We start from the raw sequence: 144179 nt of genomic DNA on the forward strand, positions 1-144179 counted from the left end.
GAAGAGTCAAGGTGCCTTTCTTAATGTACTGGAGAACACACCTGAAAACAAAAGTCTGGAGCCAGCAAAATTATTTTCCCTGATCTTTATATTTTCAGACAAAAAGAGTTCATTTTTCAGAACATTGTTGAAGCAAAGGATGGAAAAACAATTACTCCACATCATGCAAGAAAAATGGTGGTCAATGAAAATTCTAAATTCTTAATGTTTAAATAAAAAGTAGTACAAACAATAGTTTTAGAAGACTAGGTTCTTCAAGATAGTAAAATAGAAGTACCATATGATCTGGATATTCTACACATGTATACCCAAAAGAAGTGAAAGCAAGGATTCAAACACATCCTTATATGCCAGTGTTTTATAGCGTTATTCACAATAGCCAAAAGGTGGAAGTAGCCACATAATAGGCCATTCAGTAGAATACTGAATGTCTCAAAGTTTAAAGAAGAGTATGGGGCATAAGCAACCCAAGTGTTCACTGATGAGAGATAATATTTGTAGTGTATACACACAATGGAATATTATTCATCTTTAGAAAGGGAGGAAGTTCTGACATGCTACAATATAGATCATTCTTAAACAAGTATGACCAGATACAAAAAGACAAATACTGCATGATTTCATTTAATGAGGCTCCCTAGAATAGCCAGCTACATAGAGACAGAACAGAGTTCTGTGTATGGTTAGCAGTGACTGGGAGGAAGAGGGAATCGCAGGTACTATTTTTAGTGATGAAAAGATTCTGGAGATGGGTAGTCATGATTACAGAACATTGTGAATGTATTTAGTACCACAGAATTGTTCATTCAAATGGTCAAAATGGCAAATGTTACGTATATTTTACCACAATAAAAAAATAAGTAGAAAAAGTCTGGAGATGAACGAGAAAAGTGACATTAAAAATGATTTTTATAGGCAGACAAGGAAGAAAACAGATGGGACAATTGTTCTAAATATTCCAGTTACCCAATACAGATCACCTCATTGGACCAGGTAAAAGACTTGAATATATGCCATTTATAAGAAATATAGTTTGACATAGGTTAAAAAGTTCTACCATTAGACTAACTATATGAAAGCAAACTGGCTGTATTAAAATAGATGTTAAGATAATTACCAGTGAGTAGGAGTTTTCAAATCATAAAAAGATCAATTCAGCAGGAAGACATAATCCTAAAAATACCCAATACCTTCAAAGTAATAGGAAGCCAAATTTGAAAAAGGAGAAAAAACAGTTGTAGATGAAGACTGGAACCTTTTCATAATTGATATAATAAACATAAAGCCAAAACAAATATTTGAGTACTCAAATTGATATTTATTAGAATACTAAAGCCAGTGGCCAGAACATACATTCCTTCAGATGTACATGGGTTATTCACCCAGGAAGTTCATACACTGAACCAAAATGCAACTGTGAATGAATTTCAAAAGACTGTACTTGAAAGTTCTAAGATGACTAAGGAATTTAACTAAAAATCAATACAAAGAACTATACAAATCCCCAAATGTTGGGAAATTAAGGAACTTGAACTACACCCATCAAAGTCTGAATGGAAGTTAGGTATTTGGAACTGAATAATAAAAATACAACACATCAAAAATGGTGGGATTCACTTACAACAGTGCTTAGGAAATTACAGCTTTAAATGTATACATAAGGAAAGAAAGATTAAATTTGTAACTACCAAACCCAACAACAGCAGAAGGAAAAGTAACAGTACTAGGTAATGATACATAAACAATAACATTGAAGAAGCCAAAAATTAGTTCTTTGAAAAGATTGAAATTGCTAAATCTCTAAGGCCAGTGAAAAAAGTGACCATCTCAGATTCTGTGGACATTCGAAGGATAATAAGGAGATGTGAACAATCTTTTGCCAAATAAATCTGATAACTTGTAAAAAGTCCTTCAAAAGCAACTTTCTGAAAATAGAATAAGAGAATATGCATTGTCCAGGGTCTATTAAAGAAATTGAATCTAGAGTTCAAAATCTTCCTCACTCACCCAATGTTTCTACTAAACATTTAAATAAATAGTGCAGGTATTTTACATTTTTTCCAGAGATTAGATGGAGAGGGAACATTTCACAACTTTTTTGGAGGTTATCATAATCTTGAAATGTCCTTGTAATGTCCATTTATGGTATCAAGGAAATTACCTATCAGTAGCCTTCATTAATAATAATGCAAAAACCCTTCAGAAAGTACAATTTTACATGCACACATATACACACACCCATTAAAAAGGTAGAGAATATGACCACGTGGGATTTATTCTAGGAATAACATGATTTCACATTTGAAAATCAAATCCAGGTATTTCACTGCATTAATAAAATGAAGGAGAAAAACTTACCTGAACAGATGTAGCAAGAGCCTTTGATAAACAGCATTTCATGACAAATCCTTGGTAAACTAGATAAGGTAAAATGCATTTATGAAAAAACTATTCAAAATAACTGTGTTAAAACAGCATTTCTAAATGCTAGCAGTTTTTAGAAAATATCACAATAGCAAAAAACTCAAATTTCTGGGAACACATTTACAGATAGATGCACGCCTTCTACACTGAAAACAAAAGATATGACTGAGAGATGACACACCACTTTCCTGGGTTGGAACATTCAGTATCGTTTTTAGAGATCAGTTCTCCCCAACTTGGGTCTATAGATTGTTAAAAGCCAAGTCCTCTTGCTTCATGTTGCAACTGAGGCACTGTTTTCACTTTGGATTATTTTCTCAAAGATGCTTGATGGTAAGCAGCCTTGGAAGAGGTGGGGCCTCCCTCCAGAGCAAAACTCTCACTTAGGAAGATTTGGATTCCCTAAAGCTTGGGATCCCTTTCCTGAATACAGCTCTGTGTTGGAGGTACCTTTTGGTCCAATTCACATCACTCTGTAGGAGTTGGAACTTGGGGAAATGGAACAAAATTGCAGATAGAGCCTACACAGTTAAATAACAAACTCTTGCTCTCTGACTCAGGAATCTCAAAAGACTGTCAGAATCCATGAGTGTGGCAGGCTAACTTCTTACCTTGTAAGCAGGGTGCAATGCTTGGAAGGTTAAGCTTAACAATTACAGGAACATATATTGCCTTAAAAGCATTTGATAAAAAAAAAAAAATCAAAGCCAGAGGGGAGAAACAAACAAAACTTTTAAAGCAGTAAGATAAGAAAAAAAAGTGATCCCACAGTACACACAAAGATTGCTAAAATAAAAGCAGAAATTAACAGAAATGATTAATCTAAATGGGTACTTTTATATTAAGAAAAGAGATTTAGCTCACAGTTTTAGAGGTTGAAAGTCCAAGATTGGGTAGCCCCATTGGCTTGGCCTCTGGTGAAGGCTTCATGGCCGATGGCATCACAATGTGTGACAGAAGGTGAAGTCAGATAGTGAGACAGGAAGCCAAAGATTCACTGGTCCAGGCTTGATTGCTTTTATAACAACTCACTCTCCAGAAAACACACTCCCTCTGCAAGATCAGCATTAAATTCTTCCAAGGGCAAATGCCTGCACCATCTAATCACCTTGCAGTAGACCTCATGTTTTCAAGGTTCTATTCCCTTGAGCTACCACCCTACAGGAGACCAAGCTTCTAACACATGAACCTCTGAAGGACAAACCATAGCAGTGACTTTGGAAAAAATTAATAAAATAGGGCTGGCAGAGTGGGTTAAGTGCCTGCCTAGCAATTGTGAGGCCCTGCAGAATTCAAACTCCATTGCTACCAAAGCAAACAAAAATAAGGTAAGAAAGAATGGCGACTCAAAGCCAGCCCTGGGCAAATACTTCCCCAGACCCTACCTCGAAAAACACCCAACACAAGACAGGACTGGCAGGGTGGCTTAAGTGGTAGAGCACCTGCCTAGCAAGTGTGAGGCTGTGAGTTCAAACTCCAGTACCAACACACACACAAATTGTAAAATAGACAAATTTCTGGCAAGACTTGTGGAGAAAAAGAAAAGGCATAAATGAACAATGAAAGAATGAAAATGTAAGTACAAATGTAGAGACTTAAAATCATGAGAGAAATCTAGTAATATTAATATTAATAATTTTAAAAAATGGACAATTATAGAAAATAATTACCATAATTGACTTGAACAACCTGGAAAAATATTATGAAAGGAATTGCTAATCAAAAATCTATACTATCTAGAATCCCTAAAAGGTATCAGGCACAGACAGGATTTCTTGTTTTTACTTTTGCAGTTGGGGTTTGAACCCAGGGTCTCACATATTTGGTAGGCAAGCTACACCTGTGGCCCAAAGGCAGTTTTACAAGTGGTTTGGTACAATACTAAGAAAACAATCTTACTTTATGCAAAGCAAAGATGACAGAAAAGGGGAAACAACCCAACGTGTTTTATAATGCTAGTCTACTTGATACCAAAATCTCACAAGTGCAAAAAGAAAAAAAAAAACTATACACTCCTATTAATATAAACATACTTGCAAAAATTCTGGAACACACATTGGCACGTTCAAATGCAACAGTGCATAAAAATGTTATGACAAACGTAAACTGAGGAGTACAAGATGAGACGAGATCGGGCGCGTTCAGGGTGCTATGGCCATAGGAGTACAAGATTAATATCAGAACAGTTGCATGTTAATTCCTCATATTATAGAAGTAAAAACAATTGCTATCCTAAATGTACAAGAAAAAGCATTTAGTGAAATGTAACAGAATTATAAATATTTTATTGTAATATAAAGTTTGCTGTTTTAAAAACCCACTTCAGTGTAAAATTAAGTTGGCAGTACATTGTTTTATGCAAATATCACCAGTATCTACTTCCAAAATTTTCATCACCCCAAACAGAAAGTATTTGCCCATTAAGCAGTCACTCCTTTTCCCTCTCTTCTCAGTACCTCGTAGTCTCTGATAATATTCTTTCCTTTTTTCTTTCTTTTCTTTTTTTGTATGGTTTTAAGTTACTATCTAGTGTCATTTCATTTCTGCCTTAAGGACTAACAGTGTTTATTATAGGGCAGATATAGTAGAGAACAGCTTTAGTTTTTCAGTGAATGCTGGATATAGAATTCATTTTTTTTCTTCCTTTTAGCACCTTAAGTATGTTATCCTGCTGCCTTCTGGCCCCCATGGTCTCTGACCAGAAATTCTGTGTCAATCTTATTGAAAGATCTGTGTACGAGTCACTACTCTTTTGCTTCTTTCATCGAACCACTTAACAATGGTTTGACTATCATGCATAGTGTTAAGAATTTGTGCTTCTTGGATGAGCTTTCTCAGGTTTGGGAGGGGTTTATGCATTTTTTTCTTCAAATACTGTCCCTTTCTGTCTTCTTCTGGGACTGCCATAAGATGTTGGTAAGCTTGATGGATTCCCACATTTTTGAGCTTTGTTGACTTCCTCATTCCTTATCCTTTCTGCTGCTTACACTATTTTTTTCAGTTGCTTTGTTTTCAAGTTTACTAATTTTTTCTTCTGCCTCTTCTCTGCTGTTGAACCCCTCTCATGAATTTGATTAAAATTATTGCAAATTTCAGTTCTAGAATTTTTATGTAGCTCCATTTTATAATTTGTCTCTTTGATAGTCTACAATGTTATCCTGGTTTCTTTTAGTTTGTTGTCCATGGTTTCTTTGATCTGCTCAGCTTTTCTTCCAGGTTCTAAGCAGTCTATGTTTTAACTGTAATCTTTCAACTTTAGGCAAGTACACATTTTTTTAATTGCCTTACAACAAAAACACCTGGTTTTCAGGTTTCTTGGGGGAGGGTGGTATTTGGACTGCCTGCTCCACCATTTGACTCTTTCTTTTTTTTAAGGGTCATGGCAGGTAGATTTATTCTGTTTAGTCTGCCTGGCTAGATTGTCTTTCACATTAGTTCCTGAGGACTGGAGCTCCTTAGGTTCAACTGAGAACTACTTGAGAAGGAAGGTCCTAGAGCTTTCTGCATTCTACCCAGGATTTGGACACACTGTACCCAGAAAGACTGAAGGCCTTCCACGGTTACCATGTGCAGGGGTGAGGAAGAAGATTCGACTGAGACAACAGGCATAAAAAAAGTAAAGAGCATACTAAAGTGATCATGGATTGGAAGAAGCAAGTCTTGCAGAAAGAAAGGGAAAGCATTTGGATTCATGAAGGCAAGAACTAGTGGGCGCCTAGAAAGAGACTAGAGCAAATGCTTAGATTCTGGTAGTCCTCCAGCTGTGTCCAGAAGAATCAGGTCAAGACACCATTTGACTCTATAAGTATATATACTTAGATTTACTTTACAAGTAAAGGTACTCTGTGGAAGAGAATTCTCTTTAGCCTAAAAACAAAACAAAAGGTGTTTATTTCCCTGTGATGTGCAATGGCTTAGACCTGCATTTCTAAAATGGTTCAGTGGGTGGAGGTAAAAAAGAACACTCTTGGTCAAATAATTTGGAAAAAAGCACATGAAAGACTAAAATAGTTGTGAAGAAACCCAAGTTTATTTCATTGGGCTTTTTTATGCAGTTCTGGGGTTTGAACTCAGGGCCTTGTGCTTGCTGGGCAGGTGCTCTTCCACCACTTGGCCATGCCCAGTCCTCAGAATGGCATTTAAAGAGCATGCATCACTAGATTGAAGTGAGACGTGTGGTCCAGTTCTGTAAAGTTGGATCATTTTCATAGTTCCCATAACTACAGTTATGGAGTTAGGAGCTGGAGAGAAATAGAGAGGATGTGACTAGTTCTACTTGGGAATGAAGATGAGTACCCTTCTCTCCAAGTTCCAAGAGGAACATCTGGAAGTATACAGGGATACCTAAGGCACCAACTGTACAACTGGTAAATGCTCAGGAAGCCATCTTTGACAGAATGGATGAGGGGAGATGAGGTCCAGTTACAGCCTGCCTAGAGTGAACAGCAGTCACCACTTCAATCTGAAAGTCATTTGTAAAGAATAAACTGTGCTTAGAAACAAAAAGAAATGAATGGGTTGGTGGTGGTGGAAAGGTAATTATTTTAAATGCCCTTGGAATTGAATAGGTTTTTTTAGGGCAGAGTAGATCCTTGGGGAATAGGGTGGTGCGAGCCACTGTTGCTGTTGCTGGGCCCAATTCAAGCATGAGAACAGAGAAACTCTCACTGCAGGTCCGTACAATTGTTATCTGCCTTTCAGATTGTGGACCCTTCTAGAGTTAAGATATCTGACTCACTTGTCTCTGAGATCCCCAGAGTATATTAGGGAAAAGAAATACATGGAGAGAGAATGAGCCAAAAATGCACTTTTTTAAGCTTGAAAGCAGGAATGGAAAAAACAGCCTGTTCAAAAATTAAACCAACTCTGTTAAATCATTTTATTTGAATGGCTGGAAAAGAGGTTGCCATAATCTACCTAGCTGGATACCATTTGATTATGCACATTAGAACAAAAGTGCTCTGAGATCTGGGGATCCTATAATTCCAGTATGATTCTGTAAAGAATCGTTTTTTTTTTTGCAGTGCTGTGGACTGAATCCATGCTAGGCAAGCACTCTACAACTGAGCTATATCCCCAGCCCTTGTTTTTTTCAGACATAGTCTCACTATGTATCTCAGGCTGGCCTTGAACTCTTGATCCTCCTGCCGCCCTCTCCCAAGTAGTAGGACTACAGGCATGTACCAACATGCCTGGCTTCATATTGGTGAAAAAATGAACAAATCAATGAAATGTTACGGGGAGTCTTAAATGCACCCACACAAAAGTCAACTGACCTTTGACAAAAGAGCAAATGCAGTATGTGTCAGTCTTACTGCTGTGACCCAAATGCCTGAGAGCACCAACTCAAAGGAAGAAACATTTATCTTAGCTCATGGTTTTAGTCCATCATGGCAGGGAGGGAAGAGGAGTTGACCTTGCAGCAGCCAGGAGGCAGAGGGAGAATATGCCTCCTCTAGCTGGTCTCCTCCTCTCACTCCCTTCTCCATTCAGGTCTCCAGCCTACAGACGGCGCCATCTACATTCAGAGCTTTTCCATCTCCTTAGTGAGTCCTATTTGGAAATGCTCGCGCGGACACACAAGGGCTGGACTTTACTAATCTCCTAAGTGCTTTTCAATCAAGTTGACAAGTCATCTCACAATACAGTGGGAAAAAAGCCTTTCCAACGAATGGTCCTCAACAACTAGACGTGAACAAAAAATGAACCAACACACAGATTTTAATACCCTTTCAGAAAATTTAACTCAAAATGGATTACAGACCTAAATGTAAAAAACAAAACTAACTCATAGAAGATAACACAGGAGAAAATATGGAAAATCTCAGGTTCAATGGTGACTTAAATACACCACCAAAGGCAGAATTCCTGAATGAAATAGTTGATAAGCAGGATTTCATTAAAAGTGGATTTCATTAAAAGTAAAAACTTTTGCTCTGAATGACTAGAGTCCAGAGACTAAGATAAATATTTGCAAAAGACAGCTAATAAATGTTGCTCAAAGTCCACAAAGGACACTCAAAATTTAATAATCAGAAAACAATCCAGTTAAAAAAAATGAACAAAATACTGAACCAGACACCAAGGAAGATATACAGATGGCAAGCTGGGTGGGATGACATGCCTGTAATCCTAGCTCTCAGGAGATGGAGGCACGAGGAACATGAGTTCAAGGCCAGCCAGGCTACAAAGAGAACCTGTCTCAAAAACATAGGAAGATGCAGATGGCAAGTATATGAATAGATGTTCAACATCATATTAGAGAACTGCAAATTAAAACAATGAGGTACCAATACACACCTATTACAATGGCAAAAATCTGTAATACCAACGAATACTGACAAGGATGTAGAGCAATTTGGCAGACAATCTGGCAGTCTCATATGAAACTAGATGTATGCGTATCATAAGACCCAGCAGTTGAGCTCCTTGGTTTCTATCCAAATCAGTTAAAGGCTTATGTTCACACAACCTGCACACATGCTTATAGCAGTTTTGCTTATAATTTCTAAAACTTGGATACAACTCAGCTGTCCTTAAAGAGGTTAATGGATAAATGAAGGTATATCCAGATGATGCAATACTAATGCCAAAAAGAAATGAGCTATCAAGTCAGGTGTGGTGGTGCACACATGCAATTCAGTACTCTGCAGGCTGAGGAAGCAGGGTCATGAGGTCATGGTCAGCCTGGGCTACGCAGCAATAGCTTTTTTCAAAAAACAAGAAAAAGCCAGGCATGGTGACACACGCCTGTAACCTCAGCATTCAGGAGGGTAAGGCAGGAGGATCACAAGTTTGAGGATAGTTTGTGAGACATGGTGAAACTAAGTGAAAGAAGGCACTCTGAAAGTGCTAACTACTGTATGATTACAACTGTATGACATTCTACAAAAGGAAAAAACATGGAGACAAAAAAGGCCGGTGGTTGCCAGGGGGAGGAAGGGATGAAAAAGTGATCTATGTCACTATCCATCATTTGTCCACACCACAGAATGTACACCAAGAGTGAGTCCTAATGTATACCATGGACTGTGGGAGGCCATGATGTGTGGCTATAGATTCATCAGTTGTAACCATCTTTTGCTCTGGTGTGAGGTGCCGACAGTGGGATTTATGCACGTGCAGGACAAGGGGTTAAGTGGGAAATCTGTACTTTCTGCTCATTTCTCCAGTGAGCCTAAAACTGCTAAAAAAAATTAGCTTATTTAAAAACAAAAACAAGTATACCCTGAAGATGAAATCAAGAGTGATCAGAACATGCTGTGGACTCAGGACTGACTGATGTTTTGGATGATGAGACAAGAAGCACACCACTTCAGAACACACGACATCAGCATTTCTCCACCCAATCTACAAAAGCCAACCCGATAGACAGTGGCTGGGCTTTTCTCCTGCCCAGCTAGTTCAGGGCACACAGGACTTGGACCAGAGGGATCTGTCACTTCCTGACTATGATTTCAGGTATGTCCCTTCAGCAAGCTGGGCAGTTTTCGTCATCTGTGAAGACTAACATGAAATCGCCTATGTGAGGGAGTGTTGTAAACCTTCAGACGCATACAAATATGAAGTGCTATTGCAGAACTATTCCTAAATCCACAGTAGCACTTTGTATTTCTATGTGTATCTAAAGAACGTCCCAGGGGTGCGAGAACTGGTTACGATGCATGACCACACCTTGCCTCTCAAAATCAGTCCTGGTTTTGAGAAGGTGCTCATGGTTAGGCCCATGTTCCAATGCCCAAGACAACCAGCTCAAAGCAGAGACAGGCAGGGACAGGATGTCTATTCTGCATTCAATGTGCAATAGGAAGGAAGGGATGAAGGCTGCAAAGACTATGGCCATCCGGCCAACAGGATAAGGGGCACAATTCCCAGGCATTCTTTTGGTTAAGAAGATGACAATGCAGATGAGTGGCTACCACACATCTGTGAAGGCTGGAAACAGCATCCAGGAGCAGAGGCCACTTCTGCTGAGCTTCCACGTTCCCTGGGCTCAGCTACAGCACCTCCTCTCTTTCCAAGGCTAACATGTGACACAATCTGGGAGAGCAATGCTTGAGAGTTCACTGTACATGACAATCTACAATGGGACCAAGACTTAAGCAGAAATTTATTAAAGTTCACTTTTATAGTGTTTTACACGCAAAAAAAGTAGAGTCCTTAAATTCAGGCAATCAACTTTAAGAACAGCTTTATGAGAAATGGATTTCTTTGACCCCCACCCCAGTAAGATACTTCTGCTGTTTATATTCCTGGAAATGATGCATTTAATAACACCACTTTTAAAGAACAATCCCCTGGAGATCCCAAAACCTCTGCAGAGAATGAAGAGATACTAGCACAGAACCCTCTCCAAATGCAGTGCCTCACGACAGAGGTGTAGTGCAAGAAAAATATGAAATGGCGGCTCTTCAGAGGTGTGTGTACACCGGCCAAAGGACCATGGGAAGAGCCTGCAGGCCAAGCTATGCAGCCCTAGCTGCGGAGTGTGGCCAACCGGGACTGCATGGCCTCCAGGGCCTCCTCTTCCTCTTCATCTTCTGAAGCAGCCATTGCTCCTACAGGTTCAGTCTCAGGAAGGGCGTCTGTCACTTTACTGGGTGCTTTGCCCAAGGCCCCTGAAAAGAAAGTGAGTAGATTAACAATCTACTGATTTAAGGAAGTAGCCTTTCAATCTTCCCTACCTCTCATTCCCGGACCAATATGACAAGACACAGAGAAAGGCACTGAACAAGCTGTTTTGGGTAGGGTTTTGCTTACTATGATAAATATGTGCACAGGAACTTGTCATGATGACAGTCACAATAACTTTTTCTGAGTCGGGACCTTGCTATGTTGCCCAGGCTGGTCTAGAACTCCTGGGCACAAGTGATCATATCAGTTCCCCAAATAACTGGGACTATAGATGTGCCACCACATCTGTCTCAAAGTCGTAATAATTGTTAGGCCTTTGATTTTAAGAATCTTGGTTCTGCTGGACCTGGTGGCATGTGTATGTAGTCCCAGCTTCTCAAGACGCAGGGGCAGCAGGGCCAAAAGGATTGCGTGAATACCAGAAGGCTTGCTTGAGCCTTTTTAAGTTCAGAGCCAACCTGGGCAATATGGTGAGATCCCATCTCAAACAAAAAGAAACAGCTCTTGATTCTGAGGTTCTTAAATTCTCAAATGTTACCAAAAAATTAAAATATTTAATTTAAAATTTCTCTGAATAAAACTAAATTGTCATCTCAGCTCTCAGGAGGCTGAGGCAGGAAAATTGCTGAGTTCGAGGCCAGCCTGGGTTACATAGCAAGACCCAGTCTCAAACAACAGCAGAAACCAAGACAAAACAAAAGACACAAAAAAAAAAACCCCAAAACTAAATTGTTTCAATATCTTTACAAAATGTTTTTTTAGAATAACTATTCTTTGTTCCATTAACTTAAAACAAATGAACAAATAAAAATTAAATGTAAACATAAGACTGCACCTCCTCCCAAATAAAAGTTTAAAAATTCATTAACTATTAGAGATAACTACTATTTTTATTTATTCATCTTCTGGACTTTTTCTATATGTACTTTTTACACAAAAGTTTATCTCTCAATAAGGCTTTTTTTCACATTGTGAACATCTATGTCAATGAATGTATTTGTAGATCAGCTATACAGTATTCCACTAAAAAAGGCATAACACAATGGACTCAACCAATGTTTCAGTATTAGGCATTTAGCTGTTTTGAACTATTCAACATTATAAATGATGCTACTCCAGACCTCCTAGAGTTAAGTCTTTCTGCATGCTCTTAATTATTTCACAAAAATGAACTGCTAATAGCCAACAAGCTAGGGCAAGAGCTTTGACAGCTACTACCAAACTGCTTTCAAGAAAGCCTGTACCAACTTAAATTCCCAAGAGCAGTGTATGAGTAATATCTCCTCTTATCATTATGAAAACTCTAGAAATTAAAAAAACCTGCTTCATTAAAGATGGTTATAGTGTGTTTATTCCCCAAGAAAAAACTTGCATCCACTAAAAAAAAAAAGAAAAGTAGATGGCCATTCCAAAAGTAGCTACATTAGCTAGTAGAGAATAAAGCTACCAGCTAATTGAGTGACTGCAAGAAGAGGGCTATAAAAGGAGGAGAGAAAGAGGATGAATGTCAGGGTCATACCTGCTGTAATTTCAAACAAGATTTTGTCAATTTCCATTTCTGCTTCTTCTTCCATTTCTTCTTGATCATCCATGCTTTCGAAAGTGTCCTCTAACATCTCTTCTATGATCCCAGCCTAAACACAGAAGAAACATGTCACTTCCCTTGACTGTTAAATCTCTTTCACCAGACAAGTCTATAAACCATCCAGAAAAAGCTCTAGTAAGTGTAGTCTACCTTTCAGAGGAGACACTAAAGACAGTTGGCAAAGGAAACACTCACTGTCCTGTGGGGAGCAGATTAAAGCCTTTGAGAACTGGACACAAGCAAGGCGAGACGAAGTTAATTGCTTTTACCTGTAGGCACAGCCCCAGCATGAAACAGGGAAAGGCAGAACAGCTGCATCTCCTAGTGTTCAGAGAACCAGGAACACAGGTTTCTCCTGTTACAATGTCACGCCCCTCCCCATTGCTCCACCCTGTTTGCTGCTATAAAAGACCCCTGAAGGAGGAAGAGGGGCTTTTGTTTTTTGGGGCTTTATTTTGGGCCTTTTGGTGTGGGAAGCTTTTGGAAGGGAAAATAATTATTGAAGGGAAAAATTGCTGAAAGGAAAAGAATTGTTAAAGGGAAAATGCTAAAGAGGGGTTGATAGAAAGTCTGCACCGAAAATTTTAACACAGGCTTCAGAAAGAAAGCTGAGAAAGAACTTCAGACGCAGGCCTCAGGAAAGCTAAAACTAAAGAAAGGCCAAAGAGAACATGGGACAGTGCACAGTGCAAGTCTAAGGACAGAGACCTTAAGAGTTATGTATGTGCAGTTTTTATCAGTGGCTGCTGGTATGCAAGTTTGAACACCAAGGCTTTGAGAGAGCTAAAGAGAGATGAGACAGTGCAAGCCTGGGGGGAAAAAGACTTTAAGAGGGATTAAGCTAAAGATAAGCTAGGAGCAAACAGTGGGAGCCTAAGGAAAGAGGTTTTAAGCAAGGTTTTAAAGAACTGTGGGGAATAAGGCCTTAAAGAATCAAGATAGAGAAAAGAAGCAATGAGGGTTTTGTGTCTCCAGCTGAGCATATAACACAAAAGCCGAGCGTACAACACACCTGACCCCAACTTTCTGTCTGTCTATCCTGTGTCTTTTCTAAAATCTCTAGTTGCCCCCAATTAAGCCCAGTTAGATCCAGTAATAACCAAGGAGAGAAAAACCTCACTCCAGCAAGGAAGGGAGCATGAGAAACAGCACCCCCTTCACTGTCCTGTCAGCAGAAAGACAATTACCTAAAGGGAAATGGCCTCCAAACTTAGTGCCATAGTTGAGGAGGATCACTACTGGCTATCAGCAGCATTCCAGAGTAACACCAACTGTAATGGTAGCACTTAGGAACCAACCTGCTGACAGGTAAGCATATACCCTGAGCTGTTTTGGGAAGCATCTGTGCTAACACTGCAAATACAATCTGTGAATGCAGGGGTAAAACATGGTATGAAAATTAGTTGGAGCCATAGGAGACACTGTGACAAGGCCAGAAAAGTCCTGAAGAACACTGCAGCTGTTGGTCCAGAGTTAAAATCTGGTGGGTCTGTAAGGATCAATCAAATTTCCGAAGCCTGATCTCCATGCTTAGGAGAATGTAACAGTGTTCTGGACCTAACAAGGCAAAGCCAGACACTTTACTGGCTGCCTGTGCCTGGTAGCCTTCATTGGTCAGTCGATCAGCCTCCTTTGTGCAGGAGGTAGGAAAGGTACCACTGCAGGGCACAGGCAAATGACTGTCCACCACTGGCCCAACACAGCCAGGTTCTGCCATCTTCCCAATATCCAGATGAGGCTACTAAGTGTTCTTTGTGATTGAAAGCAATGGTCAGAACAACACCCTCCAATGTCAAAAAGGGGGCCAAGAGTATTACACTTATCCCAAAACCAGGCAAAGACACCTCCAAAAAGGAGAACTATAGGCCAATCTCCTTAATGAACACTGACGCAAAAATCCTCAACAAAATAACGGCAAACCGAATTCAACACATCAAAAAGATCATTCACCACGACCAAGTAGGCTTCATCCCAGGGATGCAGGGGTGGTTCAACATACGAAAATCAGTAAACGTAATAAACCACATTAACAGAAGCAAAGACAAAAACCACTTGATCATCTCAATAGATGCAGAAAAAGCCTTTGATAGATCATAAAAGCCATATATGACAAACCTACAGCCAACATTATACTTAACGGAGAAAAACTGAAACCATTCCCTCTAAAATCAGGAACTAGACAAGGATGCCCACTATCTCCACTCCTATTCAACATAGTACTGGAATTCCTAGCCAGAGCAATTAGGCAAGAAGAAGGAATAAAAGGAAAACAAATAGGTAAAGAAACTGTCAAAATATCCCTGTTTGCAGACGACATGATCCTATACCTTAAAGACCCAAAAAACTCTACTCAGAAGCTTCTAGACATCATCAATAGCTACAGCAAGGTAGCAGGATATAAAATCAACATAGAAAAATCGTTAGCATTTCTATACACATAATGAACAAACTGAAAAAGAATGTATGAAAACAATTCCATTTACAATAGCCTCAAACAAAATCAAATACCTAGGTGTAAACCTAACAAAAGATGTGAAAGACCTCTACAAGGAAAACTATACACTTCTGAAGAAAGAGATTGAGGAAGACTATAGAAAGTGGAGAGATCTCCCATGCTCATGGATTGGTAGAATCAACATAGTAAAAATGTCGATACTCTCAAAAGTAATCTACATGTTTTAATGCAATTCCCATCAAAATTCCAATGACATTCATTAAAGAGATCAAAAAATCTACCGTTAAATTTATATGGAAACACAAGAGGCCACGAATAGCCAAGGCAATACTCAGTCAAAAGAACAATGCAGGAGGTATCACAATACCTGACTTCAAACTATATTACAAAGCAATAACAATAAAAACAGCATGGTACTGGCACAAAAACAGACATGAAGACCAGTGGAACAGAATAGAGGACCCAGATATGAAGCCACACAACTATAACCAACTTGTCTTTGACAAAGGCACTAAAAATATACGATGGAGAAAAAGCAGCCTCTTCAACAAAAACTGCTGGGAAAACTGGTTAGCAGTCTGCAAAAAACTGAAACTAGATCCATGTATATCACCCTATACCAATATTAACTCAAAATGGATCAAGGATCTTAATATCAGACCCCAAACTCTAAAGTTGATACAGGAAAGAGTAGGAAATACTCTGGAGTTAGTAGGTATAGGTAAGAACTTTCTCAACGGAACCCCAGCAGCACAGCAACTAAGAGATAGCATAGATAAATGGGACCTCATAAAGCTAAAAAGCTTCTGTTCATCAAAAGAAATAGTCTCTAAACTGAAGAGACCAACCACAGAGTGGGAGAAAATATTTGCCAGCTACACATCAGACAAAGGACTGATAACCAGAATATATAGGGAACTTAAAAAACTAAATTCTCCTAAAACTAATGAACCAATAAAGAAATGGGCAAGTGAACTAAACAGAACTTTCTCAAAAGAAGAAATTCAAATGGGCCAAAAAACACAAAAAATGCTCACCATCTCTAGCAATAAAGGAAATGCAAATTAAAACCACACTAAGATTCCATCTCACCCCTGTTAGAATAGCCATCATTAGTAACACCACGAACAACAGGTGTTGGCGAGGATGCGGGGAAAAAGGAACCCTCTTACACTGCTGGTGGGAATGTAAACTAGTACAACCACTCTGGAAAAAAATTTGGAGGCTACTTAAAAAGCTAAACATTGATCTACCATTTGATCCAGCAATACCACTCTTGGGGATCTACCCAAAAGAATGTGACACAGGTTACTCCAGAGGCACCTGCACACGCATGTTTATTGCAGCACTATTCACAATAGCCAAGTTATGGAAACAGCCAAGATGCCCCACCACTGACGAATGGATTAAGAAAATGTGATATCTATACACAATGGAATTTTATGCAGCCATGAAGAAGAATGAAATGTTATCATTCGCTGGTAAATGGATGGAATCGGAGAACATCATTCTGAGTGAGGTTAGCCTGCCCAAAAGACCAAAAATCGTATGTTCTCCCTCATATGCGGACATTAGATCAAGGGCAATCACAACAAGGGGATTGGACTTTAAGCACATGATAAAAGCAAGAGCACACAAGGGAGGGGTGAGGATAGGTAAGACACCTAAAAAATTAGCTAGCATTTGTTGCCCTTAATGCAGAGAAACTAAAGCAGATACCTTAAAAGCAACTGAGGCCAATAGGAGAAGGGGACCAGGAACTAGAGAAAAGTTTAGATCAAAAAGAATTAACCTAGAAGGTAACACACATGCACAGGAAATTAATGTGAGTCAACTCCCTGTATAGCTATCCTTATCTCAACTAGCAAAACCCTTGTTCCTTCCTATTATTGCTTATACTCTGTCTTCAACAAAATTAGAGATAAAGGCAAAATAGTGTCTGCCGGGCATTGAGGGGGTGGGGAGGAGAGGGAGGGGTTGGAGTGGGTGGTAAGGGAGGGGGTGGGGGCAGGGGGGAGACATGACCCAAGCATTGTATGCACATATGAATAATAAAACAATTAAAAAAAAGGATGAAGTTGTTAGGATGGGCTCTAACTTAATATGACTCGGGTCCTTACAAAACAGACACATTTGGACACAGAGACACAACACCCACACAGAGAACACCACATGAAAATGATGGCAGAAATTAAGGTGGTGCGTGTATAAGCCAAGGCACACCGAAGATCGCCAGTAAACCACCAGAAGCTAGAGGACAGGCATGGAACAGATTATCCTCACAGCTTTCAGAAGGAACCAACCCTGCCCAGGCCTTGATTTTGGATTCTAGCCTCCACAACTATTGGACAATAAAGTTTTGTTTCTTAAAAAAAAAAAAGCGGGGGAGGGGCAAAGACATCACTGAGTAGAAGAGGTAGGAATGGGCTGAGGGGCTGTGTGGCTATGGTGGAGGGCAGAGGGGAAGGCATGGATTCATTATTCTGAGAAGCTGCCAGAAATGGAAAATCTTGATGGCTTTGCAACTTGAAAGAGCTGAGCTCCCTGCTTTTTATCTTGATGTTGTGGTCATTCAAGGAGCAAAACGTCACATGTAAAAGCTCTGGCCCTGGTTCCCACAGGAGTGCAATTCTAACTATGCTAATGGTATCAGGTTTATCCTTCCTGAAGTCTGAAGTCTGTTAAGTTACATGAATCTAACTGGTATCGTAGTCTGCTCAATCTCAGTCCCTTTCCCAACCAAAATGAGCAAACAAATTCATGGTCAACAAGGTGGAGTCCTAGGGTAATGGAAGTCATCTTAGTGCAAGGGCTACCATTCCATAAACAGCAGTTGGCTTTTTTTTTTTTTTTAAATATTGGGGTTTGAACTCAGAGCCTCACCTTTGCTAGGCAGGTGCTCTACCAATTGAACCACTCAACCAGAGGGCTGCAAGTGTGAGGCCAGCTTGGGTTATCTCATAATTAAGAAATTAAAAAGGAAGCTCAAAAAGCCTAAGAGAATCCACACTGTAAATAGCTCTTCACAGTCTGGAAGAAGAAGTTCACTTATTTATTCATTCAATCAGCAACCATTCATCAGACTCCTGGCCACATAGGCCAGGCCCTGAGGATAAATGCAATGACCCAAGGTCATGTCCTTTGATGGAAGGGGTGAATTTAACTATGATATATTGTGAGAACCTTTGTAAATGTCACAATGTACCCCCAGTACAATAATGATATGATTAAAAAAATATAATGTCCCTACCATTAGGAGCTGGGCCCCCACATGAGGCTTCAGTATGTACCTGGGGTGTATCATTAGATGCATGCAGTAAATGTAACTAGATGCAACCGTTCCTTCAAACCTTTATTATTTTAGTATTCAGAAACTGTTGTGAAAAAGATTCCAGATTAAAAAAAACCCAACTCCCTCAGATCTTGGTGAATATAATGAGTTAAAATGAGCAGGACTGAAGTCACCCCAAGAATTACCCTGTTACCTCATTCTACATGGATAGTCAGCAAAATAGGTACACACCACTTTAAAGGACACACTCTCCTGACCCATTCCCTCCTGACTGCTACTGCCCAAGTATTTCTCATTTCCTGGGCTTTGTACACTTTTCTTCTCCAGCCTCTTTCCCATACCCCATACTCCAATCTGGTTCAAGTTCACAAATGGAACTCCCTGGGAGGAGGAGAAAGATTTCTATGCATAAGAATTTGAGGTGTTGGTTATTAGGCTGCAGAACAAAAGCGTAAAAAGGCACCTGCTCAAGGTGGCAGTTCAGGTGCTAAGGTCAGACAAGCCTATGCTCCAGTTCTTCCCTTATGGTCCAGGTGACCTCGGGTAAGTTATCTGAGAGCTAAGAGTTCCAGGTTCCTTCTTTGTAAAAAGGAGGTAAAAATACCTCCTGTTATAGAGTGGCTGGGAGAACTGGACGGGACAAAATGTAGAATGAGCCACTGGCTGCAGCAGCCCAGTAGCAAGGGCTTCCTTACTCCTGTCCCCATCTGGAGGCTACTAGTTATAGCTGCTTGCACACCTTGTCCTGAGGATGGCAGGTATGTTTTCTAGTTGGTTCTCATTTTTTCCGTTTTTTTCAGAAAATTTAAAAACAGGTCAGCAACTACACCCTGAAGGCCAAATTTGACCTACTGCCTGTTTTTGTAAATAAAGTTTTATTGGCTCGTGGTCACGTTCACTTGTTTAAATATTATCTGTGGATACTTTTGAGTAGCTACAACAGGCACATGGCTCCAAAAGCATAAAATGTATTTACTATTACCTGTCATTTTAGAGATCACATTGCCAATCCCTGGTCTGTGGCAACCACTTGCCAGCTTTACCACCTCCCCCTGGAGCAGATGTGCAACCAAGGTTTCTTCATCTCTTTGCTCATGTTGGGGCTTGCAAACCCTATCTCCTTGAACTCTAAATGGTTGCTCTTTGGGTATCCTATCTTTTCTAGATCTCTGGGTATACTTTTACTTCTGAGGGACACCTGGCAACCTGATCCAGCCTCTGCTGTAATTGGCTCAGATGGTTTCAACCAGGGTTAACAGCTGCTCCTCTGTCCTCAAAACCATCTTGTGTAGCAGCCACAGTCTCTCCATTCCTACCCATCCCATCTCTAGCCCCTGCTACTTGCTGAGAGCAATTATCATGTTAGGGCTGGGGGATCAGAAGACAAAATAAGCCAGTGCCCCTATCCCCCATTAGAGCACTGTGAGCCCTACATCCTGCAAAGGGACATGTGGTTTCACAAGTCATGGCCCCCTGGGGATGCCTCAAAATGCTGCAAGGCCAATAAACAAGAGGCTTTCACAGGACTGTGTATATGTTCCTGCAGAGACATGTTAAAAGACCACTCCACTCAACTCCTGACTCTACTCTCCAACAGAAAGAACAACAATAACAAAAACCCTATGGAAACAATAGGGAGCTAGTGATTTTCCGGGCTCCCTGTCCATCTCTAGGGGCCGCTTTTCCTTTCTAATAAATACTACTTTGTATGCAGACCTTGTTGTCTCATGAGTCAATCTGCTGCCTCACGAGCCAATTCTTTGGCCTGTGGGAGGCAAGAACTCTAGACACCAGACCTCAACATTTCTGGTGACCACGAATGGAAACCTCTCCTGGATCAAGGTTGGTACAACCAAGTGCCAAACTAACAGGAGTTTGCCTAAGGTGCAATCATGAGCCTCCAGCACCCTGCTGGATACTCCTCCTGAGGGAAACCCCCTGCTGAGGACTAGCCAAAAGCAGACATCCCTGTGCCACTCCTCCTATCTCTCTCTCTCTTCATGTCTTCCGGAAGGACTTTCCCATCACAGTATTGGATCAACAGCTCCTAGCCATCTTTGGCCCCATGGCAAGTCCGGCTCTGGGGGTGCTCTTTGCTCCCTCCCTGTGAGTCAAGACCGAGCCTGGGGTTGATTTGCATATGCCTTATGCTCCACTGGAGGAGGCCTGTTTGGTTTCGGCACCTGTCAGTACCCCCTTCTGCTGAAGGCAACAACCGGAGAGTGGAGATTTTATGTGGTTTACGGTGTTTCAGTACCACTTAGTGGGAGCACCCTGAAAACACACCTAATTGTTAATCCCTCAAGCATGTATCGTGTGTCTCAGCTCTGTTCCCCCTTCTTCACCTAGGATACCAGGTCGCCCCTTCTGTCCTCACCAGAGGTGGCGAACATTCTTCCTAGACCTTTGGGAACAGACACTCCCTCAGTCCTCTCACACCTTCCTAAGTGATCTCTGTCCCCCACTCCCTCCCCAAGCCTGTCCTTACTGTGACCCTACCTTCCCATGGGGACTATGCTGTCTTTTTATGACCTCTTTGACTGCCTCTGGCATTTACTGTACCACCTTTCCTGGCTCAAGGGTCATGATTGTGTGATGATTAGGGAAGAGCCTAGGGAATTTGGCATCACCATGGTGGCCCGGCCTTTGCTGTGGGCTTATCTGGGAAAATTCTCTTGGGAGGAAGAGGGGCACTCCCCCCTTTCACCCTTTTTAAGTATAACATTCCCTTTTGGGGCCCTCCAGGACTATATGTCCCCAGAGAAAAGACACGTTATCAGCTCTCTCCCCTCATGTACAGAGCCTTAATGGTGGTTATCAGTCCATTTATTCATAGGGTCCTATTTGAACTGGCTTGCTTCTTTTGGTGGAAGTGTCTCAAATGCTTGGGATATTGGAGACAAGGCACCTCATCAGTTAGTGGCTTCAGTAGGGTGGCTATAATCTGAGTCACAGTTTTATTTCCTTTGGTCCTAGCCATGGGCGGCAGAAGGGAGTCACAATGTTGTGGGGATGCTCACTGTCGTTCAGTCAGGCCCCATTGGGACGCCAATAAAGGGGAGACTCTGACTGTGAGTTCTTTGGCCTTATAGATGGGACCTGCTCCTTCCAGTCTTCTGGCCTCAGTGCCTGAAAAATCCCCAGTGGCTTGCCTGTTGAAACACTGGAAGGACCTAGACTCTGACAACCTTTAGACAACGACCCTCACCTTTCTCTGTAGTGAGGCATGGCCCAATAAGCCTTTGGGGGATCAAGAGAGGTGGGCCTCCTGAGAGCTCTATACATTATAATACCATCCTACAATTAGCTCTTTTCTGTAGAAGGGAGGAAAAATGGACTGAAATTCTCTATGCCCAGCTTTTCTTTTTCTCCGAGACCATCCAGAATGGTTCAACAAGTGCCATTTGGACAACTGGATCATGGCTATGGTCTGTGGCCCCCAGACCTCTAAGGAAACTCATGGCCAAAACCCTTGTAAACACCCCAGAACCAAAATGCAGGATCAAAAGATCCTCCCAAATTAACAACCACAGCCCCTCCCCTGCCACCTAGCTATCCTAGGCCTCCACATGGGTGCTATCCCTTGTAACGGAGTGGCGGGGAGAGGTAAGATCTATGTTTCCTTCTAACTGTCAGACCTAAAACAGATGAAAAAGGACCTAGGCAACTATACAGACAATCCTGATCAATACATCTAGCCTTTATCACCATAATCCAAACCTATGATGTGGCCTGGAAGGATGACATGCTTTTACTGGACCAAACCCTTACCTCCCTTGAAAAGCAGCGAGTTTTGGCCCAGGCCACCCAAAAGGGTGATGATTTCTACTTCCAATGGGCCCCTATGTGCCCAGCCCCAGGGAATGAGAGAACAGAGATCCCCAGCTACCAACAGGGGTACAAGCAGTTCCCCAAGCAGACCCTCGCTGGGACCCAAACAACCTGAGGGACAAATGGAAGAGGCATCACTTTGTCTACCTAGTAGTGGAGGGACTAAAAAGGGCCAAGGTCAAGCCAGTAAACTATTCCCAAGTGACTACTGCACAACAGGGCCCTGATGAATCTCCCTCTGCCTTTTTACAGCATCTTAAGGACGCAATTCAAAAACATACCACTGTGGACCCAGAGTCACAGGTGGGGGAGGTTCTCAAGGATGAATTTTTGACTCAGTCAACACCTGACATCCATAGCAAACTTCAAAAGTTGGTAGCCAAAGGAGAAAAATCTTTGGGCCAACTGGTGCACCTTGCCACCCCAGCGTATTACAACCTGGACCTAACTAAAAAGAGAGATAAGGATAAAAAACACCAGGATCTTATCACTGCAGCACTCAGGGAGTTGCCCACCTGATGGAGTCCCCTCCCAGGACATGCTACCAATGCAGACAGGAAGGACACTTCCATAGAGTGTCAAAGAGGGAGGTAGTCCAGGAGATAGCCCGGGACCCTCCAGGACCATTCCCCGTATGTAAGGGCAACCATTGGAGGTCTAAGTAACCCCACTTAAGAAGGTGGGGTGCCAGGGTCCCGGGACCTCCTGTCCAGGCTCCACTCCTTGATACCAAAACTGAGGAGCCTCGGCTTACCATCGTGATAGAGAAGCAAAAGGTCATTTTCCTCCTGGATAGTGGAGCCTGCTTCTCTGTCCTCCCTTTCTCTCCAGGTCCCAGGCCCAAGGATAAAATAGTCACTTGGGGCATATCTGGCCAGCCTCCTGAGTGTTATTTCACCCGGCCACTGGCCTGCTCCTGGGGGAACCTACACTTCTGTCACTCTTTCTTCATGGTCCCTGAAACTCCAATAATCTGGCTGAGGTGAAACTTATTGTCCCAACTTAAAGTCCAAATTCTACCTCCCCCTGGGGAATACTTCTGTTTCCCCTTCATTGAAGAACAGGTAGATCCCACAGTTTGGACTGATGGTACACCTTTTTGGGTCAAGCAAAAATTGCTCTTCCTGTACAAATAAAACTAAAAGACCCCCTACAGTTCCCCCATCAAAAGCAATATCCCCTAAAGCCTGAAGGGTGACAGAGCATATTGCCCATTATTAACTCCCTAAAACAGCAGGGACTTTTAGTGGAATGCTCAAGCCTCTATAACACTCCTATTCTCGCTATCTATAAGGGGCCAAATAAATGGAGGTTGGTTCAGGACCTCCGACTCATTAATGAGGCTGTCGTTCCCCTTCATCTGATTGTCTCCAACCCCTACACTTGATTGGCCCAGATACTCCCAGAAGGTCAATACTACTCTGTGCTAGATCTAAAGGATGCCTTCTTCAGCATTCCTTTACATCCTTATAGCCAGCCCTTGTTTGCCTTTGAGGACCCCACCAATCCCTCACAACAGCTGACAGGGATAGTGTTGCTTCAGAGACAGCCCCCACCTTTTTGGGAAAGCCCTAACCAAAGACTTACTGGATTGACAACACTGGATTGGTCACCCTACTCTTGCGTGGATCACTGAGCCTCTTGTTTCCAGAGCAACTGAATCCCTTCTAAACTTTTTGGCCTCTTGAGGCTACAAGGTCTCGAGAGAAAAAGTCCAACTATGCCTTCTTCGGGTTACCTACCTTGGCATGATCCTGGAGAGGCAAAACTGTTCCTTAAGTCCTGAATGGATTAAGCCAATTTTGGGGTATCCCTTGCCCCAGACCTTGCACCAGCTGCAAGCCTTTGTGGGGTCACCGGGTTCTGTTGTATTTGGATTCTGGGATATGCAGACTTAGCCAGGCCCTTATAGTGGCATCTGAACAGGCTCAGTCCTGTCTTGAGTGGGACCTGGAGAGCAAAAAGGCTTTCCAAACTCTCAAACAGGCACTCCAATCAGCTCTGACCTTGAGCTTGCCTACTCAGGACCGTTTCCAGCTATATGTATATGAAAAGGGAGGCCTATGCCTTGGGGTACTCACTCAGCTTCAAGGGCTCACCCTCAGAGCCAGTGGGATATCTGAGCAAGGAAAGAGACAATGTAGCTAAGGGATGGCCTGGATGCTTAAGAGTGCTGGCAGCAGTCTGTCTTTTAATCCCAGAAGCCCGAAAACTAATTCTTGGCTGGCCCCTGATCATATACACTCCTCATGATCTGGAAAGACTCCTAACCTCAAAAGGGGGTCTATGGCTATCAGATAACACACTGCTCAAATACCAGGCTCAGCTCTTATAGTGCCCAGATATAAGCCTCTGAGTGTGTTCAGCTTTAAATCTGGCATCCCTTCTCGCCACAGAGAAGGGCCCAATTACACACTAGTGAGGATGTACTAGCTGAATGCTATTCGGCTAGGCCTGACCTCCTTGATCAGTCACTTCCAGATCCAGACCTCACCCTCTTCATGGATGGGAACTCATCAGTCCAAGAGGGAATTAGATGGGCAGGGGCAGCTGTGGCATCTCTTACTCAGATCCTATGGACTGAGGCCCTGTGTCCTTCCACTAGTGCCCAAATGGCTGAGTTGATAGCTCTCACCAAGGCATTACAACTATCTCAGGGAAAAAGTGCCAGTATCTATACAGACTCTAAGTATGCCTTCCTGGTCCTTCATGCCAATTCGGCTCTTTGGAAAAAATGAGGATTACTAACTACAACAGGATCTCCTGTTAAACACTTTTGAGCAATCCTAGACCTCCCAGAGGCAGCCCTATTCCCAAAGCAGGTGGCAGTAATCCATTGCCCTGGGCATCAACGATCTGGGGATGAAATAACAGAAGGAAACAATAGAGCTTACATGGCAGCAAAAGAGGCTGCCCAAAAACCTTATGTTCAAACCTCCCTTCTATAGGAACATCTTCCTTCTCCCTCCTCCCCCTCCCCCTGATCGTACTCAATACTCACCCACTGAACTCCAACAGGCCTCTGAGCAGGGGTATTGCCTTGACCATAGGGGATGGTGGATAACTCCTGAGGACAAGCTGTATTTCTTCCACAAAGTAGCTAGCTAGTCAATTATTTGAGGGGGATAAAACTCAAAGATACCCTCCAAAATATTATCAGGGGATATAAAATTTACTGGATGGGTAGAAGCATTCCCTGTTTTTCTGGGAGATAATTAAGGTTCTAATTAATGAGATCATCCCTAGATCTGGACTTCCCCGGGCTCTCCAGAGTGACAATGGGCCAGCCTTCTGAGCCAAAGTCACCCAGGGGATCTCTAAGGCTTTGAGACTCAAATACCACCTCCACTGTGCCTGGAGACCCCAATCCTCTGGTAAGGTGGAACAGGCTAATGGACTGCTTATGAGACATTTGTCTAAGTTGACTCAAGAAACTCACCTCCCCTGGACAAGGCTGCTACCACTGGCCCTGACCCGACTCAGAAATACCCCAAACTCAATGGGTCTGACACCATTTGAGGCACTATATGGAAGACCATTTCTTTGAAATGATCTCCTCCTAGACACCAAGACTGTCAATTGGTGTTCCACACCACCTAGTTAGCCAAATTCCAACAGATTCTTTCTGAGCTGAGACGAGATGAGCTAAGGGGAGACTCTTCCCCACCATTTTGCCCAGGCAATATGGTCTTAGTTAAACTTCCTCATGCCCCTTGTGGCCTCTCTGAAGCTCCTTGGGAGGGGCCATACCTGGTCTTATTATCTACCCCCCACAGGAATTAAGGTTGCTGGACTGGATTCCTGGGTTCACATCTCCTGAGCCAAACGTTGGATACCGAGGCCTGATGGGCCCAACCCAAAACCACACTCATCTCCACTAGCCTACTCCTGTAAGCCAGTGAAAGACCTCAAATACCTCTTCAAAAGAACCACACCAGACACATAGCTTATATTCTCTCTTTTGTGGGTTGTTTACATCTTGAGTTGTGGTTTGTGAGCAACCTCTCCCGGAATGGACACAGCTCCAGCGATTGGCCTTAAGTGGCAGACACCTTATACTGTGTGCCCTGTTCCTCATGCTCTATTTACTCTCATAATCTGCCTTACTCTGCCCTGTAACAATAGATTCCTACCCCCCTTGTAGATGCAAAGTATACTGGCCTCCTCTTGGGGAAATCAATTTGATTTATGTGTCAAACGAGGACCCACTTTCTGCCTCCACAGAGGACAAACCTACGTAATGGGGCCACGCTGGGGCTGTTGTACCTGTTATCCAGCCATGCCTCCTGGACATTTGGTTCTGGCCCCTGTTCCTCTTCCTCCATGTACTCTCAATAACCCAACCCCAACCCCTGTAGACCCAGCACTGCCACAGTGTCCCCTGCATCTCTGTCTATCCCCATATGCCACAAAGATGTTACAGAACAGAGTCCTTTCCTGTTATACAAATGGGAAAAAATATTCAATTAAAAATTTAACAACTAAAAGCTATTAGGGTTATGCAGATCCAGTTTGCCCTATGGTGACAGGCCCTATCTGCTGGGTGTCTAACCCAAACAACTGGCTTGAAAGCCTTCCTCAGCCCAATAGGATTTATGACTTAGTCCCCTGGATATGCAGAGTACTTAATTCTACCCATCATCTCCTAAACTATACAAATCCCTCTTTAGCCAAGAACTGCTGGCTGTGCCTCTCCCCAAGTCTCTCACAGGTATTGGCTACCACCATGGACTTACTTGGAACTTTGCCAGGTAAAATACTGGGCCTTTCCCTAACAAGATCCATTACTGCCAAGGTAAAACTGACCCATCCAGCCCCCCCCAATGCCTCCAAAGCCTACATGGGTTGAGGCCACTGGGGAAAATTCCTAAAGAGCTTTGTGTTAAAATAACACTGCCAACTGACCTAACATTTCATCCTCAGTGTTTGCCCTTTCCTGGAACTTATTTTGTTTGTGGAACCACAGCCTATGCTTGCCTGCCTCCTGACTGAAGGGGAATCTGCACTCCAGCCCTTCTAACCCCACAAATCAATGTTATCCCTAACAACCAATCTCTCCCTATTCCTCTATTAGCCTATACTCGATCAAAGAGGGCCATTCAAATCATTCCCCTACTAGTAGCCACGGGGAACACCGCTGGAATAGGTGCTGGCATCAGGGGCATTACCTTGACAATCCATACTAATCAAAACTTATTAAAAGAATTTTCTGATAACATAGAGAGGGTTATACTATCTTTAATAGCTTTATAAGACCAAGTAGATTCACTTGCATTAGTAGTGCTCCAAAACAGGCATGCACTTGACCTTTTAACTGCTGAAAAGGGCGGAACATGCCTCTTCCTAGATGAAGAGTGTTGCTTTTATACTAACAAATCTGGGGTGGTCAGAGGCCTGACTCAACAATTAAGAGAACACATTACAAAAAGGAGACAGGAATTAGCCAAGTCATGGTCCTCTGGAACAACATGTGGAGCTGGTCCCCTCTTTATGCTTCTTCTGGTACTCCTGTTTGGGCCTTGTATAATAAATGCTCTTTCCAAGTTTATATCTCGACAGGTAAAAAAGATAAAATTCCAGCTCTTAGTTAAGGAATACTCACCTCTGCTGATGCATGACCCCTCTGTCCAGTTCTATTGGAGTTCCCTGGAGACCACATGGGTCAACCCCTGAGATGAGTGCCCCTCCACCTCCCCTCCCACTCCACCTCACTGTCAGCAGGAAGCAGCCAGATGAGACACTGCCCCTTTTCCCCAACAGCAGTTGGGTGCTCATCTCAGACGGGAAACTTGTTGGGTCTGAGGCATAAGAAGACAAAATGAGCCAGTGCCCCATCCCCCATGACAGCACTGTGAACCCTATATTCTGTAAAGGGACATGCGGTTTCATAAGTCATGGCCCCTGGGGAAGCAAAATGCCACAAGATTGATAACCAGAGGCTTTTGCAGGACTGTGTATGGGTTCCTGCCGATATGTTAAAAGACCTCTCAACCCCTGACTTCTGACTCTACTCCCCAAGAAAAAGAACCAAATAACTCCCCCCCACATAAATAACAGGGAGCTACTGATTTTCTGGGCTCCCTGTCTGTCTCTAGGGGCAGCTTTTCCTTTCTCTTTAATAAATCCTACTTTGTGTGCCGACCTTGTTGTCTCACGAAGTCAATCTGCTGCCTCACAAGCCAATTCTTTGGCCTGTGGAGGCAAGAACTCTCGACACCAGCCCGCAATAATCAGTGCATTAGAAGGGCCAGCAGCACCAGCCAGGTCACCTTCATCATCTCTTTGGACAGCTCCCGCATGGTGGCCTGGATTTCTGGGATCTTCACGAGACTCTGCATGGCTTTCATCACCTCTGTGCTTTTCTGTAAGGAGCCAGCCACTCGCAAGACCGCTGGAAGGGAAAGACTACAGTTAGGACTGTCCAACAGGATGGAACACAGACAGCCCAATTATGAGCCACTCCAATCAAAGGGTACAGCAACAAGTGAACTCCTAAACTTACTGATGTGCCTTCAGGGTACTGCGGTAGATGAACAAGGACTTGTTTTTTCTAAACTGAGTGCCTTGGGCTACTACTATAGCCCTGAGCATTCAGATCTGGAAAGTGGCCTGAAGACCTGCAGCTGACCTTCAGGGAAGGAAGTCAACTCATCATGTATAACACCTCAGGGCAAGCCACAAACAGGAGGGGCAGCGATGAGAAACAGGAGGGGCCACAATGAGAAACAAAGGGCTCAGGCTGAGCTCCCCAAACCCCAGCCTATAGACATTGTCTGCTCTGTAAGAGGCTTGTTGTTAGTCCTCACGAAAATGAGAGGAACTGGAGTAAGATATAGTGAATGTGTGTCAGCATGGGGTGGCTAGAGTTCCTTGCTAGAAGAAAGACCTCAGCAGTCTGAAAATGAATACATAACTGTCTTCTCTTGAAGACACTGTCATAGTAAATGATCACTTCCCTGTCAATATCTTTAACATGTCAAATTAAAGAGTTGGGAATCCTCAAGATATACTTTGGAATTTCATAAGGCTTACATTCTGAGACCCACTAACCATCAAGTGGTTCACTAACAATGGCACACAGACTTGGCCAGCAGTGCAGTGCCTGGCTAAGCCTGGAGTCACTGCAAGTTTACCTCTGGTAGAAGCAAGATCCTACGGAGCTTTCATAAGAAAGGGAAACAAGAGTGACCAGGGAAATGCCTATCTGACATAGAGTTTTGTGATTTTTCTAAATGAGTAAGGAAGTATGGTAGTGATAGAGAACAGTTCTTCACTCTTAATACTGGAATGGGAAAATAAAATATTTACTTATTAAAATAATTACAGAGGAAGTGCCAGAAGTCTGTGTAGCTGTAAAAAGCAATATGTTACATGTGTCATTATAAGGACATAAAAAGATAAAGATGGCAGGGCACAGTGGTTCACACCTGTAATCCCAAGTACTTGGGAGGTGGAGATGGAGGGATTGTGTTTTGAGGCCAGCCTGGGCAAGACCCAATCTCAACCAACAAGCCAGGCATGTAGGTGCCAGGCAGTGCTTCCAACTATGCATGAGCCATGCGGGCCCTGGACAAAACACGAGACCCCAGCTGAAAAAAAAATAAAGCCAATAAAATAAAGAAAGAAAAGGGCTGGGAACATGGCTCAAGTGATAGAGCACTTGCCTAACAAGCATTAGGCCTTGAGTTCAAATCCCAGTACCTCTAAAAAATAGAGTCTAAAATCTGAAAAGTTACTATTGATTGCTGTTCAAATGTTGGCAATGGGAAGGAGAGAAGAATAAACATCAAGAAAATTCCACAGAGTTCTGTCTGAATCATAAAAATCTGACATCTACTGGGCCTGTGTCTTATCCTTGATCCTTGTCTGTGACAGACAAGGATATGACTTATGTTCAATAAATTGAGTTGAATTAGTAAAATAAGTCAAAGATGGTAGACATGGGACTATGGTTTGTGGTAATGCTGAGACATGGAACCTTTAGGAAACTGTTCCTAGCAGACAGTATTAGGTCATGGGCATCACTGTTGGGAGGGATTAATGTTGGTCTTACAACATGAGTTAGTTCTCTCAAGAGCAAGATTATTATATAAAAAGCAATTCTGGCCCCCAAATCTAACTTCCTGTCTCACCATGTGATCTCTTCCAAATGTGCTCCTGCCACTGTGATGCCTTCTGCCAGGAGGTCCACCCAGAGGCTGAAAGGATGAAGACCTACCCCCATCTTGGGATTCTAGCCACCAAAACTGTGAGCTAAAGAGCCTCTTTTCATTATGAAGTACCCACCTCAGACATTTTGTTACAGCAATAGAAAACAGACTAAGACACATGGAAAAATATTAAGACTAGAAGTGTGAAACAATCATTTTTTTGAGAAAGGTATAGGTTTCTGATTATAAAGAGGAACACAAAAATGAATAGTCAATGTAGAGAAGAAAAAAGGAATAATAAATGTACTTAGAAATAAAACTTATAAAAAGATTTAAGTTGATAACCAGCCAAAGTAAATTGAGAAGGTAGATTTTTTTTTCAGCACTGGGGTTTGAACTCAGTGCTGCCTACCTGCTAGGCAGGCACTCTATCACTTCAGCCATACATCCTGTCCTGTTTATTATTTATTTATTTTGCTTTATTATTTTTTTCAGATAGGGTCTTATATATCACTTTTGCCTGGAGCTAGCCTGGACCACAATGCTCTTACCTATGGTCTTTTACATGGCTGTGATCACAGTCAAGTGCTACCACACTTGGCTTGCTGGTTGAGATATGGTCTCCCTAACTTTTTGTCTGGGCTGGCCTTGAACCAAGATTCTCCTGATCTGTCTCCCAAGTAGCGAAGATGACAGGCCTGTGCTACATGCCTAGCAGGGAAGTAAGGTTTTTAAAAGAGCAAACTAAATGTATGTTGTACAATTGAAACTCAAAAGAGTAATACCTATTGTTTGACATGCCCCTTCCAAACCTTAATGTGTTGCCAATGTGGTTTACTAGATAACCAGCCATGAGGGATACTCCCTTGTGGATGGGATTAGATGCTCTCATAAAAGAGCTTCACAGATCACAGAGAAACCCCTTTGTACAATTAATACACACTACTTTTTAAATGCAAAAAAGGAGGTGCATCACAGAGGGAGCTCATCCTCTCTTGTCCTTCTACCTTCTGCCATTTTTCCTTTCCTTTTCTTCCTTTCCTTTCCTTTCCTTTCCTTTCCTTTCCTTTCCTTTCCTTTCCTTTCCTTTCCTTTCCTTTCCTTTCCTTTCCTTTCCTTTCCTTTCCTTTCCTTTCCTTTCCTTTCCTTTCCTTTCCTTTCCTTTCCTTTCCTTTCCTTTCCTTTCCTTTCCTTTCCTTTCCTTTCCTTTCCTTTCCTTTCCTTTCCTTTCCTTTCCTTTCCTTTCCTTTCCTTTCCTTTCCTTTCCTTTCCTTTCCTTTCCTTTCTTTCCTTTCCTTTCCTTCCTTTCCTTTCCTTTCCTTTCCCTTCTTTCCTTTCCTTTCCCTTCTTTCCTTTCCTTTCCTTTCCTTCCCTTTCCTTCCCTTCCCTTCCCTTCCCTTCCTTCCCTTCCCTTCCCTTCCCTTCCCTTCCCTTCCCTTCCCTTCCCTTCCCTTCCCTTCCCTTCCCTTCCCTTCCCTTCCCTTCCCTTCCCTTCCCTTCCCTTCCCTTCCCTTCCCTTCCCTTCCCTTCCCTTCCCTTCCCTTCCCTTCCCTTCCCTTCCCTTCCCTTCCCTTCCCTTCCCTTCCCTTCCCTTCCCTTCCCTTCCCTTCCCTTCCCTTCCCTTCCCTTCCCTTCCCTTCCCTTCCCTTCCCTTCCCTTCCCTTCCCTTCCCTTCCCTTCCCTTCCCTTCCCTTCCCTTCCCTTCCCTTCCCTTCCCTTCCCTTCCCTTCCCTTCCCTTCCCTTCCCTTCCCTTCCCTTCCCTTCCCTTCCCTTCCCTTCCCTTCCCTTCCCTTCCCTTCCCTTCCCTTCCCTTCCCTTCCCTTCCCTTCCCTTCCCTTCCCTTCCCTTCCCTTCCCTTCCCTTCCCTTCCCTTCCCTTCCCTTCCCTTCCCTTCCCTTCCCTTCCCTTCCCTTCCTTCCCTTCCCTTCCCTTCCCTTCCCTTCCCTTCCCTTCCCTTCCCTTCCCTTCCCTTCCCTTCCCTTCCCTTCCCTTCCCTTCCCTTCCCTTCCCTTCCCTTCCCTTCCCTTCCCTTCCCTTCCCTTCCCTTCCCTTCCCTTCCCTTCCCTTCCCTTCCCTTCCCTTCCCTTCCCTTCCCTTCCCTTCCCTTCCCTTCCCTTCCCTTCCCTTCCCTTCCCTTCCCTTCCCTTCCCTTCCCTTCCCTTCCCTTCCCTTCCCTTCCCTTCCCTTCCCTTCCCTTCCCTTCCCTTCCCTTCCCTTCCCTTCCCTTCCCTTCCCTTCCCTTCCCTTCCCTTCCCTTCCCTTCCCTTCCCTTCCCTTCCCTTCCCTTCCCTTCCCTTCCCTTCCCTTCCCTTCCCTTCCCTTCCCTTCCCTTCCCTTCCCTTCCCTTCCCTTCCCTTCCCTTCCCTTCCCTTCCCTTCCCTTCCCTTCCCTTCCCTTCCCTTCCCTTCCCTTCCCTTCCCTTCCCTTCCCTTCCCTTCCCTTCCCTTCCCTTCCCTTCCCTTCCCTTCCTTCCTTCCTTCCTTCTTTCTTTCTTTTTGTGGTACTGGCACCTTGAACTCAGGGCCTACACCTTGAGCCACTCCATCAGCCCTTTTTTGTGAAGGTGTTTTTTCGAGATAGGGTATCTTGAACTATTTGCTTCGGCTGGCTTTGAAATGCAATCCTGAACTTTGCCTCCTGAGTAGCTAGGATTACAAACGTGAGCCACTGGCACCTGGTTGCCTTCTGCCATTTGAGGGCACAACATTCTGTACCTTCCAGAGGATGTAATCTTCATCAGACAAAAAACCTACTGGTACCTTAATCTTGGTCTTCCCAGTCTCCAGAACTGACAAATTTCTACTCTTTATAAATTACCTAGCCTTAGATATTCTGTTATAGTAACACAAATGAACTAAGACAGACATATTCATACAAAGAAACAAAAAAGACTGGATGAACATGTTATTTTCTACAGTCCAAAAGGAAAAAAGGTAAAGCAGATAAAAGCTATTTCATTAACAAAAACAGTTACAACTTCAAGAATGAGAAAACATGGCATAGCTCTATGAGAATATCTGTAAATGACTTACCTGATAAAAACACTGTTATCTAAAACATACAAAGAGCTCTTCAAACTTAATAAGAAAACAGACAACAAAACTAAACAATGGACAAAATACTAAACAGACTACAAAGAAGACATATAAATGGTAAACAATGAAAAGATATTCAATATCATATGTCACCAAGGGATTGCTAATTAAAACAATAATGAGATGATACTATAAACCTATTAGAATGGTCAAAATCCAAACAACTTACAACAGCAAATGCTGGTGAGGATGTGCAACAACAGGAACTCTTATTCATTACCTCTGGGAATTTAAAATGGTTTAGCCCCTTTGCAAGAGAGACTGATAGTTCCTTAAAAAAACAAGACGTGTACTATACGCTTAAGTGATTACACCCATTGGTATTTATCCAAATGAATTAAAAAATTAGGTTCAAACAAAAGCCTGCACATAGATACTTATAGTAGCTTTGTTAATAATTTCCAAAATTTAGAAGTAACCCAGATATCCTTTTGTAAGTGAATGGATAAACGATGGTACATGCAGACAATTAAATTATTCAGTATGAAAAGAAATGAGCACTCAAGTCATGAAAAGACATAGAGGACAGTTAGATACATATTACTAAGTGAAAGAAGGCACTCTGAAAGTGCTAACTACTGTATGATTACAACTGTATGACATTCTACAAAAGGAAAAAACATGGAGACAAAAAAGGCCGGTGGTTGCCAGGGGGAGGAAGGGATGAAAAAGTGATCTATGTCACTATCCATCATTTGTCCACACCACAGAATGTACACCAAGAGTGAGTCCTAATGTATACCATGGACTGTGGGAGGCCATGATGTGTGGCTATAGATTCATCAGTTGTAACCATCTTTTGCTCTGGTGTGAGGTGCCGACAGTGGGATTTATGCACGTGCAGGACAAGGGGTTAAGTGGGAAATCTGTACTTTCTGCTCATTTCTCCAGTGAGCCTAAAACTGCTAAAAAAAATTAGCTTATTTAAAAACAAAAACAAGTATACCCTGAAGATGAAATCAAGAGTGATCAGAACATGCTGTGGACTCAGGACTGACTGATGTTTTGGATGATGAGACAAGAAGCACACCACTTCAGAACACACGACATCAGCATTTCTCCACCCAATCTACAAAAGCCAACCCGATAGACAGTGGCTGGGCTTTTCTCCTGCCCAGCTAGTTCAGGGCAGGACCAGAGGGATCTGTCACTTCCTGACTATGATTTCAGGTATGTCCCTTCAGCAAGCTGGGCAGTTTTCATCATCTGTGAAGACTAACATGAAATCGCCTATGTGAGGGAGTGTTGTAAACCTTCAGACGCATACAAATATGAAGTGCTATTGCAGAACTATTCCTAAATCCACAGTAGCACTTTGTATTTCTATGTGTATCTAAAGAATGTCCCAGGGAAGTGAGAACTGGTTACGATGCATGACCACACCTTGCCTCTCAAAATCAGTCCTGGTTTTGAGAAGGTGCTCATGGTTAGGCCCATGTTCCAATGCCCAAAACAACCAGCTCAAAGCAGAGACAGGATAAAAGAGTCCTAATCCCATAAGAAAAGCCACTGTGGTCAAGTTTTATGTTGTTTGCTACTTAGCATATTCTTCAATTAATACAGCAAAGGAAAGTAAAAATATCACCCATTCTATTTTATGAAGTATATAGAATACTAACTCTAAAGTCTGAAGGAAAACCCTAATCATAGAGTTGCTATATAACATTCTAATGAACTCAGGGGCTATTTAAAATACTAAAAATGTCCTAAATAGATTGTACAAACCCATTAAGACCAATGTAGATTCCTACTCAATAGGCATGGGTGGCTTACTATTAAAATGCTGCATTCAAAAACCAAGACCATACATTTCTATACTGGAACATAAATGAAGTCAGAGTTGTAACTGTCCCATGTTCCTATATGCTCGGAAGACAGAAAGTAACCAGTAAGTAGTTGTTAAATGAACAAATTAATACTCAGTCTACGAACAAAGAATTATTTAATGACAGAAAGTCCCAGAAAGCATTTATTAGACTGAAACAGAAATTCCTACCTAAAAATCTTCAAAAACCAAAAGATGAAAATATTGTCTTATATTTAAATCAAAATACTGTGAAACTGTACACTTAAAAATGGATAAAATGGTGCCACTGTGGTGGCACCTATAATCCTAGCACTCAAGAGGCAAAGGCAGGAGGATCTTAAGTTGAGGACCAGTTTGGCTACATAGTGAGACCCTGTCTTACGAAAACAAACAAACAAACAAAAGGTTAAAGTGGCAAATTTGATGTTTTATATATATTTTTTTACCAATGTTAGTTATTAGGCTTCTGTCACTGTGAGAAAATACCTGAGATAAACAACTTATAAGGAGGAGAGGTTAATATTTTGGCTCACGGTTTCAGAGCTTCCCAATCAATCTGGGCCTGTGGCAGCACAATACGCCATGGCAGAGTGCATAGTAGAGAAAGACTACTCATGTCATGGGGGCGGGAAGCAAAGAGAGAGGGAAAGAGGCTGGGGTCCCAATATCCCCTTCAGGGCATGTCCAGCGACCCAACTTCGTTCCATTAAGCCCCACTTCCTAAAGGTTCCACTACTTCCCAACAATACCAAGCAAAGGACCAAGCCTTTAACAAAAGGGCCTTTGAGGAAATTTTAAGATCTAAATCATAGCAACCATATATGTATATATATATAAATTTTTTTAAAAAAAATAAAGAAGTTAAAATTCAACAGAACTAGCCAGCATTATAAAAGTAGCTGAATAATCTAAACTTAGAAGTATCTAAGTTATACAGGAAGGACCGTGACATAAATGAGCAGGAGTGTACTGACCAGTTTTTCTTTTTTTTTTTTTTTTTTTTGCTGGAGGTCCTTCCATATACCCAGGTCTTTCTATAGGCTTCCTGCATTCCAGGCTCCTCCAACTTCACGATCTCTCCACATTCCTCCCTCAGTGTGGAGTGCTGCGCCCTACTGACAGCTCAGCTCTACACAGTAGAGACTTGATGGAGTTCTCTAAAAACTGTGGAATTCTTAATGAGTTTGCATCCATCCTCAGGCAAGGGCCATGCTAATCTTCTCAGCATTGCTCTCATGCTAGTATATATACTACCCAAGTGAACACTACACTCCTTTTTGAGTTGAAAGGGGTCACTATTTATTCTCTATAGCTACCATTGTACTTGACACAGTTGATATTCAAATATTTGTTGAATAAACCAATGAATGAATTTAGAAGGGAACCAGGAAAACTATCATATTTAAATTAAGGGAAAATGTTAACTAGATTTTTTTTCCCAGTGGTACTGAGGATTGGACTCAGTGCCTTGTACTTGCTAGGCAAACGGTCTACTACTTGAGCCACACTCCCAGTCCTAGAGAAATGTCTAGGTAGCAAACAACCCTGAGGCAAGTGTTCTAAAGACTCAAGTGCTCCTACAGAGAATGACATTATTTAGTACTGAATCAGAAATATTTTTTTCTTCTTTTTGTATGTAAACATAAAAATTCCAGAATACTTCTTTATAGAAATAAATAGGAACCAATTTTGAATGGCAAAAGGAAAGGGAGATTACAACAAAGAGAAACTCATTTTCCCAATGTTTTAAATTACATACACAGAACCGCATATTAGTGACGAAACAGGGTAACTGGGCTGGTAGAGTGACTCAAGTGGTAGAGCACTTGCCTAACAAGCTGACACCCCTGAGTTCAACTCCCCAGTAATGCCAAACAAAACAAAACAACAACAATAACAAAAAAACAAGCAAGCAAGTAAACACAAAACCCAGAGTAACTGATGTAGGAAAAGAAATTAAAACCCAAAAGTAAAGATGAGAGGATTAAGAAGACTGCCTTTTAAAGAATGTAGAGGATTGTGAATATACAAAAGTAGAGAAGTATCATTTCACCAAAGAAGAAATTTAGGGTCACAACCAGCATCACAACCTATCAAAACAAAAATTAGTGACAATCCCAAATGTTGGGGAGGTGACAGAAAACTGGATCAACCACAGATTCACTGGTGGGAATTTAAAATGGTACAGCCTTTCTGGACAACAGTCTGATAATTTCTTTCATGTAATTATAAAACCCAGTAGCTGCTCTATTCTGCATTTATCCTAGAGAAATGAAGACTTACATTCATGCAAAACATGTATGATTTTATAGTAGCCTTATTCATAATATCCCCAAACTGGAAATAACTCAGAAGTCCTTCAACAGGAGAATAGCTAAACAAACCATGGTATGTCCATACCATGAAATACTACCTAAAAATAAAATGAACTATCAATACATGTAAAAACATGTGGTAATTTCCAGAAAATTATGCTGAGTGAACAAAAAGCCAATCCTAAACTTACATACTCTATGATTCCATTGCTATAACATTCTTGGAATGATACAGTTACAGAAGTGGAGAATAAATTAGTGGCTGCCAGAAACTGCTGGAGGGAAGTAGGTATGGCTGCAAATGGGCAGCGGGAGGGATGCTTGACTGATCCTGGAAGCATTCTGTCCCTTGACTGCCTCAATGCCTACATTCTGTTATGCCATGGTACTCCAGTTTTGAAAGATGTTACCACTGGGGGAAACCGAGCGAACACAGAATCTCTCTGACAACTGCATGTTTGTGAGTCTACAAATTTTCTTAAATAAAAACCTTAATTTAAAAAATTCCTTAGAAAAAAAAAAAACGTGAAAAAACAAAGCACTTCATTCTTATGCCTGATAAGAATGGGGGAAATCAAGGGTATTATGCACATAAAAACAATAATTACACTGCATTATAGTAACAATAACAAAGTGTGGAAGCAAAGTAAATACTTAGTTTCATAATTAGTAGATGCACAAACCAATGGAAACAGGGTGAAAACAATCTGGACACCATTACTGACAGAAACAAAAACACAGAACTATCTCTACCTATCACAGCTCTTCTGGGAATTACAGTTAAATTAAAATAAATCAGAAAAGGAAATTAAAATAACATTAAAAATGGTTCGGTAGTAACAAAGGCCCAGAAAAGCAACACATTAACTAGACTGATAGTGTGGCTTTTAAAAGCCAACTTAAAATGGTGATTACAAACAGAATGAAAAAAACCCTAAGAAAATATGGAATCCTATATGACATATCATAATTATGATAAACAAAAGCTCAGAGAAGTGATACTAAAAACATCCAAACTGGGCTGGGCATGGTGGCACGCCTGTAATCCCAGCTACTTTTGGGTGTGGAGGTAGGAAGATTGAGGCCATCTCAGGCAAAAGCATGACCAAAAGGAAAACAAAATTATATATGTATGTGTGTATATATATATCTCACATGCATCATAAAACTTATGATCTTAACCATTTTAAGTGTATAGACATACTCACATTGTTGTGTAGCCAACACACCATCTCCAGAATTTTCCTCATCTTCCCAAACCAAAACTCTATTCCCATAAAATTCTTAATTTCCCCCATCCCTTATCCCTCGTAACCACCACTCTACTTTGTCTCTAAATTTGTTCACATAAATGAAATTACAAGTATTACTCATTTTCTGACGTTTTTATTTTCACTTAGCACATCTTCAAGGTTCATCAGCTATGTCAGAATTTCCTTCCTTTTTAAGGCAGGTAATATTCTACTATATGTACCTACCACACTTTGTTTATCCATCCATCCACCAATGGACAGTTGGATAGATTCCACCTTGACTACTGAGAATAACCACTAGGAACATGGCTGTATAAGTATCTCTTTGAGACTCTCTTTCCATCCTTTTGGGTATACCCAAAAGCAGAAGTATTGGATTATGTGGTAATTCTGTTCTTGTTGCACCTTTGAACTTCTTCCTTGATGCTTGCCCTCAATCAAAACATACTCATCACCTGTCTTTTTCTGCAAGGAGCTGCTGTTAGAAAGCTGTCACTTGCAAAGCAGCTAATCATGACAATATATTAATAGCTGACAAGGTCTAACATATCATTCCTCCCAGGGTATCTGCATTTTAATAGCACTTCTTAAGCAAAAAGAATGACTTCTTCAAGGCAGCAATAGGCTGGGGGATAGAATGGGAAATACTGGGGGGCCAAGAAGGACAAAGCCCTCTTAGGAAGTCTGGTTACACTATTTTTCATTCTCTCTTTTCCACTCCCAGAATATAGGCTCTTCTCTCCTGCTCCCTCCTCCGGTTCTATCCTGTTACCCTCTCTGTTATTGAATCTCCCAACAAAGCAACACTCCAACCATAAACCCTCCCAAAAAGGCCCTCCTGGGGATCCTTCCTACTAGCCCTGTGATTAGGTCCCGGAGAAGAAGCAGGGTGAAGCAAACAGCCACTGATTTCATGAAATAGCCTGCTTGACCCCAAATGGCATCTCTTTTCTGTCTCAGGCTGGTTCCTCTCCCTGTGTTTTCAAGCATCTTTTATTAGTGGCTCTGCAGACCCTGGTTGTTCTTCACTAAGTCCTGTTTACTCTGTATCCAGAACAGTTCTTCATAGGTCCTCTCTCCCACTCCATTCCCACTCCACTCCTCTACCTCTTAGGTCCTGCGGCCCCAATCTTGTTGTGTCAGTCCCTCCCTGCACCTCAGTCTGTGCTCACCATACCCACAAACTGAAATAAAAACTCATCAACCTAACTCTCAGAACTGACCACAACTCTCCTTTCCAGCTGTACTTCCTTCTCTCACCTTAGTGCAATGCTGTCAAATTGTTTCCTAAACACAGCCTGAAAATACTTCACCTGTGCCTTTGCACACTTGATCCTCTGCTCAGATGCCTCCTTCCTTCTCCCCAAAATACCTTTCCTCTGACTTCCCATTGCACTTTATCTGCACATCGCTACAGCAAGTCTCGCTTTGAACTTATCTTTGAGAAACTGTCTCCCAACAGCTATAAAAATTGTCTTCTTGACCTCTTGCTCATCCTCTCCAGCCACTCCTCCCCATCAGTACCCGGTCTCCCAGACTTTCTGTCAGTGTTGGGAACACTGCTCTTTCTTACCCCAGAGCCTTCCCATATATTGGCATTGAGGATGGAATCCCCGCCATGCCCCCACAAACTCAATTGCACATCTTCCTTAGACCTCATCAGGCCCTGAAAGGCACTTCCTTGATCCTGCATTTCTCTTTTACAGTCTTCTAATTTGTGTCAGCTTGAAGTTATAAATGTTCACTTATTTGATTAAGTTTACTATTTCATTTGTTTATTATAAGTCATCACCCTCCACCTAGAGGGTAGTAACTGTGCCTGTAATTTTAGTCCTAGTGTCCAGCAGTATGTTTGGTTCATAATAAGGATTAAAAGATTATTTTCTGGCAGGGGGTGGGGTGAGGCAATAATGGGGTTTGAATGCAGGGCCTAGCAGCAGGCATTCTACCACTTGAGTGATGTCCTCAGACCTTTTTTTTTGAATAGGCTCTGGTGCTTTTTGCCCAGGCTAGCCTTGGACATCAATACTCTTACCTATGCCTCACAGGTAACTGGGATTACAGAATGCACCACTGTGCCCAGCTTGTTTGTTGAGATGCCATCACACTAACTTTTTTTTCTGGGTTGGCCTTAAACTGTGATTCTCCTGATCTCCACCAGCTGTCACTAGTGTGAGCTATCATGTCTGGCCCTTAAAATATTTATTTATTGAAAGAATGAATTATTATTTTGCTCTTTGGAGCTCAGTCCATCTGCCTAAAAAGACTGAAGAAGGTAATCATGAAGCCTGTACTTAATCCATCCTGCCTCTTCTCTGTCTGCTTCTGTCGCCTTCACCCCTTTCCGTAAAAGGAGAAGGAAAGGGACAAAGAGGAAGACTGAGAGAAGAAACTCTGAGAAATGATGCAAGGACACAGGAAGCAGTGAAAAGAAGAATATCAGGAGTACGGCCCAACACTGAATTAATGATAAGAACAGAATGATAGGAATGTCAAAGAAATTTTTCCTGGAAGTTAAGGTAGCCAAAATAAAGAATTCAAGAGAAGAAATGGAAAATAAAGTTGAGGGACTTTCTTAGAAGGGAGAACACAAAGGCAAAATTAATGATGGCAATATTTGGAACCCACATATTAGCAATTACCATGTGCCAGGCAATGAAGTAAGCCCGCGACCACCCTTGAAGAAAGGTACCTACTATTACCCTCAAAATGGAAAATAGGAAGATTAAGAAAATTAAAGGATCAGTTTGGGAAACCCAACAACTGACTACAGCCATTTGCCTTCAGGGCAGAAAACACAGTGGAAAGCAAATGCACATGCATGCATCCAAGACCAGAGACCCAAGTTCCCACGTGCAGGGCCACTGAGAGCAGAAGGACAGAAGTCCACGCAGAAATATTTACAGATGAACCTTTATGCAGTCTTAGATTCCCCCAGGGAACTAGGAGCTAGGTGGGGATATAATAAAGCAAGAACTGACCACTACTAAGCCGAGAGAGACACCCTGGGATTGATCAGACTACTCACTCTACTTTTGCATATGCTTAAATGTTACCACAAGAAATTGAAAAGAAAACAACTCAGGAGAAGTCAAACAGTACAGAAGTACAGATTAGAATCAGAGTAAATTCTTCTTTTCAGACCTATGTTTATCCACTTATCATTTATTTATACCCTTGCACAAACACATACTCTATTTATTTTCAGTGACATCATTCCATATATAAAGTTCCATGACTTGCTTTCTTATAAAATACTGCATCAGGAGGTCTTCCCACTGCTGAGTACCATGCCAACACTTGAACATGCCATGATTTGCTGACTTCCTCCTCAGGAGGGAACAGCTCCTATTATCAAACGGTAAAAATTTCTGATGCTTATAAAGCTGTGCAACTATAAAATGAAAACGAGCAAAATTAAACATAAAAAACTTCAAAATCAAAAAAAGTTACATGAATAACATAAATTTCCTGTGATACACTGCTGAAGCTAAAACACTCTTAAAATATCATGATGTTGTGGGTAAAATCCTGGAGAATCCCTCATCTTTGAGTGTGTCTGAGACTCCTTTCCTACTTTTCTATTAACACTGCTGAAAATTATTAAATCCCATGGGACTCACTTGGCAATGCCATTTATACGGTAAGTTGGACTCTGATCTTGCGCATTACGCTGCCATGATTAAATCTGGCACCAAAACTTCATAAACAAAAATGCATAAGGGGGTTGAAATCTCATGAAATCAATTATAACATGATCCAGAGTACACAGGAATGTGTGCGCGCACACACACACACCACACTTGAAAAAAAAAACATGGTAAGTTGTTATGGGAGCATTAATGTTTATCACTAAAAGTGCATGGCATGAGAAAAGACATTTTCCCAGTTAAATTAATTTGTAATGATTACAACAGCTTGAAAAGGTATTTTGAAATCAGTACACAACAAAGGATGAATAGAAGAGAGTGCTCAAGAGAAGTATCATTACAATGTAACATTTCTCAAAACCTAAAAAATCTGACACAATCAAGAGCTGTTGAAAAGCTGTGGAAAAAAGAACTTTTATCAACTGTTGGTGGGATACAAGTTAGTGAAACCTCTTTGGAGAGCAAGTTTGTGATTCCAGCAAAATCTAAGCCCACTTGGACATTTTTACCTAGTAATTCTGCTTCTGAGTATACAATGGTCTTAAATCTTTACACATAGCAAAAAATAAAAAGACTAAGTGACTATCAAAGGAGAAAAGAAAAACATGATACATCCAAATGATGGAATACTACCTAGTAGTTAAAATGAACTGATTAATGCTCACTTTGGCATCACATATACTAACACTGGAATGATACAGAGAAGATTAGCATGGTCCCTGCACAAGGATGACATGTAAATTCATTGAGCATGCTGTATTTTTTAAACAAAAAAAGAAGAAAAGTGAATTTATAAACTTTGTATGAGCTTTGAAGCTGGGCATGGTGGTACGCATATGTAATCCCAACTACTTGGGAAGCAAAGACAGAGGGATCACTACTCCAGGCAAAGTAAGCAAGACCCTCAAAAAAAAAAAATTACTGGGAGCACAGGGTGGTAAAGTGTTTGCCTATCAAGCATGAGTACCTGTATTAACTCCCCAGTACTGGGGTAAAAAAAAAAAAAAGTAAACAAGAGCTTTGAAGACAGTGGATTAGAAGTTTCCTCCTGTGACTCCATGAATGAGAAGAGTCAGGGTATCAAAGGACAGACTATACTCCAGGAGAGAAAGAGGAAGATCATCAGGAATCAGGAAAGCTAAAAAGCATGGATAAACAGAAAAATGACACAGAAAAAAGGAGGAAGCAGACCACAGCTTTAACAAGCTGGGGGTGGCATGCGGAGATCATTGGCAGGGAGCTAAGGCCACAGTCATAAGGTAAGCCATGCAGCCCTAGTGACAAAAGACTGGCAGTCCTAGCCACTGGAGAAACATATAGTTCTTAAAAGCTTTAGTTCTTTCCCACAGTGTGGGGATTTGGTCTGACAGTGATTCCTCCTGAATGGCAGGCCAGCAATGGAGAAGAAATCAGTATCACTCCCCAGACCTCAGGGTGCTATAGCCAGGCACCATCTTGAGAGGGAGTCTATTGTTTGAGACTCAGCTATCCTGGGGACCTGAAAACAAGGACTGATTACAAGTCAGGGAGCGAGTGACACCCTGGGTAGGTGGGAGATGGCCAGGATAGGCAGTCATGGAGAGGGAGAAGTTTAGGCAGGAGGGAAATCGAGGAGCTCAGGCCAGTGGCCCCCAGCTGTGAAGCAAGAAGCTAGCCCCATCACCCATGGATTAATGCAGAGACTGAGAGCTCTAAGCCTGTGGCAAGAGGATTACTTAGCCTTGAGAGCTGCCTCCCTGCCTCAGCCTCTTCCCTCCAGAAAGGTGGTTTACAGCTGGGTGGGGTCTGAAAGGGCTGAGACCATCAGGCAGAGTGCCTGATTCCCTTGGTTCTCCCCCTCTAGAGCAAAACTCAGTGCTCTGTTTGCTTCCCTAACTCTCCAACTGGGGGACACTCCCTCAACTCAGATGTTTGTCAGCCCTGGTGCACAAACTGAGGAGCCTCCTTGACCAGTCCCCGGACTGCAAAGATTGGGCCAACAGAGGCTCCTTGAATGCAAAGAAGAGAAACTTCTAAAGTGAATGCAACCCTAACGCTGACAACATGCTCTTGACTGGCCCAGCCTTCACCATGTTGAGAACCAACCAAACTATAGGAATAGAGAGGAAGTATCATAGACTCCAGTTATAACCCTCTGTCCCCCAGACCTGGAAGACTACAGTATTAGAGGACCTGGAAAGAAGCTTCTCCAATTCTTTGTGTCATATATATGTGTATGTCTGTATGTGTTTGTATACACATATATATTTATACCTTTCTACACACATATATATGTATCTTTCGACTACATATTTTAATATTATTCTCACTTTATTTTTAAAAATCTTTTATTTTTTATTCCTCTTATTATCTAATTTTATTTATATATTTATTTATTTTGAAATCAGATTTCTAATCTCTTAGTTTTTTCTCTTCCTCATATTCACTTCCTTTTTCCTTCTGCCATTTATTTAACCTACCTTCTCTTTTCTCTTTCCCTACTCCCTCCTTTATTTGTTTCTTTTGCTATTACTTTTACACATAGTTTAGTCTACATTATTTTTGTCATTTTCTTTCCTATGGTTAGCTTGTGCAATACTTATTTTTAATTGATTTTTATTGTATTTCTCTATCTGGTTTGCTTTGTGTTGTTGCTGTTACAGGATTTGTCTTTTCAGTGGTACTGGGGATTGAGCTCTTAAGAGAAGGCTGCTCACTAAGACCTCCACATGAAATAGGAAGAAATACTCTTGTCAACATAAGCACAAATCAGAACATAGAAACAAGAAATATGAAAAAGCAAGGCAAAATGATTCCACTAGAAACTCCTTACTCTTTGGTAACTAAATGAAAAGACAATGAAATGGATGAAAAGACAAAGGATTCAAATGGTTAGTTTGAAAAATAATTAATGACCTTGAAGAGGATTCAAATAAGCAGATGAATGAAATAAAATAGTCAATTCAAGACCTGGACAGTAAATTCAACAATCTGAATAAGAAATTCAACAACTTTGATGAGAAATTCAGCAGAGACAGTGATTCTGAAAAAAGACTATAAGGAAATCTCAGAAATGAACAGCTCAATAAACTGAATTTAAAACTCAGTGGAAAACATCACCAATAGACTAGACCAGGCTGAAGAAAGAATTATTAGGGATTGAAGACAAAGTTGAGGAATTATTACATTCAGGTAGCAGTAAAGAATAATAATAATAATAGTAAAAAGCAATTGTGACCAAAATATTCTAGATCTCTGGGACATAATTAAGAGACCAAACCTATAAAAGAGGAAACAGGTACAAAAAGCACAGAAAACTTAATAAAATTACAACAAAAAATTTCCCAAATCTAAGAAAACAAATGGACACCCAAGTACAGGGGGCATTATAACCCCAAATAGACATGACCAAAAAAGAACCTTCCATGTCATATTGTAGTAAAAATGCTAGGAGTTCAGAACACAGAATAGTGAAAGCTGCAGGGGAGAAACAGCAAGTTGCTTACAAAGTAAAACCTATCAGAATAGCAAGAGACCTCTCAGCAGAAGCCCTAAGACTTAGGAGAATATGGACTCATGTGTTTCAAACACTGAAGCAAAAGATTACTATATCCAGCAAAGTTATTCTTTAAAATCAAAGAAGGAATAAAGACCTCCCATGATAAATTAAATCAATCTGTGACCACTGTGCCTGCATTGCAGAGGATACTTAAAGGGATATTATACACAGAAGAGGAAGAAAGATATACAAAATCATGAGTTAGGGAAAGAATCAATCATTATTAGCTCTGCAAACCAGCAAACCTCTAAGATGAAGAGGAAGAAACTGGTATAAACATTTCAATAATAGACCTAAATGTAAATAGTGTTAATGCTCCAATTAAAAGACACAGATGGCTGAATGGATGAGAGAGAGAAAGACAGAAAGAGAGAGAGAGAGAGAGAGAGAGAGAGAGATTGATTCAACTGTTGCCAGAAACACCCTGCACAGGCCAAGAGACACAGAGACTGAAAGTGAAAGGATGGAAAATGATAGTCCAAGTACGGAATACAAATGCAAGCAGAGGGGTAGCTATACTCATATTGACAAAGCAGACTTCAAGCTAAAATTAGTCAGAAGGATTATGAAGGTCACTATACATTAAACAGGAAATAATCCATCAAGAAGATATAATGATTGTAAATATATATGCACCAAATGTTGGTGCCCCTAATTTTATAAAACATTGCTAGACATACAGGGACAAAAAGGCCAGATACAATAATAATGGGTGACTTCAATATCCTACTCTTGTCAACAGATCATCCAAACCCCAGATACCACCCCCCCCAAAAAAAATCAACAGAAACTTTGCACCATAGATCAAATTGATTTAACAGACAACTACAGAATATTACATAGAACAGCTGTGGAATATAGGGACTCCTCAAAAGCCCATGGGACATTCTACAAAACAGATCACATTTTAAAAGGCCACAGAACAAGTCTTAAATACAAAAAAGAAATAGGAAGAAAAAAAGGAAATACTTTCTTGGATCCTACTGGATCATAATGAATTAAAACTAGAAAGAAAAACAATAATAAACTATACAAATGAACGAAGACTGAACACATTTTTGGAAGATTAGTAGATTATTGAAGAAATCAGGGGTAAAATTTAAAAATTCTTAGAATCAAATGAAAGTGAAAAGACAACTTACCAGACCCTTTGGGAGAAAGCAAAGGCAGTTCTATGAGGAAAGTCTGTAGCTATGAATCATTATATATATTTTTTAAATCTAGCTAGCTAGCTAGGTAGCTATCATCAGGGAGAGTCAGGCAAGGTGGTATACACCCGTAATCCCAGATACTCAGAAGGTAAAAGCAGGAGGACTGCAAGTTTGAGGCCAGCTTGGGTAAAACACAGTGAGACACTATCTCAAAAACAAAATAGACAACAAAAGAGCTGAGGGCATGGCTGAAGTGGTAGAGAGTTTACCTAGCATGGGTTCAATTCCCAGTATTTGAAAAAAAAAATCAGAAAGACCTCAAGTAAATAACAAGCCAAGCCCAAAATTAGTAGATGGAAAAAAATAATAAAGATCAGGAGAGAATCTAATGAATTGCAGTCTAAAAGAAAAATACAAAGAGAATCAATGAAACAAAAAGTTGGTTCATTGAAAAGATAAACAAGATTAACTAAACTCTTAACCAAATTAACAAAGAGACAGAAGACCCAAATCAATAAAATTAGATGTGAAAAAGGAAATATTACAACAGATGCCATTGAAATCCAGAGGTTTGGATTAGGTGATATTTTGAAAATTTATATTCCAATAAATTGGAAAATCTAGAAGACAAAAATTTCTAGATACATATGACCCACCATAATCAAACCATGAGGATATAAACAATCTAAACAGATAAATAACAAGTAAAAAATGCTTCCAAACTCATTCTATGAAGCCAATATTAAACTGATCCCAAAACTAGGTAAGGATAAAATAAAAAAAGAAAAACTAGCCAGGCACTAGTGGCTCATGCCTGTAATCCTAACTACTCAAGAGGCAGAGATCAGGAGGATAGAGGTTCAAAGCCAGCCTGAACAAACAGTTCATGAGACCCTATCTTGAAAAAAACCCATCACCATAAAAAGGGCTGGTGGAGTGGCTCAAGGTGTAGGCCCTGACTTCAAACCCCAGTACCACAAAAACAAAACAAAACCATGTGGGGGTGGGGGGAGGGACACAGACAGACAATGTATGCACATATGAATAAATGAATAAATAAATAAATAAACCAAAAAAACATGCACTAGTTTCCCTGATGAACACAGATGCAAAAACCAATAAAATACTTGCACATCCAATTCAATGACACATTAACAAGATCATACACCATGATTGAGTTCATTTTATTCTAGGAATGCAAAGATGGTTCAATATACACAAATCAGTAAACATAATTCAGTGCATAAATAGGACAAAAATCAGAGTATCAACACATGCAGATATCCCTTCATGACCAACACTCTAAAAATATAGGATCAGAAATGTCATACCTCAGCATAATAGAGGCCATGTACAACAAACCTGTAGCCAACATTATACTCAATGCGGGGGGGTGGGACGGTATCTGAAAGCATTTCCTTTACAATAAGGAATGATCAAGGGTGTCTATACTCTATTCTTAATATAGTGCTTGAATTCTTAGCCACAGCAATAAGGCAAGAATAAGCAATAAGGTAAAGGGGGTACAGATAGGATAGGAAGAAGTCAAATTTTTCCATATTTGCAGATGATATGATCCTATACTTAAGAGATACTAAAGACTCCACCAGAAAACTCTTAGATCTGGTAAACAATTTCAGGAACACACAAGGATATAAAATCAATATATAAAAATCAGTAGTTTAATATATGCCCTGAAAAAACAGCTGAGAAAGAAATAAGGACATAAATCTCATTCAAAATAGCCTCAAATAAATAAAAAACAAAAAACCTAGGAATCAACCAAATCCAAGGAGGTGAAACACATCCACAATGAAAACTATAAAACTCTGAAAAAAGAAATCAAAGTAGACACTGAAGATAGAAAGACCTCCCATGTTCCTGGATTAGCAGAACAAATATTGTGAAAATGCCCATATTACCAAAGTAATCTACAGATTCAAAGCTATCTTCATCAAAATTCCAATGATATTCTTCACAGAACCAGGAAAAACAATTATACAATTCATATGGAAGAAATCCTAAGCACAAAGAGTAATAGTGGAGGTATTACTGCCTGCAAATTATACTACAGCGCAGAAGTGCCAGGGCAAATGGTTCAAAAACTGACCTGTAGACCAATGGAAGAGAACAGAGGACCAACCCAGAAATAAACCTATGCAGCTACAGCCATCTGATTCCCAACCAAGATACTAAAAAACATACACTGGAGATAAGACAGACTCCTCTACAAATGATGCTGGGAAAACTGGATAGCCACATGAAACTACATTTCTCATCCTGCATAAAAATCAATTCAAGCAGATCAAAAACTTTAATGTAAGACATGAAACTGAAATTACTAGAGAATAACGGAAAACCCTTCAAACTACAGGCATAGGTAGTAACTTTGTGAACAGGACACCAATAGCCTAAGAAATGGCAGCAAGAATTGACAAAATGGGCTGGGTGCCAGTGGCTCATGCCTGTAGTCTAGCAACTTGGAGGCTGAGATCAGGAGGATCAAGGTTTGAGGCCAGGCCAGGCCAGGCAAATAGTTCTCCACAGGAACCAGAGAAAAATGGGCTGGAGGTGTGGCTGAGGCCAGTCTGTGCTACATAATGAGACCCTGCTGGAAAGGAAATCCCAGAAAGAGGGAAGAGGGGAAAGAAAAGACAAAGGAAAGGGGAGGAGAGGGGAATTGGGGGGAGAGGAGGGAAAGGAATGGAAGGGAAGAGAAGGGAGACGGAGGAAGGCAGGCAAGCAGGCAGATATGAAAGTGGAAGGGGGACTATCTGGATAGAGGAAGGAACCAGCAGAAAGGAGAAAAGTGGGTAAGGGGTGAAAATGATCAAAGTACGTTATATGTAAATGAAATTATGTATATGCCTGATGTCATAATGAAACTCATTATTTTGTATACTTAATGTATGCTAATAAGAAGAGGGGAAGAGCTTCAACCTTAGTGGTTATGTTTTACTTTTTATAATGTAAATTAGACAGCCAGGCACAGTGGCTCATGCCTATATTCTCAACTACTTGAGAAACAGAGATCAGAAAAATCGCAGTTCAAGGCCAGCTGGGCAAAAAGTTAGTGAGACTCCCCATCTCAACAAGTAAGCCAGGTGTGGTCATGCACATCTGTAATCCCAGCTACACTGGAGGCATAGGTAGGAAGATTTCAGTACGGAGTCAACCCCAGACAAACACATGAAAAATAACTAAAGTGAAAAAGGTCTGGGGACACAGCTCAAGTGGTAAAATGCTGAGTTCAAACCTCAGTACTGCCAAAAAAAAAAAAGAGGCAAAATATTAAAAAATCAATGTTAAATTGCATAATCCAGATAGTATATATGAAGGCACTTATTATATCATCCTCTATACTTTTATCTCTACTATTAGGGAAGAAAGAAGCTGTGCACCACGGCTTTTATTTATGGAGCAATATAAGCAGTATACATTCAGATGTTTATTTGGTAAAGAAAATAGTGAAAAATTTTAAAATAAGCTTATCATCATCTTTTCAGCATGTTTCAGGAAAATGGGAATAAATATGAAACTTTAAAAGTGGGCTATGTCAGGAGCACTTACTTTGATTTCAAAATAACAGGTAACATTAAACTTTTTCTTCATGGCCCTGAATACTCAGCTTGACCTACAGGCATTTCTAGGAAACATATGAAGTATGTGAGGCTCTTTAGCCTAATTTTGTCACTTTAGTGCTGAAATAACAAATTTTTAAAAGTTAAAATAATTCTGATGGAATTTTTAAGATGTGATACAAAGAGTTTGTCATTTTTTGGGAGGGACGGTTTGAGACAGAGTCTCACTATCTAGCCAAGGTGGCCTTGAATTCTCCTGTGTTGTGCTCCCAAGTGTTGGGATTACAAACGTATGCCACCAGACACAGCTTGTAATTTTTTTTTACTCTTTTCTAACTCACGATTATTTATTTAATATTCTAAGATACTGATGACACCTTCACTATTAGGCATACTTAAAATCCACATCCAAATGTTAAAATGTTGTTGTACGTTATAAAAAATGTTGACATGAGGAAATACCTTCATATGAAAAAATATAATAAAATAATGAACTAGGAACTCATTTGATATCACCCTCTAAATCGAAACACTGAGTCTTCTAATAATTTTGAGGGAAATGTATTTATAACAAAGTATCTGGAGGAGAGCTGAAAATATTCTTTGGTGAAAAATCTCTCCTTTGTTCAACTTAAACATCTGATAGTCACTTGGTACCATACAAAAAAACAGCAATTTTGAGTTAAGATTCCTAACTTAATAAAAACTAAGAAAAGAAACCAATGTAAAATTTAGCCTACAACTTAAGCTGTCACTGAGCTGAAGATAAGATACTGGAAAAAGCTACGAAAATTATACTGGATAGTGAAAGAAAATGAGATAATGTTGATTTTGTTTTACATACTTTGTGTTTCTAAGAGTCATCTAAAATTGATAGCTCACGTGTATTATCTGGCCTGCTGATTCCTAAGATGTGAGGAAGAATTAAGGAAAGGTAAGGCAAAAAAAAAAAAGAGGAGGGTGAAAGCCAAAGCTTCTTGTAAAACTTTGCCTGGGCTGCTCAGGACTCTGGACACAGCAAGGAAACTCTTTTCCTCACCCTCCACACACAGGCAGCCTTTTACTCCCACAGCTCAGTCCTCCTTCCCCAACAACATTGTGCAATACATTTTAACTTCTAAACAAAGCAGACTTATGTGTAGATTTTATCATTTCAAAAACATGTGGCAAAAGAAAATGATTAAAATAATAGTAATAATTATACAAGGTAAATTATACAAGGTAAAAAATAAAAACCAGATTTGAACCTGTTCTTTTTATTTAAGAAAATCTGTGTTGACACTATGAGTGGCAGCACCGGCATATGGTTGACTATTAAGGTAACTGCAGCTTTACCCAGCTGGTTCTTCATCCCCATGAGCACGGAATTCATGTGTGCTTTGGATGCATACAACTTGCTCACAGCCTTCCTTGACCTGATCATCTCCTTGGCCAGGACCACACAGACATCCTTCTGGCCCTTCTTGGCAGCATCCTTCACAGATCGTTTCACTTTCTCTTCTTCTCTTTGGATATCTAAATTTAGAACGGAACACCAAAACTCAAGAGTGAATCAAGCTTGCTAGCACACAAACCTGTGCGCTAAATGTATGTATTCGATACAAAAACATATTGGAGGATATAAATGAAATAAAAATAATGTGGGGGTACTTATTTTTTCCAGAAACAACAGTAAGGTATTTTAACAGTATGAAAGAAGTATGTTATTACACCTGACAAAACTAAAAGCTTTGGTGAGCCCATTCTAACACTTATTGGTACCTGCAAACATACTATGAATGTATTCCGGAGCTTGCTCTAATCAATAGGTGCATTCTCATGATTATGTGAGTATAATCTCTATACAGTCATTAATGGTTTATGAAAGCCTGCAGCTTATGGGAAACCAGAGCATACTGAAAGTATTATACCAGCGGCAGCTAGAGGTAAAGCATGGCTGTATTTTTATATACTTTATAATCAGAATTTTTTCAATTTAAGAAACTGTGATATGGGTTCAATCCCCAGAACCACACAAAATACATGTAACAAAAATTTCCATCTTAACCACTGTTACATGTACAATTCAGTAGTCTTAAGTTCACTCACACTGCTGTACAACCATCACTACCACCCATCTTTAGAACTGACCATTCTCCATTCTTCCCAGCACCTTTCAACAATTCTACTTTGTGTCTATGACTCTGACTACTCTAGTACCTCATGTAAGAGAAATAGTACCGTATTTGTCTTTTTCTGTTTGGCTCATTTCATTTAGCATAATGTCCTCAAGTTTCACCCATGCTGGAGTATGTGGCAGAATTTTCTTCCCTTTTAAGGCTCAGTAATATCGCATTGTATGTACCTAACACGATTTGCTGATTTACTTATTTATCTGTTAACGGACACTTAGGTTGTTCCCAACCTTCAGCTGTCATGAATAATGATATTATGAATATGTATACATGATTATCTCTTTAAGATCCTGTCCTCTTTTTTTTTTTTTTTTTTTTTTTTTTGCAGCACTGGGGTTTGTACTCAGGGCTTTCTTGCTGGGCACCTGCCTGGCTCTTACAGCTTGAGTCACTCCATCAGTCCTTTTTTGTGATGGGTTTTTTCAAGATAGGGTCTCGTGAACTATTTGCCCAGGGCTGACTTCAAACCATGATCATCCTGATCTCTGCCCCTCTCAGTAGCTAGAATTGTAGGTGTGAGCCACCAGTGCATGGCTCCTGCCCTTGATTTTGTGTCTATATCCAAAAGTGGCATTGTTGGATCATATAGTAACTATATTTAATTTCCTGAGGAACAGCTACACTCTTTTCCACAGTAGCTACATCATTTTCTATTCTTCCTAACAGTGTACAAGGTTTCCAATTCACCACATCCTCCCCAACACTTTTGTTTTGCTACTCAGAGTCCCTTAAGATTTCAGGTGAATTTTAGAGTAAGTGTTTCTATTTCTGAAAAAAGACAAAAAAGTCAACAGGATTTTCAAAATAATTGCACTGACTCTGTAAACCATCTGGGGAGTATCGACATCGTAACAATATCAAGTATTTCAGTTCATGAACATGAGCTATCTATCTATGTCTGCAATACATTTCAAGAATGTTTTCTAATTTTCACTGTACAAGTCTTTCACACCTCCTTGGTTAATTCCTAAGTATTTTATTCTTTTTAATGCAACTGTAAATGGAATTCACAATGTTCACTGTTAGTGAATAAAATGCAATAGATATTTGTGTTGGTTTTATATCCTGATACTTCTTTACCAAATTTATTACTTCTAAGAGTTTTTGTGGCGTTTTTAGGGCTTTACACGTATATGATCATATCATCTATAAACAGATAATTTCACTTTTCCTTTCCAATTTAGGTGACTTTTATTTCTTTTTCTTGCTTAATTGCTCTAGCTAGGACTTCCAGTATCTATTAAAAAGAAGTGGTAAAAGCAGGCATCCTTAACTGTGTTTCTGAACTTAGAGGAAAAGCTTTCAGTCTTTCCCCATTGAGTATGGTACGTCCTACAGATTTTTCAAATTTGGCTCAGTATGTTGAAGTAATTTCCTTCTATTCCTACTTTGTTGAGGTTTTTTTTTTTTATCATAAAGTGTTAAATTCTGTGAAACACTTTTTCTCCATTAACTGAAATGATCATGTAATTCCTTCCCCTATTCTGTTTAATGAGATATATTACACTGACCAATTTATGTATGTTGAATCATCCTTGCATTCTAAGATAAATCTCACATTGCCATGGTGTAGAAGGGTCCCTTGGGCATGTTGCTGAATTTGATTTCTTGTATTTTGTTGAGGATTTTTGCATCAATGTTCACAATGGGTATCAGTCAGTGGTTTTCTTGTAGTGTTACTACCTTTTAGTCAAGGCAATGCTGACTCCTAGAATGAGTTAGTAAGTCTAAAGTTCAAAAAGGACTGGTATTAACTCCTTTTAAAATAATTAGTAGAATTCATCAGTGAAGCCATCGGGTCAAGGGTTTTGCTTTGTTTTGTTTTAAGAGACTTTTAATTCAATCTCCCCACTAGTCACAAGTCTATACAGATTTTCTATTTTTTCATATTTCAATTTTGGTAGGTTTTATGTTTCTAGGAGTTTGTCCATTTTGCCCAATTTGTTGGTGTACAACTGTGTATAATACTTTTTATTTCAATAGAAATCAGTAGTAATGAATCCATTTTCCCTTTTGATTTTGTAATCTGAGTCTTTTTCACTCTTTTATGGTAGTCAATCCAGCTAATAGTCTAATTTTGTTGATCTTTTCAATGAATTAACATTGGTTTGCTGATTTTCTCTTCAGTTTTTTTATTCTCCATTTTGTTTCCCTCTGACCTAATCTTTATTATTTTCTTTATTTTTCTAGCTCTGGGTTGAGTTTGTTGTTCTTTTTCCAGTTCCTTAAGTTGTGAAGTTAGATTGATGATTTGTGACCTCCCCCCTTATTTTGGTGGTAATGGAGTTTGATCTCAGGGTCTTGTACTTGCTATGCATGTGCTCTACCACTTGAGCTATGCCCCCAGCCCTCTTTCTTCATTTTAAACAAATATTAACAGTTATGAATTTTCCTCTGAGCAATGACTTTACTGCACTGCATATTTTGGCATGTCATATTCTTTTTCTTGTCTCTAAATAGAAAAATTTTCCTTGTGATAACTTCTTTCACCCAGTGATTAAAAGTGTGTTGTTTAATTTCCACACATTTGTGAATTGTCCAGTATTCCTTCTGTTACTTTTAACTTCATCTGGCTGTGGTCAAAGAAGTTATAAGATTTAAGCATTCTGCTATGCTCAGTGGCTCATGCCTACAATTCTAGCTACTCTGGAGGAGATTGGGAGGATTGTGGTTCAAGGCCAACCCAAGCAAAAAATGCTCAAGACCCCATCTCAACCAATAAAAACTGGATATGGTGGTATATACCTGTCATTCCAGCTATATGGGAAATATATAGAAGGATCCAGTCAGGCTAATCTGGGCATAAATGTGAAACCATATTCAAAAAACAACTACAGCAAAAAGGACTGAGGCATGGCTAACGTAGTAGAGCATCTGCCTAGCAAGTACAGGATTCTGAGTTTAAACCCTAGTACCATCAAGAAAAAAAGTGTGTGTGTGTGTGTGTGTGTGTGTGTGTGTGTAAGCATCACACATCTTTTAAAATCAATTGAGGAACCAGGGGTAGTGAAATGCCTATAATCCCAGCACTCAGGAAGCTGAAATAGGACTGAAGTAGGAGAATCTTGAGCTCCAATCCAGCTCACACTATAAAGCAAGAGCCTGCCATAAAAATAACAACAAAAAAATCAAATGACAGTTAATTTGTTGCCTAACATACAGTCTATTCTGGAGATGTACTATGTACACTTAAGAAGAATATGTATTCTGGTGGTGTTGGGTACAATGTTCTGTACATGTCTATTACATTTAGTTAATTTCTTTCATTGTTCAAGTACTGTATTTCCTTCTCCATTAGTTAAGTGGGGTACTGAAGTATCCAACTATTATTATATCATTATTTCTCCCTTCAATTCTATTTTGAGTGAACCTGAACCCAGGGCTTTGTCCTTGTTAGCCAAGTGATCTACCACTTGAGCTATGTCTCTAGTCCTTTTTACTTTTTGAGACACAGGTCTCACCACTACCTTTTTCTGGGCTTATCTTGAACTAATAACTCTCCTGCTCCCAAGCAGCTGGGATTACAGGTGTAAACCACCAGGCCCAGCTTGTTGCTTCATATATTTTAACACTGTATCATTAAGTGGATAAATGTGTGTAGTTGTTCTATCTTCTTGCTGTATTGAACTGCTTATCAATTCATAATGCTCTTTTTGCATATAATTTTTCTATCTAAATTTTATTTTGTCTGATACTTGTGTAGCTACCTTTATTTTCTTGGTTACTACTTTCATGGAATATCTTTTTCCATTCTTTTACTCTCAGACCATTTGTGTCTTTGGATCTAAGAAGAGTCTCTTGTGGGTAGGATATGGTTAGATTATATTCTTTAATTCATTCTGGTATTTCCTTTTGATTGAAGAGTTTAACTCATTTGCATTTAAGGTAATTACTAATAAGAAGGGAACTGCCAAGCACCAGTGGCTCACACTTATAATCCTAACAACTTTGGAGGTTGAGATCAGGAGAATTATAGTTCGAGGGCAGCCCGGGCAAATAGGTATGAGACCCCATTTCCAAAATAACAAGAGCAAAATGGACTGGAGGTGTGGCTCAAACAGTAAAGTGCCCATTTTGGAATTGTGAAGCTGTGAGTTCAAATCCAATTCCACCAATAAAAAGGGGAATTATTTCCTGTTTCCTATTGCCTGATAGCTTTTTTTGTCCATCATTTCGTACATTAATGTCTTCTCTTGTGTTTAACTGTTTGTATCAAAATGTTTTAATTCCTTTCTGATATCCTGTTGTGTCTATTTTATAGGTTTTAAAGGTGACATTAATCAACTGTACTAAAATCATCATACATTTTACTTCTGCATGTTATAAGCCACAATACAACATTATTTTTACTTTAAAAAGACAATTTTAAAAAGAAATAATAAAAGGAGAAAAATTATTTACATTTATTTACACATTTCCATTTCTAGAATGCTGCATTTCTATGCACATCCAACTTGTATTTGGTGTGATTTTCCTTCAGACTACAATTTCCTTTTAACATTTCTTGTATTGGCAACAAATCTGGCTTTTGTTTCGACATATTTTTACCTTTAAATGCTATTTTCACTGGACACAGAACTCTAGAATAACATTTTTCTTCCATAAGATGTTCTACTACACATTGTTTCTGATAGGGATTTTTTTTTGTCATTCTTATTGTTTTTGTATTTATTTTGTGGTGCTGGGGAATCAAACTCAGGGCCTTAGGAATGCTAGGCAAGCACTCTACTATGGCACTAAACAACCAGTTCCTGTTTCCTGTATTTAATGTGCCTTTCTTCAGAGGTTTTCTCTCTGCTTTAGTAATTTGATCATGTTGTTCCTTGGTAAAGCTTTTTCTGCATTTATCTAATTTGGGGATGAGTTTCTTGGCTCTATGGGCTTAGAGTTATCATCTTACTATATTTGGAAACTTTTAGCTACCATTTCATCTGATCCCTTCCTGACTCATATCTTTCTGAGACTCAAATTATACACACTAGAACATTTGATATTGGGCTGGGGGCATGGCTCAAGGTGTAGAATGTTTGTCTAGCAACTGCAAGGCCCTGAGTTCAAACCCCAGTACAGCCAAAAAAAATATACATACACACACACGTAAACAAAAATTATAAAAATAAGAATAACACTTGATATTGTTGCATAGGTCACAGAAGTGGTTTTGTCTTTCCTTCTTTCTTGGTACAATTTGGATCATTTGTGTTACAATCTTCAATTTCACTGATCTCATTTTTGGTAGTATCTAATCTGTTGTTAACTCCATTCAGTGAAGTTTTCATTTCACATCTTTCTTTCTAGAAGTTCCGTTTTGTTCTTTTTCACATCTTCTACTTACCTCATAATGTTTTTGGTTTCCTTCAAATTCCTCAACATATTTCCAATCCTTGTTTGCCCATTCAATCATCTGTTTGCTTCAGGGTCTATTTCTATTGTCGAATTTTTCTACTGATTAGGGGTCAAATTTGCCTGCTTTTTCCAGTCACTTTTTTCATTAGATTCTGGCCACTCAGAACATCTCATTTTGGGTATCTGAATGTTGTAGTCTTCCTTTAAATACCATTGAGCTTTATTTTGGATGCAGTTAAATTATCTGCAGACCAGTTTCGAGACTTGTTTCTAAGCTCTCTTCATATGTGCTTATTGTGCCTTTGTTCTTTGCCTTATATTAAGGAATAACCCTCTGCAATCTCTATTTACATCCCAGATGCTCAAGAACATCTCCCCACTATGTTTGATCAGAACTCAACCAAATCTCAACCCTTTGTTAGCTCTGGAAATAGTTCATCTTAAAACTTCCTCGTAGTTGTTCTGTTTCCAGTAATTGTTCTTTGTCCAGACTCTTGAAATCTCACTCTAAGTAAGCACAGATTAGTATTCAGACAAAGACTCAAAGGATTTGGAGTTCGTTCTCTATGTATTTCCCTCTTCTTCAATACTGTGTATCACACATTTCAGCCTCCCTGAACCCTGATCTGAGTCTTTGACACAGTCAGAGCACCATTCTGTTCTTGGAATCCTCTCCTATATGCTACATTCCAGAAAGTATCTCCAGACAGAAAGCAGGGCCATATTGGGGCTATTTCTCTTTTTTCAGTAATTACAATTCTGTACTGCTAGTTGTCCAGTATCAAGAACAGCTGTTTCATAGATTCCTGTCCAGTTATTCTTTCTTGCTTTGTTCAAACTTTTATTTATGATTGGAGTACAAGTGCAAGTCCCAAACTAGTTATTTTATCATTGCTGGAAATGGAATTCTCACTTCCAATGGTTTAGTAGTAATACTCGGACACCTTTTGCAATCATGAAAGTGCTTTTAAAAAAGTCTTAGTTTCAAACTTTCCCATCCCTTTGTAAATCATAATTTTACGTGGTACACAAAAAATTTTGTTTAGAAATATATTATTCTCAATTTAGTTATACCAAATAAAATATGCAAATAGATTAGTGATAACAGAATTGCATTCCTTACTTATGCACAGTTTATTCAATATGAACTCCATAAAAAATGTTTCTTTACAGCTAACAAGAGGGGTTTTTTTGCTCTTATAAAAATACAAAGTTTTTTTTTAATTCATTATTATTTATGCTGACTATAGAATTAGAACACAAAATAATTAGGACATCTAGACATTTTAGTATACATGCCTTATGATGTGTGGAGTTTATTTTTATGAACTGAAGTGAAATAAACCAAGAAAGTATAACATAGAAAAACAAAATGACAACTTACCTCTTATCTGCCTGTCAACAACTCTCATTTCCTTTCTTATCTTCAATGACCATTCATTGACCTGAAAAAATTTTTAGATAAGGAATTATAGAAAAGTCAATGCTCAAACAATTTGAAACAATTTTGTTATTAATTCTACATTTATTTTACACCCAAAATAAAGCCAAAAGAGACTTTCAGAGCCAAATTCATTTTCCCCTCCTTCTATAGTTTTTATTCATGGTGCATAGATGTCCCAAGCTATTCAAAGATTCTTGGATGAAAGAAGACAGTAAGAAGCACTTTATATAAGACCTCAGAGGGAGTATGATACTCTACAGACACACATTTTCAAGAGATGCATGGGCTAAGACAGTTTTAAGGGAATCAGATTTTCATTTTTCACACAAAATCATTTCAAAAACTACTCTACCTGTGTCACAAGAATTCACCTTTGCCTTCTCCCTATTAATGATAATATTTTTCCATTTTACAAAAGATATTCCCCTAATCCACATCTCTTATTATCATGTTATAGTTTCCTGTCAAGCTAAAATCCTCTGAAGCAGTAAACACAGCACCAAGTGGAAATAATGGTGTAGGTGTTAAAGTAGTAAATAACTCTAATGATTATCAAATTCTTATGCAAATGAACTATTTTCTTCCAATTCTTCACTTTCAAAACTACTGAAGGAAAACCTGAGTTCTCAGCTGATTCATTGTTAAAAGTAAACTTTACACTAAATACTTCATTGTGTTTTCATTCCCCTCTCCCTCTTTTCAAACAGTGTTTGGTGGGTTTCATTGTGCTGCTACACATATACATGTGTATATGTAAAATACTTCCAACCTCTTCACCCATCAGCAAAATTAAAAAAAGGAACACTTGATGAGCAGGGGCCATGCTAATCTTCTCTGTATGGTTTCAGTTTTTGTGTATGTGCTGCCAAAGTGAGCACTCACAATTTTTTCAAACCTGAGACCACCCTACACCCCTTATAAATGATGTTGTTGGTCTGGAAACCTCAAGGACAGATGAATGAGTCAATATCCCATCCCCCATGGAAAGCACTATGAGCCCTGCATCCTGAGGAGGAGATACATGGCCTCATAAATCTGCCACGGGGCTGATAAACAGAATACTCTCGAGGTTGTTTCCCCCATAAGGGGCAAACAGACCATCTCATCAAAGAGAGCCCACGCACACAAATCCACAGCCAATGGAAAGAAACCACCTAACCCTTACCCTAACTCAGAGTTAAAGCATCCATAAAAAGCCCCAGCCTTCACCTGAGCAAGGAGCCACAGGTTTTCAGGCTCTGCTGCACTGCTCTAGCTGCAGCCTTTTCCTTTCTCTAATAAATCCTACTTTGTGTGCCAAACTTGTTGTCCCACAAGTCAGTCTGCTGCCTCATAAGCCAATTCTTTGGCCTGTGGCAAGAACCCTTGACATCAACACACAACATTTCTGGCAACCACAAAGGGACACCTCTGCTGGACCAAGGTTGGCACAACTGAGCACCAAACCAGCAAGAGTTGCCTAAGGTGTGACTGTGAGCCTCCAGCACCCTGCTGGATACTCCTGCTGGAGGAAACCCCCTGCTGAGAACTAGCCAAAAAGCAGACTTCCCTGTGCTGCTCCAGTCTCTCTCTGTTCCCACCTTCCTGGGGGACTTTCCCATTACAGTATCAGACCAACAGCTCCTAGCCAACTTTGGCCTCATGGCGATTCCAGCTCTGGCACTGCTCTCTGCTCCCTCCTTATGAGTCAAGACCAAACCCAGGGTTGATTGAGTATGCCTTATGCTAGGCTGGAGGAGGCCTGTTTGGTTTCAGCACCTGGCATTCTTCTTCTTCTTCCCCCACCTGTCAGTACCCCCTTCTGCCAGAGGCAACCACCGGAGAGTGGAGATTTTGTGTGGCTGACAGTGTTCCAGTACCACTTTGGGAGCAACCTGAAATCACACCTAATCCTTAATTCCTCAAGAGAGTGTCATGTCTCTCAGCTCTGTTCCTCCTCCCTCACCTAGAATGTCAGGTCTCCCCTTCTGTCCCTGCCAGAAACAGCAGACATACTTTTACTCACAGGCTCCCTCCCTGGTCCTGCCACCTTGTTTGTCTCTGTCCACCTTCCCCTCCCTGTGCTTACTGGGACCCTGGTCTCCCATGGAAAACTTGTACCATAGTTTCTTATGACTTTCTTGAATTATTCCCACACCTACTTTGTCATGCCCCTTGGTCCACACCAAGTTTTGAGTCGGCTGCCAGGCACCACAAGGAACCACAGTGGGGGAGGGGGTCGTGGCAAACCCAGCAGGGTGAGGACCAATGCGGGCCTCATGCGCCAAAGGCATGCTCAAACCCTCCCCCCAAGACCCAGCCCCTGCCACAGCTAACGCAATCCATGGAAAGGTTCCAGCTGCTGTCCAGAGCCGCCACCACTGCCACTCCCCCAAAAAGAGATGAGAAGGGAAACAAACGTGTATGCATGCGCATGCGCACACAGGAGGAGAAGTGACAGGCCACAGGGATGGACCCAGCAGGAGGACTGACACAAGCCTCCTGCCTTGCCACATGCGCCCTAACCCCACCCACACAAGGGGAGGAGGGAAAAACGCATGCACACAGGGACACCAGCACATCCCACCGGACTCCCCAGGCGCAACAGTGATGTCCGCCACAGCTAAGCCAATCCATGGGAAGGGCCCAGCTTGCATACAAAGTCAGGACTGCTGGCCATGCACGGCAATGAACTGCGACTCATCACCACTCCCCCTGAAAAGGATGAGGGATAAAACAAACGTGCACACATGTGGAAGGAAGAGTGGCAGGCCACAGCAGCGGGCCTGGGCGGAGGAGGTCGCTCATCCCAGGTATGGGGGGGGGGGTGGGGAGGGAAGGAGGTCAGGGAATGGCAGCACCTTGCTCAGCCCCATGCCCAAGCCCAAGCAACCCAGCCCTTAGAGTCAATTCCTGTCCCAAAGTTATGGTCCCCAAGAAGTGCTAATGTAACCTTCCAGGAACAGCCAAAAAAGTAGGTGTTGCTATGGTCTCTGGACCTCTCATTTAAAACTTCCTATACTTCAGCCTCAGCCTAAAAAAGTTTCCTCCAGGGCTGGAAGTGTGGCTCAAGTGGTAGAGTACCTGCCTAGCAAGTATGAGGCTCTGAGTTCAAATCCCAGTACTGCCAAAAAAAAAAAACCTTCACAAAAAAAGTGGTTCAAAGCGTAGGCCCTGAGTTCAAACCCCAGCACTGCCATCAATTAATCAATCAATAAAGCAACTTTTCACAAGAAACTCTGAGTTCAAGCCACAGTCCCCCCAATACAAAAAAAAGTTTCCTCCAAATAGTGACACCAGTTGTCCCTTTATGGCACTCTGATTGCCCTAGGACTCCCTCTGAGCACCCTTCTCTAACTCTACAGGCACTTCTTGGGTGATTTATCTCTTTGTTAAAGGGGTAGACTTCCACTGGCTGCCTGCTTTTGGTGATACAAGGTTTTCACGGAGTTGAAAGTGTGGACGCAGTCTGACCAGTCACTGCATTTCCTTCAATACTGGCCACAGATGGCAGAAGGAAATCATGAGATGCCTGCTCTCATCAGGTCAATCCCCAGTGGGGATGCCAACAAAGGGAGCCTGACAAAGTTTTTCTAGATGGGACCTGCCAACTCCAGTCTTCCAGCCTCAGTACCCAAGCAGTCTCTGCTGGCCTGTCTACTGAAATGTTGGAAGGACCTTGACCCTAATTAAAAAAAAAAAAAAAAAAACCTCATTTTTCTTTGTACTGAGGCCTGGCCCCAATATCCCTTGTGTGACCAAGAGAAGTGGCCTTCAGAGGGCTCCTTAAATTATAACACCGTATTCCACTCCAATTAGACCTTTTTTGTAAAAGGGAGGAAAAGTGTACTGAAATCCCCTATATACAGCTTTTATCTCCAGGACCATGCAAAATGGCTCCATAATCACTATCTAGATACTCAAACACTGGCTGTTCTTTGTAAGTCACAGGATAAATATGGGGAAGGAGGACCAAAAAAAGCTCCTTACCAGTGAGAAGGCCCCTGTCCCCACTGCTCCACCCTCTGCCCCACCTCTGAGCCACCCCCATATTCAGAACCTCCTAATGGATGTTTCCCCCTTCAACAGGCAGTGGTAGGAAGAGGGAAGTCCATGTCCCCTTCCAGTTATCAGATCTAAGGGAGATTAAAAAGGATCTGGGTGGCAATACTGACACAGCAGATCAGTATATCCAGGCCTTTATTTCTGTGATGCAAACTTTTGAATTGGCATGGAAGGATATCATAGTTCTTCTGCACCAGACTCTTTCCTCACTAGAAAAGCAATAGGTCCTAGCCCAGGCCACTCAGGTTGGAGATGATTTCATCTACAACAAGCCCCAATACCCATGGCACCTGGAAATGAGAAAATAAATATGCCAATGCCCATGAGGGCACAGGTAGTCCACTTGGCAGATCCACATTGGGATCAAAATGATGAGGGGGATGAATGGCATTGAGCCACTTCATCCGTCTTATAGTAAAAGGGCTAAAAAGGGCCAAAGTTAAACCTCCAAACTATTCCCAGGTGACTGTAGTACAAGGCCCTAATGAAAACCCCCTTACTTTTCTACAGTGTCTTAAGGACGCTATCTAAAAGCATACCACAGTGGACCCAGAGTCACAGGTGGGAGAGGTTCTTCTGAAAGATAAATTTCTAATTCAGTCAGCCCTGGATATTCAACTTCAAAAGTCTGTGGCTAAAGGGGAAAAGTCACTGGACCAACTAATACAACTAGCCATATCTATATACTATAACCCAGACCTCAATAAAAAGAGAAAAAAGGATAAAAAACATCATGACCTAATCGCAGCTCTCAGGGAGTGCCCCACCCAACATGGGCCTACATCCCCGACCTTGCTACCATTGTGGAGAGGGGGGCACTTCTGTAGGGAATGCCCAAAAGAGAGACCGCCCAGGAGACAGTCCTGGCCCCCACTGGGGCTTTGCCCCCTCGGCAAAGGTAACCACTGGAGGTCTAAGGGCCCCCATCTCCAAGTGGAAGTCAGGGTGCTACCTCCTACGGATTGATGGGTTCTGGGGCCTCCTGTCCAGGCTCCACTTCTTTTTTTTTTTTTTTTGTTAATTCTTATGTGCATACAACGTTTGGGTCATTTCTCCCCTCTCCCCACTACCTCCCCAATACCCAGCAGAAACTATTTTGCCCTTATCTCTAATTTTGTTGGAGAGAGAGTATAAGCAATAATAGGAAGAAACAAGGGTTTTTGCTAGTTGAGAATAAGGATAGCTATGCAGGGAGTTGACTCGCATTGCTTTCCTGTGCATGTGTGTTACCTTCTAGGTTAATTCTTTTTGATCTAAACTTTTCTCTAGTTCCTGGTCCCCTTCTCCTATTGGCCTCAGTTGCTTTTAAGGTATCTGCTTTAGTTTCTCTGCGTTAAGGGCAACAAATGCTAGCTAGTTTTTTAGGTGTCTTACCTATCCTCACACCTCCCTTGTGTGCTCTCGCTTTTATCATGTGATCAAAGTCCAATCCCCTTGCTGTGTTTGCCCTTGATCTAATGTCCACATATGAAGGAGAACATATGATTTTTGGTTTTTGGGCCAGGCTAACCTCACTCAGAATGTTCTCCAATTCCATCCATTTACCAGTGAATGATAACATTTCGTTCTTCTTCATGGCTGCATAAAATTCCATTGTGTATAGGTACCACATTTTCTTGATCCATTCGTCAGTAGTGGGGCATCTTGGCTGTTTCCATAACTTGGCTATTGTGAATAGTGCTGCAATAAACATGGGTGTGCAGGTGCCTCAGGAGTAACCTGTGTCACAGTCTTTTGGGTATATCCCCAAGAGTGGTATTGCTGGATCAAATGGTAGATCAATGTTTAGCTTTTTAAGTAGCCTCCAAATTTTTTTCCAGAGTGGTTGTACTAGTTTACATTCCCACCAACAGTGTAAGAGGGTTCCTTTTTCCCTGCATCCTCGACAACACCTGTTGTTGTTGGTGTTGCCAATGATGGCTATTCTAACAGGGGTGAGGTGGAATCTTAGTGTGGTTTTAATTTGCATTTTCTTTATTGCTAGAGATGGTGAGGCTCCACTTCTTAACATCAATGTGGAGGAGTGTTGAGGAGCCTCAGGGAGCCATGATAGTAGAGAAGCGAAAGGTCATTTTCCTCCTAGACAGTGGAGCCTGTTTCTCTGTCTTACCGTATCTGGCCAGCACCTAGAGTACTGTTTTTCTAGGCCTCTGGCCTGCTCTTGGAGAGACCTCCACTTCAGTCACTCTTTTCTCATAGTCCATGAGACTCCAGTGCCCCTGCTGGGACGGGATTTACTATCTCGACTAAAGGCTGAAATACCCTCAAAAAGCCCACTATTACTCTATATTAGACTTAAAGGACACTTTCTTTTACATTTCTCTACATCCTGACAGTCAGCCTCTGTTTACCTTTTAAGACCTCCACTAACCCCTTACAACAGTGAGCTAGCCAATTTGTGATCCTTCTGGAACAAGATTTGGAGCTGGGCCTTGTATAATAAATGCCCTCTCCAGATTTATATCTCAACAGGTGCAACTGATCAAATCCAGCTCTCAGTCAAGGAATACTCACCTCTGCCTACTCATGAGCCCTCTGTCCAGTTCTATCAGGGGCCTCTGGAGACTACATGGGTCAACCCCTGAGACAAGAACCATCACACCTACTCCCGTCACCCCATTGTCAGCAGGAAGCAGATAGATGAGTCATCACCCCTCTCCCCAATAGCAGTTGGGTACTTGTCTCAGAGTGGGGGACTTGTTGGATCTGGGGACCTAAAGGACAGATGAATGAGTCAATATCCCATCCCCCATGGAAAGCACTATGAGCCCTGCATCCTGAGGAGGATATACATGGCCTCATAAATCTGCCACGGGGCTGATAAACAGAATGCTTTTATGGGGGAAACATAAGGGGCAAACAGACCAGCTCATCAGAGAGAGCCCACGCATGCAAATCTACAATCACTGCAAAGAACCCACCTAACCCTTACCCTAACCCACAGTTAAAGCATCCATAAAAAGCCCCAGCCTTCATCTGAGCGAGGAGCCACTGTTTTTGGGCTCTGCTGCACTGCTCTAGCTGCAGCCTTTTCCTTTCTAATAAATCCTACTCTGTGTGCTGACCTTGTTGTCTCATGAGTCAATCCGCTGCCTCATGAGCCAATTCTTTGGCCTGTGAAGGCAAGAACCCTTGACACTGGCCTGCAAAGTCTTCTCATCTTCCCCTCCTCCAGTTCCCTGTCAGTCACTAATTTGTTGTCTCCACAGAAGTGTTTATTCTGAATACTTCATAGAAAAGGAATCACATGGTATGTGACCTGTTGTTACTGATTTCTTTCATTCAGCATGTTAAGGTTCATTGCCACTGTAGCATGTATGAGTACTTCAGTACAGTGTTAGCCCGTTGTATGTGCATACCACAAACTTGTTTATCCACTCATCTGCTGATGGACAATGAGTTTGCTTCCACCTTTGGGCTATTGTGAATTGTGCTGTTTTAAGTATTTTTGTACAGGTATTTGCCTACGTACCCTTTTTGAAAATATATTTACCTAGAAGCAAAACTGCTGGGCCAGATAATTCTGTTTCACTTTTTGAGGCTTGACCAAACTTTTTCACAATGGCATCACCATTTTACATTTCTACCATCAATGTGCAAGGGTTCCCATTTTTCCACATCTCACTAGTACTTATTTTCCTTTTTTGGGGAGGTGGGACCAGGATTTGAAGTCAGGGCTTTGTGCTAGCAAAGCAGGTGCTCTACCACTTGAGCCATACCTCCAGTCCTTTTTTCTTTGGTTATGGAGATAGGGTCTCACTTTTTGCTCCAGCTGAGCTGAAACCAAGATTCTCCTATTGTATGCTTCCTGCCCAAGCTGGGATAACAAGCATGTGCTACCAAACCTAGCCTTTTCTGTTGAGATAGGGTCTTGCAAACTTTTCCCTGGGCTGGTCTCAAACCTCGATCCTTCCTATCTCAGCCTCCCAAGCAGCTAGGATTATAGGTGTGAGCCACAGGAACTCAGCTTTGATTTGCAGTTTCTTAATGATCAATGAAGCTAGCCAACTTTTCATGTACTTGTTGGCTGTCCACTTAAAGAAACATCTACTCATACCTTCTGGCTATTTTTGTACATTTTAATGGGCTTCATTAAATGTGATTATGACATTTTCATACATATATATGATGTACTTTTGTCATTTTTACCCCCCATTACCCCTTATTGGCCTCCCCCCAGCACCGGTTCTGACCATTTTTAAAGTGAGCTATCTTTCCATTGTATGAGTTCTTTATATATTTTGATAGTAGACCATTATCAGGTACAAGACAATAAAATATTCTCTCCCATTCTATAGACCATCTTTTCACTTTCTTGATAATGTCCTTTCATGCAAAAAAGTCCCATTTATTTAAAGAACATGTTTTCTGAACTAATTCTTTTTTTTTTTCATTTTTCTTTTATTATTCATATGTGCATACAGGATTGGTTCATTTCTCCCCACTGCCCCCACCCCCTCCCTTACCACCCACTCCGCCCCCTCCCTCTCCACCCCCCCAATACCCAGCAGAGACTATTTTGCCCTTATTTCTAATCTTGTCTGAACTCATTCTTAATGTCTTGGCTTACATGTTACTTTGCGGAGGACTTCCCGACCCCAAGGACAAGTTCGACCCCTCTATGATTAATTATACAGAACCGTATACCCTCTGTCTTTTGTAAAACTCATTATATTTACTTAGCTGTAAGCTCCAGAAAGCCAAAGATCTTTTCTTGTTGACCAAACACTTGCGTATGTCTGGCAGATGCTCAGTAAACATCTGTTGAGTTTAACTGAATAGATTGTGAGATGTGAAGAAGGAAGAACTTTCAGTCATGAGTAACAGTTATATAATAAAAATCTCCAGAAACAGTCTATGTATTTTTTAAATGTCAAAGAGTAAAAGTGTCATAGTTATCTGTCAAAAAGAAACATTCTTTTTAAGCTTATTAAATCAAAAGTAGCTCTTTAAAAGAAAGTTACCTAATTATCTGTCAAAAAGAAACATTCTTTTTAAACATAAAATCAAAAGTGACTCTTCAGTAATAATAATAAAAAAGTTACCTAAGAGAAATGACAAGAACCAAAAGTATCCAGTCATGTCCCAGAGTAGTGCTTCTACACCTGAGCCACTTAGAAAAGTCACCTGAGAAACTTTAAAAATACCAATTTAACTGGGCTGGGGTGTAGCTCAAATGACAAGTAGTGTTTCAAATCTCTCTAATTCATTCTAATGTTCTTTTAGCATTGAGGAATACAGTCTGAGACACAGAGCACAAGAAAATGTATCAAACAATCTCAACTGTAAAAATCACTACAATTTAAAAAAGAAACTTTAAAACATAAGGAAATTCAACATTTACTTAGTCTCAGAATTCTAGTAATAAATGAAAGCCATTTATAACTCATAAGTAAAGGAGAACATAAAGAATACAGTACAAGTAAAAAACAATAAATTACAGTATGTTTTGGAAACCATAAGGAACCTACAGAAAGTTTCATACCATCAAGATGTATGCTTTATTTAAAATTGTGCAGTCTTCTGTATGCCAGGCAAACTAGGCAAAGCAAACTAAAACATGTAAGTAGACATTTTCTATAAACAGTGCTCAGACAAATGGCAAGCAATATGGAAAACAAAATGATTCAATTCCCATTCCATTACTGAAATTAATTCCAGGTAGACTGAAAAATTATACAGAGAATGCAAAACTGTTACTGTAAGAAGATAGTTAGAACAAATTTATGATGTCAGATTAGGGAACAATTTCTTAAAAGCAATAACCATAAAGCAAAGGGCTGATACTTTTATTTATACTGAAATTAAGAATTTTTATCTGTCCTAAAACTACAATTAAAAGAAAAATTGGAAGGAGAGGTTTGTAACTGCATATAAATGGTAATGAATAAAAGATATTTATAAAGAATTTGTATGCAGGATATATACAGATCTCCTACGGTGGGAAAAGTATCTTCTGTCAAAAAATTGAATTCTGAACCATTTGTAGAATATTTTAAGTCTCTGGATGAGCTTCTTCCAGAGAAGATGTTTGTTTCTGCCAAACATGTAGCTTAAGTGGACTGGTAATTGGCTCTTAATTAACCTTAATTAATCCAATGAGGGGTAGAGACTATTTGCAACTAAACTTCAGTTTTTGGAAAAGCCAGTCTATCTCTAAAAAGGTGTATTTTTACAAAAGCCTTGGAAATTTACCTGAGTCCCTTCTCTTTTGTGTCACAAAATCCAATTTTTATGCTCTCCAACTACAGGGTCAATAACTCTACTCAAGTCTCAGTCTCTCAGCCACTACACCAAGAATTAAAGGATCTCTTGTAACTAAGTTTCCCATTCTTCAGGATCTTGAGTTTGCAATTTCTCACTGCCTTGGTAGCTTTTAGTGATTTCAAATGGTTAGACTTTTTGTTTAGCTTGGCTAGTTATTTGTGCAGAAGGGTTGTTTGACACCATTTAGTCTGTAACCCTCCTGATTTAAGCACTGCATTTCCTGTAGGTGTGGTGGCATTTGCTGGTACCCTGTAATCACAGCACTAAGGGGGCTGAGGCAGGAGGATCATGAGCTTGAGACCAGCCTGGAGCTATGAAGCAAGTTCCAGGCCAGCCTGGGATGCATAGGAAGACCTTGTTTTAAAAGCACCTCCCCCCCCCCAAAAAAAAAAGCCAGAATATATCTCCTAGTTGTGACCCATCAAATGACTGGACGCACAGACACTCCAGTAGCAAGAAACATTATAAGCACCAAAATTTCAGCTTCTAAACAGCAACTACTATAAGAAACCAGTGTTCTCATCAGAAGAAGTGGCTGATTACAGGTCCCAGGATGGGAAACTATAAATCACACTAGGATATACTATGCTCAAAAGCAAGGAAGCAGCCAAAGATAAGTAAGATTGTGTTTAAAAGACAGGAACTGGCCCGAAATAGCTCCAAACTTAAAAGTATTTCAGCACCACACAGAATAACGGTTAGAAGTGTCCATGCCGGCTCACACCTGTAATCCTAGCTACTCAGGAGGCAGAAATCAGGAGGATTGCAGTTCAAAGCCAACCCAGGCAAACAGTTCTTCGAGACCCTATCTCAAAAAAATCCTTCACAAAAAAGGGCTGGTGGAGTGGTTCAAGGTATAGGCCCTGAGTTCAAGCTCCAGTAGCGCAAAAAAAAAAAAATTAAAAAGTGACCATGCCACGCTAAATATGTAAAAATCTTATGAGCTAAAAATGGTGTTTGTGAGGAGGAATGGAAAAAATATTTGAGACAACTGGAAGTTATTATACCAACTCCTTATTATAAATATTGGTGATTAAAGAAAAAGCAATTAAGCACTTACCCAGCCTTTTCAGTAGGAACTTTATGTCAAGGTAACCAAATAGCCCCAGCTAATAAGAGCTTACAGAAGACTGTCAGCTAACAAATGAGGAAGAAATTACAGAATACTCACAATTCAGAAAACCAACACCAGTGGATTCAGGAAAAGGACACCAACAGATATACGGTAAGTGAAAGGTTAATGAGGAACTACACAATTCACATGGCACCAACCCTCCGATTACTTTCTATCAGTGTTATAAAGAAAATTCCTTAGACCAATTAGATTTAGTGATGTATCTGACTGAGCACAGCAAAACAAAAAGTAACCACGAATCAGGCAGCTCCCAGAACCAGGGTAAGTTCTGCGAACTCCAACCAATAATATGATCAGACAGCATTTACAGAAAAGTCGAGGTAAGACACAAAAATCAATTTATTTGACTACAGCTTCATCAACCAGTCACTTGGTTACAACCTAACTAGTTGTAGCCTCCTGTAACTAACCAAAGCTTGGTTACTGTGATTAAACTATATTAACTTGGTCTGTTAGGTCCAGCGCAGCTGCTCAGTTCAAATCCATGACCTCACCCACAATTTTACTTAAAACAGCAGCAAAATGAAACATACACACACACATACACAGATCTGGCTGTCATAATGAGACAGCCAGACATCATATGCCTCCTGATGTGACATACTATAAAATATAGAGGTTAATTGTGAGATAGTCTTGCTAAAATTCTTTAGCCTTAATCTAACCAAGCTTACATCCAACTTCCATTTCATAGAAAATAAAGGAAAAAGCCAGCCACAACTCGTAATTAGATAATCTAAAATAGAACATTCTACCAAACAAACGGCCTACTCCTACTAAAAAGACTACTTTTACAGTGTTATAAGCAAGGGGAACAAATTAAACAAAAAATCAAATGACATTTAAATACAAAGCAAAGTGCTTCACTGGATCCTCACATGAAAATATTGTAAAAGACATACTGAGGGATTGGAGGTGTGGCTCAAGTGGTAGAGCACCTGCTTTGTAAGCATGAAGCTCTGAGTTCAAACCCCAGTCCCACTAAAAAAGAAAAAATAAATAAATACTGGAAACATGGGGACATTTAAATATGGACTGGGTAATAAATGATAATAAGAAATTTCAGTTAGGTACATTGAAGAATTTCAATATTTTGTAGATAGTATCTGAAATGTTATGGAATAAAATGTTATGATCTCTAATAGATTTCAAAACAATTCAGCCAAAATATGTATATTAAGTAACAGCAAAATGCTGTCAACATGTGAATTTAGGTGATAAACATGCAAGTTTTTTTCTTTTGTTCTTTCTTTCTTTCAGTGTTGGTACTAGGGTTTGAACTCAGGGCCTTACCCTTCCTAGGCAGGTGCTCTTCTACTTAACCCATGCCTCCAGCCCATGGGTTGTTATTATACTATCTGCTATGATTTGCATTTCTCCCAAAATTCATACATTGAAACTTCAACCTCTAAAGTGATGGTGTTACAATGGAATTTTATGCAGCCATGAAGAAGAACGAAATGTTATCATTCGCTGGTAAATGGATGGAATTGGAGAACATCATTCTGAGTGAGGTTAGCCTGGCTCAAAAGACCAAAAATCGTATGTTCTCCCTCATATGTGGACATTAGATCAAGGGCAAACACAACAAGGGGATTGGACTATGAGCACATGATAAAAGCGAGAGCACACAAGGGAGGGGTGAGGATAGGTAAGACACCTAAAAAACTAGCTAGCATTTGTTGCCCTTAATGCAGAGAAACTAAAGCAGATACCTTAAAGCAACTGAGGCCAATAGGAAAAGGGGACCAGGAACTAGAGAAAAGGTTAGATCAAAAAGAATTAACCTAGAAGGTAACACCCACGCACAGGAAATCAATGTGAGTCAATGCCCTGTATAGCTATCCTTATCTCAACCAGCAAAACCCCTTGTTCCTTCCTATTATTGCTTATACTCTCTCTACAACAAAATTAGAGATAAGGGCAAAATAGTTTCTGCTGGGTATTGAGGGGGGGAGCGGGAGGGGGTGGAGTGGGTGGTAAGGGAGGGGGTGGGAGCAAGGGGGAGAAATGAACCAAGCCTTGTATGCACATATGAATAATAAAAGAAAAATGAAAAAAAAAATAAAAAAAATAAAGTGATGGTGTTAGAAGTGGGACCTTTTGGGAGGTGATAATGTGTCTAAGGAATGGAATTAGTGCCTTTATCAAATAGGCCCAAGGGAGCTTGTTTGCTTAATCTATCATGTAAGCACACAGTAAGAAGATTCAACATCATGCTGGCCCAAAGGATGATACAGAGAAAAACATGACCCTGACTCTCTAGAAGCTCACATCTTGGTTCAGGCCACAAAGTAAACAAGAAAAATATTATGCCATGATATTCCCTGTCAGCTGTTTTCTCTGTCTCATGAAGCAGTGATTCTATTCAAAACTGAGTTCTTTGGCAGCTTCTCCACTACCACCATTCCTCTGCAACCTGCTCTTTTCCTTAATTCTTTCTATTTCAGATCATGGCACTGGCTTTCAAAAAGATGAAAGGTTTGATTGGGGTGGGTTAAACAGATATCTAAGGATCACTTTTGCACTCTCATTTCAAATGCAGATCGATGTTTTTATAACTCATCCTATCCTCTTCTTACCATTGCCAATCTTAGCTAAAACCTGTATCAGCTCCTTGGGCCACTAAGTGGTTCCCCTACTCAAGCCTCTTCCCTCAAATTCATGCTCCAAACATGTTCTCAATGTTCTTCCTTAGTAGGCATTGCACACACATCTTTGCTGATATGCCCTTTACCTACCTAATTTTACATCTTACCACTATTATCACTCCTCCTGCATCTTCTAACCATTCTGAAGTGTTTCCTGATTCCTATAATTTATGTTCCATACTTCTACACCTTGCACACAAAGTTTACTGTGCTTGAAATACCTCCCTTTGCCTAATCCTATACATACTTGGCTACTACCTCTTATGACAAAACCCAAATACCAGCTGGGCACCAGTGGCTCACCTGGGAGGCTAAGATGGGGAGGACTGTGGTTTGAAGCCAGCCTAGACAAATAATACATGAGACCCCATCTTCAAAATAACCAGAGCAAAATAAGACTGGAGATGTGGCTCAATAGGTAGAACACCTACCCGCCTTGCAAGCTCAAAGCCCTGAGCTCAAACCCCAGTCCCACCAAAACAACATATACTCTCCCTGACCAGTTCCCTTTCTAGACTCTTTAACAATCAGTCCCTCTAACATGACATCACAGACCTTGTACGTATTTACATTATTCTTATCTCTCCAAAATGTAGGTATGTGTTCACATGTCAGTCTCCCCTAGTAAACTTCATATTGTTTGAAATCATCACCCAATGCCTTACTTTTGTAAACATAGATCCAACCCTATACACATAAAAAAAACTCAGTGTCTGTTGTATGAACTAATAGGGCATGACCATGAGTCATGACTCAGTCTAAGGATTTAAGCTAGTCATACAATTTAAAAAGCTGACTACTCTACCAAAGGTCAATCAGTGAAGTTGCTACGCAGAACAGCACAAATTCCCAGCAGAACCTCAAGTCCTCTTGATTCCTACTCCAAGATTATCACAAGTTTCTAAATAAACATCCTCATCCTCAGCAGGCCTGGTCTAGACTTAACTAGGACCCTTTAAGACAGAACAGGTCTCACCAGTAAGAGGCCTTCATCAAAAAGTATGCGATGTCTGGGAAAGGCTCCTTATATAACTAATGTTTCCTGGGGTCTGTCTTGAAATGCTGCTCATCTTAAGACCTCTTGACCTTAAAGCTTACTCTCATTCTGACACTCATCATTCAACATTTACTTAGTACCTACTCTCTGCTACATACTGTACCAGAGATCTGGTAACACTGTGCATTATGTATCTTACTTGCTTGGCCTGTCACCATGGCCTTATATGTATGGTACCATGTTCAATAACCAATATGGTATGTCCTGGGTGCACCTGGCCCCTGCTTATCCTGTGCCAGGAGGATTGAGGTCCTGGGCATAAACATGAGACTCTATTCAAAAAATTACTAAAGCAAAAAGGGCTGGGGCATGGCTCAAGTGGTAGAGTGCCCGCCAAGCAAGTGTAAGACCTGAATTCAAGGCTCAGTACAGGAAAAAAAAATTACGAAGCCAGGAACAGTGGTGCACTTCCAGTTACTTGGAAGGTGAAGATAGGAGGATTGCGGCCCCAGGTCAGCTCAGGCAAAGTGAGCTACAGACACAATCTGAAAAACAAACTAAAAACAAAAAGACTGGGGACTTGGTTCAAATGGTAAAGTGTCTGCTGGTAAAAAGCAGGTCCTTAGCTCAACCCCTAGTAAGGTGGGAGCGGGGAGGCAGGAGTTACCAAACAGACTATTTAGCCAATTTCCTCTCTCTCAATCCCTCTTTCCTCTCTGCTAACGTCATCCTATTTTTTAAATTTCCTTTGTTAAGCTTCTTTCATGAGGTCAAACATTTTATTTCTCTCTGTTAAAAAAAAGCCAAACTAACATTGTCACCTTATTCATACATGATTTCCAATACTTTGCTCCTCAGCAACTGTACATAGAAAAATGTATTTTTCATTCTTGATTTACTGAAACTTTCTTGAATTACAAACTCACTGCCAAATAACTATGGCAGGTGACAGAACACTCTCTGGTCCCAAGTCACATAGTATAAGACAAAGCTTAGTGCTTGGCAGAAGCTAGACACTCTTCCAACAAACTGAGGCAGACTTTAGTCAGAACTGAACAGTTACCTAGGCCTACCGAGAAGGGACTTGAAGAAAATAATGGGAAATAATAGTGCAAGGCCAAATGGTTTCTGATCCAACCTCAGAACTCTCGTACTGTGTACATAGTATCCAATCCAAAGGAGTCTTGAATGTTTATGTTACTGGCTAGGTGTTAAGTTGCTTGGCTTCTTATTTCTTCTTTATAATCCCCCTTTGGGAGGCAGCATAAATGGCATGATAGTTACGCGTACAGGTCTTAAAAAAAACTTACTGAATTAAGTTACCAGAGTGGTTCAGGTGGCAGAATGCTTGCCTACCAAATGTGAAGCCCTGAGTTCAAACTCCAGTACAGAGGGAGGGAGAGAGAAGGAAGAAAGAGAGGGAGGGAGGAAGGAAGGAACGGAGGAAAAAAGAAAGAACTTACTAGATTATGATTACTGCTGGTTTAAAATTTACAAAGTGTATGACCTGGGGCAAATTTCTCTCTGTCTCATTTCCACACCTATAAAGTAGGGATGATAGAAGTACCAACCTTGTAATGGTGACAGAACAGCAGAGTACTTAGCATGATGCCTGTTTCAACACATTTTAGCCAATAATGGTAGGCAGGCTGTACACACTACAGCTTGTTACTTGAACAGACCTACAGCATATGCACCACCGGGGAGCTTCTTCAACACCTCAGGTCCTACCCTAAAAGTACTGAACCAGATTCTGAACTCTGAAAAGATCCCTACTGATTTTCATCCTCACTAATGTTTGAGAAGCTCCTGTCTACAACACCCAGACTTACCCATGATGGAAAAACCCCAAAATCCTTTGGGGTTTTTTTTTTTTGAGATGGGATCTCACTATGTTGTGCAGGCTGGCCTGTGATCTGTGGACTCAAACAATTGTCCTGCCTCACCCTCCTGAGTAGCTGGGACTATAGGTACATACCACTACACCCACGTTAAAATCCTTTATTAAATGATACCACCTGTTGAATGTTGCTCCCTGGTAGAAAAAAAATTAATGAGATAAAAAGCGTGTGACATCATTTTGCAAACTGTAAAACACTGTGTAGATGCACACTTTGTGGTGTATATATTCTAAGATACTTGTTATTGTAGAAGTTTTTGTTTGTTTTTGTATTTTTGATGGGGCTGGAGTTTGAACTCAGGGCTTGAGCTTGCAAAGCAGGAGTTCTGCTGCTTGAGGCACACTCCAGTCCTGCAGAAGTGTTTTTAATGGTAGGGACAGATTATTACCTTCAGTGTGTGGCCTTAGCTTTGCCATTCATAAGAGTCTTTAGAAACAGTCTCATGATTATTTAAAATGATCTCTAGTATATATATGCATTACTTGTAGAACACTTTGGCTATTTTTAAATGATAAACATAATTGCTTGAGAACATGGTGTCAGTTTGTCCCTGTCTAGGATAAGCTACTGGGAAAGTCAATAAACACCAGAAAAATGGCAAGGTTGATGCAGGTGATTGGTTTTAAAGATACGCCTGTCAGAGGGGAAGAGAGCTAAATAAGATCACTTATTTAAAGCATTTTAGGGTTTTTCCAGTATGGACAAGTCTGGTTGTTGTAAAGAAGAGCTTCTCAAACAGTGAGCACACTAATCAGTAAGGACTGTGTCAGAATTCAAAATCTGATTCAGTAGGTCTGGGGTGGAGCCTGAGAAGTATAACAAGCTCCAGGTGGCCCTGATGCCGCTCATCTGTACTTAAGTAACAAGGCTGTAAGATATGGGGGAAGGGGACACTCATTCTGACTGTAATCCCAGCTACTCAGGGGACAGAGATCAGGAGGATAACGGTTCGAAGTGAGCCTGGAGAAAACGTTAGCGAGACACACACACCATCCCCCCCACCTTCAATAAGGCTGGCGTAGTGGCATGTACAAAAATGCAAGCCCCTGCCTGAAAAATAACTAAAGAAAGGGTTGAGAGTGCGGTTCAAATGGTTGAGCACGTGCCTAGCAAGCATGAGACCCTGAGTTCAAATCCCAATACCACCATCACAAAAAAAAACCTATTCCTCTCTACCTACTACTTTAAACTTTACATCCTTTAATCTTCAATTACTATGAGATAATACTATTATTCTTACTTTGCGAGAATAAACCTCAGAGAAGTTAATTTTCTCGAAATCCCAGAGCTAAGAGATGTGGAAAAAGGATTAAAACTTAGGCAGGCTGGTCCTATGGGGGCACTTTTAATTCTCTGCCTCTCACACTAACTCAGTTTATAGGTAGATCTCGAGTTCAGAGCTGGATCCACAACTACTTTTGGTAGCATGCTTCGGGAAGGGTCGGGTCCTGGGTATAATTATTGCGCCTCTGGGGTCAACAGCCGGTTGTTGGAGCAGAAGAACCAGTAAGCAGCTTCCATTTCCGTAAAACCGTGCGTAGAAGGGGTGGCAGGTGCCAGGACCGCCCCATCCAGATAGGGTCCCCTCCGCATAACGCTCCGGGGCGGGGCAGGTCCGCCCGGCGCAAGGTAGCCGGAGAGAGGGCGTGTCCTGCGCCGCAGAAAGGTTCCGGGCGGGACGTACCAACACGCGCAGGGGGAGGGGATTTCCAGAGGTCGGGACTGTGTCGCGCCTCGGCGCCTAAGGCAAGGTCAGGGAACACTTTAGCTCAGCTCCCGGCAGTCTGGTAGTGAGGAGAGATACCAAGGACTCTCTCTCTCTCTCTACAGCCGACTCGTGGAGCCTCTTCCTCCGGCCCCTTGGGCGAGTGGAAGGCCCCGGAAATGGGTCCCGGCGATACTTGGCCAGCCGGGGAGAAAAGAGCGTCCGGTCCTTTATCAACTCTGTTACGGCCCACGCACATTCACCCACTCACTTGCCGTCGCCGTAGCCCTTACCAGCTCCTTAGGCGGCTTCTCTTGTGTTTTTCCAAAGAGCCCCATGGCGAACTGAACTCCTCTTGCCCCTTCTGGCTTTCCGTTGCCTGCGCCCAGGCAGGTCACGGGCAGCCGCCAGGGCGGGGCCGGCCGAGGATGGGAATTCAGACGCCAAAAGAAGGGCGCGGCGATAGTAGCCGTGGTGCGCGTGCGCACAGCGCATGCGCAGAGTGAGTTGGGTGGGGTTCACTGGCCCGCAAGGCTGATGCCGTTGCGCATGTTCTCGGAGGAAAACAAGGTGTGTTGAGTAATTTCTCTGCACGATACGAGTGTATTGACTACGCTCTAGACGTGTCTATGGTTGCTGTGCCATACATCTGTATCAACGCCCAGACACATATATTTACCACCACTTTCCAAATATCTGTAGCTTCTGCGTGTCCTGTGGGCACCTCCCAAGAAGCAAGCCAGAAAATACTTCTTCCTTCTACCAAATCAACTCTTCCGGCCTGATACCACCATGGTCTAGTCACTAAAACTTGGGCATCGTCATTTCTCTCCCTCTTGCCAAGTCCCAGAAATCCTAACTTTTCCCGTGTCAAACTTCATCTCTCTTCTTTCCATCCCAACTGTTAGCTTTTCAGGCCGTCTCCATTTCCAAAGTGGTGTTTGTCGATATGTGTGTGGTCCTATAGCCGGCACCGACTATGACCTTAAGCAGATTCTTCCAGAATCTGAGTAAAGAGGACTAAACATTTTCGCAGGGGCAACCTCAGGTAGAACCTACACAGTTGAGTTGATAGTTGCTGCCATTACCTCACCTGATGATGGCGAAAGGACTTACACCTTTATTGTCTCCGATGGGAATGTACAATCACTTAAAAAATTTCTTAAAATGCTAAACATGCACCTTTCTTATGACCCAGACATTCCACACCAAGCTCTTTACCCAACAGGGAAAAAGATAGATGTCCTTACAAAGACTGGTGCGCATAGCAACTTTATTTCTAACAGCCAAAGCCTGGAAATAATCCACATGTCGATCAAAAGGTGAATAGATAAGCCAATTGTGATAAACCCATGCATTGATGTACTTTTCAGAGATTTTTAAAAAAGAACTACTGATACATGTAACAACATGGATGAATCTTAGCACTCTGAGTGAAAGAAGAGTACATATTAAACAATCCATTTATATAACATTGTAGAAAATATAAACCATACTGACAGAGAGTAGATCAATGGATACTAGGGGACGGGTGGGTCACAAAGAGGTGGGAAGGAGGAATTACAAAGAGACACAAGAAAGTTTGGTGGAGGTTATTGGATATTGATTGTGATGATTTCCATATATCCAATGTCAAATTTACATGTGCAGTTTGTTTTATGTTAATCATACTTCAGTATAACGTTCTTTTAAAAAAAGTACATATTCACAATATGTGCTCTATTCTCTAAATCCTTTCTAACAATTAGTATTATCTACCTTTAAAATGTTTGCCAATCTGAGTGTATATTTTTTATTTTACTTTCTCTGACTACTAGTCTAAATGGGCATCTTCTTGTATATTTTTTAGCCACTTGGATTTCGTCTATAAATTTCCTCCTTATATCCTTTGCCCCATTTTTCAATGAATTATTTCCTTCATCCCTTCCCTTTTCTTATTTTTAATGTGGAGTTTTTAAAAATGAGAGATCAGAAAAAAATTTTAAAGTCTTTTTCACCACATCGCTCTTCCTTTTTTCAAGAATAAACTACAAAAGCTGGGTGTGACACGTGTTACATGCTTGTAATCCCAGCTCCTTAGGATGTGGAGGCAAGAGGATCATGAGTTTGAGGCCAGCCAGGAAAAGTTAGTGAGACCCTATCTCTAAAACAAAATACAAACAAAAAGGGCTGAAGGTCATGATAAATGAAATTGAGAGAATTCTACAGATGTGAAAAATTTTGGATTTTTTCAAAAAAATTTTGACTATAAGAACATGGAAACCAGGGGCTGGTGAAGTGGCCCAAGTGATAGACCCACTTGAGCCTGACAGGCGTGAAGCCCTGAGTTCAAACCCCAGTACCTCCAAAAAAAAAAAAAAGACATGGGAATCAGTGACTCTTCCCTGCACAGGTGACATATAGCTGAGGGCAGAAGGCTGAACTAGGGGAGAGATAAAGAGCATCTAGCACAGGAAACATCATGTGGCAAACAGCCATCCCAGTTTCTGACATTTCAGATCCTAAGGCTGCACTTGCTCTGTTGTCGCTTATCAAGAGCAGAGTGTGCAGAAGAAGATTGGATTTGGTACATAGAATCTCAACAGGATATAGAGCCCACAGACACTGACAGATTCCTATAAACACACCAATGCAGTTGTTTGTCAGAAGTTGACTGTGGATCTTCCTTCGGTGTATTTTTCAGGCTCCATCCTCAGACTCTCCACTTGTGTCCTGGTATTGCCTCCCTCATTAGCTATGGCTGTGGCTGCAGTTTGTCCTTCTTACATGAACCTCAGGAAGCATACATGGATCCTCCCACCTGCTAAGACTCACACATCTGAGGGGGTGGGAAGAACTAAGTGAGCAGGCATTTCTAGATCTTTGCTTCTGCCAAACACAGCAAGTGTTTAACAGGATCACACTCCCTTGCCATATGCTCACATATTTATTCACACATATTTTCAGAGGCTTTATATATATTCTCCTCCTGATCCCCGAAGAATATTATAAATAGATATATAACCTTGACTCTAGCTGTACTTCAATGATTGCTTTAAATCCTTTTCTGAATTTGAGATGAAAAATAGAAATAAATGAAAAATAGAACCATTTCCCCCTACTTTCCCAGTTTGTCCTTGTTCATTTCACCAAGATATCCAATTTTATGGAGCTTCCTGGCTCAAACTGTTCCCTGTTTGCTAGGTAAATTGTTAAATGAAATACTTTGGGCAGTACAATCACAGCCCAAATTCTAGCAGGAATTTTGGCATAATAAAACCAAAATACAACTTGTTTTATACAGCAGATGAACTCTGTTGTAAAGTATGTTAGATATAAACTGGCCTTTGGAAATAGAATTTTCCTTGATGACATATAATAATTTTGGAGCAAATCTATCTTTATTGCTGACCAACCTTTAGGTCCAAGGGGCTTTTTTACAAAACCATTAGCTTATGATTTGAGATAAGGCAAAAGCAAACCCAAGTCATTTCCTAACCATTTCCAGCCGCCTTCTACCAATCTTACAATGCCCTTTTTTTATGGTTAGAATAGGTTTGTTCCCCTAAAACTCATGCTGAAATTTAATCCCAATTGGGAAGGATTAAGAGATGTTTAGAGGTGGGGCCTTTGGGAGATGATTAGGATTGGATAACGTCCTTGATCGAATCTTGATGACTTTATAAGAACCTGAAGAGGTACACACACACACACACTCCCTGTCTCTTACCATATGTAGTGTGCCCTTTCAGAACTCCACCAGCAAGGGGGCCATCACCAAGTACAGCCCTTGACTTTCGACTGGAAATATGAGCCTAAAAAAACATCTTTTCTTTAAAACTCATTAAGTCTGTTGTGTTATTAGCAATATAAAATGGACTAATATGCCCTTGTATTCATTTCTTTGGACTGCTGGTGTACCACAAATTAGGTACAAATTTATTCTCTCGAAGTTCTTTAGAAGTCCAAAGTCAAGATGCCAGCAGGACCATGCTTCTCTGACACTCTAGGTAGTATCCTTTTTTGCCGTTCCTAGCTTCCAGTGATGGCTATTAATCATTGGCATTGCTTGGTTTACAACTGCATCACTCTGTCATTACATGGTTACATGTTCTTCCCTTCTGTGTTTCACACCAGTCATTTATTTGGTAAGGACTCATCTTAAATCGAGGATGACCTTCTCTTAACCAATTATATCTGCAATGTAAATAAATACATTAAGTTCCAATTAAGGTCATAATACTGCGAACCTGGGTGTTGTAACTTCAGTATATCTTTTGAGGACGCACATGTGACTTATAAGGACCTTCATCTACACACATGAGTGCCTCAATTTAAAGAAGAAATAGTAATAATGGATAAGGGAGGAATGGTTAGCTGAATCCCTTAAAAATAAAACTTTTCTGTCCATGATTGGTTCCAAAATAGCAGTAGTCTCCACTTGGGAAGGAAGTAAACCTCTCTGGTCTGCCTCTGGCTTGGAGGACACATCTTTCTCAGAGATCACAGTCATCCTTGTAGCTACCTATACTTCCTTCCAGACCATCATGTCACCACTAAACCTCCTCTGATGGAAGACTACATGCCTTCCCTTATTTCCCCACTGCAGACACAAAATTTAAAGTTATGTTCAAAATCCAGTAGGAATATTTAAATAATACTGAAGTCTCAAAAACTGCATCTGACTTAGAAAATTAGTATAAAATTAGCATAATCAACAGTATGTAGTCTGGGTATTCTGACAAACCCACCATAAATACGTATAGACTTTTTAAAAAATTTGTGCTTGGGGTACATTGTGGCATTTACAAAAATTCTTACAGTATATCAAATATATACTTGAATTTGCCTCCTCCATCATTCTTTTACATATAGAATCTTGATAAAATAGAACCAGAATTATGTAATTTTGAAAATGGTTTTGATCTCAAAATATAAGAGAAATCAGGAATGCCTGCCAATAACAGGAACCTAGAAGCCTGTTATGTACATTTTTCTAAAACCTGTGATAAAACCTGAGATAAAGTGCACCAATATTAAGTATACAGCATAATAAATTTTGCCTACTTGTATACCTATAATAGCATTGTACAGGTAAATATTTTAAACATGTTCAAAATCTCAAAAGACTCTCATGCCTATTTTCAAATCATTATTTTGACTTCTATCTCTAGGTTACTTTTACTTGCTTTTAAGCTTCATGAAAATGGAATAATGTGTTAACTTTCCATTTCTGTGAAAAAATACATTAAATAATCAACTTATAAGGAGGAAAAGTTTATTTTGGCTCATAATTTTGGAGGTTTCAGCTCATTGGCTCCATTGATTTTGGGCATGTGGCAAGGCAGCTCATTATGGCAGGGAGCATGTAGTGGAACAAAGCTGTTCACTTTATGGCAACAGAGAGAGAGAGAGAGAGAGAGAGAGAGAGAGACAGTCCTAATATAATTTTTTTTCGGTACTGATTTGAACTCAGGGCCTCCACCTTAAGCCACTCCACCAGCCCTTTTTTGTGATGGTGTTTTTTTGAGATAGGGTCTCATGAACTGTTTTCCAGGGCTGACTTCAAACTGCAATCCCCCTGATCTCTGCTTCCTGAGTAGCTAGGATTACAGGTGTGAGCCACTGGCACCAGGCCCCAATATCATCTTAAAGGGCAGGACTCTAATAACCTAACTTCCTTCCACTAGGTACTACCCCTTAGAGGTCTCACTACCTTCCAATAGTGCTACAGTTTGGTGACCAAGCTTTCCACACATAGGTCTTTGGGAGACATTCAAAACCCAAACTATAACAAATAATATGCTTGGTTTTAACGTTAAGAGGAGAAAAGAGACAAAGATTTTGGCTAGGCAAAGTGGTAAGACCACCCCTAAAACTATGGCCAAGAATAAAATTAAAAAGCATCATAAATACTCCAAAGCACTTCAGATATCATAATTCTCAAAGGAAGAGTATAAAATGTTATACTTAAAATATTAACATAAATAAAAGAGGGACCATAAAATTATGACCAGGTAAATGTGAAAAAAAATAAAAATAATTTCTAGATACGGACATTATAATTAAAAGCTTAGTCACTGAATAAATTCCATTGAAAAACAGAAGACTACACATAACTCAAGAAACAGTAAGTAAATTGGAAGATAAATCTCCTTGATAGATCTCCAATTCTTGGAGAGTCACAAAGAGATGAATATGTAAGAAACTTCTTTCTTACTATGTTATACATGATAACTATATCCAGTATATGTTTAGTTGAAGGTTGAAAAAGATTAAAATGAGAAAATGAGAAACAAGATTGTGAAAGGATAATGACTAAGATTTCCCCCAAAATTTATTAAAAATATTAATATTCAGGAAGATGTAAATCTCAGACAGGTTAAATAAGAACAGTTATACATAGTGGCAATGCAGAATATCAAAGGTACAGAAATGATCTTAAAAGCAACTGAAGATAAAAGATAGGTACATACAATAGGACAAAGGTCAGACTGGTAGCACCCTTCACAATACCAATAATGGAAGCTAAAAGAAAGGAAAGAACATCTTCAAAGTGCTGAGGAAAAGAGCCCTGAGGATGATTAATTTATGGTCATATACCCTGCTAAATTACCATCTGTATGGATTCAGTTGGACCTGATTGACAATTGCTCCTGTAACCCTAGTCAGTTTCTCCTCTACTATAAATAGGAAAAAAACCAGTACAGTGGTTTGTAGAACTTCATGACTAGACCCTGGGCTGCAGTGTGTCTGAATTTTTATAGTAATTTCAGATAAAGCAGGTACATTCTGCTTAGATGAAGTTACTGCTGTCTTGAGCAATTTATAAGCCCCCATCTTCTGACCCAAATCTCAGGCAGCCACCTGATTTTGTTGCTACCCTGGACCATGCTTCTGTTAATATGACCTCCAATTAACTGCATTCTGTGCAATCCTGGATCTATCTGCCACTTTCTTCAGTCTCACTGCAGTAAGAAGGAGGGGACAGCATGGCAGGAAACTGAAACTTAAAGAAACTGAACATAAAAATGGTCACATAGCACTGAGGATGAAGTAGCTAATGAAATTACAAGTAACCATTTGTGGGTTAAACTCTGCTTCTCACTTCTGTAAACTGCTTGCAAGGGTATATAAGGCAAGGCCCCTTTGTTCTCAGGGCTCAGCCTTTGAATGTGAATCCACTGAGCCACTGCTGGCACGCTAATAAATATTGCTTCCTGAAAATCTTTGGTGTCCTGTTTCCCTGCTTGAATATCCTGCAACATTTCTGGAGGCTCAGTCCAGGACATGAAAATGGTGTTTTTCACCTCCTTGTCACCAGGACTCAGCATCCCTGGCTTGTTGGGAGAGGGAGAGCTTTCCCTGCCAGGCACCAGTGAACCTGTTGATCCAATAGAGGAGTCACTTCCCCAGGTGCACCAGGGAGCAAGTCTTGGTTGCACAAAGGAACCTGGAGAAGGCTTGGGAACCAGTTGGGAGCCCCACCTGTCAGACTGGTAAGAACCCAGGTTCAAATAATAGGCCTGCCTTTGGGAGGCAGAAGGGGAGCCTGATCACCACCCAGAGACACCCAAGTAACCCTCTTCAGGGTGAAACCGTGTCTCTCAGGTAAAGGGAGTGAGGCAGAAGTCTGTGTGTGTGTGTGTGTGTGTGTGTGTGTGTGTGTGTGTGTGATGTAGTAGCCTGGCCATGAAGCGGGTGAAGACACTGTGTAGGTGCAATTCCTAGCCAGGTGACCATGTCCAAGACATATTGTTCCTCCCTGTGTGTCAGAGAAGAGGACTCCTTAACTCTCTTCCAAAACACCTACCCTTCTATGTCTGTCTTAATATCTGGTAATAGGAGGAAATAGGTGGAAATCAGAATAAGGGCACCCCCTTGGAGTGTATGCTTAAAGGGTCCTAAGAAGCTTAGGACCCTTTGTGAATTAGATTGGCCCACTTTTGGTGTAGGGTGTCCCCTGGAAGGGTCAATAGACAAAAATGTAGTCATTGAAGTTTATAGGGTAATTAGTAGGGAAGCCTGGGCACCCAGATCAGTTTCCCTACATTGATTTCTGGCAGGATGCAATTCTCAGCCAGCCCGCATAGCTGGTGCACCAAGTTCTGCACCCTTGCCTTTGACGTCAGATGGGGAAGCTCAAGGGACAGTCACATCTGTAAAATCTGGCCCAGAGGCCTCTGGGCCCTCAACTCCCCTGACCTCCCCAAGTCCTATGGACCTCATGCCTACTCTGAGTCTGACAGTTCTCACCCCTCACCCTCCGTTCAATCAGGGACATCTAACCAGTCCCTTCAAGGACCCCTCCCCTCTTCAGACTCCCACCACCCTGCAGATGCCCCTGAGGGAGGTCCGAGGCCCAGTGTAATATGACCAGCACAGTAAAATATAAGGAGGAGGGCAGACATTTATCTACCAGCCCTTTACCACCACAGACCTCCTAAACTGGAAACATCATACTCTCTCCTTCATGGAAAAACCTCAAGCTCCAATTGATTTAATGCAGTTCATCATCTAAACTCACAAACCCACCTGGACAGACAGCTGACGGCTTCTTCTCACACTATTCAATACTGAAGGGTGATGCTGCATAACATTGGTGGCTCTAAAGTAGTTGGAAGATCATGCGCCCATGGGCATTTTAAATTCCCAAGCCTATGCTCAGTCTCAGTTCCCCAAGGAGGACACCCACTGGGATCCTAATGATGACAGAGACTACCAGCAGCTTGAACAATATCAGGAGGCACTATTGAGGTATGAAGGATGGAGAAAAAAGGGCCAGGAACATGAGCAAAACATCAGAAGTCTTCCAATGACAAGATAAAAGTCCCAGCCAGTTATATGGACATTTGTGTGAGACCTTCCACTTGTACACCCCTTTTGACATGGTAGCCGCTGAAAACCAGTGGATGATTAACACTGCTTTTGATGGCCAGGCCCAAATGGACATAAAGCAAAAATTGCAGAAACTGCAGGGATTCACTTGAATGAGCACCAGCCAGTTCTTGGAGGTGGCCACAAAGGTTTTTGTCAATCGAGATCAGGAGGTAAAATGGGAGGCTGACAGGAAGATGAGAAAAAAAGTGGACCACCTTGCTGCAGACCTTGTTGAACAGTCAGGCAGGCCCCAGTGGGCTGATCCAGGCAGAGACAGGGGCAACAATCGTGGATGGTGACCAATGCCCCCAGGATGCCCCTGCCCTAGGGAGGAGCTAGGGCAAGAACAATGTGCCTACTGTTGCCAGGATGGGCATTGGAAGAATGAATGTCCCCAATGGGCCAGGGATTCCCACAAGGCCCCCTGAGACCAGAGGCAGAGGCTGTTATGAAGGAAAAATATCAGCCCAACCACAGGGAAGCCATCCCCTGGGAGGAAAACATTGGACTGGCAGCCCTGGAAGGCTATGAGGAGGAATAGGATAAACCAGGCTCCATTTTACTAGGCTGCCAGGAGCCTGTGGTCTGAATGAGTCCCATTGACTCATGGTTGACACGGGCAAAGAACACTCAGTTGTGACCCAACCAGTGGGCCCCCTTTCACAAAAGCATGCAACTATTATTGGGGCTACAGTGAACTGGGTCACCACTCCTCCTTAGTGTCTAGATAATGAAGTCTTGGGAGCCAGGAAGTATGGTACAAATTCCTCTATCTCTCCGATTGCTCTGTGACCCTGATGGGCAGGGACCTATTATGCAAACCGAGGGCACAGATAACCTTTGATTCTGATGGCATGGCAGCCTTAAAACTGAGAGGACCTGAGGCAAAGATGTTAATGCTCATAGTTACACAAGAAGAGGAATGGTGGCTCTATGCCCCTAAGGGAAGACCTCCTGAGATTCCTGAGCTTCCCCTCAAGATTTCAGGTGTATGGGCTGAAGATAACCCCCCAGGGCTGGCCTGAAACATGACCCAGTAGTGGTGGAATTATGGCCAGGGGCCACCCCCATCAGCCAAAAGCAGTACTTCATTCCCTTCAAGGCCCAGGTCAGAACTCAAAAACACCTTGACAGACTCATAAAGTATAGGATCCTTTGACCATGCTAGTCATTCTGGAATGCCCCCTTATTACCCATCCAAAAACCAGGGACCAAGGATTTTAGGCCAGTTCAGGACCTGCAGGCAGTAAATTCAACAACTACCACCATACATCCCATGGTCCTGAATCCCTACACACTCAGGTCTTGCCCCAGGTGAGGCAGTTTCTTACCTGCCTAGATCTTAAAGACACATTCTTCTACATCTGCCTGGCCCCACAGAGCCAGCCTATTTTTGCCTTCCAATGAGAAAAACCCAATACTGGAGAAAAGGGGCAACTAACCTGGACTCAGTTGCCATAAAGTTTCAAAAATTCACCCACTATTTTCAGAACTGACTTGGCATCCAACCTAAAGGCCTTCTCAGCCAACCAGCATGGCTGCCCACTTCTCCAGTACATAGATGACCTCCTGCTGGCTGGACCTACTCAGGAGGACTGTATGGAAGGGATGTGCCTTCTCCTTTGTCTTTTATGGAAAGCAGGATACAAAGTCTCTAGGAAAAAGGCCCAGATTTGCCAAAACACTGTCAAATACCTCAGCTTTCACTTGTCCCAGGGCTTGTCCCTGAGAGGAAACAGGGACATCCCAGCCCCCAAGACCCACCAGCAAATTAGAGTTTTTGGGAGCTGAGGTTTCTGCTGAATCTGGATCCCTAACTACACTCACTTGGCCAAACCCCTCTATGAAACCACAAAGGGGGCAAAATGGGAGCCTTTAGCATAGAGGAGGGTGTGGGGAATGGATTATTAGAAGCCTATGAGAACTTGACATAAGCACAGTTGTGCTCAATAATCTACAGGCTGAGTTTGGCATGGCCCCAGCTGCAGAAGAGAGCAAGAGGCAAAATGCAACATAGCTTCTTTTCCTGTTTACATTCAGAGAAAAAAGTAGGAATGCAGGTTTCTCTTGTTACAATGTCACGCCCCTCCCCCAAGAACTGTTGCTCCATCTCCTTATTTACCACTGGATATAAAAGATTCTCTGAAGAAGGACGTGAAGTTTTTTTGATGGGGGTTGATTGATTGGTGGGCTGCTTGAGATAATGCTGCTGCTGCTGAGTTGTGCTAGATTAGAGGAAACATGGGACAGTGCAAGTCTGAGCACCAAGACTTTAAGAAAGCTAAAGAGAGAACATGGGACAGTGCAAGTCTGAGGACCAAGACTTTAAAAGAGATTAAAGAAAACATGGGACAGAGTGAGTCTAAAGAAAGAGACTTTAAAGAACAGAAAAGAGTCAAGGTTTTTAAAAAAAGACTTTAGAAGTAAGGTTTTAAAGAATAGAAAAGAAGCAAAGTAAAAGAAGAATTATTAGAGTAAAAAAGCAACAAGGCTGCTGTGTGTCTCCATCTGAGTGCCTGGCACACCTGGCCCCAACTTTATGCATGTCTGTCTTTTATCATTTGTCCTTTCTGCATCTCCAGTCTCCCCCAGTTAGGTTCAGTAGGAACAGAGTGAAAGAAATCTCTCTACAGGAGGGAGCAAGAGAAAGCCTTTAGAGAAATCAAGAAGACATAAATGCTCCTGCTGTAGGCCTGCTGGATGTGTGGAAGTCCTTTTTCCTGATGTCCATGAGTGAAAAGGAACAGCTATTGAGGTCCTGACTCAGTTACTAGGCTCCTGGCACCATCTGGTGGCTTACTTGTCAAAACAACTTGATGGCATTTCCTGAGGCTGGCCACCTTGTCTGTGTGCCCTAGCAGCCACTGCTGCCCTGGTAACAGAAGCAGACAAGCTCACCCTAGGGCAAGAACTCACTGTCTGGGTTCCCCATTCCATCCTGACATTCATGGAGTATAAGGAAAATAATTGGCTGACTAACTCTCAGATGGTCAAATACAAGAGTATGCTATGTGGAAACCCACACATCTGGCTGGAGGTTAAGACTCTAAACCTGGTCACTCTATTGCTGATTGACGCAGGTCCCTCAGAGCAAGACTGCTTAGAGGTTATGAATGAGGTTTTCTCAAGTCAGCCAGATCTAACCAATCAGCCTATTGGCAATCCAGACATTGAATATTTCACAGACGGCAGCAGCTTTGTCTAGGATGGCATATGCTTTGCCAGGTATGTGGTGGTGACTTTGAACTGAGTCATTGAGGCTCGCCTGCTGCCAGTTGGGACTTCTGCGCAAAAGGCTAAACTTTTTGCCCTCATGCGGGCACTCCAGTTCACTGCAGGTGTACGGGTAAACATCTACACTAAATATGTCTTTACAGCCATTCAGGTCCATGGGGCCTTATATAAAGAGAGGGGACTCATTAACTTGGGAGGAAAAAGTATTAAGTATGGGCAGGAAATCCTTGAACTGCTAGATGCTGTGTGGGTCCCTAAAAGAGTGGCAGTTATACACTGCTGAGGGCACCAGAAAGGAGATGCGACAATTGCCCAGGGAAACCAGAAAACCTACACAGAGGACAAACAAGCGGCACTCACAAGGGGACCAGCCCCAACTGTTCTGATGACTGCCTTGTTCCCAGACCCTTTGCTAAATGGGACCCACAGTGCACACCACAAGAGCCTTGGTTTCGACTGAGAAGGGAAATGTCCTACCGGGTGGGTGGTGGAAGATGGCTGCTGGGTGTATTGCCATACCTGAGGTGCTGACTCCTACATTTTTTTTCTTTTAGTCATATGTGCACACAAGGTTTGGGTCATTTCTCCCCCTTCCACCCGCCCTCTCCCTTACCTACTCCGGCCCCTCCCTCCCCCCACCCCCTTGTGACCAGGCAGAAACTATTTTGCCCTTATTTCTAATTTTGTTGTAGAGAGAGTATAAGCAATAACAGGAAGGAACAAGGGGTTTTGCTGGTTGAGATAAGGATAGCTATACAGGGAGTTGACTCGCATTGATTTCCTGTGCGTGTGTGTTACCTTCGAGGTTAATTCTTCTTGATCTAAACTTTTCTCTAGTTCCTGGTCCCCTTCTCCTGTTGGCCTCTGTCACTTTAAAGTATCTGCATTAGTTTCTCCACATTGAGGGCAACAAATGCTATCTAGTTTTTTGGGTATCTTACCTATCCTCATATCTCCCTTGTGTGCTCTTGCTTTATCATGTGATCAAAGTCCAATCCCTTTGTTGTGTTTACCCTTGATCTAACGTCCGCATATGAGGGAGAACATACAACTTTTGGTCTTTTGGCTGGCCCAGCATTTTTATGTCCCCAAGCTCTCCACCATAAGTAAGGCAGTATGCTAGAGGTGTAGCCTATGTGCCAGAAATAACCCAGACAAGGGCCAAGAGCACCTCCTCAGGCACAGAGTGTTGGTAGAACTCCTCTTGAAAACTTGATCGTGGACTTCACTGAAATGCCATAGGCTTGAGTGTTGGGAGCCATGAGCCACAATCTGACAAGGTCATTGTGGCTTAGCAGGATCCTGACAAGGTCAGGGACTGCAGGTGCACCATGTCTCTCACTGAGGTTTTGAGGAAATATGGAGTGGCTCCCTTTGTCTGGAGAAAAGAAACATTAACCCGAAGGTATTTGTTTATGAAAGGTTAGGAAACAGGGCACATGCCCTTGGCAACTAGGCCCAAGTTTTATGTATGTGAAACCAAGCAAAGCTAGATGAAAACAGGGAGGTTTGGGTGTCATCATTGATACTAGGAGGGTCCGAGTTTCACTTGTGTAACCTAGGAGATTGGAGCAAGAACCTTGTTTCTCAGGTAGAGGACATTGTTTCCCAGGAATAGAAGTTCTTCTTGCATTGTATAACTTCCAGCTTTATACTGCTTAAAAAGCCTGATACAAAAATAAAAAATTTCCAGTTAGGTCACCAGCCTTCTGGTCATGTGTCTCGTCATTCCCTTCCTGAGTGAGTGAGCCCTTTCGTGTGTCTCATGTCTTCAGTCCTTCCTTAGGTCCATTCAGGTCAGGGATCCTCATGATCCCAGCACTTGAGGATACAAATATCTGTTGGTGTTTGTTTGTACCTTCTCAGGATGGGTGGAAGCCTCCCCACACAGACTGAAAAGGCCCAGGAGGTTGCCAGGTGTCTGTTAAAGGAAATCATCCTTCAGTTTGGAATACCTGTGTCTATTGGATCAGATAATGGGCCAGCCTTTGTGGCAGAGGCGATACAGCTGATGGCTAAGGGCCTAGGAATCACCTGGAAGTTGCATATGGACTACTACCCTCAGAGTTCAAGAAAAGTGGAATGCATAAATAGAACCCTAAAATTACAGTTAGGAAAATTGTGTCAGGAGACCCATATGCAGTGGGATCAATTACTGCCCATAGCATTACTAAGGATTAGGTCTAGTCCCATGAGGTGGAAGGACTCTCACCCTTTGAGGTCCTTTATGGGTGCCCATCCCCCTTAATCGGGCATAAGGGGGAATCTCACCTTGAGGCAGCAGATGCAGGCCCTCGGGTTGACTCTTTCAAAAATCAATGACTGAGTCCAGGAGAGATTTCTTGTCAGCCTGACCACTCCCACACACCCTTACAGGCCAGAGGATGCTGTTTGGATAAAAGTATGGAATGTCCAACCATTAAAACCTCATTAGAGGGGCCTTGCTATTGTTATTTTGTCTACCCCCTCTGCAGTTAAGGTAGGAATGAAGCCAGCCTCTCTCGAGTGGGAGTGCATCCCTGTCCCAACCTCACTGTGCAAGATCACCCTCTGGAACATCTGCACCCCTCCTCAGCAGGACCCTCCAGAGTCTCTGGGTACCTCTGGGCAACGAGACAACAGCCTTGCTTTAGGCACTCTGGAAACTGACTAATCTATGCATCCTAAAGGATGGGTCCTTTCTATGTTTTTCTCTTGTTAAACTTAATTAGTTCTGTGCTTGGGGATCCCCAAACCTCAAACTGTGATTTATACATACATACTTCTCAGGCAGGAAATGTTGTCACCAGGACTTTGCTTTTTCATACTTATTATTCTTGTGCAGGCACTGATATCAGGTCATGCACCCACAACCATACCATCTATTTGGTGTGCTTCCATGGTAACCAGCATTCAATCCCACCTACTGCCCTAGGGAGCAATACTGGAGGTCTGGAGATTTGACAGTGCTATCTGGTGGGGGGGTGGGGGAGATTTAGGGACCTAATTAACTGTACCCAGGTGTTCAACCCTGATAAGCCGGTGTCAGTGATTTTTGGTATATGTGTGGCCATAGGCCAGGATAGCCAGGGATGTGGAGGCCTAACCTGGGAGAGAGCCTATATGTCAAATGATAAGTGTATATGCCAGGGTGGCGGGTCCTGTGGGGTGCGGGCTGGCATTACTGAGCTTACTGGCGTTGTGTTTCATGGGCTACCTGGTAGACAGCAGAACACTCAGCCCTCCCTCACAAGGGGATGGCTACCCCTGACTATACCCTAGGCACTTGTAACCCCATAAATTTTAATGTACTTAAGCCCTTAGATTGGGAACAGGGACGGATGGTTGGTATAAAGATAAATGGAAGGGGATGTGACTCCAGTACCCTGCAACACTTCAAGCTCATCACAATCACTCATGAGAGTTCCTCATACCAAGTCTTTCATTCTTTCTATGAGGAGATGCGGAGTGAGTTTCCTATCTCTATCAAGACCAAAAACCTGGTCCTTTCACTAGCCGGGTCCATAGCCCAGACACTAAATGTCACCTTGTGTTATGTTTGTGGGGGAACCAACCTGGGAGACCACTGGCCATGGGAAGATAAGGAGCTTGACGCATGGGAACCTTTTAATGAGACTGCCTTCCCCAATCATAGGAAAAGCGTCTGGCTCCTAAAAACTTCTATTATAGGGAATTACTGTATCTCCTGTCCAAAAGACCAGTGCTCCACCCTGGTAGGGGATTTAACTTGTTTAGGGCAGAAGTTTTACAATGATACCACCCAAGAGACTCAATGGTGGGGAACTCCAAAGCACATGGAACTGCAGTCCCACCCATTGGCCAACTTCTCTGCTCTCCAAGAAGCTTGGAACAATCTAACGGCAAACAGATTGGTAGGTGCCCAGGGGACCATATTGGATCTGTGGGAAGCAAGCTTATATGGTACTACCCAGCAGTTGGTTCGGATCCTGTGTACTGGGCACAATCTGGCCATTCTTTTTCTTGCTCCCCCTTGCACAAGGGGAAAAATTGGGAGTTTCCATATATAGGGAAAGAACAAGCAGAAAGAGATGGGGTACTTCACGAAGATGATGAATGGCCTCCCAAGTGAATCATTCAGTATTATGATCCTGCCACTTGGGTAGAAGATGGATCTTGAGGCTATTACACCCCGATTTATATGCTCAACTGCATTATTTGGCTCCAGGTGGTAGTTGAAATTATAACTAACGAAACTGCAAGAGCCCTTCACATACTGGCCAAGCAGCATACAGAGTTACGTAATGCAAAATACCAAAGCCGCCTAACCTTAGACTATTTACTTGACTCCAACGGAGGTGTATGTAGAAAATTCAATCTAAGTAACTACTGTTTACAAATCAATGATGAAGGAAAGGTCATAGAAGAAATCACACACAGAATGAGGAAGATTGTCCATGTCCCCATCCAGACTTGGAGAGGATGAAATCCCAATGACCTGTTTGGAGGTTGGTTCTCTGCCTTGGGCAGATTGAAGCCCCTGATAGGCACTGTGGCTCTAGTCTTGGGTACATGTTTGATACTACCCTGCCTGGTTCCCTTGGTATTGCGGCCTATCAGGACCATTATGGAGGTCACTAAAGAAAGGAAAACAGCCATTCATGTAGTGATGCTGTGGAAATACAACCCCCTAAATCAGGATGATGCTCTTTGACCCTAGATGGTACCAAATATCTATGGGAGGGTGGATTATGTAGTAGGGAGCAGGAGATGGTATAGCAGGAAACTGAAACTTAAAGAAACAGAACATGAAAACAGTCACATAGCACTGAGGATGAAGTAGCCAATGACATTACAAGCAACCATGTATGGGTTAAACTTTGCTTCTTGCTTTTGTAACCTGCTTGCAAGGGTATATAAGGCAAGGCCCCTTTGTTCTCAGGGCTTAGCCTTTGGATGTGAATCACTGAGCCACTGCTGGCATTGCCCCTGAAAAGCCTTGGTGTCCCATTTCCCTGCTTGAATATCCCACAACATTTCAACACCTTGAGGTGGTTCTCATATACTGGGACTGAGTCATTTTGGAACACCATCCCCAAATGAAAGCAAAATACATGTTCAAGAGGGATAAAACTTAACAAGAGGCCAAAACATCCCACAAACAAACAGGTCAATGCTAAACAAAATCCCCAAGAAAGTACTTTAGAAATAATAATGATCTCAGGAGGGTTTATACTTATGACCACATTTAACCTTAATTACCTCTCCAAAAGGCTTTTCTCCAAAAATAGTCACATTGTGGGTTAGGGTTTCATTACAGGAATTTTAGGGGAATACAATTCAGTCTGAAATGCACATCATAAAGGGAAATTTTAGGACTTTTTTTCAGTAATTGATAGATCAGGAAGTTAAACATTTGATAAAGATACAGCATGAAAACAAGACCTACTCAATCTACCATATCTTGTACATGACAAATAAAAAATAAGTAATCACATAAGGACCATTTGCTAAAATTGACTACTGTAATATAAAGGGAGTTAAGAAATCACTTTGATACACATCACATTATATGACCACAATTCAATAGTTAGAAATCCATGACAAAAAAGAAAACAAAAAATATTATGGAAATGTAAGAACATACTTCCAAATACAGTAGTCCTCCTTATCCATGGGGGATAAGTTCCAAGATCACCAGTGGAAAGATGCCTAAACTGTGGATAATACCAAACCCTATATGTTTTAGCTGGTTTTAGCTGTAAAGGAGGGACTCTCTTATCTGTGGTTCTCACCTTCCACAGTTTCTGTTACCTGTGGTCAATAGTAATCTGAAAATATTAAATGGAATATTACATAAATAAACAATTCACAGTTTTAAATTTCACACCATTCTGAGTAGAGTGATGAAATGTTTTGCCATCCTGCCTGGAACATGAATCGTTTTTGTCCAGTGTATCCACACTGTATATGCTACCTGCTCATTAGTCACTTTGGAGCCATCTTGGTTATCAGAGTATAATTTTAAGTAACCCTTATTTTACTTCATTGGATATGCCAAAGAAAGGCCATGAAGTGCTTCCTAGAAGTGAAAAGGCTTAGATATTTAGAGAGAGACCATAGTCACATAACTTTTATTATAATATATTGGTATAATTGTTCTGTTTTATTATTTGTTATTATTGTTGTTAATAACTTGCTTTCCTAACTTATAAATTAACATTTATCATAAGCATGTATGTGTATATATAGGAAAAAAACTGGGTTTGGTACTATCCATGGTTTCAGGCATTCATTGGGATCATGGAATATATTCTCTGTAGCTTTTACAAGGGAGGACAACTGTAACTCAGAAGTAAGAGAAGAAATCATAATAGGAATTGGAGAGCTTGTAATTCTACCCTACATGGTAGTAACAAGTCAGCTCTTGGAGGTATCAGAGTAAGCCTAGGAAAACCCAGGACTTCTGCCACCACCCAATGATGAGAGTATCCCCAATACAGTGTCTTGCCCCATATCAAAGAGGAAACTCTCTTAGAGGCTGAGTAGGGAATTTGGACTTCTACCTTTACCTGTCAGTAATAAGGTAGTAGCCCTTGTTTTCTGCCAGAACAATGTTAGAGAAAGCCAGAAGAAACAGAGGTTTAAGTAAGATGCAGAATCTTGGGCTGGTGGAGTGGCTCAAGTGGTAGAGTGCCTGTCTAGCAAGTGTGAAGACCTGAGTTCAAACCCCACTACTGCAAAAAAAAAAAAAAAAAGCAGAATCTCAAAATATCATATGAAAATAGCTGGTTTCAAATGAAAATTAGTAATCACACCATGAAGCAGGAACATTTCAAATTCAATGAAAAGAGATATACAATAGATGTGTTACTGGATCAAATAGTTTCACCCAGAAATGCATGTCTGTTTGAAGCCTATGAATGTGACCTTATTTGGAAATAGTGGTCTTTGCAGATAAATCAAGTTAAGATTAAGTCATACAGGATTAGGGTGGACCTCAAGTTCAATGTGACTGGTGCCTTTATGAGGGAAATTTGGACTCAGACACATGGGAGAAAGCCATATAGAAACAGAGGCAGACAGTGGCGTGATGCTTCTACAAATCAAGTAACACCAAAGACTGTCAGCAACCACTACAGCTGATCAACCATCAGAGGTAGTATGGCCCTGCCAATACCTTGATTTCAGACTTCTAGCCTCAAAAACATGAGAAAATAAATTTCCATTGTTTTAAGCCACTTTGTTTATAGTAATTTGTTACTAACACAGATAACAAGATCAATATGACAAGAGTCCTTAGAATTATCTAAAAGATTTTAAAAATGTATTTTGTCATTGACAAATAAAAGTTCAAAACAAGAGGATGGCAAAAGATATATCACATGAACACTAATCAAAGGAAAACAAAAGTGGCTACATTAATGTTAGAGCAGACTTCAGAGCAAAGAAAATCACCAGAGGAAGAGGCACACTACATTATGATGAATATACCAATCCACCAAGAAGATATAGCAATAATAAATACACATGCACGAACAACAGAACTATAAAATAAGTGAAGTAAAGGTTGATAGAACTGAAATAAAGAACTGGACAAATCCATAATTGTAGTTGGATATTTCAACACCCTCTCTCAACAACTGGTAGGATGTCTAGACGTCAAGTCAACAAGAATATAGAAGAACATCATCAACTGACAGGACCCAGCTGAAATTCATAGAACATTCTGCCTCAAACCAATAACAACAACAGAATATACACTATTTTCTAGTTCCCACAGGACATATATCAAGTTAGACACTATTCTAGACCATAAGGAAAACCTCACAAAATTTAAAAGAATTAAAATCGTTCTTAGTGTGTTCTTCATTTTTATTTATTTATTTGTAGTACTGGGGCTTGAACTAAGGGACTCATGCATGCAAGGCAAATGCTCTAGCACTAGGCTACATCTCCAGCCTTCCTCATTTTATTTTGAACAGGGTCTTGCTAAAGAGCTAGGATGACTTTGCCTCTCAATCCCCTGCCTCAGCCTCCTGAGTGGCTGGGATATAGATGTGTGTCACCATGCCCAGTCCAAGTATGTTTATTAGTCACAATGGAATCAAACTAAAAACCAGTAACAGACAAATCCCCCCAAGCACTTGGAAATGAAACAATATTCTTGTAAATAACCAATGACTCGAAGGAGTATCTTAAGGGAAATTTTAAAAAATACATTGAACTGAATGAAAATACATGGATCAGTGTTTGTGTGATAAAGAAATGCAATGGTGAAAGGAAAATTTATAGCACTAAATGCATACATTTTAAAAAAAGGAAAAGTTTCAGATCAATTCCACCTTGAAAACATAAATAGAGCCAGGTGTGGAGGTATAAACCTGTAATTCCAGAACTTAGGAAGAGAGGCAGGAGTATCACAATTTCCAGGCCAGCCTGGGCTACATAGCAAAGACCCTGTGTCAAAACAAAACACAACAAAACAAAAGCATTAAAAGAGAAGAGCAAAATCAACCCGAAGCGAGCAGAAGGAAAGAGATGAAGATAATAACAGAAATGGGTGAAATTGAGAACAGAAAACTAAGAGAGAACATTAATGAAACAGAGTGGTTCTTTGAAAAGACTAGTAAAATTGACAAACCTCTAGAAAGGCTGACAAGGAATAAAAGAGCCAGGTGTGGTGGTGCACACCTGTAATCCCAGCACCCATGAGACCAAGGCAGTAGGAGGTGAGTTTGAGGCTACCTTGGACTACATTGAGAGCCCCTGAGATTCTTTCTCAAAAAACAAAAAAGAATAAAAGAGAGAACACAAATTAGCAATATAATGAATAAAACAGAATGTCACTACTTCTACAAACCCTACAGACACCAAAGGAATAATAAGGGACGAAATGGACTAATTTCTCCAAAGCTACAAACTACCACAACTACCCAATGTGAAACAGATATAATAATGAGAGATAACATTCAATTAATGAAACTGAATTCATAATTTAAAACTCTCCTAAAAAGAAATCTGCAGATCCAGATGGCTACACCTGGTAATTCTACCAAACATTTAAAGAATAATTAATAACAACTTGTACAAAAATATCTTAAGAAAATAGAAATTAAATACTTCACAATTCATTTTATAAAATTATATACAGATATATTTTATATAAGTGTGTGTGTACAAAATATACCCTAATACCAAAATCAGATGAAAACAATGTAAAATTTGAAAACCACAGACATGGTTTCTACCACATTCAATCCTCATGAGTATAGGCAGAAAATTCTTAACCAAATATAGTAAATAGAATTCAGCAATATATAAAAATATTATACACCATGGCCAATGGGTTTTATCCCAGGAATGCAAAACTGATTCAATATTAAAAAAAAAACCAGATCAGTGTAATCCACGATATTCAAAGGATAAAGGAGAAAAATTACATGACTACATCAATTGATGCAGAAAAATAATTTGGCAAAGCTCAAAACCCATTCATAATTGAAACAAAACAAACCAAGAAACCACAAAGAAAAATAGGAACTAAATAAAAATCATCTATGAAAGCCTATAGTTAACATTAAATTTACATAAGGGTGAAAGACTGAATATGTTCCCATACGATTGCAATGTCCATTTTCACTAATCAATATACTGCTTAAAGTTCTATCCACTGTGATAGATAAGAAAATAAAAGGCATACAGATCAGAAAGGAAGATATTAAACTGTTGCTATTTGAAAATAGTATTATTATCTATGTAGCAGTCTCAAGAAATGTACAAAAAGAAAAATAAAACTCCTAGAATTAATAGTGAGTTCTGCAAGGTCTAATAAAGATAACTTTACAAAATGAGATCCCATCTCAAACAAGCAACCACTAACACTACTTATACTCACTCAGAAATAAAATAGGCATAAATTTAAAAATACCATATAAGCCAGGCATAGTTGCCGCATTTATAATTCCAGCTACTTGGGAAGTGGAGACAGCAGGATTTCAAGTTCAATGCCAACTTGAGCAAAGTTAATAAGACCCTATCTCAAAAACAAAATACAAACAAAAGGGCTGGGGATGGTGGTGGCTCAAGAGGTAAGAGTGAACCCAGAACTACAAAACAAAACAAAATGTATGTACAGAACTTGCGTGCTAAATCACACAGCACTGATGAAAGAAAGCAATAATCCCAATAACATCAAGACACATACTGTGTTCGTGGATTGGGAAATGCAGCATAGTAAATATGCCACTTCTCCTCAAATTGATAAACAGATTTCATATAATTTCTACCAAAGAAGGCCAGTGTTACAAAAATATATTAGAAAATGAAATTGTAAAATATTATCATTTAAAATTGCATGAAAAAATGCTATCACCCAAGAATAAATTGAATGAAAGTTATACAAGACCCCTTTCCAGGCAGCCACAAAACACAAATAAAAGAAATAAAATAAAATCTAAAAAAGGAGAAATATACCATATTCATGAATTGGAAGACTCCTTACTATAAATATATCAATTGTCCCAAAAGGAGACCTATATATTTAATGCAGTCCCAATTAAAACTCCAGAGGGCTTTTGGTATGATTCTGATAAATTAATTTGCAAACTTTATATGGAAATTTTAAATACTAAAGTTAGATGATTTATGCCACCTGCTACCAACAGTGTTATAAAATTCTCATAACTAAAATACTGTAGTGTTGGTATAAAACTATTATATGAACCAATGAAACAGAATATGAAGCCTAGTAACAGAATTATACATAAACACTGCCACCCAATTTTTAAAAAATGCCACCTGCATTCAGTAGGAAAAATGATAGCCTTTTTCTTTAGGATTGTTAGGTCAATTTATATATTCACAGAGGAACTATGAACTTTAATCTCTATCTTCTACCACACACAAAAGTTCATTTGAGATGAGTTGCACAGTGAAATATGAAAAAAAATAAGAAAATACTTTCATGACTCTGAGGTAGGCAAATATGTCTTAAGTGAGACACAAATTTTAATTAAATATAAAAGAAAAAATACAAAGTTGGACTTCTTGAACACTAAAAGCCTGACTTTTGTGTGCTAATTTTCTATCCTGCTACTTGGCTGAATGTGTTTATGAGCTCTAAAGAGTACTTTGGTGGAGTTTTTAGGGTCTTTAGGTATAAGATCATATCATCTCAAATAGGGATAATTTAGCTTCTTCCCTGTTTGAATCTCTTTTATTTCTTACTCATATCTTATTGTTCTGGCTAGGAATTGTAGTAACATTAAATAAGAGTGTAGAGAGTGTACACCCTTGTCTTGTTCCTGATTCAGTTTTTCCTACACATGGCCTTTATTATGTTGAGGTATATTCCTTCTATTCCTAGTAGCTTCAGTGCTTTTATAATGGAAGGATGTTGGAGTTTGTTGAAGATGATTTGGTTTTTGTTCTTGATTCTGTTTAAGTGTTGCATGAAGATGATTTGGTTTTTGTTCTTGATTCTGTTTAAGTGTTGCATTATATTTATTGACTTGCATATGTTGTCCCATCCTTGCATGCCTGGAATGAAACCTACCTGATCATGGTATATGATTTTTTTAATGTGTTATTGGATTCTCTTAGCAAGTATTTTATTGAAGATTTTTTTTCATCTATGTTCAACAGGGATATTGGCCTACAACTTTCTCTTTTGATGTGTCTTTACCTGATTTTGGTATCAGGGTAATACTGGTTTCAAAGAATAAGTTTGGTAGTATTCTTTCCTTTTGTATTTTATGGAATAGTTTGAAGAACATTGGTGCTATTCTTCTTTAAAGGTGATAGAATTCAGCTGTGAATCCATCTAGACCTAGGCTTTTCTTTGTTGGGAGGTTATTAATAACTATCTCAATCTCATTACTTGTTATATGTTTGTTTAAATTGTTTTTGTCCTCTTGGTTCAAATTTGGTGGGTCATATCAAGAAATATATCTATTTCTTTTTGATTTTCCAGTTTGCTAGAGTATAGTTTTTCCAAACTATTCCTATAAGATCTTCTGAATTTTATTGGTGCCTGTAGTAATATCCCCTTTTTTATCTCTGAGTTTAATAATTTGGTTAATTTGGCTAAAGTTTTGTTGATCTTGTTTATTTTTTTCAAAGAACCAATGTTTTTGTTTCATTGATTCATTTTATCTTTTTTTGGGGGGGGGTCTCCAATTCACTGATTTTTGCCCTAATTTTTATAATTTCTTTCTACCTACTACTTTTGGGATTGGCTTGTTCTTATTGTTCTAAGAGTTTGAACTGCATCATCAGATTGTTTGAGATCTCTCTAATTTTCTGATGTGGGCACTCATGGCTAGAAACTTCCCTCTTAAAACTGCTTTTGCTGTGTCCCACAGGTTCTGGTAAGTTGTATTCTCATTTTCATTTGAGTCTAGAAATTTCTTAATTTCTTTCCTAATGTCTTCAATGATCCATTGATATTCAAAAGTGTGTTGTTCAGTCTCCATGAGTTTGGATGTTTTTTGTAGTTTTCTTTGCCATTGATTTCTAATTTTATTCCATTATGGTCTGTTAGGATACAGGGGATTATTTTGAATTTTTTTGTATTTTTTGAGATTTTCTTTATGATCTAGGATGTGATCTATTTTGGAGATAGTTCCTTTGGGCTGCTGAGAAAAATGTAGATTACTTAAACCACTTCTCCAGCTCTCACAATTTTTGAAGTTAGCAAAATAATTGAACAGATACTTCATAAAAGAGGATATTCAAATTGCTAAGGAAAATATGAAAGGAACATCGACATCATTATTCATCTGTGCAATAAAACATTAAACCATAATGAAATACCACTGTATTCACACAAGAATGATTAATATCAAAATCACTGACAGTAATGTGTCAGAAAATGATATGGAACAGCAGGACTCTTACACACTACTGAATAGGGTATGCATTGGTGCACCACTTTGGAAAATTATTTTGCAGTATCTACTAAAGCTAATAATACATAAATTTTGATAAAACAGTTCCATCTTTTGTTATATATGCAACATAATTAAGTACTTATGTGTGCTTAAAGTCATGTACAATAATATTCAAAGCAACTTTATTTATAATAGAAAAACTGGAAACAATTTAAATGCCCATCAACAACAAAATGAATGCATATGTTGTAGGATATTCATGTGATATACCATATAACAATATTAGTTTTTAAAAAGAACTATAGATACATGCAACCTCATTGCTGAATCTCTTTGTGACCATCATGCTTTGCCTAGACTCAAGCTCCCGGCAGAACAGTCAGGAATTTTCCCTATGCCATGTAATTTTTTTTATTTCTTTCTTTTTGTTGTTGTGCTGGGGGTACATTATGACAGTTACAAAACTTCTTATAATATATCATAATTGAATTCACCCCCTCCATCATTTTCCTTTATCCCCTCTTTCCCCAAATCTGTGTAATTGTGGAGTGTACTCTATTACTTCTCTCAGGAATTTCAGTCTTATCTTGCCTGTTATCCACTGTCTGAAAACATAATTGCCTCTTATATTTTTGCCTGGTCTTATATTTATTTATTGCAAGATAACTAGTCAGGCACCAGTTACTTCTTCATGGCCAGAATTAATAATCCTAATTCATTCTTTTTTTTGTGGTACTGGGGCTTGAACTCAGGGTCTTCTCCTTGAGCCACTTCACTAACCCTTTTTTGTGATGGTATTTTTGAGACAGGGTCTCCCAAACTATTTGCCTGGGCTGGGTTCGAACTATGATTCTCCTGATCTCTGCTCCTGAGTAGCTAGGATTACAGGCATAAGCCACCTGTGCCTGGCCTTGATTCATTCTTAAGAGGTGTTAGGAACTGCACTTAGGAAAACTTGATGTGGGGTGGAGAGAGGAAAGATGACTAATGACTATAGGAGATCCTACTTAGGCTGGGACTATAGCACAGGATACTTGGGTGGAAAGGTGACTAGCAAATTTTGGGTATGATGTGATTTGTATGGTATGATAATGAAAGGCTAAAATGCTGTATCACCAATCCAAAAATCCAATGACTTAAAAGTTTAGTTATGTTTTGTGCAATAGTCCAGTAATCTCCATGGTAGAGTAGCTCTATTCTGTGAAGTTGTGCAGAAACCCAAGCTGGTGAGTAAATCTGTCCATCAGTCACATCTAACTTTCAAGGTCGCATCAGTTTTTACCATAGATAATAGGTTGAAAATAGAGAAGAGAAAGTGATAACCCACATTCCAAGTGTTTTAAGTCTATACCTGGGTATGGTATGCATTGCTTTTACTTTTATTCCATTTTTAAGAAGTAGTCACACTGGCCACACTTTCTATGAAGTAGACTAAGAAAAATAGTTTAGAGCTGGGTATTTGTTCAGCTAAAATTCTAGTAATGATGAGGAACAAGGCAAGGATGGCCTTTCTTACCATTCCTATCAATAGCATACTTGAAGTCCTGACTAATGCAATAAGGAAAGAAAAGGTGCAATTGACTTGGAATGAAGAAATAGTTATCTTTGTTCACAGATGATATGATAATTTCTGCAGAAAATCCAAAAGCATTGACAAAAACAAACCCTCCTGGAACTAATTAGCAATTATAGCAAGGTTGCAGGATTCTAGGTTAACATACAAAAGTCAATTGTTTTTCTATGTATCAGCAACAAGCAACTTGGACTTGAAATTAACAACACAGTACAGAAGCAGGATGTAGTGGTACATGTCTATAATCCCAGCTACTTGGGAGGTGGAGGCAGGAGGATCAGATGTTTGATGCTAGTCCAGGCAAAGGTAGGGGTGAGACACTGTCTTAAAAAGAAAAACAAAAGTTCAAACCCTAGTATGAGAGAGAGACAGACAGAGACAGAGACAGAGACAGAGACAGAGAGACAGAGAAAGAGAGACAGAGAAAGAGAGAGAGAAGGTATCTACAACCAAGGGGGAAAAAAATCCCTCTATCTAAAAATAGCCCAAATGGATAACTCACCAAAGAAAAAATATATATAGAAAGATACTGTACATCACATGTCATCAGGGAACTATAAATTAAAACAAGATATCACTATATGCCTTTTAGAATGGCCAAAATTCAGAACGGTAAAAACACCAAATGCTGATAAGAACAGGGGGCAACAAGGACTCTCATTCAGTTCTGGTGGGAGTGCAAATGGTCCTGCCACTTTAGAAGACAGGTTGTCAGTTTTTTATAAAATTAAACATACTCTCACCATATGATCCAGCAGTCATACCATTTTATATTTATTCAAAGGAATTGAAAGCTTGTGTCTACACAAGAAACTGCGTATCAGTGTTCACAGTGGCTTTATTTGGAACTTCCAAAACTTGGGATGTGGAAGCAACACAGAAGCACCCCCCTGCCTTTTTTCTTTTTTTTCAATACTAGGGTTTGCGCTCAGGGCCTTGAACTTGCTGGGCAAGTGCTCTACTGTTTGAGCCACGCCTCCAGTTCTTTTTGTTTTGACTCTATTCTTTGTATAGAGTCTTACTTTTTTTTGTCCAGACTAACCTGAACCTCAGTTCCATCTCCACCTCCCCAGGAGCTGAGATTATAGTTATTAACAACTGTGCTGGGTTCTAGATGTTCTTTAGTTGGTAAATGGATAAACTGTAGTATACCCAGACAATGGAATATTATTCAGTGCTAACAAGAAATGAACTATGACGCCATGAGGAAAAGATATGGAGGAAATTTACTCATGTTACTGTTTCTGAAAGAGGCAGTCTAACAAGGCGACTTAGTGTATGACTCCAACTTCAGATGGTCTCTAACTTATGATTTTTTTGACTTTATGATAGTTGGAAGAAATACACATTTGGACTTTCATTTTTTATCTTTTCCTGGGCCACTACAGTACATGCTGCTATATTCTCTATGGCATATGGTTCTCTATGGCATGTGGTGTACTATATTCTCTCATGATGCCGGGCAGGGACAGGAAGCTGCAGCTTTTAGGGAGTGATTAAAAGTGTTTGGTAGGTTAGGCATATTAAATGCATTTTGACTTATGATACTTCCAATTTTTTATAGGTCTATTGAGATGTAACCCCATCGATAAATTGAGGAGCATCTGCTGGCAGGGTGTAGCTCAAGTGGTAGATTGTTTGCCTAGCAAGCTGGGACACTGGGTTTGATCCTCAGCAACACACACACACCCAGGGAAGTTGAGGAATATCTGTATATTAGATGTGGAAAAGGTGAAACTATGGCGACAGTAAAAAGATCAATGGTTGCCAGGGGTTGGAGCAAAGCTTATGTGGGAAATCTCTCTACATTCTGTTATATTTTGCTATGAACCTTTTCTAAAACATAAAGTCTAATACTTTTTTTTTTTAATCTAGTAAATGAGACTGGGTGCTGGTGGCTCACGCCTGCAATCCTAGCTACTCAGCAGGCAGAGATCAGGCGGATCACGGTTCAAGCCAGCCCAGGCAAATAGTTTTTGAGACCCTATCTTGAAAAACCCCATCACAAAAAAGGGTTTGTGGAGTGGTTCAAGGTGTAAGCCCTGAGTTCAAACCCTAGTACTGCAAAAAACACAAACAAAAATTTATTAAATAAGGAGGGCACCCATGACTCAGGCCCGTAATCCTAACTACTTGGGAGGCTGAGATCTAGAGGATCGCAGTTGGAGGCAGCCCAAGAAAACAGTTTGGGAGACCCCCATGTCCAAAATAACCAGAGCAAAATGAACTAGAAGTGTGGTCCAAGTGGTAGAACACCTGTTTTGCAAGCATGAAGCTATGAGTTCAAACCCCAGTGCCCCTCTTCCAAAATGTAGTATATGGAAGAATGGGAGGATGGGCTGTGGAGAGGGTACAATCAGCAGTCTGCCTTGGATGAATATGTCATGCAAGTGAGATGTGCAGCAGAGAGTCTAGATAGGAACATAGAATTGAATAGAGTGCTTTGCACTGGAGATGTCCATCAGCATGTAAGTGGGAAGGAAGGGCATGAAGTCACCTAAATGAACTGAAAACTCTAAGGGAACAATAACTATGAAAGAGCAGAGGAAGAAAATTCCAGGAAGGAAGTTCTAAAGGAAGGATCAGTGAAGCAGGTGAAAACTAGGTAGAATAGAACCATAGGAGCTTCAGGGAAAGGAGTTTCAAGGAGGAAGTGGTCAATAAAGTCATCATATGAAGAGAACTCAGGTAATGTAAGCACAAAAATACATTCATTTTTGGAGGGGGTGAATTCAAGTATGATACAGTTGATATGTTGTAAGAACTTTTGTAAATGTTACAATGTACCCCTAGCACAATAGTAAAAACAAATAAAAAAACCCAAAATCTATTCATTTTATCTAATTATTAAATTGGATTTAATCTACTCATTATATGATGAATAAATAAACGATTACCCAATAAAATTAATAAGGCCTAAAAATAAATAATGGAGCAAAAGTGTACATTAAGGGCCATAGAAGAGGGTGATTTTTAGTGGGGATGTACCTGAAACAAGACTGCCCATGAACCAATGATTGTTGCAGTTGGGTATATGGAGACTGCTTTTGCATATGATTGATATTTTCTCTCTATATATACATTTTTTTGCGGTACTGGGGCTTGAATTTAGGGCTTACACCTTGAGCCACTCCACCAGCCCTTTTTTTGTGATGGGTTTTTTTTGAGATAGGGTCTCTTGAACTACTTGCCCAGGCTGGCTTTGAACTGTAATCTTCCTAATCTCTGCCTACTGAATAGCTAGGATTACAGACGTGAGCCACTGGAACCCAGTTCATATGATTGATATTTTCTAAGGGAAAAAAGATTAATTTTTTTCTTCCCTCCACAAAAGGAAAGCTGCAGACTGAAAGAAAAGTATTAGCAATAAATATTTTTGACAAAAGAATCATGTCCAGGATAAGTAATACCAGTAATTCAATAAGAAAAAAACAGATAGCAACTCAGTAAAATATGAGCAAAAATTTTTAACAAGCACTTAACAAAAGAGGTTACTCAAATGGCAAATGATCTTAGCCTCATTAGTCATGGGAGACATAAACTAAAAATACAAAGAGAAAGGGCTGCTATGTAGTTCAGTGGTAGAGCACTTGCCTAGCATGCAGAAGGCCCTGGATTTGATCTCCAGGACCACAATAAACAAATAAAATAAATAAATAAACCCAAACAAATACATAAGACATTTCTATACACCCCAAAGAAATGAATATATATTTATTGTCAAATGTCAGCATATATATACATCTATATGTACACACACATATATCAAATGTCAGCAAGAATGTGGAACACTGGAAGTCTTAGATTGCTGGAGAGGATATAAATTGTTACAATGACTTTAGAAAATGATTAATGTCTTCCAAAATTGGGCACAGGTACATTCAATAACCATGAAATTCTACCCTCAACAGACATATAAACATATGTAAACCAAAGTCACATACAAGAACATTCATAGCAGTACTATTTGTAACTGGAAACATTAGAAATAAACTAAATGTCCATCACAATAGAGTAGATAACTAAATTGTGATATGTTCATACAAAATACAGGCATGTGCCACATGACACTTCAGTTAATGATGGACCATATATACAATAGTGGTCTCGTAAAATTATATCACCTAGTGATATTGTAGCCATCTTAGTTTGTGTAAGGACACTGTATGATGTTCGCACAAGGATGAAATCACCTAATGGTATTTCTCAAAACATATTCCTTCGTTAAGTGACACATAACTACACAGCAGTGAAAATGAACAAACATCACTATGAACACATCATAAAGATGAACCTCAAAAACATAATTTTAAATGAAAGAAACTATACACAAAAGACTATATCCTCTGGGCGATGGCTCATACCTTTAATCCTAGCTACATGGTAGGCTGAGTTCAGGAGGATTGTGGTTTGAGGCCAGCTGGAGCAAATAGTTTGAGAGACCCATCTTCAAAATTACCAGAGCAAGGTGCATTGGAGGTCAGGGTGGCCTCAAGCAGTAGAGCTCCTGCATTGCAAGGGCAAAGCCCTGAGTTCAAACCCCAGTCCCACAAAAAAAAAAAGAGTACATCCTATATGACTCCATTTGGATAACATTTTTAAAAGAGGCAAAAACAATCTATTGTTTCTGGAAGTTATCAAAGAGATTGCATTTGATGGAGGCAGTGACTGGGAAGGAACCAGAGGGAGGTTTCTGGGATGTAACAATTATTGTATTTCTGATCTAAGTGATGGGTTACGTGACTGGGTAGACTTTGTGATAAATTAAAAATCTGCAAATTGATATTTCTGTACTTTTATGGAAATACATTGCCCTTCAAAAGTGTAAAAGCTTTAGCTAAAGGGACAAAAGGAGTATATTCTCCCTAACTAGCTAAAAGTGGTTAAAGATGGAATAGATGGTTGAGGGTACTGTCAATTTGTTCATCCTTTTCTGTCTCAGCCCTGTTCTTTTTAGCTAATTAATACAAAATACAAAGCATCAAAAGGCCTTTGCAATTCCCACCTGTGGTTCTCCCTGTAAGTAATATTACTTCAGAAAACACTAGCACTGCATTCAGACTGGAATAATTTTCAGCTAAACAATGAAGCTCATACTTAACCCTACATCCTTTACTAAAAACTCCAAGCTGTTTGAACAGATTCTTGGTCTCTGATGACCAGATTCCATATTAAAAAAACATGGATTGTTTCCATGTTTCCCATGAATGGGTTCATTAGATACCTCACTACTTACAGGATGCAAATAAATGGCTTATTGCAGGTTTCCCAGTCCTTAGAAAATTGATGTGTCCGTTCTTCAATTTCTGTATAACCCAATTTGGTGCTTATTGTGCTACATGCTGTCTTTTGCTTTGGTGTATTACCTCCCATCCTTTGCAAGCCAAAAAAATACAGCAGAGACTATAAATCCGCCCTCATTCACGTAACAACAGGGGATCAGCTTGCCTGAAACAGAAAGAAAACTGCTCTGATGTCTCCTGTTACCTTGTTTGGAGATGTTCAGCGTAATGGAATGAATTTGGTGCCAAACTCATAAGAATGGTTTTTTATACCTTATAGTTTCCAAGATTCTTGCTAAATAAAAATCCAAGTTAAATATGTGCCATTTTGATAAATAATGCAGATATAATATTTCAGAGAGGTAGGTTATATTAGGACTAGCTTTTTCAAAAGATGAACTCTGGCTCATCCTCCTTCCCAAAGAAGGTGACATGGGAGGTGTCCACAAAGCATCCACATCTGAGCTTTCAGCACTTGCTGTTGCTGCCTTGCCAGCTAATAGCATGCTTTTCTGTGGATCCTGGCAGGTGAAATGTTTACAGATTTTTGTAAATGTACCATGTCTTTTGTTAGATGATGAGCATACCAATTCATAACAGGGACATCAATAATGTAAGACAGAAGATTAGACTATATGATCTTCAAATCTGTTTCTGACATTCAAATTCCATTATTTTTAAAATGTACTATCTCCCCCCCACCACCATCAAGCAAAACTAAATGCTTTCGAAGCAAAACAATATACATGAAGACTGGACATAGTGCATCATGTTCAATACTAACAAGTAATTTGAACAATACACTGTGAAAAGCCTGAGATATCACTGTTTGGCATTTTACAGTGTCTCCATCCCAAGCGTCTGGCAACAAAGCTAGGAATCAGCTTGAGGAATTTTGTTCCAGAAACCTACTGTTTAGCCACTTGGCTCATGAATTAGTAAAAATAAACACAGAGCACTTAAATGATGAAAACAAAAGCCTCCCTGAAAATATTAGGTTCTGACATCTATTCTGCTGCCTGAAATCCTATTTTGTCTTTTTGAAAGGACTTCACAAAACTCCAAATAAGTTACCCGTGTAGAAACATGTCACCAAATCCTGCTTTATTAACAGATGGCATGTTCAAAACACTTCACCAAATGAAAAGAGCAGTGTCACATCATGACACTGCCTAAATACACACTGTGTATGAAATTCATTTTATAACTGATGGTATGGTTTATGGCAAAGCTTGAGATTGTTAAACATTAACCTTTTATAAGAGAGTCCAGGACCAAGATTTCAGTCCTCACATCACCTCTTGAAATGAATTTTACAGAAAATAGAAACTTCCCTTTGTCAAAATTAGTGGCACCCTCTCAAAGCTAGTACTAAGTCTTAAGGCATTGGAGGTGGCATGAAGGTGAAGGTGCCAGTTCTCTTTTTTTTTTAAGGCCAGAAAGGATATATTCTTCCTTTGGCTGACCTGCCTCTAGCAGACCCCTCTCGTACCTCCATAGCTTCTATATGTGTAGCTCCTATTTTATAGATTGGGAAGATAAATCAGCAAGCCATTAAAATTCTAGGCAGAGTAAAAATCAGACTCTGAGAGAACTTCTGTGTAGATATTCTCTCACTCAGTAGATGTTCCTCACTAAGAAATCATGTGAGAGCCTAACTTTGACATCTCTTTGGGTGCCTATTTTTAAGGTTACTTTTATTCTTCATTATTAGATAAACGGGCTATAAATTCAGCTAGGCATCCTCTATGTCAGTACTAAGAGTGTGTTTTTAAAATGACTATAAATAAGAACATTGAAAGGCTGGGGATGTACCTCAGTAGTGCAGCGCTTGCCTAACATGCATTTTATGTCTTGGTCTCCAGCACCACAAAACAAAAACAAAATAATTGAAGGCAACAAAGTGTACTCCAGTACAATTGAACATCCAATGTTTTTGTTTTATTTATTTATTTTTGGTGGGACTGGGGTTTGAACTCAGGGCTTCATGCTCACAAAGCAGGTGCTCTACCATTTGAGCCACACCTCTGGTCCTGAACATCCAATGTTCTGTCATGCACACAAACTAAGGGAACTTGGCAATAATAAGTGTGCAATTTTGCACCAGCTTAAAGTTTTCACAAAAGTAAAGGCATTTTTTTTTTTTTTTTAGTGCTGGAGATCAAATCCTGTGCCATGCTAGGCAGGTGCTTTACCACTGAGCCCTAGCCCTAGCCCAACTTCCAACAGTTGTCTTTTATATATCTATTTCTGAGAGAGTGAACATGGTAGAAAAAGTCCTGAATAAGCTAGAAAGAGGATCCTATTGAGATGTTACAAAGAGGTCACACCCAGAGTAGTTGACACAATTTTTTTTTTTTTTTTGCTACTGTGGATTGAACTCAGGGCTACTCAAGCTATGTCCCCAGCCCTTTTGTATTTAGTTTGTTTTTCAGATAGGGTCTTGCACTAACTTGCCCAGGTTGGCCTTGGAATACATTCCTCATGTCTCTGCCTCCTGAGTAGCTGGGATCTCAAGTATGCACCACCATACCCTCCCCTCTGAAGCAATGTTTTAAACAAAATTATAGGTGGTGCATACACACTGTTGCCCCAGACACTCCCCACTTGAACTCTTTCTGGGCCCTCAAGATGTGAACTTGAGAGTTGCATCCTAGTCAAATCTTATTATCCCAATTGTCCAGAGGTCTTAGTCATCTATTAAAATGGAATTTTCTCTACTTTTATTGTTACAGAAGGATATTATAAAGTGAAATGGTCCCCATATTGGGGTAAAACCCAGGGCGTCATGCATGCTAGGCAAGCATTCTACCACTGAGTTACATCTCCAGCCCTGAAATGGTCTATTATATATATGAAACAATAAAGACTTAATGGTGAGAAGATAGTAAAATGTTAAGCAAAGATTGCCTAGATCAATAGGCAGTTATTGACAACAAAGAACAAGAACAGAATGATTAAAGCAAATGCTTCAAAAATACCATTTTTACAATTAAGCTTCAGTATTTTCTTCTCTAAAAATTTTAAATCAGAGCCAAGAGCAAACTGGACCCAGTATTTGGCAGAATTTTGAGGACTGATAAGATGGCCAAATGGGAAAGTGTAGGAGAGCAAGGGAAAGACTACAAGATTTACCTGACAGGTTCCTAAATAATCTAAAGAGCAGATGGAAAGAAGTACATGAATGGGGAAAAAGTAAGATCTTTGTCTTAGAACAGGCCATAAATATTGATATCCTATCATTATTATATTCTTAAAAGTCAAGCCAGTAATTTTTTACTGAGTATCTATACTTGGTCTAATATGTTGAGGATATGAGTAGATTACAGTATTATTTCTGCCCTCATGGAGTTTTATCATTCTTAGAGAATGAAAAGATTTACACAAGAAATTATTAGAGGGATGGGGAATGGCTCAAGTGATAGAGCATGTGCCTAACAAGTGCGAGGCCCAGAGTACTGCAAAAAAAAAAAATTATTAGAAATGATATACTTTCTTTTGGCAGTACTGGGGATTGAATTCAGGGCCAGGTGTTTTTAAGCAAACACTCTACCACTTGAGCCACACCCCCAGTCCTTTTATTTTTAGCTTTTCAGACAGGGTCTCATGCTTTTGGCTGGCTAGCCTCGGACTGAGATCCTCCTACCTCTGTCTCCTGAGCATCTGGGATTATAGACATGTGCCAGCATGCCTGGCTTGTTTTTGACAGGGTCTCACTAACTTTTTCCTGAGCTGGTCTTAAACTACAATCCTATCTCTGTCTCCTGAGTTGATGGGTTTATAGGCATGCACCACCATATCCAGCCAGAAAAACTTAAACAGAATAAATTATGTGTCCTACTATTACAGTTAATCATGGAGTTCAGTAACTACAAAGCCCACATACTTGAAATTTAAAATTAAATAGGTTATTTTAAGAAATCAAACTTTCTTTTTAAGCACAGTTAAAGTTCAGAGTCTGTGAACCGTGACTATTTCCTTCAATTCTCCACCTCCAGGAAAATTTGACAAAAGCATTGTTGTTTGCTGTACTTAACAATTAAGGGATAAGTCAAGCTCACATGGAGACCTGAAAACTTGACCACTTCCCTCTGACCTCATTGTGATATTTTTATTGCATGTCTACCACTCAAAATGTATTATGTTTTATGCCATGTACTGTGTTTGACTAGATGAAACCAGAGTTCCCATTATGAAGAAGCTCATCCTAAGAGTCATGCAGTTTTAGTTCAATGCAGCTAAGTATGACAGTACAAGGTACCACTGGCAAACAGAAGGACACACATCAGTTTGCTCCATTGTTGCTAATGCTGTTTGATCACTTGAGGAAGGTGACATTCACCTGAGTGCCCACTGTGTATCTTTTTCCCTTTTATAAGTCTGGAAAGGAAGGAGAGGATGGGTAAGAAGGTCAAGAGTTTAGGGAGAAAGTGCTATCTAGCCAAAGTGGAGTGAAGGGTCAACACTTCACTTAATCAGTTAGAGGGGACAGCAAAGCTACAAATGGAGAAAACCTAGAACAGAGGTTGGGGGCTACAAGGAGTAGGGAGTGTCACAATGAGTCTAAGAGGTAAAAGAGGGACAGATTTATGAAGGGCTTTGACAGCCAATGTTAAGATTGGTTTGTCTTCTAGCCTAATGGCCTCCAAGGTGTGTGTGTCCTGGGATGCTGGAGAAGAAATTTTAACTGTCTTAAAACTTCTGAATTTTCTGTGCATCTCATAATTGGATATGTAAGGCCATCTGCAATGGCACATGCCTGTAATACCAGTTACATGGGAGGCATAGGTAAGAGGATGGAGGTCTGAGGTCAGACCAAGGCAAAAATACAGCAAAAAGGGATGGGATTGTGGCTCAAGTGTTAGTACAATGCCCTGAGTTCAACCTCCAGTACTGCCAAAAACAAAAAGGTGTATCTCCCCCAACCATTAACTAAACTCAGGGCCTTAAGTGGAGGATTTGACATGGGGAAAATGAAAAGCTGTGGTACTTAAAAGCAGCCAGAGCTGGGTGTGGTGGTACACACCTGTAATCTCAGCACTAGGGAGGCCGAGGGAGGATCACAAATTTCAGGACAGCTTGGGCGATACAGTGAGATCCTGTCCCAAAAAACCAAGGGCTGGGGACATAGCTTAAGAGGGTCTTAGTGATTTTTCAATTTTTAAAATGATGTGAAGAGATACATGTTTAGTTCAAAATTGTGCTTTGAATTCTGATCTCTTTCCAGGCTAGCAACATGTGGCATGATGCCAGGCAGTTCAGTGACCTGACACTGACAGCTGTGTGACTGTGAGCAGAAACAACCAACATCTGACAGTGTACTGTGCTAAGCCAGCAGGTAGGTTAGGTACATTAAATGCATTTTTCACTTACCATATTTTCAATTTATGATGGGCTTATTAGAACATAACCCCAGAGTAAGTTGAAGAGGATCTGTTTCCCCATAGCTTTGGAAAATAAGGCACAATGTACCATGCAGAAAAACTGTTAGTACCCCAGGAGAAATTCAGAATGAGGTGATTTTTCTCACCATTTTGGAAGATAGTCATCATGAAACTTGGGTACTTAGAAGAAATGGTTGATTACAGGGCTGGGACAGGAAAATACAAAGTGAACCTGAAAAACCTTATGTCAAAAAGCTCAAGATTCAAAGAGACATTATCAACAGAACTGGCTTAGAGGGGCTCCACTAGCTAAATTTGGTGTCATTTAAACACCAGGAACAACAACTGGGTTTTAACACATAGAATATAAAAAGAAACTGAGTTCACAGTGATATTCAAAGTGTGGAATAAAAACAAAACATCCTGCATTACATAAAAATGCCAGCTAATAAATGTAGGATGAAATTAGAAAATCCCCATGCTACAACATCTATTTAATAACTAACTCAAAGAATCATCAATGAATGTTAAAACCATGGACTGAAAAGCAGGATATCCATGTGGTCTCACAAGTTCCTTCTTAATTATAAAGTAAGAGAGTATCTTATAATGGAAAGATAAAGCAGGTATCACTGTAGCCAAAGTTAACATCATCAATAATGGAACAAAATGACATCATGCACTTCCTGACGTCATACCAATGTGAAGTACGTATTACCTAGATAATATTCTTTAAATCTAATCATCTAGAATCATCATTCTATAAGCCAAATGGTTTGTACTTTTCAAAAATGTTAGTATCAGAAAAGAATAATTTCGGGGCAAGGTCACAGACTAAGTGGTAGAGCACCTGCCTAGCAAGCACACAGCCCTGGGTTCAAACCCCAGTATTGCCCCCCAAAAAAGGCAGAGGAATAGGGTAATCTTTCTAAAGGAAAGGATGAAAGGAAGTAGACTGAACCTAATGCATGAGCCTGCTTAGTTCACAAAACAAATGAAACAAAAACATATAAAGATATATGGATGCTTTGAGAGTTTAAAAGTATGAATTATATATTAGCTATTACTGAATCAATGTCACATTTCTTGGGTATGATAATGCTGTGGTGGTTATATGAGAACACTGCTTGTTTTCAGGAGATAATATTTAGGAATGAAGCATCATGGTGACTTAAATTTATTTCAAAGGAATTGACAAAAAAAGATAAAAGAATGGAAAAAGATTAAAATATACAGAGAGGTGACAAAGCTAATGCAATAAAATGTAAACAGTGAATTAAGTAAAGTGAAATGATGTTTATTGTATATGTTCCTAATTTTTTTCTAGTTGTGAAATTTTTCAAAATAAAATCAGGTAAAATCTTAAGGTAATTTATGTGTTACTAATATGCTATAGTTAATTTTACTTAGATAAATATGCTAAATAGTAATAAATTATTTAATACTTACTTTAAAAAAGCCTTCTAAGAATGTCCCATCAAAGCTAACTAAGCTAAAAGATGGACCATATAACCTCTGGCCAATGTCAGCAACGTAATTCCTTTCTCCTTTTCTTTCCCCATATGACTCAAGAATCATGTTTGACTTACCTGTGAATTATCACCAATGGAAATTAGCATCTGATCACAAACAATTTAACGTTGGAAAAGCTATAATCTTCTGGTTTTAAAATAATTTATTTCATAGGTCTGTTTTAATTTCATGTCTCAGAGCATACATTATTTAACCAAGAGGTGCTGGACAGAGATTGTAAAAAAGGGAGGAAACATTTAGGATAAGAAACCGGCTCCATTCCCGTAGAATTTGATCCTACCTTGTAAAGTCTTGCTAGGATAAATTTCTATCATACTTCTTTGTGCTTACAAAAAACATTAACTTCTGAATTTCCAATGTTGTAAATAAAATTTTTTTACAATTAAGTATGCATTCAATTGACACAGAAGGCAACCAAATAAATTGTCATCAACATTAGCATAATGTGTATTTCCTGTCACTGCACTAACATTAAACTAAATTTCAAACCCAAAAACATTATGACTAACATTAAAAAGGCAAGCTGTAAGATACTCAAAGCTTATAAAGGACAAAATTGCACATGGTTAAGATGGGACATCATTTGACAAAGGCTGGTGTTGTGCATATGGCTGCTTTTTCTTATAAGAAGGCCACCGGCAAACAGGGCAACAGTGTCGGCCCCCAGCCAACCACATCACAATGCAATTCTGATGGAACACATGACCACAAGGCAATCCCATTAGCAAGCATCCATTTTCAAAATTCTCTAGGCAAACAACACATTCAGTACAGTGCAGCATATCAGCAGGCCAAGTTAACCAGTCAGGTTCCGTATCTTCATTAGTGTTATAGGATCCGTAAGACCTCCCCTTCCTTTCATATGGGTTGGTCTGACAGTATTTATTGGCACATGAACAAGCCTCAACATCACAGTGACTTGCTCTTCCTGGAGAATTGTGAAGTACGCTTTGCTTTTCTTCAAATACTTCCTTCTCACTGCTAAAAGTGTCTGTGTTCTCCCCATCTGAGTCATTTTCAGTATCTTGAGAACCCTCTGACATTTCCTCTTCAGACTGGACTCCAAGATATTGAAATCGCCACATTGGTAAGTTTTTTATATAATCAGTTGGTATCAGAGGGTGAAGCCAAAGGTCAGGGAAAGCTAACCGCTCCAAGAACAAGTCAGGGTCTTCGTCCCAATCGGATTCTATAGGAAAGTTCTGGAAAGAAGCAATTGGGTGGAAGAGGTAGCTGGTGTACCAGTCCCACAGACTTGACAGCCACTCTAAGTTATTGGCATTGACTTCATCATTGTTGCTGCGCCGTCTCTTCTTCTCAAAGTAATCAATTAGTAAACCGTGTCCAAGATATGTACTGAGAAACAGGGCTGGGTGTGATGAATAAAACATCCAGTCTGCCCTTACCCATGAAGCCAGTGTGGTTGTATTGGAATATCTTAACAATTTTAAGCTATATTCATAAAAGCTATCTAAGTAAGGGAGCTGTAAAAAGCCCAACACAGGTAGCCAGGAAATAATTAATAGAGAATTATATGTCCCTAAAGTGCTTATGAGAACCACAAATCTCTTGATGGTGGCTCCTTGTGTAATAAATAAGTCCATCCAAGCCATAAGATTAACTAGAACTAAACTCAAAACAAACAGATCATTTACTTCAGGTTGTAATGAGCGCAAAAATGAATCCATGGCCTGAAGGGATATAAATTCACCTGTGTGATTTCCGTATCTGTAAATTCCTTCAGGAGTTCTAAGTATGTATGATGGCATGTTATATATGCCAATATCTGTCATATAACTCTTGTTGTCCCAGTTTTCCACATTAACAAAGATAAACTCAACTCTTCCAGTAAATTTTATACTTAGTGCAGAGAAGAAAGCTGGTGGTTGGTCAAGGTTTGCAAACAGGTATATTTTTACCCAATACTGATCACTTTTATTCCATTCTTCTTTCAGATGTTCAGCATTATAAATGGTTTTGATTCGAGAAGCTGCATGAGCAGTTATCCATTTAAAAATGTGCTCTACTTCAATCTTGCGTCCACTATACTCTTTAAGCATGACTTTCCCTTTAGAAGTACTTGTTTGTGGAACAGACATAATGAGTGTGGATCGTACCCAGCCTCTTCTCCTGCAGTACCTGTAAGAAGGGAAACTGGGTAAACAGCTAGGTTGTTGTGCAATTTATCTTCCCCCAATAAGTTTCTTTGAAACTGACTCTCCCCAAAGACCAAATAACCCCCAAATGATCAAAAAGAAGGTCCAGTATTTGGTAGTTACTATTTCTGTTTCTATTAGCCAATTTTTTAAAAAGAAAGCCTTTGAGTCAAGGGAATCAGCAGATACTTTTTCATCTCCCACATACACACTACTGCCTTATGTACCGATTTGATCCAGAAGATAATGGGGACATAATTCCTGCTCACAAGGAATTTAAGATCTGGTTAAGGAGACAGGACAGAAATATAAAGCAGCATATATTTCATTGTTAAATGTGTAAAAGAAGTTCAAAGGGAAACAATTATCACTGGGAGTTGGTGAAGAGTTTGTGAAAAGTTTGAGATATGAACTGGTAGAATTCAGATGGGCAGAGAATAGAGAAGGAAACATATGATCCTACATGCTGAGTCCCTGCTTTGGTGTAAGCTCCTTGAGGTAAGACAATAATTTGACCATTTATTGCCTGGAACACCTACCACAATGCCTGAAACTCACAGGCACTGTTACAAAGTAATCTGTACCAATGTTAACCCAGAAGAGAGAACTACTAGCCCACATTTGTCTATATTTTCCTCTCTCTTCAATGAACAACAGGAAGAGGAGTATTTAACACATAGGAAACAAAGAAAGTATTTAGATTAAGAGATTCAGTTCAAGAATGATCCTATTTTACTGCAGTATAAATACATGTATACTATCTCCCTCTAAAAAACTAGTTGATGAAAAATGCAAATAGCTATTGTATTACCATGAAGAGGTTAAAATGAAAACGTTTTCCTTGAAAATGTATTCTTTCCCCAAAACCAACCTTGCAGAATTTTATGATACATAAAATTTACCTCAATAAAGGTGTAAAACAGAAAATTTACCATGTGGATATATTGGTTTGTTATAGATTTGTAAATGGATACTAATGTTTGATTTCTTATTTTGTTACTTAGAACACTAATGTAAAATCATGCACGTATGATTTACTTAGTAAGGTTGCATTATATTTTATTAAATGAGATGAGTACACATTCATATGATCAGAAAGGAAAGTTTTGATATATGTGGGTACAGTTTTAAGATGATAGGACTATTTTATCTCAGGAATTTTGTGATATAATTTAAAATAAATGAAGACAATATCTTATGTCTTAAAGACAAAGTTAGTAATGATTCTGGACTACTATCTCAGTGACTCAGAATTACAGACCCTGGCTCTTAGCTTCTTATTCATTCACTTCCTTAACAAGGTACAGTCAGTTAACATCAATATTATTATCACTGAAATGGTCTGAAAAGTATATATTCCTTAAAAATAAAGTATCTTCTGTCCTCTCACACTACATTTGTCCAATGTAAAATAATTCATTGACATAAATTCTGTTTTTACTCTTGCTAAAACCCCCAGTAAGTCAAATTGCATATAGGCAATTGCCTTATTTACATCTTAAATATCAAAATAGCTTAAATGTTTTAACTGCTATGATACTTGTAATGGCACATTTTCGTTCTTGGTCATTCTCTTTATCTTCCTATAACCACCTTGGCTTCTGATTTGTGTCATAAATCAAATGACAGTACACAAAACCCTACTTTGTAAAACAGGCAAGATTTTAGTACACTGATTTCCTCATGTAAGAAAACAAATATTTGTATGTTTTCTTCTTTGGTTCAGAGTTAAATGATATTTATAAGTTCTGTCATTCTACATAGACAGAATTTGAGACTATGCAAGAAAAAACAATTCCATATGCTATCATATATCTTTTAAATTATGTGTTTTCCAGGCTTGGAAAAAAAATCTCTACAAACACCAGGCTACTAATACAAATGATCTAAACACTGATCCAAAGACACCCAAAACACAAATATATATTAATTTTAAAACTCTACTGCTAAAAAAAAATGAAGACTAAATGTACATATTGTCTATTAAAGATGTTTTATTACATTGTATCAATATAAAAACTTACACTGTCACTTTAAAGAGCTTTTTAAGGTGAGAATAAATTCAATGATAACACAATGGAAACATTCTCCAGTGTTTTCTTTTTTTTTTTTTTTGAGACAGGGTCTCTCTATGTAGCCCAGACTGGCCTTGAACTTGAACTTGTGATCCTTCCACCTCAGCCTCCTAAGTGCTGGGATGACAGGCTTGCATGGCTTATTCTCCAGCTTTTTCCCTGCTCTGTGTAAAAATGTTTAGAATATAGGGACTAAAGAAAGGTTGGGGGCCAGGGAGAGCTGAGGAAGGCATCTCAACTCCAAAACAACATTTGAGTTATGGCCTGCCTACAGCCAAAGGGGAAGGCCACTCCAAGGAGTCCTGGCATGGACTGTCCCCTTCCTACTTAATGTCCTTGCCACTAAGCAGAAAACCAAGAAATCAGGATGCGAAGACTTTAGTAGCTGTCAATGAGCATGCAAGGGAAGAGGGGATATATATGCCACTTCCCTGTGATCTGAGAGCCAGGATACACAAACAGGAGACAGAGGGTCCCAATTCAGTTACAGACAGGAGGTTGAATACCCAAGTCAAAAAAAACCAAAAAGCAAAAAGGAGATTTTGGAGGGAGGCCTTTTATGAGTTAAAAAAAAACAAAAAACAAAAACAAGAACAAAAAAACAGGTACATTATCCAACATCTTCCTGAAGCTGCTAGTCTGGTCTCTGGTTCATCCCCTCTCCCACAAAACCAAAGGGAACAAGGAGGGAGGCAGAAGATGGGAAGTTCCAAGGCAGGAATGCTTTTGCACGTCAGACAGCACATGAGTAAGCCAGCCAAGAACAGGAAGGACAGGCAAACCTGCTGACTCCCTGAGTAGGATGGGGAGGGACAGAGCACAGCAAGGAGGATGATGAAGAGCATCTTAGCTCAGGCAAAGGACCCTGCGTATCAGGACAGAGGACCAAAGGACAGAGGGCTGTAGAGGGTTACCCTCTTTGCCTTTCCTCTTCTCTAGTTCTTAAAGTAAACCTTTTGAGCTCTTAGAAAATTTTAAGGCAGAAATGACAGGAAACGTGGCTAGTGAGTTTAGGCATTCCAGTTTCTGGTGTGGCGTACTGTATTTAAAAAGAAACCTTGGTATTACTTTTCAATGCTGTAATAATGCTATTTCTTCAGACAAAATCATTGGCCTTCATGGCTTTTCTGGCTATCTCTCCCTTCCCTTCTCTTTCCCACTTATTCCATATTCCTTCATCCCTGTCACTCTACCCCAAGCCTCCCTACCCCTAGTCTACCACTCAGCTCTTGCAATTCCCATGCTCTCAACCTTCTCTTTACCAACATCCATCTCCCCAAACCCTGGCAGATACACATATAAATACCACTTCACCTACTTTCTCAAAAAAAAAAAAAAATGTGGAGCATGAACCTGGCTGGAAAAATGTATCTGTTGGTTGGGAAATCAGAGGAGTTAGAGCCAGGCAAAGTCATCCCTGCTGGGAAAATAAATTAAAACTGCTACCACTGGACAGAGTCCAAAGCTGCCCAGAAGTGATGGTTCAAACTTTCTCAGGGGAGCTAACCAGGTCAGCAAAGTACAGCTATACAACAGGACTGGCATACTAGAGAAGCCTGCTGCACAGGACACCTCAGAGAAGAGACTACACTAAAAAAAAGTAGTACAGAGTGCAGGGTTTTGGCATTTTTGAAAAATTTGAGAACAAGCCAGGTGTGGTGGTGCATACCTGTAATCCCAGAACCTGGAAGGCAGAGTCTGGAGACCTTGAGTTTGAGGCCAGTGGGCTACATGCAAGTTCAAGGCCAGCTTGGGTTATATAGTGAGATTCTGACTTTAAAAAAAAAAAAAAAGGGCAAGGGGGTCTGGGAGCTTGGCATAAGTGGTAACAAGTTCAAGACTCTGAGTTCAATCCTCAGTAGCACCCAAAAAAAAAAAAAAAATCCAAAAACACACAAAACTGAGAACAAGTTGGTATGTCGAATAATTGATCATTCAAATATTCAATATATCAAAATACCACTTGAGTAACTCTATTCTCTGCCCAGTCACACCCTTCAGTGAAACTCTGACCACCTTTTTTCTATGCCTCTGCATCTCCAGTCATTAAAAGAAGAAAAAAATGACCCTAAGAAAGAACAGTTTTTACTCTAATTGAGGAAACATAAACACAACAATAATGAAACTGACACAGTCATTGTGCATCAGAGTCATCTTTGTGATGGAGACTGAGGAGAGACTAATAGAAGTACTTTTGTTGCTTTTGCTTTTTTTTTTTTTTTTTTCAGTGCTGGTGGGGCTTAAACCCAGGGCTGATACTAGATAAGCACACTACACCACCAGCCCAAGTACTTTTTTAATAACAAAAAATTGTAATTGCAATTTATGAAAAGCCAAAAATTACTCAAAACAATCTCTTACAGCATAAATAAGTGAAATTATATGAAGAATTTCCAGGAAAATATCTGGAGGTAGCTTATGTGTACCCCTTTGCTATTCCTCAGTTAGCATAAAATCACAAAGCTTTTTAAGAGAAGCTAGAAAAAGGGCTGGTGGAATGGCTCAAGTGATAGAGCACTTGCCTAACACCACGAGACAATAAAAAAAAGAGAGAAAAGCTAGAAAAGGCTGTAATTAAAAAAAAAATCAACTGCAACTATTTCTTTCACTTTTTCATGTTTAATAGATTATCTTCTTTCATGATGTATTTAGTTTATTTTGAATTCTTCATTAATGTTACCTAACAATTATATTAGACTGCAATGTGTTTAAACCTTTATATTTTGGGGGGGGGGCAGTACTGAGGTTTGAACTCAGGGCCTCATGCTTGCTATGCAGGCACTCTACCACTTGAGCCACTCTGCCAGCCCCTTTTGTTGGGTATCTTTTGAGAATAAGGTCTCATGAACTGTTTGCCTGGGCTGGCTCGGAACAGTGATCCTCTTGTTATCTGCCTCCTAAGTAGCTAGGATTACTGGTGTGAGCTGCCGATGCTTGGCTGCAATTAAAAAGAAATTTATTTGATATTTTCTAATTCATTTATAAACTACAGTGTTTGAGACATTATTTACTTTCACTGATTTGTCAAAAGTAAGTGAATATTTTTCAGTAAAATAGTGATATTAATATTGACTTTTGAGCTGAGTGCTGGTGGCTCATGTTTGTAATCCTTGCTACTTGGGAGGATGAAATTGGGAGGATCATGATTTGAGGCCAGCCCAGGCAGATAGTTCATGAGACCCCTCATCTCCAAAATAACCAGAGCAAAATGGACCGGATGCATGGATCAAGTGGTAAGAGTGCCTGCTTTGCAAGCATGAAGCCCTGAGTTCAAACCTCAGTCCCACTAAAAACCCTTGACTTTTGGTATTATTAAAGAACAAAAACCAAAAATAATCAATGCTATTATTTGTTCTTGTACTGCAATTGTCAGTGGGGGAAAACAGCTCTTTCAAACAGTTTCTATTTGAGGATGATGTAATCAGACCCAGTTCTAAGGTCTCTGGTAAACAAAGGACAGGAATAAGAATGATTTCCTTTTCATAGGAACTTTAAGAGTTAGGCTGTATCAGACATGTCAACAAAAGATGCTGGGATATGATCAAGTTGCTGTGGTGAAGATGCGATGGGAACTTTGTGGGGAGACAAGGAGAGTTAAGTGTGAGTTAAGAGGTACAAGAACTTCCCTCCTGTCCTGAGCTCTTAGGACAGCTCTTATCACAGATCTCACCCTACATTACTAATGGGCAAAATGAGGGTTGTGAGAAGAAAAGCAATGATGAAGCTAACAGATAGGAGTTGTGGCAACAGCTTTCAGGGATTTTCCATAACCAATGGGCTGTCCATCATGGCCCACATATGTGAAAGATGTCAGGCACACTTACCTACATGAAAAACTACTGACTATTGTGGGGCGTTTTGACGTATACCTTGTATGTTCCCTCTGCGTGAAATAAAACATACTACACATGCCAATCTTTTAGTTAATATTCATCAAGCAGATAATTAAAAGACTGCAGGAGAATAAGTCATAAATTGGTGTCACTAAAATGGAAATAAAAATTCATTTTGGACTGGGGATGGTGCTCAGAAGTTTAGTGTATGTATGGGTAAGTATGAGAACCTGGGCTTGATCCACAGTACCGCAAAGAAAAAAATAAAGATTAATGCATTTCAAAGAAGAAATAATGAGATAAGGAAACAAGAAATAATGCGACTGAGAAAATGGAAAGAAAAGAAAAAAAAAAGAGTAGCAGGCAGAAAAGAAAGGCTACATTCTTGATTAAAGAAAACAAGGATGAATCTCATTTGGGGTACTAGGTTTAGGAAAAAGGATATACGTAAGTGATAGTATAGAGCTGATAGACATAAGCAAGGAAATGCAAACTAGAGGTCAAAAATACAAAAAAAAATTATATTAGCGTGATGTAACTTATAGCCATTTGGAAGAGAACACTGAAAGATAAAGAACTAAATACACTCTTAAGAGACACCCCCAAAAGAAAGCACATAGAAGAGCCAGAGAGAAAGTTAAAAAAAAAAACAAAAAAAGAGCCAGTTTACGAAAAGCTACTATAATTAAAGACTCTGAAAAACTGTACTAAATGTTAGTTTTCAGTTCAAGTAGGCTGCTAATATCACTTTCTTTATAAAACAAGAAAGATTCTGGTCAGGACTCAAATTCTAAGAATTGTCAAATCCACTTACCTGGGATCACTGGAACAGTTAAAAGTGCCTGTACGTATTCCAAATCTTGACACCTTTTTTACCATTTTCTCCCAGTGAATTTTACCCACCAAAGGACTTCTGTCACTTGCTATGACCTATTCCCCAAAAAGTAAAAAAGAAACTTTAATTACTTAACATGGAGTCAAACCAACCATTTATATAGAGTATTTCACTTTTCTGAAAAAGGTATTTTGTTTCCAGTTCTAGTTTACTGTATCATCACATCATCATTTCAATTCTTACAGAAGGAGCAACTGCCCAGCTGGAAAGGTCTTAAAACCCAGAATGCAGTGCATGAAACTCATGATCTGGCAGTTACACAGAATGGGAGTCAAAACCATGTTAAAAAGCTAGCCGTATTTTCTATCATGTGGCCTGTTCTCAACAGTTAAGTTATACAGGAAGAAAATGGCCCTGAAGTCATTTCTCCTTGCTGAAAAGAAAGAAATTATTTCTTTTCCTGAAAAGAAAAATTTAAATAATCCAAATAAAGTTTATGGAAAATATCACATGTGGATTCAACAAATTCAAATTTTGCTTTTTTTCAAACCATAATTATAAAGCTAAGAATCAAGCATGTGTTTTTTGTTAGACTACACTTTGACTAAAGCAATAGTACTACTTGTATGGATTTTTCCTTAACAACTATGAAAGGCTCTAACAAAAACAACTGCCATAATTAATTACCTCTGAACAACTTTTTCAAATTTTAAAATAGTTTTCAAATATATCTGAGTGAAAGAAATAGCCTCTAAAAAAAAAAAGAAATTCTAATTTGACCTTCAAAATATGTAACAACTTCTCTTATTTATAAATACCAACCTCGCTACTAATTAACACCTTTTCCTTTTATTCCATAATCTTACTGCCTTAAATGTAAGGCAGAATTTCAATGAAGACACCAGTAAAAAATTTAAAAATTTTTTTAAAAACCACAAAAATAACTAAACGGAATTTAAAGGAAAGCCAAAAATGTCTAAAGTCATCATCATGAAACCATCTGATTTATGTCCAGGGTATACAGGCCAAAGTTTTTTCATAAATGCTGTATTATTCATAGCATTCAATTTAAAATTACTACATAATACTCTAGGTCTGGTAATCTTTCTGGCAGGAAGGACCATTTCATGTTCACAAAGCCTCAAGGAAGTGATGTTTCAGGCAGGTGTGTAAAATCAGTGCCAGCAGTCAACTCACTGGAGAGGCAAGAGGTGGTGCAGCTTCCCCTGTCTGTGACCTCCCTGCTGGGACATCTAACAAATGTCAGAGGGCAGCAGGAGCAGACAGCACAGGGTCATGACAAATGACTTGATGTTCACTTTATATGCCACTAGATCACTGTCCAGTAACTCCTGCAATATGCCACTACCATGCTCACATTACAGACATGCATGACATATTGCATCTTGATGCTTGATAAATACATGTGATTATGATACTCAATACACATACACACAAATTAAAGCATTAAGCAAATGTGTTTTTTGTGCTTTTTAATGAAAATAAATGGTCTTATTGAGGGAGATAAGAGTTCATGTGTTTATATTAAAATACTCAAGATAGTTAGGGTAACCAGGAAGACAGAAATTTGAGGACATGGTCTTAGATGAAAGATTTTTGAGGAGATTCACACTGATCACATTACCCAGTAAGACACTTTAATCTTTTTCTTTGGCTCAAAATTGCATTATAAAAGTTTACCTGGAGTATCAGAGCAATCAAGCAAGACAAGCTTTCTGGTTTTGTGTCTTTTTTTCCTGTAGTGCTGGGGATACAACCCAGGGCCTTGCATATGCCAGGCAAGCACTTTACCACTGAGCTACACCCTAGCTACCAAGCAAGCTCTCTTTTCTTTTTCTGCTACAATTCAATAGTCACTATGGTAGTCCTTTTGGTCATGGAGTCAAAGAAATTGTGAATGTACTTTTCAAACTCCTCAGGAGATTAAGAGGTCTCTGTGCAATCATATCACATTCTTTCTATTCCCCCGCCACACCTTTTTAAACTCTCTTTTCAGACATTTTTTCATTTCTTGATCAAGGCTGCCAATGACCCAAACATTTCAGGTTTGTGTTTATAATGACACTGCTTAAAGTAGTAAAGAGGCTGCCTTTGTCAATCCACTCATGGCCCTAAGTTTCAGGGCATCTTCCGTGATGATCCTGCTCACTGCATAAGAATCTTTCGGATTTATGGTAAGAACTCCATGTCAGTTAAGGGAGGAGGAATGACAATGGGTTATTCCCAGGTACTTTCTAGTTCCAGCAGAGACAGTGGAAGAGTTGTGAATATTGCTGGGGCAGATACATGACGATGTTAAACTCCAGAGCCGTATTTACTCAGCAATCTGTTCTAGCATCTGCTTTTGAAGAGTTTAAGAATTCCTGACAGAGAGAGCTGCACAAAAATGAAAAATCATCTAGGCCTTGCATGAAAGCACTTCCTGTGACTCTATAGCTATATTTATGTGACTAGATATCACTTTGTCCTATGTCTTACATAGTTATGTTATTCAACGAAGGTTCAGCAGAAATTAAATTTGGTAGAGGCTGACTTAAATGGTCACTATAAAAATGTTATTATTTTCAGAAAATAAGTAATCTAGCTGAGTTACATGGCAGAAACAAAATACTGTAATTACTACTAAGCCACACCAACAGGAATTCCTCCTATATTTATAGCTCATATCCTAAAAGTATGCATGTTTCTGAGTGGCATCCATACTGCTGGTCTCATTAAAAGAAGAGACATGTTCTTTGGCAGTTCAGGAAGGAGGCTGCATTCTCTGTGGGGACTATTTTCAGAGACTAGAGAAAAACTTGCCACAAGCACAGCTTGAGTTCCAGGCCTGGAAGAGACTTGGCAGCACAGGCTAGAAGTGAAGCAATTTTTCCATTCCCCTTCCCAAGGTGTCTGCTTTTCTAACTTGGCAACCCTATACTTGTTCACCATTGTATTCCTTGCAGCTGATGCAGTGCCTAGCTTCGTGCTACTAATTAAATATTTATGTTAAATTAAACTATTTCAGTTTTATGGCTTAGTAACTCGTTCTTCTGATGACACAGACTCTCTAAAGGAAGAACTCCAACTTTTTGATTTCTATTATGAGAGTTCTTCCCCCCAGCAACCTGTCACCCAGAATGTTTTCTGAACAAACATTAGCATAAATAGTACCTTTCTATGCAATTACCCATCAATGTTCTTGACTCCAAGTTAGATATAAAGACACTCAATTCAGTACATTTAAAAACACACTTTTGTCTAGTTTTCTAGAGGTAGAGTTTATTCCTAATCAGAATATTTGACATATACCTTTTAATATTGTTAATTCCCACACAACAATATTGAGTCTTAATGACTCCTTGGAACAAGAGAAATGCTGAACTGATATTTTCTACATTTTTTAATATTTTATTTTAACATTTATTTCATTTTAATAATTCAAAATTGTGGACCAACCTAAGTATATACATACACAAACGATATGAAAATCATTAGAAGTGAGGACGTATAATTAACAAAAACAAAAAATGGCATTTTATTTTTACTTTTTTTTTTTTTTAATATTCTCACTGGCTTACTTTATGAGTAAACATAAAGTTTTCATACACACAGGATAAAGTGGCTTACCATGGATTTTGTCTCCTGAGTAGCAGTTAAGGAATAAATAAGTTAGAACCACCCTGAAAAAAACTATTGTCTAGGAGCAAAAATAAATTCAAAAGCAGCTATTAATGCTTTCAGCCAAACAGGAACTATATTAGCATAATACTTCAGTAAATATTGACCAAAGCTTTTCACTACTTTAAATGAGATGGTACTTTTTACTGTTACCTCAATTCTAGTGACTTTAAATTCCTTATCATGTGGCACAGGCAGTAGGGAACAAATACAGCCTTCTTTGAGCTATGACAAAAGTCAAAACAGAGAAGTAGAAATGTTAAGAGGACAAATCCATAAAACCCATAAATTATGCTAACTTCCATTAAAAGCCTATCTACTATGCCATCTGTCTCTCTGACCAAGAGACTTTAAAAAGAAAAGTAACCATCTTCTGTCTGTGGTGCCAAAAAGACTAGGTGGTAGCAGAAACAAAGAATCTGCAAAAGTGGAAAATAAATAGCTGATGAAAAAATATGAGCTTAGAAACAAAGCAGGAAAACTCAGTATGTCAGAAAACACTGTTAGGAAAAAAGAGAACTTGGTTCTTCATGAATTATATAGTGTTTTATTGGTAAAGATGTCACATGTGTTTTGCTACCTTGAAAACTGACAGTTCTGTTCACTGTGAAAAAGATAGGAGACATGGAAAAGTTTGACAATCTGAAGAGGACTGAACTGGCCAGAATCTATGCATCCTCATCTATGAAAACACTCTTTCCTCATGGACTTAAAAAGAAAAAAATAGAATGAGCAAATTGGTCAACTTACTTTAAAATAAACAGAAAAGAACCATAATTCATTGTTAAAAATTGATTTTTTTTTTTTTTTTTGGTGATTCTGTGGTTTTGAACTCAGGGCCGCTCATGCTAGGTAAACGCTCTTATCACCCGAACCATGTTTCTAGCTCCAAAATTGATTTTTTAAAAACTATCCTTTATAAGAGATTGCATTAATATGACTGAACTGAAGAGATAAACAACCAACGAGAATATTTCTTTTGTTCTAGCAGGTACTTTCAATTTTAAATATAGCTTAAAAAAAAAAAAAGCCCCATAGAGTTTAAAACAGTGTGTCTGTGATAATTAGCTTAGTTGATTAGTTCACAGTGGCAAGGACAGGATTTCAATCTCACTCTTCTCAGTTGTCCTGCCAGAAACTGTTCTTCCATACCAAACCAGCCATTTGACAGATGTAAGCCACTAGCCCCAAGGAACAAAAGCCAAACAGTGTCGATTAGTGCAAACCTTGAACGTCACTGGAAAAATTAAGTGTGCATCGTTACCATACACAGAAAACCACGTAAATACTTTCTGTTTTTCTTAGAAGGCATTTTTTGATTGTTCATACTTCTAAGGTTTAAAAACTACTTTGAGAGAAAAATAATTTAGAGACTAGAATATATAATGTTAACACTCACTCTCACTATTCCTTAATTCATTCAAGTGTCACCTTGTAAGAGAATTCAATTCCCTGCCATTCTGTCTCCTTACTCTGCTATTTTCCTCTTAGCATTTTCCACTAACTGACATTATATTAAATATTCACTTATTTGCTGTGTGACTTTTCCAACTGGAATGTGAGCTACCTGAGAGAGCTGGGTGTATGGTCCTATTTTATTTCCAGGGCTCAGAATAGGGCCTGTCATACCCTTATCTGCTGAATAAACTGACTAATTTTGTCACATATTAAGGGAATTTAATCCATGTATATCTTTAAGGGACATTAAAATATAGTATATCATTTATAAGCCAAGAACATATTGCTAACTAGTGAACCACAATGTGTTTGTTGTATACAGGCAGCATCGTATGTACCAAAAGAATTTCCAGATTTTTGACATGGGTCTTCCACATTTCAGTGGTGCTGAGCATCTATATCATTCATTTGCATGGGATCAATCAATGTGGGTGACAAATATTTAGACCATGAAGAGAGAGCTGTGGGACTGGCTACTCAATTCAATCTCAGTGATAAATCTGAAATATTCAAAACCAGTAAGTCTTCCTTGACCAGTTTATTTAGAAATAAATACCAGGGTGGCTGGCTGGCAGAGTGGCTCATGTGCTAGAGAGGCTGCCTAACTGAGTTCAAACCCCATTACTGCCAAAACAAAAACAAAAACAAACAAACAAAACAACCAGAAATAAATACCATGGAAAAGAAAAATGGTAACAATTTATTAATTCTTTTTCTTTTATCAGTTACAGTGCTGGAAACCAAACCCAGGGTCTTATGTTTGTTCTACTGAGCTACACCTACAGCCCTTACAGCTTTTTTTTCAATACAAGTAATTAACCCAGAAACAAACTAGAATTTGAATGGATAATGTATAGACTGCACTATAACCTCTCAGGTTCTCCCTTTGCTGATTACTGGAGAGTAAAAAGTCAAATACAATAGGAAGGTTACAATAAAGGAGGCCATGGATAGCCAAAGCAATCTCCAGAAAAATTCCTAAAACTCAACCCTTTAGCACAGTGAACTACAGTATTACTCCATCCTCTTTAGACATATATTTATTTATTTGAGGCCAGATATAATAGAAAACCTATCTATTTACAATCATACTGTATTCACTGATAAGATCAAGCTTGCTACTAAGGTTTCTGAACTTATAAGTTATTTTTAAGCAATACTTCACTGTCTTTATTCTCAGAGAGAAATATGAAGAAGTTATTTTAATTTTCATACCCTAAATCAAACTTCATCAACTAAACACAAATGACAAAAACACTGGGACAAAAACCAGGGGACCTGGATTTGATCCTGGTTCAATATTACCAACTAGTCCCATGACCTTGGACAAGTTACTTTACCTCTTAGAGCCTCAGAAGGGGTTAGCCTGATATGATTTCCAAGCTTCAGCCATTCATACACTACATTCTTAATTTTAGCCAAATTCATGCTGTTAATTTACTTGATCTTACTTTAAATGAACACACATTTAAATTTTTTAAATAACTTTAGCTTTGTTATAAGCAATTTAGGAAATTACAAGTTCCATGTAGTATAGATTATCCTCACTTACATTAAGATACATTAGTCACAGAGATGGCTGGAAAGGTAGCAAGGAGGTGCCGTGTCAGCTACTCCAGCCATAAAGCAAAGCTGGTGTCTCTGTGGACTTTAAAATTGTTCCTATGCAGCTTATTTTATTTTTGTTTAATCAAATAAACAAGAGGGTTTTTTCCATGGGGGAAAAAAAAGATACATTAGTAATAATGTGTGCCCATTTGTTTACCATTAATTACACTATGAGAAGCATAAAAGATAATTTTCATGGCCCTTCATAGCTTTAAAATTCCAATACACTTACTAAATCTCATAGGTTTTACTGCTGTTGTTTGCTTTTTTGAAACAGGGTCTTTCTATTGTAGCCCACGCTGGGCTCATGATTCTTACCTCCCAAGTGCATGGACTGCAGTTATGTACCACCAAACACAGCTCAATCTCACAGTTTTTAATCATTAAAAACTAGGGTTAAAAAATTATCTCATTATCATAAGCACAATGAGTACTCCCCCACCACTGTTCTCAGCAGCTCTTCCTCTATAGCCACAAAAATTGGCTAGTTCCCTAATACGAGGATTCCTTTACTTTTATTTTATGGTTCTTGCCTTAGATACAAAACAGATTTGGGCTGTTGAACTCAAAACTAATGAGCATTAATAAAAATGGAAACAGTACATACCACTAAATGAAAAGGAATACCTATGTTCCTCACTTCAATAAAAATCCAACAACTAAAATGAATTTGCTTTTGCTGATTCTAAACAAAAAAGTCAACCTCCCCTCCCCAGCCTTCCGTTTCCCACTCTTTAACTTTCATTTTTCGTTGATCTAAGAAACCTCTTTAAGAGGACCCCGGGGCCTCCTTATGAGAGCTGAGTTGTGCCTAAGAAGCATGGCACAAGTTAGTGTCACTGGCTGGAACATACTGTTTTGGTAAAAAAAAAAAAAAAATTCTCTTTTAAAAGTTCTCAAGGATTATCACTGTTTCCAATACCTGAACAAGCCAGATGCCATCTTTTGTATCTTCTACAAGCTCATAGAAGTGCATTTCACCACTGAAATTGGTGCTAGAAACAGATTCAGATGCCTCCTCTTCCTTGAGAGCAGAATAGAGCTCACCCTCCATCAAGTCACCTGAAAGAAGGAAAAAACAACACATGAGATTTCAAAATCCCATGTTCCCAACTTCAATGATTAATTCCATTTTATACTGTGAATAATAATGTTGTTGTACTTTCATTGTACTCTATAGAAAAAAGAATAGAACCTGAATATTCCCATTTAAGAATCTAAGATGTGATAGGCAAAAGTGAACACAAAAATCTATTTCTTATACAACAAAGCTTATAGTCTAGTGGGTCATCACTTATTAGGAAATTATCCAATTTGTACCAATCCAAAAAGCCATTACAAGATCATGTATCACATACATGTGTTATGTATGACATGTTCAGCTGTCATATAATTTTTAAACAGTGTGGTTTATGAGTTCACACAATTTGCCATGAGTCTTGCTTAAAATAGTAACAGGGTTTATATGACTTGGAGGTTAGAACTTTACCTCTTAGAACAAACTCTGTATTTATACACTAGTTTACAGCATAAATTAGAGCTTGTACCACCAAAAAAAAAAAAAAACCATTAATGTCATATTATTTTAACTTTTGCTTTAAATATTAAACAGTGAGTAATCATACTGTACCATTGTAGCAACAAAACCATTTACAACAAATACTTAAGTTTTACAGATGAATTGCCACCCCAAGACTTTTTTCCCATACAATGTGTGATCTGAGTCATTATTTTGTGGGCGAGATATCTTCTTTAGATGATATGTACATTCCTTGTACATTCAGCATGACAGGTATTTTTAGGCCCAAAGGAAAGCAATAATACATACATAAATGTAAAAGAAAAAAATGTGTGATCAAATTATTTTACTGTGAAAAATGATTTGGCTTTGGCAGGTAAAACACTTCTCACCTCTAACCCCAGTTTATTAGAATCTTTTACTTTACTTACTACATTTTCCCCCATGTGGTAGAAATAAAAGTCACCATAAGCCTGTCAGCAAACAAGGAGCAAGAATAATTTTTATTCCTTTTCCAAAGAAAAAATGATCACTTTCGCAGTTGTTGAGATTCATTTTATAACTCCTAAGATATAAATATGCAAGTGTTAAACTGTAGGGAGTTTGTATTCTTGCCCATCATACTTTATGGCTACAGGCTACTAAGAGAAAAAAAATTGTCTTGTAATAGATGCAACTGACACATACACTTGTAACAACAATAAGAAGATAGTCATCAATTTCAACTGCTCCCTAAAACAACTCAGAATGCTCTTAGCAACTACACTCCTCTTTCAGGAAGCTTATCTAAAAAGATACACTTTGCCCAACAGTGAAAAAAATTACCATACTTTTTCACTCAATCCTACCCCAAACCAATAGCTACTGAAAAATAAAATTTTTAGGACACTAAATATTCTCTTAGCACTGTTGCATCTCTATTCCTCAATCCATTAAGGGATGCAGGGTGCCGGCGACACATGATAAAGTTTAGATGCAAGATACAAAAACAAAAATTGACAGAAATATAAACAAACTCCAAACAAGGCAGCTATCTGCACAAAACTTTCACCCATTTTCACTAAATTTAAAGTATGAAAAGCAAAGGCTGTGCAGAGTGCACGTTACCCATACTTAAATCTTAATTTAACCTTTAAATCTTAGGCCCAAATGCTTCTTTGCTGTTGATTATTCCATGTTTTCCCTTGTTACTATACTGACAAATACTACTGTTACAGTTTACGTTTTGGAGTTTTTCTTTTCTATACTATTATGATTTTCAACTGACAAATCCTTTCCTGCTTGTTACCACTCCGGGTTTGGAGAAAAATCACTTAATTTAGTAATCAATGCTTAAAAGCTACACTTTTAGAATGTCATTTAAAAATAACCTTAAAAAGACAATTTCAGACCTTTGCTCCAAACTGGGATAGACATTTTGGATGGCAGAAAATGTGGACAAAAGAAAAACAAGGCAGCTCTCCTAGCTGTGTGCTTAAAACCTTCCAGGGACCGGCCTGTTTGGAGGTACAGGTCGCCCCCTTCCCCAGGTGGAGGGGACCCCGACACTCGCCTGACTTTTCCACCAGCTCCCGAACATCCTTCTTCTCGGGCAGCCCGGAGTAGCCCAGCCCGCGGCACTCCAGGATGGTCTTGAGCTTCTTAAAGCTCAGTGCCACCGGGTCCACCAGCTGGGTGGCAAAGATGCCAGTCTCGTACCACACAATGGCCTCAAAAAACCTGGCCAGGACGAAGAGGACCAGAAAATAGAGGAGCAAGAAAAACAGCTTCAGCCACATCTTTTCCCGGCGTCTCCTCTCTTTTCAGAGAGCCCGGAGTAGGGGAAGAGGAGGGTGGCGGCGGGGAGGTGGGCGCACGGCCGCCGGGGCGAGGGCCGCTTCCGCGTGCGGCGGTCACCGGCGGGCCATCCCCGCGGGGACGCAGGGGGGTCAGGGTGTCCGTGCGGTTGGGGGAGCGCCGAGGACAGAGGCGCAGAGCCTCGCGCCGGGCCTCCCAGTCAAGGGGCGACAAAAATAAAGGGGAAACGCTCAAAACGCCCCATCCAGGAAACAGCGAACCGAGAGGGGCACGAGTAGGAACAAAACCAGGGACGTTTTCCGCCGCGGAGCGCTGTGACCCAGGTGGCGGGATCTCACGAGGAGGGGGAGGGGGACCCCAAAATACTTGGGGTCCGCAGAGAAAGCCCCGGAGGCGGCGGTTGGGATCGGAGGTTCAGGAAGACGCGGCGCTCGGCCCGGCCAGGCCCGGGGCCCAGCGCTCCCGGCGCGGGAAAGAAGAGCGGCCGCCGCAGCGCCCCACCCGGGGCTCAGGCCCCAGGCCCCGCCGGCCACCCAGGCTCCGCGAGAAGCGCGGCGGGCACGGCGACGCCTCTCAGGCCGGCGGGTCCCGCGGCCGGCCCAGGAGGGGGCGTCGCGGTCTCTGCAGAGGGAAATCCGGAGCGCGGGGCGACGGTCTTGGAGAATAAAAAAAGCCAAAAATAGGCCCTAGGACGGCTCCCCCCAGGTGACTTTCGGGCTGCCCCCTGGCTACACACCGCCTGTGCGGGGCGGATGGGCGGCGCAAATAGCTGCCGCCGTCCCTGTCGCCCCAGACGCCTCCGCAGGCCGCGGCGGTCGCCCCCGGAGCAGTGCATCAGCGGCGGCCGGAGCGGAGACATAACAAGTGACGTCGGCGTCGGGGCGGGGCCGGGGGCGGGGCCGGGGCGCCGCCTCCAGGGGAGCGGCCGCAGGGGCTGGGGCGGGGACAAGCCTGGGGTGACTTCCAGACACCGCCCCAAGTGGCCTCTCCAGTGTCTTCTCTGCTCTTGCCCGCTTACCCTGCACATGGTTACTAATTGATTTTCGTCTGAGGGTTGGATTCTGGATTATGTCACTGTGTATTTTTTATTAGGATATATTCATTGTAAGGGGCGGGATTCGTAGTGACTGTATTTTTATTTTTTGTAAAAATAGGGTAGTTAACTATCTTTTTAAAATCAGCAAAAATAGGCCGTAAGTTTAAGCAGAGTCCTGGTGAATTGGGAAAATTTTGTCACCGTTGGCTGGAGGTGGTAGAAGATGAAATCCAGAAAACAAGCTTTTCTGCCTTTACATGAGAGTGTGGTTTGGGCACACGTGTGTTGGAGGAAATTTGTCCAAAAGAACAGTTAGAACTAGGTCCAGTTGTATCTGCCTCCCCGTCCCCTTCAGTTTCAGGGGTGTTAAAAACCAGGTATGGAAGCCCTGAGTTCCCAGGACAAAGGTTGTTAATATGTCCAGGAACAAAGTTCTGTGTGTTCTGTGGGCATTGCCAGCAAGAAGAGCTTATATAAAATGAGTAATGTGCACAAGCATACAGTACCTGGTTCCGTGTTTATTTAACCCCAACGAAGCATATGCTTTATGTCGATTTATGTGCCATTCTTGAGGGAGGGGGGAGTTGGGTTCACGAACTAAACAGGATTGGCTTCCCTTTATCAGGAAGGAACAGACCCAGGGAATTAGCCATTGTGCAAAACCATTAGTTACCCTAAACTAGGGGTGAAAGTTTTGGGAAGAAATAGAATATAATCCTCAATCTTGGAGCAAATGAAGAATGTAAAACAAAGAATGAAGCATGAGAATGTAGCCTCAGAATGGTACCCCTTTAAAATAAAGCCAACAAAGGCATTTCAGTGTCCAGCTATGGAGGAGGAATTGGGAGGGAACAGGCCCAAGGGGCAGGGAGAAAGAAATCAGAGGAGGAGGTATAGGAATGCGTAGCTCTGGACTCTGTTCCTCCATCTACTATCTTCAATGCAGCTTTGTTTCCAGGGTTGGCAGATCATTGTAGGAGCATTCTAACAAGCTTGGTTCTGAAATTTCAGAATCCTTGGGCATGTTGTGGTAACCCTGTTAACATTGCCATCCAGACCTTAACAGATAGGTGATGTCCCTCACCTCAAAGGAACATACTCTAGTAAAAAGAGATTGACCCAAAGTTAAATTATGTGAAAGAGTGACCTGCAGGGAAAGTTGGGTGTGAGCTGAGAATGGGAACCAGCCAATCCAGAGTACCAAATTGGAAAAAAAAAAAAAAAAAAAAAATCTTGACTGTGGGAAGCATCAGAAAGAAGGGTTTAAAGAACTCTGACATTTCTTGTTCGTTCCAATTGCTTTTCATCCCAACCCCCTTGCCTGTTCCTTTAAAGGTTTAATCTAAAGGCACTGGTAAAGTAGACACAGTTCAGCTGGATAAGGGAGTATGGACACAAGTAGGGGTGGGGAAGGGGTGTTCAACCTTTTGGGAGGGCAATTTACAGAGAGAGTTAGAAGCTCCCTAAAATGCATGCTTTTTGGCACAGTGATCTCTCTTTAGGGAATTTATCTTGAGGAATAATTGGACACAGACACAAAGATGTGTATGCAAAGTTTTATTGTAACTGCAGAGTTAATAATAAAAAGAAATAACCCAAATAAATATCTAGCAACAGAGGACTGATCAAATACAGTAATCCAAATGATAAACTAGTAGGCAGCCACTAAAAGGAAAAATGTAGATGTATGGTTATAGACATGGAGTCATGTCCAAAATACAGGGTTTGATGAAAAAAGTAGATTACTGTGAAGTTTGCTGATCTGATTCTATTTTGTATTTGTATTGGGAAAAGACAGCTGCATACATTAAGGTGTCACCTATGTTCATCTGTAAGTAATGGGATTTAGATTATTTCCATTTTTTCTTTTATTATCTGTTACTTTTCTGAAATAATCATGCATTACTTGTAATCTTAAAATGTGTTTGGAAAAATAAAACAACCATTAGGACTGCTTTTCTAGTCTGAAGATTTAGCAGGAGCAGTTCATCCTCTGGACTCCAAAGGTGGAGGAGTGGGCTGTTCTCCTATGAAGGTGACGTCAATTTCCTCTAAGCCTAGCTGGGCACATCTCTTAGTCCAGGTTACACTGGTGCAGCAGAATACCACAGACTAGGCAATTTACAATGAATGGAAGTTTATTTGACTCAGAGTGATAGAGGCTGGGACGTGCAAGAGCTGAGCAAGATGCCAGCATCTAAAGAGAAAGTTCTTGCTGTATCATCCCCTGAAAGAAAGCAGGAGAGACAAAGAGGAGAGGAGAGGAGAGAGAGAATATGAATGTGAGAGCGCACTGAGAAGTTGGAGGTGTAGCATGTGTCTGTAATCCCAGCATTCAGGAGGCTGAGGCAGGAGGAACTTGAGTTTGAAGTCACGCTGGGTTACATAGTGAGACCTTGTCTAAAAGAAAAAAAAAAAAAAAGGCAATAGAGTACCTGTCTAGCAAGCACAAAGCCCTAAATTCAAACCTCATAGTTCCAAAAAAAAAAAGAGAGGGAGAAAGAAATGAAAAAGGAAAGACAACCAAAGTCTTTAGTTGAGCTTAATGAAACAGGTTATATAATTTAGAGTCCACAGAGTCCCCTCTTTTTATCTTACTCTTATCAAGGTTTAACACCTGCATAGTTTAGAACACATCAAGACTCCATCCAAACTGGGACAATTTTGAGAGCAACAGGGCAACAGAAATAGAATTGTGCCAAACTGAGCAGGATGAGCTGGGTCTGTCCCAGACAGATCCTACTTGCAAAGACCACACCCCGCACTTAGGGCTTCTTCCTCTGAACCCCATCTCTCTCAGCCTACAGCCTTCAGTTATTTTAGCATTTCTTTTTCAGGTTTGCTTCTGTAGTCCCAAAAAATAGTTTTCCATTAATTTCTTACTACAGAAGATGGGGAATTATGTCTTTTATCCCCTCCACTCTTATACCACTTTCCTCCCTTTGTTCCCAACATTATATTATATATTCATTTTTACATTACTATGCCCGTATAAATTTTGTTCATGGCTAAACCACACCATTTATATTTCCCTTCTTGTGCAATTGTTCATTTCCTCTGGAGTTAATAATTAATTCAAATTTTGGGTTGTTCTGTTTTCCACGCCACATCCATTTATTCATGTCCAAATTCTCCGGGCTATAAAACTTTTCAAATGGCTAATCTCTCACTCCCATATTTCTCTGGATATAACCTTTTATCTTTGGCCCTGCTCCCTGCTAGCCAGGTTACACCCTAGACTCACTCCACAGCTTTCATCCCAGGGCTTCCGGGCTCTACTATATTGGATTCTTTGTTTTCTTGACCTCATGGCTGTACTTTGTTCCTTTACTTCTTTGTTTGTATGGAACACATCCCATTCTACAGCAGCTTAGTAAGAAACTTGGCATGCAGATAAACTTTGGAGAATTTACATGTCTAAAAAAATCCCTATTCTTCCTCCATTGTTCGTTTGTTTCAAATTTAAGGAACACTTGCAAGAACATTACAAAAAGTCTCCTTTATACCCTCCTCTAGTTCACCAATTGTTAGTATTTTGCCATATCCTGCCTTTTCTCTAGATTATATATGCATACTGTTTTTGATAGTTTTGCCAAGTATAGAATCTAAATTGGCAATCATCTCCCTTCAGAATTGTGAAAGCACTGATCCACTATCTTCAGGCTTCTGCTGTTGCTGTTGGATGCTGGTGCCATTCTAATTCCTGCCCTTTAAAAGTGACCTATGTGTACTTTCTAGAAGTTCCTTGGGTTTTCTTTTCATCCTTGATGTTCTGAACTTTTATGTTGCACCATAATAAGAGTTTCCTTCTCTTCACTGTGTTGAGTATCTTTTAATATGACAACTTGTAGGCCAAGTGTGGTGATGCATGCTATAATTCCAGCACTTGGGAGGCTAAGACAGGAGGTTTGAGGCCAGTTTGCAATATAGGGTGAGACCCTATCTCTTCCTATGGCAACTCATGACTTTTAGTCTTCAACAATTTCCTCTGCCCATTTTCCCACTTTTCTGGAACACTTATTAATGAGATAGTGGAACCCCTAAATTGATCCTATAATTTTATTCTCTTTTTTTTCTCCAGTTTTCCTCTTCTTGTCATTTATTCTACTTTCTGGGAAATGTCTTCAACTTTACCTTCCATTCCTTCTACTAAATTTTTTTGTTTGTTTTTGTTCTGTTTTTTGAAACAGGACTTTGCTATGTAGCTCAGGCTGGCCTCAAACTTATGATTCTCCTGCCTCAGCCTCTCAAGTGATGGGATAAAAAGTATGCCCCACCATGCTTGGCCTCCTCCTACTAAATTCTTAATTTCATCTATTCTACTTTTTTATTTCTCAAAAGCTCTGTCTTGTCATTGAGATGGCCTTTTCTGTGGCATCCTGTCCTCCCCTCCCTCCCTCCCTCCCTCCCTCCTTCTTTCCTGCCTTCCTTCCTGTATTTTGTGGTACCGGAACTTGAACTCAGGACCTCACTCTTGCTTGGCAGGGGCTCTCCCACTTGAGTCAAGCCCCACATCCCTTTTTTGCTTTTAGTTATTTTTTTGAAAAGGGTCTCATGTTTTTGTTCAGACTAGCTGAACCTCAGTCCTCCTGTTTATACCTCCCATGTGACTGGGATCACAGGCATCACACCCTGCTTATTGATTAAGATAAGGTCTCACTAACTTTTCGCCTAGACTGGCCTCTAACTGCAATCTTCCCGAGTAACTGCGATTACAAGCATGAGCCACTGCACCCAATCCAGCATCCTGTCTTTTTATGTATGCGATATTTTTCAGAGCTCTCTGAAGATATTCATTATAGTCATTTTCTCCCTAAGGTTTCTTTTGCTGTTTGCATTTCTTTGATCTGTGTTCATTTTCCATTTGTTTATTTTGGATTTTATCTCAAATTAGAGACTCCCTTTAAGACCTTGGTAATTCCTGGCTCTCTTTGTTCCTAAATTCATAGATGTGAGGCACCAAACAGCTCTCTGAAAGTTCCCTGAGAGTGGGCAGGGCTTACTGTAAGGTGAGGGGGCACTGGGATCTATAAGCCCTTTCTCCAATCTGTTTGCTTTCTCAGAAGCAGAATCCTGCCTAGGAAGTTCGAGTATGGCTGCCAGCATTTGGGGAGTGAGTGGGAGGAGAGGCTGGGGATAACCACATCTTAGCTGTTTGGCCTGTGCTTACCTAAAACTTTGGATTTCAGTAGGGTATCCCTTCTCCCTGGCTTGGCTATGACATAGGTTTGGTGCTTCTTAGTCCACTGCTATCTGTCTTTCTCTAGGATAAGGGAAGAGCAAGTGCTCAGCTGCACAGAGCCCAACTTATGTGACTTCGAGCATATTCTCTCATTTTCAGTCCCACCTTCCACCCTGGGCTTCTGAAGTGTTGCTCTTCCAATTTCTGAACTTTTCATGGGTTCTGTGACACTAACAGAGAGACATGGCTGAGGTAGGTGCTATGAATCCATCATGTCATTGCCTCTGTCCAGCAGTCTAGACAGACCAGTTTTTGGCTTTTCTTGCAGCTAAGTTGGGTAAGTTCCTGAATTGTAGCCAGTGGGAGATGTATAGCCCCTTTTAGGCCTGGCCCTCATGAATAGCCTCTAGCCCTGTCCATATTGGATAGCCAGGGAGTGGGGTGGGTGAGAAAACAGCCCTGAGACCTTTGCACTGTGGCATGCTCTGTAAAGTGGCTGATGAAAGAGTCCGGCCCTGGAGCCCTGGGCTTTGTTCCTATCTTCTGCGCTATTTTTCTTTCTACTATAACCACATTCAGTTCAGAGAGCCAGAGGTGCAAAGATGGGGCTTGCAGGAACATGAGAATAATAGGCAGGGAACATAAAAGAAAGAATCCCAACAGTTGCTACTTTGCCTTTTGGTGTGGACAGGACAGTGGCAGATTAAGGCAAAGGAAACAATTCAATTTTCTTTACTGTTCTCTCAGCCAATTATCAAGAACACATTTTGGCAAAAATGGTTATAATTTGAGTCCTACTTAGATGGGTTGTGTGTTTATCATCTTATATCTGGCTGGTTTACATAGCTAAGTGCAGATTTGAGGTAGGTAAAGGAGAAATTTTAACTCTGATTCCAGCATAAAATTCAGCACATAAACACATTTGCTAGTTTTTGTTTCTGGGACATTTTTTTTTGGCAGTTCTAAAGATGGAACCCAGGGCCTCCTTACAGACTAAGCAAGTGCTCTACTACTAAGCTATGTCCCCAAACTTTGGGTTATAAATGTCTTTTCATTAGAGCTAATGTTAAAAAGAATGACATAGGGGAGCTGTTGACTTAGAGAAACTCCCTCTTCAGCAGGTCACCCTGGGAGCTCTTTGCCAGTTGCAACCCCATTGTGAGGTGAGGATAAATATCAACCCCACTAACCTCTAGTCCTCCCCTCATTTTCAAGATCTTCCTGCCTCAACACCTAGAATACTGGAAATAATCTATTTCTTTATTACTAGATTGATTTACATTTTGAAAGCTTACTTTTGGATAGTGGATAATTACATAATTCATAGTTGAGTTGACTATGACATTTACAGTCATTAAAAAAGAACAGTTTAGCTTAAGCCTTTTGGGACATAACTACCGACTACTGTGCATGTTGCTGTGAGAAAAGCTGACTGGCTCCAGAATGCCTCCTCCAAGCACATACTCTGTGAGAACTGTCTGTCCTGTCCTGTCCCGGACTTGTGGTGATGACCCTGTTGACCGACTAGTGCCACAGCACTGGTACCCAGTTGTTTTTTCCAGTACATTGAGACCATTATCTGTAGAAATAGGCAGCATCTCAATGCAGTATTCAGAGACTATTTAGCACTCAAACTGGTGTCTTCAAAAGGAAGAATGTCTTTTCACCAGAAAAATACCTGCAAAAAGTGAATTTCCATAATGATACAAGGAATGTACCCTGGGCCACTGTCTTTGTACATTTCCATCTATATAATAAATAGTTCTTCTCTGGCCAGATGGCCAGCCAGCTTTCTGTGTGTATTTCTTGAACGTGGAGAGGGAACACATCATAAAAATAGAAAGTTACAGAACTGTA

The 144179-nt window shown here is 40.2% G+C and overlaps 2 protein-coding genes, 2 non-coding genes and 1 pseudogene across 5 annotated transcripts; 1 reads left to right on the forward strand and 4 right to left on the reverse strand.

The window, feature by feature from the left end:
• Positions 1-10515: 10515 nt before the first annotated feature.
• On the reverse strand, positions 10516-78897 carry Chmp3 (charged multivesicular body protein 3). The gene is made up of 6 exons (XM_020178373.2): positions 78720-78897; positions 59667-59727; positions 52098-52277; positions 28491-28612; positions 12578-12692; positions 10516-11042 (listed from the first exon to the last, which is right to left on the reverse strand). Exons 1-6 carry the CDS (start codon positions 78762-78764, stop codon positions 10900-10902), a joined length of 666 nt encoding a protein of 221 aa, XP_020033962.1. The 5' UTR covers positions 78765-78897; the 3' UTR covers positions 10516-10899.
• LOC141415230 (U6 spliceosomal RNA) lies at positions 36434-36540 on the reverse strand. The gene has a single exon (XR_012440233.1). It is a non-coding gene; the product is annotated as a U6 spliceosomal RNA (small nuclear RNA).
• On the forward strand, positions 43150-43257 carry LOC141415174 (U6 spliceosomal RNA). Its single transcript, XR_012440188.1, has one exon. It is a non-coding gene; the product is annotated as a U6 spliceosomal RNA (small nuclear RNA).
• On the reverse strand, positions 60517-60604 carry LOC141415216 (U6 spliceosomal RNA; annotated as a pseudogene).
• Positions 78898-117266: 38369 nt separating the features above from the next.
• Rnf103 (ring finger protein 103) lies at positions 117267-136572 on the reverse strand. Of its 2 annotated transcripts, XM_074050145.1 has the most exons (5): positions 135860-136572; positions 133711-133850; positions 129876-129947; positions 126021-126136; positions 117267-119281 (listed from the first exon to the last, which is right to left on the reverse strand). In XM_074050145.1, exons 1-5 carry the CDS (start codon positions 136083-136085, stop codon positions 117709-117711), a joined length of 2127 nt encoding a protein of 708 aa, XP_073906246.1. In that variant the 5' UTR covers positions 136086-136572; the 3' UTR covers positions 117267-117708. The 2 variants fall into 2 exon arrangements, with proteins under 2 accessions (XP_073906246.1, XP_020033960.2); XM_020178371.2 differs by lacking the exon at positions 129876-129947 and having other exon boundaries at positions 135860-136568.
• Positions 136573-144179: the final 7607 nt, after the last annotated feature.

Source organism: Castor canadensis, chromosome 12 (genome assembly GCF_047511655.1).
Source record: "Castor canadensis chromosome 12, mCasCan1.hap1v2, whole genome shotgun sequence".
Taxonomy (NCBI): domain Eukaryota; kingdom Metazoa; phylum Chordata; class Mammalia; order Rodentia; family Castoridae; genus Castor; species Castor canadensis.

What these genes read in the sequence shown, in the direction of transcription:
- Rnf103 (XM_074050145.1), bottom strand. Translation starts at nt 136,085, where the DNA reads ATGTGGCTGAAGCTGTTTTTCTTGCTCCTCTATTTTCTGGTCCTCTTC. An exon ending in TTAAAGTCACTAGAATTGAG is followed by an intron (nt 126,137 to 129,875) that starts GTAACAGTAAAA and finishes TTTGGGGAATAG; the next exon opens with GTCATAGCAAGTGACAGAAG. An exon ending in AACTGTTCCAGTGATCCCAG is followed by an intron (nt 119,282 to 126,020) that starts GTAAGTGGATTT and finishes CCCTTCTTACAG; the next exon opens with GTACTGCAGGAGAAGAGGCT.
- Chmp3 (XM_020178373.2), bottom strand. Translation starts at nt 78,764, where the DNA reads ATGGGGCTCTTTGGAAAAACACAAGAGAAGCCGCCTAAGGAGCTG. An exon ending in TGTTGACAGGCAGATAAGAG is followed by an intron (nt 52,278 to 59,666) that starts GTAAGTTGTCAT and finishes TTCTAAATTTAG; the next exon opens with ATATCCAAAGAGAAGAAGAG. An exon ending in TGTCCAAAGAGATGATGAAG is followed by an intron (nt 12,693 to 28,490) that starts GTGACCTGGCTG and finishes TTCTGTGTTTAG; the next exon opens with GCTGGGATCATAGAAGAGAT.